Source organism: Nansenia antarctica, assembly GCF_963989245.1.
Source record: "Nansenia antarctica genome assembly, chromosome: 2".
In the NCBI taxonomy this organism is placed as follows: Eukaryota; Metazoa; Chordata; class Actinopteri; order Argentiniformes; family Microstomatidae; genus Nansenia; species Nansenia antarctica.
Window position 1 is genome coordinate 50,345,756 of NC_137675.1, and position 144,179 is coordinate 50,489,934.

At 44.7% G+C, this 144,179-nt stretch overlaps 2 protein-coding genes across 2 annotated transcripts; one reads left to right on the top strand and one right to left on the bottom strand.

Moving 5' to 3' along the window:
- Positions 1 to 48,486: 48,486 nt before the first annotated feature.
- On the bottom strand, positions 48,487 to 95,321 carry LOC308150235 (non-structural maintenance of chromosomes element 4 homolog A-like; the record flags this gene model as incomplete). The annotated part of the gene is made up of 15 exons (XM_080523087.1): positions 48,487 to 48,558; positions 49,286 to 49,371; positions 50,602 to 50,650; positions 50,844 to 50,938; positions 51,057 to 51,147; positions 53,222 to 53,321; positions 53,710 to 53,861; positions 54,107 to 54,237; positions 55,083 to 55,163; positions 55,699 to 55,901; positions 63,647 to 63,804; positions 66,281 to 66,288; positions 66,586 to 66,710; positions 66,858 to 67,015; positions 95,259 to 95,321. The coding sequence occupies 15 exons, from the start codon at positions 95,319 to 95,321 to the stop codon at positions 48,487 to 48,489; spliced, it is 1,572 nt and encodes a 523-aa protein (XP_080379213.1).
- Positions 95,322 to 138,919: 43,598 nt separating this feature from the next.
- On the top strand, positions 138,920 to 139,481 carry LOC308150236 (uncharacterized protein; the record flags this gene model as incomplete). The annotated part of the gene is made up of 2 exons (XM_080523088.1): positions 138,920 to 139,082; positions 139,345 to 139,481. The coding sequence occupies 2 exons, from the start codon at positions 138,920 to 138,922 to the stop codon at positions 139,479 to 139,481; spliced, it is 300 nt and encodes a 99-aa protein (XP_080379214.1).
- Positions 139,482 to 144,179: the final 4,698 nt, after the last annotated feature.

Sequence of the window (144,179 nt, forward strand, 5' to 3'; positions counted from 1 at the left end):
AGCTGCCTAAACGACTACCGCCCGGTGGCACTCAAGATTCAAGATTCAAGATTCAAGAATGCTTTATTGTCTGTCACAGAGTGACAGAAATTCTCCTTTGACAGGCAGAAGTGCAGCTCAAGAATACAGTTTCCACATTAAAAACACACATAGGTCACATACATACAATAAAAACAGACAGATATAACAGTGTTTATGTTGTGCCTATTTAAAAAGTCTAGTCATTTAAAAATAATAGTAATAAAAACAGTATTATGATTTAAAAAGCTAAAATGCTAAAATGCAGTGTGCTTCCTATTTTAAAATGTTCAGGGCGGTGGTTGCAGTGGGAATGAATGATTTTTTATATGTGTTTTTCCGGGCCAGTGGAGTTCTATAACGGCGGCCTGATGGAAGTGGCTGAAATGATTGGTGGAGGGGGTGAGAGGGGTCCTGTGTGATTTGTGTGGCTTTTCTGATTAGTGACCGGTTGTAGATTTCAGACAGGGGGGTTTGAGGTGAGCCGATGATTTTACTTGCCTGATTGACTATACGGGAGAGTTTGGTTTGGTCACACCAATCATCATGAAGTGCTTCGAGAAACTAGTCCGGGCCCACATAGTCACACGCCTCCCGCCCAACCTGGATCCATACCAGTTCGCCTACAGAGCCCACAGGTCCACAGAGGACGCCATCGCGACGACTCTCCACTCCACTCTATCCCACCTGGAGAGGGGAAACAGCTACGCGAGACTGCTCTTTGTGGACTTCAGCTCTGCCTTCAACACCATCCTTCCAGACAGGCTAGTGACCAAACTACTAGACCTGGGACTATCACACTCTATATGTACATGGATCAAGGACTTCCTGTCCGACCGCCCCCAGAGGGTGCGGGTGGGCTCCCACACCTCCACAGCCCTCAGACTCAGCACTGGGTCCCCCCAGGGCTGCGTGCTAAGCCCCATCCTCTACAACCTCTACACCTACGACTTCACCCCCGTCCACCCCAGCAACTCCATCGTAAAGTTTGCAGACGACACCACCGTGGTGGGCTGCATCTCGGGGGGGGACGAGGCGGCGTACAGGGATGAGGTAGAGCAGCTGAGCAAGCTGTGCAAGGTTAACAACCTGCTGCTGAACCAGTCAAAGACCCAGGAAATCATCGTGGACTTCAGGAGGAAAAAATCTGAGGTCCAGCCCCTGCTCATCAACGGAGGGAACGTGGAGAGAGTCTCAACCCTCCGATTCCTGGGGGTGCACATACAGGATGACCTGTCCTGGAAGAACAACACAGCAGCCATCATCAAGAAGGCACAACAGCGGCTCTTCTTCCTGAAAGTCCTCAGGAAGGACCACACAAGACAGGAGATACTGGTGGCCTTCTACCGCTGCGCAGTGGAGAGCATCCTCACCTACTGCATCTGCAACTGGTTCTCCAGCTGCACAGCCGCAGAGAGGAATGCGCTACAGAGAGTCGTGAGAACGGCCCAGAAGATCACCGGCGCCCCCCTCCCCTCTCTGGAAGAGCTGTACAACACACGCTGCCTCAGGAAGGCCTCCAAGATCTCCAGAGACCCATCCCACCCTGGGTACGAACACTTTGCTCGGCTGCCCTCGAACAGAATTTTTAGAATGCCAATAAAACACACTGTAATCACTTTAACTTAGATTTTGTTGTATTTTTATTGAATCATGTTAATAACATTAACATCATTTTAAAAACATCTTGACAAAAATAAAAATCTTTAATAAAATCTTAAATAAGGTAATGATAAATTATAAGGTATCACTGCATAAATAAAGGGAAAAAATACTGTCAAACAAAACTTGAACACTGACACTTTTCTGTCATCAAACTGATGGCTTAGAGACTTGAAAGCTTCAAGATAGGTTAAAGTGCAAAAATGTCAACATGTTCACTTTTTCTGCCTTTAGCTGTGCTCGGAGAGGTGTGAGTATGTGCCCACTGGCACTAAACACTCTCTGAAGGAACACTAGTTGCAGGTATGCATAGAAGCCTGCGTGCAACCCTGGAAAGGTGAGGCAATGGACACGGGGCCGATGCAGCCATGGTGAGAAGGCTAGCATACGTTAGTGACTGACTGACAAGACTGACTTGACAGTCACGTTACCCATGCAGGCTGAACAATCGCGCGAGACAAATTTCTGTGAGGATATTCGCGTGCGGCTCATGTGAGAAATCTCAATTATATTACTATTTATTTATAACATACGATTATGACATCCTCCCTCTCGCCAGTTTGGGGCAACATAGACTTCTCCCCTGGTGCCACGGATAGGGGTTTCAAGCGGTGGGACAGCAAAGGGATGGTTACTATCGGACATTTATATGATACGGAAATACTACTTTCATTTGACCAATTATGTAAGAAATATGACCTACCACGAAATGAGTTTTTCAGATACCTTCAGAGACGAAGTTTTTTAAATAGCCAAAAAGACACTGGCCTCTGTCACCAACCCTCTCCGCTGGAGGAGATAGTCTCTGCTGGAAAGACGAGAGGCATTCTGGGGCTTGGGTATAGAGCACTTTCGAAATGATAAAGGCAAACCTGCATTTACGCCCAAAGACTGGAATAATGACCTGAACATTAATACTGATGAAGCAACTTGGTCACTAATATGGCAATCGGCAAACGACATCTCAATCTGTAATAGGACGAAGGAAACGCAATTTAGACTACTACAACGTTTGCAGATTACTCCCCAACTTAGACATAAAATGGATCATAACAAATCGGAAATGTGTACAAAGTGTATTACCGAGGTTGGGAGCTTTGTTCATTGTGTTTGGACTTGTAGATATATAGATGATTACTGGAAAGGTATAGTGGATAAAATTCATCTAATTCTAGATGTTACATTGGATAAGGACCCCATGTGTCTATTGTTTGGGTTGCCAGACAAACAACTTAAAAGTATGCATTCCAAAAGACTTCTGTGTATCCTCACTTTTTGTGCAAGGAAAAATATATTGCTGAAATGGATAGACTGCAAACCGCCTACAATAGCTGGATGGCACAAGGTAATTGTTGATATGATTCATATGGAATATCTGACATATAGGTCTAAGTGTAAGATAAAGACATTCTATAAGATTTGGTCTCCGTTCTTAGATTATATTGGTACCAGACTGGCTGCCATTGTAATGAAAGGTTTGGTGGATTACACTCAAGAAAGTACACAAGACTAATGTGTAACAGATCTACAATGTATGGGTCACAATATTATTTACTGTGCTGGTGTTGTGCTGCCGCTGTGTTTATGACTGTAAGACATGGATGCTGTCTCCGATGGGGGTGATCCCCCCATATATTATGGCATTTGTTGTGTCATTTTCTTTTCTGTTTATTTCTGATATGTGACATGGCCTCCTCCCCCCCTGTTTTTTTGTTTTTGTTTTGTTTTGTTTGTCTTTGTTTTTTGTTTAGTTTGTTTAAAAAAAAAGGAGAGAAAGAACATTTTCTGTTATTGTTTATGGACAATGTACTGCATAACAAAGTGCAAAACTAGTTTTCTACTAATAATGGGACAATAACCTCCCCCACGGATACTAGTTGTTGTTGTTATGTCCTGTTGTGTACATGTCTCTGTGAAACTCAATAAAAATATTAACCCCCCAAAAAAATACACACATAGGTCACATACATTAATACATACAATAAAAACAGACAGACAAAGCAGTGTTTATAAAATGTAGTGCCTATTTAAAAAGTCCAGTCATTTAAAAAGAATAATAATAATAAAAAATAAAAATAAAAAAAACGATTATGACGATTATTCAACTAATTAAAATTCTCTACGATAAAGTTATCGCGGGTGTTTTTATCGCGATTAACGATAAACACGATAATCGTCCCATCCCTACACACAGGACAAAGTGGCCTGGAACCCACAGTGGAAGGATAAGGGCATCCTTCTGATCAGCATGTTCCTGTTCAAAACCATGTACTGCATTTATCATTTTTATCCAACACTTAACTGGGGTGTGCATGATTATGAATTACATGATCATTTGATGAAGTCCTTTCTCATACATGTAGTGTTTTTTTTTTGCTTAGTGTTAGGAAACCATTTAATTTACCTTGATGAAATCAAGTAAAAAAAAAAAAGAAGGTATTTAGGACCAACACAGCTAATGTGCTGATGTCCCATGATGAAGGGCATGCCTTATGCTGGATACAATGTTGTCTACATAGCTGTTTATCTTATTCAAATACCGGCTCAATCATTTGACTTACTGGGAAATGGCTCATGGGATCACAGTTGTGGGGCTGGACCCACGTTGCGGTTACATGAAGGTCAGCAATGAAAACCTCCTTTCCCTGTAGAATTCAAGTGCATCTAAAATTAGTCAATGCTAGAAAATGGTACGTAAAACATATGGCTGAGTTCCAGCTATCTATTAAAATCACAACAAGGCATATAAGCCACAACATTACCTTTTCATCCAGTCACTTCAACAATCAACTATCCTTAGTATAAACATTTCTTGCATAAAATTAATGATTTGAAAAAAACATACCGTCGTAAGGCGATGACGTAGTCTATGCAAATATGCAGGCGCAATATGCAAATATGCAGGCGCGGTATGATGACGCGCTCCAACCACTGATTGATTGATTGAAAACTTTATTAGAAGATTTGCAGAAGTAGGTACATGAAAGTACATATTACATACAAGGTCAACTAAAAGGATAAAAACCCAAGAAAGCCACTGGCTTATTTCAATTGGGGTCCTTGATTCTCAATTCATCGTATAACTCCAACCAAATATGGTCCATCAAGCTTCCGGGTGATAGGCGTGATGTCCGCAGCTGGATATACTTGTTGATGCCTGCAGCTGGATATACTTGTGTGTTGTTAGGCTGGCGGCCATCTTAGGTGAGTCTGGTTGTGTTGTAAGGCTGGCGGCCATCTTAGGTGAGTCTGGGTGTGGTGTAAGGCTGGCGGCCATCTTAGGTGAGTCTGGGTGTGGTGTAAGGCTGGCGGCCATCTTAGGTGAGTCTGGTTGTGTTGTAAGGCTGGCGGCCATCTTGGGTGAGTCTGGTTGTGTTGTAAGGCTGGCGGCCATCTTGGGTGAGTCTGGCTGTGTTGTAAGGCTGGCGGCCATCTTAGGTGAGTCTGGTTGTGTTGTAAGGCTGGCGGCCATCTTAGGTGGGTCTGGTTGTGTTGTACGGCTGGCGGCCGTCTTAGGTGAGTCTGATTGTGTTGTTAGGCTGGCGGCCATCTTGGGTGAATCTGCAGGGCTGCCAAGTTTCACCAAAAGTTTGGAGTGAGATTTTTTGGCGGTGGAGCGACCCAAAACTGTTTCAGTATGACTTTTATTAAACTGCGGTTCCTCCCGCGCACGCCCACATACAACATCCGGGTCTTACATGCAACATTATCAGGTCACCCCTAGGTGTCCCTGTAACACAGGCTACTAACATATGTGGTGGCCTGGGAAAACCCTTCACATGGTGGCATTTTGACATTTTCATTTTTTAATATTTCCATAAATTAGAAGTTCTCAGCTATTCATAACTGGTTGAATGACTGAGATAGCCCTTTATTTTAAAAAGTTATGAGCATTTTAATGTATCATGTCAAAAAAAGTGAAAGGTGAGAAATGCTGCCCCCATGCTGCCCCCGACTCCTTTCTCCTCCGGGTCGGGGGAGGAGCCTATGCAGATCGGCCGGTCTCGTTTGTCTGCTTGTGATGCTGTGTTAGTCTGCTCGCCTCGTCGGTATGCGAGGGACAGATCCATTTGTGTGTCTTCTAGTTAAGATTGTATTACTTTATGCTTATTGTGAGCATCAGTAAACTGGCAATAACACAGGTGGAAGTATCGTCTCTCCTTTCGCTCATGTGTGCGTGCGTTGCTTAACTGAGAATGAGACACGTTCAACGTGACGTTGTTTCGCTAGCAAACTACCCACCACAAAAACATAAAAATAAGTACTTTCTCTTTTGTTTTCTTAAAATGTTTATTCACCATAATGTAGTATGGAGTTCAAAGTACTAGAATATGTGTGGTGGCCTGGGAAAACCCTTCACATGGTGGCATTTTGACATTTTCATTTTTTTAATATTTCCATAAATTAGAAGTTCTCAGCTATTCATAACTGGTTGAATGGCTGAGATAGCCCTTTATTTTAAAAAGTTATGAGCATTTTAATGTATCATGTCAAAAAAAGTGAAAGGTGAGAAATGCTGCCCCCATGCTGCCCCCATGCTGCCCCCGACTCCTTTCTCCTCCGGGTCGGGGGAGGAGCCTATGCAGATCGGCCGGTCTCGTTTGTCTGCTTGTGATGCGGTGTTAGTCTGCTCGCCTCGTCGGTATGCGAGGGACAGATCCATTTGTGTGTCTTCTAGTTAAGATTGTTACTTTCTCTTTTGTTTTCTTAAAATGTTTATTCACCATAATGTAGTATGGAGTTCAAAGTACTAGAATACCACATAATATCAAAATCGCCGAAATAGGACATTTCCATCTATTTTTGCTCTTTGCCACAAACGAACCTCGCCGCCTGTCTCCCCCCGACTTGAGACAATCCGTGTCTCGGCTGAGGCAGTCTCCCCAGCGACCTGGGTCTGGTCAGGACTGCTCCGCTCAGGCCGTAGAATGTCTGTCTGTTGCGCTTGAGCTGAGCGCTCTGCAACACGCAGATCCACTCGGTTGCGTCTGTACAGTGTGCCGTCCACATCCACCACGAACGAGCGGGGAGCGACTCTCTGGAGGCACTGGCCTCGTCGCCACCGCCCTGTGCGATCACCTGGCAGAGGCCTCATCCTAATGTGATCTCCAACATCCAGCTCTGGAAGGTCTCTGGCAGACGTGTCATAGAATGACTTGGCGACCCGCCGTTTCCACCGCAGCTTCTCTGCCACTCCGTCCACCACACGTGGTAGAAGCAGGCTGTCCGCGACGGGCAGTGAAGTTTTGAGCCTGCGTGCCATTAAGCGCTGGGCCGGGCTGCTGTCCAACCCCTCTCTGGGTGTGTTGCGCCAGTGAAGGATGGCCATCCACGCATCCGTGCCATCCCATTTCGCCCGCTTGCAGAGTGACTTAACAATCTTAACGGCCGACTCAGCCTTGCCGTTGGATCGAGGATGTCGGGGTGAGGAGGTGACATGGGCAAACCCCCAGCTCGCTGCAAACTTCCTGAACCGTTCGCATGCAAACTGTGGGCCGTTTTCCGAGACCACCCTCTCTGGCTGCCCATAACGTGCAAACTGAGCTTTGCAGCGCGTGATGAGCGTGTCAGCAGACAGATCTGGCAGCTGGTCGATTTCCCAGAAATCCGAATACTGGTCCACAATGACGAGAAAGTCCTTGCCCGCATATGAGTAGACGTCCATACTCACTGCCTGCCACGGGCGCACCGGTATGTCATGCGACATCATCGGTTCCTTCTGCTGGACCCGTGCATACTCATTGCATGCGGAGCAGTTTGCCACAACGTCCTTTATCTCCGCTCTCATGTTCGGCCAGAAGAGCGTATCCCTGGCCCGTCTGTATCACGCCTCCCCACCAATGTGGCTAGCGTGTATGCGTTTGAGCAGCTCAGATCTCATGGCTTTTGGTATGACGACGCACTGTCCCCTGTACAACGCTCCGTCTTGAACATTCAGCTCGTCTCTGAAGGGCCAGTATTCCCGCACTGCCAGCGGAGTGTCCTCTTTAAAGTCTGGCCAGCCACTGAGGATCACAGATGCCAGCTCCTGAAGCACATCATCCGTCTCTGTGTGCTGCACAATCTGGTGGAATCTGAAAGCCGTAACGTCCAGGTGCTGCGCCTGGTCCAGCTGTGAATACCCAGCCTGGGTGCTGTTCACGGCGCACACAGCATGCTGCACGTACGGGGTGTCAGACCCACGGCACGGGGGCGTGGCCCTGCTCAGAGTGTCGCTGACATACATCTCGGGGCCCGGCTTGTACACAACATCCAGTTTGTAGCTTTGCAGCTGCAGCAACATGCCTTGGAGACGTTTCGGTGCGCTCAGGAGGGGCTTCTTGAATATTGTGATAAGCGGCTTGTGGTCTGTTTCTGCAGTGATAGCCTCCCTGCCATACAGGTACTGGTGGAATCTCTGGCAGGCAAAGACTATGCTCAAACACTCCTTCTCAATCTGAGCGTAGTTTTGCTCTGTCGGCGTTAGTGCCCTCGATGCAAAAGCCACCGGCTGTCCCCCTTGTAGAAAAACAGCCCCCCAGCCCGGTCATGCTGGCGTCGCTCTGGACCGTGACAGGCTTTGTGATATCATAGTACTTGAGGACGGGCGTGCAGGTGACCATACGCTTCACTCCGCGCACTGCATCTTCGTGTTTGGGCAACCAGTGCCACATCACGTCCTTATCCAAGAGCCTGCGGAGCGGCTCACAGACCTCCGAGAGCTTTGGCAGAAACTTTGCAAGGTACGTCACGAACCCAATAAAGCGCTGCACTGCTTTCACGTCGGTGGGTGTCGGCATTTCCAGCACGGCCCGTGTCTTCTCTGGGTCGATTTTCAGTCCCTCCGAGGACAGAATGTGGCCGTGGAAGTGTACGGCTTTGAGCTTGAACTGTAGCTTGCGTTCACTCAGCCTGAGTCCCACTGCTCTGCATCGTTCCATGAGAGCACTCAAGTTTCTGTCATGGTCCAGTTCGGCCTCGGCATCCGTATCGCCACACCCGACCACCAGGATGTCATCCGCGATCGGTTCGATGCCGGCCAGGCCCGATAGCAGCTCGTGTTGCTTGCGCTGGTAGATCTCAGGCGCTACTGAGACTCCGAAAGGGAGCTTGAGCCATCTCATCCGACCCCACGGTGTCCAGACGGCTGCTTGCGTCGTTAAGCTTGCACTGTAAAAAGGCAACACGAGCGTCTGCCAACGTGAAGAGGCGAGCCGTGGGCAACTTGTACAACACATCTTCCAGCGTAGGCATATGGTAGTGAGACCTCAGCAGCGCTCGGTTGAGAGGCTTTGGATCGATACAGATTCTTATTTTCTCTGGCTTTGCGACAGTCACCATGTTACTTATCCATGCTGTCGGCTCAGTCACCGGCGCAATGTTGCCGACCTTGACATGTCTGTCAAGTTCCTCCTTGACATGTCTGTCAAGTTCCTCCTTGACTCTCGCCTTCAGAGCCACTGGAACATTCCTCGGCGCGCACTGCACCGGTGTCACATCAGGATCCAGCTCGAAGTGTATCTCGCCCGGGACTGACTCGATTGGGTCATTGAAGACGTCATGATAGTCTCTCAGCAGATGATCTTTGGTGAGGGGCACAGATTGGCTTGCATCAACTGTGTGGAGTTCATCTGGAACGGTGAAGGATACGAGGCCCAGACGTTCGCATGTGCCGCCCCCCGAGAAGAGGCTTTTGCTCTGTGTCGACTATTTCAAATGTGAGGTTGTGCTTTTCTCCCCGGATGACACATTCAGTGTGGAATTTCCCCAGTGATGGCATGATTTCCACAGAGTATAACTTTAACTTGGCTGCGCTCGGGCCTAGCGCCGCTCTGGGTGACAGCTTCTCTTTAATCTTGCGGCCCATGACATTGCAGGTGGAGCCTGTATCCAGCTGACACTGTTGCCTTTTCTCATTCAGGCATAGATTCACAAACCACTTGCGCCCCTGCTGGGCCTTTGCAGTATTGACACATTCAGTTACTAGAAACAGTCTATCATCAGTATCTGAGTCATCTTCTCTTTGCTCATCATTTTCAAGCACATTCACTTTTTTTATTTTGTCAGCCTTGCTGCCAGCCTGGCATACCTTGGCAAAGTGATTTGCTATGCCACATATCCGGCATGTCTTACCGTAGGCTGGGCACTGCTCCCTGCCCCGTTTGTGGCTGCCTCCACAGTATTTGCAGCTCCACTGTGGCTCTCTCTCCGCTGGCGCTGTTTTCCTTTGATGTGCGCGCCTCTCACTCTGCCTGTCCGCGGCATTCACATTGTCCGTCTGTGCTAGCGGGGCCATCACTCTCATGTGTCTCTCGGTTAGCTCAGCGAGCCTACAGATTTCAGTCGCTGTGTGTAACGTCAACTCACGTTCGCGTAGCAGACGCCTCCTGGTGCCCTCACTCGCAACACCCAGCACGAGCCTGTCACGAACCAGCTCGTCCTTCAGCGCACGGTATTCGCATGACGATGCTCTCTCCTTAAGCTTTGTCAGGAAACTGTCTATTGGCTCATCAGCCTCTTGTTTGCAGCTTCCAAACATGTACCTCTCATAAATGACTATGCATAGACTATGGCTATGTGTGTACACATGACGGCACTCACTTCCCATCAGCCGTCTCAGCGTGGCTGCCTTGATCAGCTTCGACTTCTCGCTCAGTCCGGTAGCGAGCAAAAAGTCCTCAAACTCTGCACGGAAAACTTCCCAGTTTTTCGCCAGATCACCAGTCATGCGCATACCATCGGGCGCGGGGATGCTGTTGCTTGCCATGGCGTTTCATTTCTTTAAGCGTCTTTATTTTATTTTTATTTTTACTTAGATCCCGCTTCTGACTCCATGTTTCAGTATGACTTTTATTAAACTGCGGTTCCTCCCGCACACGCCCACATACAACATCCGGGTCTTACATGCAACATTATCAGGTCACCCCTAGGTGTCCCTGTAACACAGGCTACTAACATATGCCTATATGTAACAAAAACTGTGCACGTTTTGGCAGCGGCGGCCCCTCTCTCCCACCCAATTATTTGTGCTAGTTTCCTGCAATTTTACATGTTGTTCATAATAAACCAGCACAAGAAATGAAAATAATAAATAATAAATAATAACATTTTATAAAACAAGAAAAAAATTCAGACAATATATCATATTTATGAAATCTTAATAAACAAATACAGTAGCCTACAGACTCTAAAAGAAAAATGGGCCCCATCAACAGGACTCAGCCCCTTGGTCAGCAGCAGGAAGACCCGTGGTCATCATCTTATATACAGTGCATTGCTCATAGATGGCTATCATGTTATACAGTACATACCAGGGTTTTTCCTGGGTCCGAATGAGGGCTTGGTGGGTGATTTTGTGCGCGCACGGCGCGCCCATATTTTATTTGAGGGACCCCCAATTGTTGTATTTGTATTGTAAATTGTAATTATTAATTATTATTATTATTATTAATGTACCTGGTTATGTTACAGTAGAGAAACAAAAAACAGTTACCAAAACTGAGTAGCTAAGATTGGCAAAAGATTGGCGTGGTGCAACCGAAATTAGTAAACAACTAGTTTGAAACTAACTAGTAACAACTAGGGGTTTAGTAACTACTAAATGCCTGCATTTAGTAATGACTTAGGCCATATTGGTGCAACCCAGTCCAGTAGGCTACCAGATACGATGTTGTAATGTATGCACATATTTTGCTACCACGGTTGCCAGACGGAATTGACAATGTCCAGCCCAACCGGTCTAAAAGCTGCCGAATCCACCCGTCCAGTGTGACCAAAAGTAGCCCAATCTGGTGTGGCGGGTGGCGCCAATAGGAAAAGGGGAGGTGCCCAAAGGAAAGCACTTAGGGCTCACCTTAGGGGGAACGCCAGAGCGCAGCCGTGTGATCAGGTCGGAGGTAAGGTAGTTGCACACCTTACTCCATGCTGACAGGCAGAGATCAAGAGGTAGGCCGCAGCCTATGGCTATTTTCTGTGCGTAGCGTTTTATATTATTTCTTTGATTGTATGTAATATTGATGGTGTGATGTATTACAGGTCACCTACTTCCCTGCTGGGTTGAAGGCGGCTGGTAGTCGCTGGCAGGACGCTGCCATCGACGTACCAGGTATTTTAATGTATTCGTCATGTAAATTGAATCATTATGTATTTTAATATGTCGGTAATAGTGTTTTAAGATTGTTCATTTGTGTTTCCTCCAGAGCATCAGTGTGGCCAGCTGCTCTTGCCGTGAGACGTTTTGTTTGGTTAAAGTTTATGTTCTTATCTAGTCCGCCTGGGCAAGTGTGCCGGTAGCGGGGCGGACTAGTTTTTCTGTTTGTTTGTTTGTTTGTTTGTTTATTTGTTATTTAAATCCGCTTTTCCCCCACCATTGCCACTTCACCGGGTTAATCCCAGTTCGACCATCAGGGCAGGTTTGAGTGTGCTATATTTATAGATGATTGCAGTGAACAACCCTTTTCTACAGTGTGTAGCCTATGGTGTGCAGTGAACAACCCTTTTCTACAGTGTGTAGCCTATGGTGTGCAGTGAATATAACACCTGCCCTGGTAACAATAACTGAGGTTCTTTGGAGAGAGGTCAATGTGGGCCTGGATTGTGAACTAATGTAATAAAACTATTTTCTATTTAAAGTACATTCTCAACTGTCATTCTTATGCTAGGGACCTATATGGTGGGTGTAACACTGGCAACACTGCTTGCTACGTTCTTGCAGCTCGCGTGAACACAAGTTCTTCCATCAACGCTCGCCTGCCGCTTCGATTGCAGACTCAAGTTAACGCGCGTGCAGAAAGATGCCACGAAACTCATGTCCGGTAGCTTTCTTTCAAGGAATTTCAAAAATAAAAGTCCCATAAAACAATTGTTATTTCTCGCTGTGAGAAATAGAGATGTGGTGTGAGAGCGTGAGAACTGGTTGAAATGCGTGAGTCTCACGGCGATTGCGTGAGACTTGGCAGCTCTGTGTTTGTTATCGCATAACCAGTCGTTCAGAATGCTCTCAGTATTTCCCCTACAGTTGCCTTGGGGTGGGCGGGCCAGACCTCCACACACAGCTTCGTGCCGCGCTGGAGAATGGTTTTGTTTTTGTTTTGTTTTGTTTTGACCGAGAGAGTTTTTGCAGGGTGAAAGCTCTGCAGAAGAAAGTAAGCAAGTTGAAACGTTAGCAAATATAATTACTGTGTTCTGACAGAGAAAGTTGGTTCAAATTAGTCGTTATTATTGTGACTAGAAAGTGTCTGATTATAGTTTTATGATGTGAATAATAGTGTCAAAGAACTAGCAAGCTAGCTAGCATGCTCAGAGGTGATTAGATGAGCTAGTCTGCTGCACACATGCCAGCTAAAGAGCTAACTGGATGCACTTGATTATTTTACTTAAAGTAGATATACAATCTTTCTTATTCTGCTAGAATTGGGCTTTATGGTAATACCATAATGGTATATTTACAGTACATGGACAGTGGATTGAAGCATTGGAACAAACCCTCACTCATTGGAAATGTCTGTTTTTTGTAGTTGGACATACGATTTTCTTACAGGTGAGAGAGTAAGTAAAGACAGTATCTGACTGCATTGCCCACAGCAACCCAATATTCAATTAGAATGATGTTATGATTTGATATGAATTCAATGTATACCTCTTATTAAATTATAAATACTCTGGTTGTTATATTTGCCTTTTGGTTGACAGCAAAAGAGGTAGAGAGGAGGATAGAGAGGGAGAGAATGAGAGAGAGCAGGATGGTGTCGGCACACCAGAGAGACAGCAAGAACCAGGTGAGAAAGTGGACATGTAGTCAAGACCACATAAGTAGCCTTGAGAACCGATGGTTCTCGAGCCTAACGGCCCTTAAGGGGCAGGAGCCTATCTCCTGTTTCTGTAGCGTGAGGCAGCTTGATGTACAAGTACAGTCCATGCCACCCCCCCCCCCCCCCAAGGCAGCAAACACCGGTGTAGATGCATACTGTATGCATAAGTGAGTGTGGTGGTGCTTATGGGGTGTCGCTACGGGACAGGTGTCGCTCTGACTGGGAGGGCAAAATCACAGTATACCCACTAGAAAAAACTAGACTACACCACTGTGTATCATTCATAACTGTACATAGGTTACACATATCATAATATCTTATCACTGTTGCATGGAACTTGGGTAAACCCGCTGTGAAGAAAAAAAACTCAGCTCCAACAAATCTGAAGGGATTGGGAGACATACTGTACAGTTTATCATTTTCATAACTGTCTGTACATATACATATCTTATGTATCACTATTGCTATATATAGCCTATATATAAACACATTATGTTACAAATATCAGTCTTATCCACTGTATCTAATTCAGCACTGAAGCCTGAAGGTTGAGCACAGTGTGTGCCCCCTTGCTACCTCTGCTGATATAAAAGAGAATTGCAGCCTTGGAGAAAAAGATGGCAGCCGAATCCCAAGGCAAATACACAGGCACACACAGAAATACTGCAAAATCGCTTTATACTAACTCGATTTTGAAAATGTAAAGATTCTGGGTGGTAGAACGCACATATCTAGGAAAAGTCATGAAAGGAGGGTCCTGACATTTGATCGAGTGCAAAGGTAGACTTTTTTTTGTACTCACTGGTGCCCGATGACACCTCACGGCTTTCCTAGTGTTAAAGTGTTGCACACTGCTGGCAGTGTTCAGCTTTCCTGCCCGCAGGACAAAGCAGCTCCCCGTTTTATTGGCCTTCTAACAGGATCAGGCTGTAAATTACAATATAAAAGTGGGTAACATTACTATCACAAGAAAAGAGGATATTACATACCTGGGCTCCATCTTAGAGGCAAATCTTTCCGGAGATAAAATGGCAGCAAAAGTAATCAAAAAAGTTAACCATAGAACTAGATTCTTGTACAGGATATCCTCACTTGTCAGTAAAAACACACTGAGGACCCTATCAGGAGCTCTCATTCAATGTCACTTCGACTATGCCGTAACATCATGGTACTATAGAACCACAAAGGCCCTAAAAACAAGACTCCAGACAGCCCAAAATAAACTGGTTAGGCTTCTGCTAGGCCTCAACCCTAGGACACATCTAACCGCTGCTCATTTTTTGAGCCTTGATTGGCTACGAGTAGTTGACAGAGTGCAGCAGCTTGCACTGGGCTTGGTCTTCAAGATACGCTACACCACAAAGACACCCAAGTACCTGTCAACATACTTCCAAAAAGTGAACAACGTCCACACATACAATACCAGAGGAAGCTCCACGAACCACGTTCAACCGCGTTGCACCACAAACAAGGGGTTAAACTCGTTTGCAAACTATGCAGTAAAAATGTGGAACGCCCTTCCTATAATCTTAAAGGAGTGCAAAACACTGCCCACCTTCAAAACCACTCTCAAAAAACATTTACAGGAGGCTGCAATCCGTAACTGGACCCTCTAAATCAAAAATCAAATTAAAAGACTACACCCCCACCTGGACTACCCTCTATATATTCTTGTTGTTTTGTTGTTATGTCTCCCCCCCCCCACCTGAAATACCCTCTGCACATACTAGTTGTTTTGTCCCACCCCCCTACCTGGTCTACACTCTGAGCAAACGCAATGTTATTATGTCCCCCCCCCCCCCCTCCCCCCCGCCTAAATCTACTGGTGTTTTTGTACCCCCCCCCACCACCATGACCACACACTGTACATACTTGTTGTTTTGTCCCCCCGCCCGAACTACCCATTGTACATATTATATGTCTGTCCCCCTGCCCGAACTACCCACTGTACATACTTTGTGTTTTGTCCCCCGCCCCCACCTGTGGTGTATGTCCCCACCTGTCCTACCCGCTGTACATACCTTATGTTTTGTTGTATTGTTCTTCCCATGTTGGATGTATGTTTATCTTGTAGATAGTACTAGTTATTTGTCTGTATTATCTTGTAGATAGTACTAGTTTTTTGTCTGTCTTACATGTAACGATGAATTGAGTATCAAGGACCCCAATTGAAATAAGCCAGTGGCTTTCTTGGGTTTTTATCCTGTTAGTTGACCTTGTATGTAATATGTACTTTCATGTACCTACTTCTGCAAATCTTCTAATAAAGTTTTCAATCAATCAATCAAATCAATCAGCTGAATCCAGGCCCTTTATTGTGTAGTCTGGCGTTAGCGAGAGAGGGGAAGAAAAGCCCTGGTGCGACTGCACAACTTGACTTCCTAAATTCCACACTAGGGTCCTTTAGAGGGGAAGGGAAGCATGAAGAAGGCCCTCTTTTGGATGCATGCACGGAGCACTCCTCTCTTTCGGATCCCGTCCCAACAGTTCAACTGCGGCCTCTCCTCAGGAGGCTGTAGAGGTGTATCAATATAACATGACTGCCTGGGGCTTATTTATTTTAGATACAAGAGGAGTCAGAGGGCAGTGTTGTGTGATTGTGTGTATCTGACATGAAATATATGGTGAACCAAGAAAATATTTGCTAAACTGTTCTCACGTAAATTACTTTTTCCTTGTAAAGGAAATATATGTATTGTGTTGTTCAATGAAAAGTCTAAGCAATAAACTTTATTTCACACAATTTAAAGACCGCTCTTATCAGTTTGAATAGTTGTATATTTAAGTTGTGAAATGTCATGGGCTGCAAACTACCTGCCGTTCAGGACATTTACTCGAGGTGCAAGAGGAAGGTGGTAAGATCATCAGAGACCCCAGCCACTCCCTGTTCTCTGTTGCCTTCTGGCGAAAGGTACCGGAGCATCCAGACCCGGTCCAACAGGCTCCGGAACAGTTTCTATGCGCAGGCCATTAGAAATCGCAACTGATTCACCTCAACCGCCACTACCTCAACAATTATCTTTCCTGGCAGCGTCTTGCAAAACAAGATATGCTCATTTATGTCCGACTCTTCTTTATAACGCACAAAAGCCAGCAGCTGAGCCTCCCCACTAACGTCGGTCATTTCATCTAATTGCAAAGCGAACTGACCTGCTTGCTTCATTTTATCCACCACTTGTCCGACAATATTTATGGATGATCAATCCGACGGGAGACGGTATTGTTTGATAATGGTACCAACTTGAGCGCGTCAGCTGCTTTCTTGTCCAGCATAGTTTTAGCCAAAATCATAGCGGCAGGCAAAATCAGATCTTCGGCGATTGAATGTGTTTTTTTTTACTTAGCCACCAGTAATGAAACAGCATAGGACGCCTCCAGTGCTTTGCTTGACACACTTGCCGCTTCCTTCAGTGTAGCCTGACTTGACTTGAACTCTGACAGTTTTCGCTTGAAAAAGTCGTCAGTTTTACCAACAGTTGCTAGGTGTTTGGTGCTCTGGTGTCGCTGTAAATGGGCTGGCTTCATTGAATTATTAGCCAGGACTTCGCCACAGAAAAAGCACTGTGGCTGTGGTGGATCAGCCGATGTACATGTAAATCCCCACAAAACATATGTTTCCAAATAATAGCGGGGTCCTTTTTTTTTCTCTCTCTCTGATCTGACCGTCTGATCTGCCTCTGATCTGACCGTTACTGTAGCTGGTCGTTTTAGCCATCTGTCCATCTTTGCGGTATACTGACAGGCCTAGCTGACTTGCGCGCGAAAATGATCGTGAACGTGATTTAAATGTGACGTGACTACCACTTGTGTTACAGTCATCACCTGTCGGGGAGGAACTTAAGTTGCAGCGTACCATTTTAACAACAGGTTTATGAAACGACTATATTTAATTATTTTTTGGGAAAGGGAAATAAATTATAATTCCAAATCTTTCCACGTACCCCCTGCAATCCCCTCACGTACCCCCAGGGGTCCGCGTACCCCCGGTTGGGAACCACTGGTCTAGGTGATACGCAGGACTATGCCGTATAGCAGGGGCGGACTGGGATCAAAAAACTCACAACAAGTAGGCTAATTCTTTAGATCTTATATTGAACTCCATTTCCCAAGCATAGCCCCTACCTAGTGGGGGCCCCTGGGCTTGAGTCATTGTTCGGGCCCCTACCTACACCAAGAAAGGTTAGAAGTCATAAGGAAACATGTTTATTGACTGGGCAACACAGTGTATACAGTACTAGCCTGACCTTGGTCATGTGAACCAGCTTCATAAAATAAACCAGAAACACTCATTCTGCAGTCTGCACGTTTTATTCTGATATTAACCAGCTTGTTAACATTCAATTTGTCACATTGTATACCCACAAACCATATTACTGTGTTGACGCAACTTCAGGGGAGTGTGTTCATTTTCTGCTGTGCACCGCTCCCCTCTTTCACTTTCCCATAGTCATGCTCCCTCCGGACTCTTCAGAAGCAACACTGAGTCATCTAATAAAGTAACACTATTTAGGAGCAGTAACTAGTCTGCAGCCTTCAACCATACTCAACTATCATCACTTCTATTCAACACATGGACAACGCATTATTGGATAACGTTTACAATATAGCAAGGAGTCTGGCTAATTAGATGGTAGACTCGCCAGCCAATGAGGGGGCTCTTCACGAGTGCTTCGCCAACCAATCAGGTAGCGGTATTGCTCTACCATCCCCTACCATCCTAGGTTCCGCAAAGTCGCTGACCGGGCCGATATAATATGTTTTGGGCCGCGGTCTGCTGAAATAAGTTATTTTCAATGAAAATCACCAGAGACAAAATTACAAATAATATATATATATACAGTATTTTAAAAAAAAAAGATAATACATTCTGAGCGGCCCAGAGTCTCGCGGCCCTCCTGGCATTTGCCAGGCATGCCCGGTGGCCAGTCCGCCACTGCCGTATAGTATACCCACTAGGAAAGGCCAAGGATTTCCGTATACCCACTTAAAAATGTGTGAGGATACGTAACAGCGTTTTGTGACAGAACTTTCACTTTCATTCATAACATTCACCCCGTCTGTGTTACGAAGCGCTTGACTTTTGGACCATTGGGACTGACTAAAGCGTCATATACCATCAACGGGCGGAAACATGAAATATGTCAAAATGCAGCACTATCATGCGCAGATCAGCCTTATAACATGTAATGTATATATATATATATATATATATATATATAACAGCACAGATATATTTTTATGGCGTTACGAAATCCGATGTGACAGGAACACTGGAGAAACAGCCGCTGTCCACTGCATTAGTTAATAAAGGTTAAAAAAAATTGTTTATTTTTCCCCCCCCAATGAAAGCATTTATAGACATGCTTTTATGTCATGTATGCGTTATTATGCTTTGGACCTCCGCGTTAGCGAGGAGAGGCGCGTGCAGCGGCCGGGGAGAGTGCACTCTTTCCGGATAGACATTTATGCATGCTCTCGGGGTTCGAAACATAACTTCCCGGGTTTGCCAGCGGGGTGGTTGACGGCTTAAAATGACCGTATAGCGATGGTGAAGTTAGCAAAGCAGTATTTTGTTTTTACCACCTTCCTAGCCGGTGTTATTAATGGACAAAGACGGTGCCCGGGGCACACTCTTTGCGGGTTAATAACGTCGCTTTACCGGGGCTTACGGTGAAAATTCTAATGTGTCCGGACAGGGGAGAGGACAGGGAATCTGAAACCATTTGAATGGTGTCGATACGACATTCCTATCACGATCGACACAGCTAGGAGCGACTGCCCTCCATCAAAAATGGCACATATACTAGTACATAATAACAACTGCTCGGATAGGATTGCGGGTTGTTTTGGTTTAATACGTGCCATAGCTGTAAATAAAACATGGACATAGGTCATGCGCGTCTATCATGCACACATCAGCCTAACGTTAGATAGATAACTTAACATTAAATATGTCTATCATCATCCGCTGTCAAACGCCACAGGTAATCTTTTATTTCTAAACAGGAATGTACATCTCGATGTGAATCGCGCTCCTTATGGGATGGCTGTGCTTGACACTTCCATGGGGCGCTGCATAGGCACAATATCGGCATAATAGCGATCTTTCTTTGTTATGCTTGTTGTAAAGAAAAGGTCTATAATGCATTGAAATGACATTAGTACATCAGACATTAGACATCAGACATGGAAATATGTCAATGCGCGGCTGTCATGCACAAATCAGCTTGTAACGTTAGTGTGGTAACCTTTAAACGTAATAAAGCCACATGACGCTTGATGTCCTTTCGGTTTGTACTTTATATAGAACGGGAGCATGGAGTCATACATACATGTCTGTGCGTCTTACACTACGCACCTGTAATCCTGTCTCTGAATACCGGATACGGAAACAAATCCTGCCTACATATCTGTAGTCCTAGAAATACTATCCCTTTAACCCATAACTCCCCCTGGTGGGAAAACATAGATATTGCATCTCAATATAAATCCTAGGTATAATGCTCACATTATAACACCTCTCCCCCTTTAAATTTCAACATTCCCAAATGTCAATGCAATACAAAAATAACAGTAGGGTCTTACCCTTGTACTTTTCTCTAAAAAAAAAATATATATACCAGAAAATGTCTTAGCAACAGCTTACCAAATAAGGCACTTGAAAAACATAACATTTTTAAACAGTTATACTTTCATCACTGTCCCATTAAACATTCATTCTGTCGGGAGGTTTGCGATCACGCTGTGACCTGCGCAATACTCCTGGTGACCTCGGACACACCCCAGGTGACTGAGGTTTGGGTGGCTCTGGGGTTGAGAGCCTGAGAGGGGTCTGAGTGTCAGTGTGGGGAAGTCCCACTTCTCTTGGGGACACAGACACCTCTCCTAGTGAGTCTCTCTCTGGTACAGTCACTGGTGAACATACGTCTCCAATAGTCTGTCTCACATGGGTATCCACCGTGGTGCGATCTGTCTCTGAAACTGTGGTGTGACGCAGACGTACATGGTCCTGGTGTCTACGGAAAACACGTCCATCAGTCAGTTTAACAACATAGGAGACTGGGCCACTCTGTTTCAGAATAACGCCAGGCAGCCACGGTTGCTTGTTGATATTACTGAAGTTTCTCACATAGACATTGTCCTCAGGTTCTAACTGTCTCTCTTTTGCATGCTGATCATGTTGCTCCTTCTGCTTCTCCTGCTTCCTCTGCACTTTCGCCTTCATGTCTGGGCGCAGCAAGTCCAATCTTGCCTTAGGCCTACGCCCCATCAGCATCTCTGCTGGCGTGCGCGCCGTTGTCGTTTGAGGCGTGAGGCGATAGGTAAACAGGAAACGTGAAAGTTTAGTGCTTAGAGAGTCTCCTGTCATCCTCTTTAACCCCTCTTTCACTGTCTGAACAGCCCGCTCAGCCAAACCATTTGAGGCTGGGTGGAACGGCGCCGTCCTAATGTGATTAATGCCATTCTGTTGCATGAATTCACTGAATAGCTCACTAGTGAACGTCGGGCCATTATCAGAGACCAGGGTGTCGGGCAACCCATGGACTGCAAACACTTGTCTGAGTTGGTCTATGGTTGTGGGGGCTGTGATATTGCTCATGATATGGGCTTCTATCCATTTTGAGTGTGCGTCTACCATTATCAGAAACATCTGTCCCATAAAGGGTCCTGCGAAGTCCACATGCAGCCTAGACCAGGGGCGGTCTGGCCACTCCCATGGGTGCAACGGGGCTGGCGGTGGATTGTTCTGATTTGTCTGACACTGTGTGCATGATTTCACCTTGCTCTCCAGATCATCGTCCATTCTTGGCCACCAGACGTAAGATCTCGCAAGGCTTTTCATCCGGGACACTCCTGGATGAGTCTCATGTATCTCCTCCACAACTTGTGACCGGCCTGGGGAAGGTACGATGACCCTCGACCCCCAGAAGATGCAGCCGTCCTGCAGGCTCAGTTCTGTTTTGCGTTTAGCAGAAGGCCTCAGTTCCTCTCCCTCCACGACACTGGGCCAACCTTGCAAAAGGAAGGTTTTGACTCGAGACAAGACCGGGTCCCTCTCTGTCCACTGTTTGATTTGTGTCGCTTTTATAGGTGTCTCTGCTAGCCTCTCCAATGAAAACACAGTCTCTGGAGGCACATATGTAGCAGAGGGTGTCTCTGGTAACGGCAGTCGACTCAGTGCGTCGGCATTTGCGTTATCCTTACCCGCTTTGAACACTATAGTGTACTGGTAGGCTGACAGTGTGAGAGCCCAACGCTGTATCCTGGCTGAGGCCAGCGGTGGGATGCATTTTGTCTCACTGAACAGACTCATCAGAGGTTTATGGTCCGTCGTAATAGTGAATGCCCGTCCATACAGGTATTGATGGAAACGTTTCACAGCAAAAACAACAGCTAGACCTTCTTTATCTAACTGTGAATACCCTTTTTCCGCGACTGTCAGGGTACGTGAAGCAAAAACAACAGGCTTCTCAGCCCCATCCTCCATTATGTGTGAGAGCACTGCTCCGACTCCATAAGGCGAGGCATCACACGAGACGACAATCTCTTTGTCTGGGTCATAGTGAACGAGCAGCTTTGCGGACTGGAGAAGCTCTTTCACTTCCTTAAAAGCTCTCTGCTGCTCTCCACTCCACTCCCACTTAGTGTCAATATGCAGTAGCTTGTACAGCGGGGCCAACACCTTTGAAAGATCCGGCAGAAACTTGCCATAATAATTCACCATGCCCAAAAACGATCTCAGTTCATGGACACTCTTTGGGCTTGGGGCCTCTTTTATGGCTCTCACCTTGTCTTCCAAAGGGCTGAGCCCCTGTGCTGTGATCCTGTGTCCCAGGTAGGTCACGCTCGGTGCCAGGAACACACACTTGGCACGTTTCAAACGCAGTCCTGCGTTTGAGAGTCGTTTCAGCACCTGCTCTAGGTTAGCCAGATGCTCCGCCTCCGTGGCCCCCGTGATGAGGATATCATCGAGATATACCGCTACGTGCGGAATACTCTGTAACAATGTGTCCATTGTTCTTTGGAAAATGGCGGGGCTGGATGCCACCCCAAACACAAGGCGATTATATTTGAATAAGCCCTTGTGAGTGTTAATTGTGACATATTCTTTTGACTCTTCGTCCAGCTGCAGTTGCTGGTAAGCATGGCTCATGTCTAGCTTTGTGAAAAGCTTACCCCCTGACAAGGTTGCAAACAGGTCATCCACCCTTGGTAGTGGATACTCCTCCAGCCTAGCGACCTGATTTACCGTCACCTTGTAGTCTCCACATATCCTTGCTGTTTTGTCTTCTTTCAGGACTGGGACAATGGGAGCCGCCCACCTTGAAAACTGGACGGGTTCAATGATGCCTTGCTTCTGTAAACGTTCCAGCTCCTCCTCCACTTTGACCTTCATGGCATAGGGCACCGACCTTGGCTTAAAAAACCGTGGGGCGGCCTCAGGGTCAACATGGAGTTTCACGGTTACCCCCTTCAGTGTGCCCAGCTCGTCCCTGAAAACATCACTGTATCGATGCAGTATATCCGCTGTCGTGTCTGTCGTGTGCACATACTTAACGTCATGCCAGTTGAGTTTAATTTTCCTTAGCCAATCACGGCCCAAAATACTTGGTCCCCTGCCCTTAGCTATCACCAGCCTGGCTTTTGCCTTCTGGTTCTCTGCTGAAATGTCCACATATAGCACTCCTATAAGCGGTATGGGCTGACCTGTATATGTCCTGAGTCTCAGCTTTGATGGGCTGATGGGCGGTAGGTTAGACCCCCATGTCTTCCTGTAGGTCTCCTCACTGATGACCGATGCAGTAGCCCCTGAGTCAATCTCAAACTTTACGTCCTGTCCCCTGACAGTGACAGTGGCATAATAGGGTTCAGGTGGCTCCTCATCTGTCTCCACTCCGAACATGTTGTATGCACACGCTGCCTCTTCGTCTGCTTCTTCCGGGTGGTGTGTGTCTGCCTGAGCCTGTCTAGGTTTCCCCTGCCAAGGCTTGCCCTTGCTCATTTTATTGTCTTTTGAACTCCTGCACTTCTTTGCTAGGTGTCCCTTTTTATTACAATTATGGCAAACAGTCTCTTTAAATCTGCAGTCATTTGCGTAATGTGATCCTCCACACCGAAAACATTCCACCCTTTTTTCGAAAACTCTAATTTTTACCAGTCTCTTTATGGGTATGATCCCTCCTGACTTGGTGCACTGTCGCTGTCTGCGACAACCCACTCCCTCTCTGTATGTCTTTAGCATTGTTAGCAGCCATCTCCATACCTTGGGAAATCTCCAGGGCCTTTTTGAAAGTCAGTGGTGGGGCTTCCCCCAGCAGGCGGCGCTGTATGGGGTCATTACTAATGCCGCAAACTAACCTGTCATGGAGCATGTCATCCAACACTGCCCCGAATTCACAATGCTCCGACAGCTGCCGTAGCTCGGCTACAAAATTGGCTACAGACTGACCTGTCTTCCTGAACAGACTGTGAAATTTAAAACGTTGAACTATCACAGAAGGTCGTGGATTGTGGTGGTTCCCCACGAGCTTGACTAGGTCCACGTATGGAATTTCCCCCGGTTTCTGTGGTGTGGCTAAATTCCTTATTAGCTTATAAGTCTTTGCCCCACACACACTCAGGAGAATGGAGCGCTTCCTAGCCTCCTCATTAATTCCATTTGCAGAGAAAAAGTGTCCCAGCCTTTCCTCATACTCTGTCCAGTCTTCGTTTGCCTCCACAAACTCACTGATGGTCCCGAACCTGGCCATCTGAGCGCGAGGCTCCTCTTCCTCACTCAGCTCTTCCTCCGATGCTTCCCCGTCCACGAGCGAATCCTCTGCAGTACCACTGCCGGCGTTGCTCATCCGTTAGCTGTCCAGCTAGCTACCGTTAGCCTAGCTCACACTAACAAAAACAAAACCGGGACGACTCGTCGAAAATCCAGTTTATCCTCGTCGCCAAAAATATGTGGTAACCTTTAAACGTAATAAAGCCACATGACGCTTGATGTCCTTTCGGTTTGTACTTTATATAGAACGGGAGCATGGAGTCATACATACATGTCTGTGCGTCTTACACTGCGCACCTGTAATCCTGTCTCTGAATACCGGATACGGAAACACATCTTGCCTACATATCTGTAGTCCTAGAAATACTATCCCTTTAACCCATAACTCCCCCTGGTGGGAAAACATAGATATTGCATCTCAATATAAATCCTAGGTATAATGCTCACATTATAACAGTTAGACACACAGCACATCGGCATAATAACGTTTTGTTTTTGTTGTGCTTGTTATAAAGAAAAGGTCTATAATGCATTTAAATGAATGATACAACCCATTAATAATATTACCTAATAACAACTACTCGGATTAGATTGCGGGTAGAAATAGGTCAAAATGCGCATCATGTACAAGTCAGACGAACGTTTGATAGATAACTTTACATAGTGTATGTGTACCATCATCCGCTGTCAAACGCCACAGGTAATAATTGATTTATGATTGTACATCTCTGAAATGCTCGACTGTCATGCAACGTTGCGTTACTGTAATGTTAGACACAGCACCGACATAAAAGCGATATTTTGGTTATGCTTGTTATAAATAAAAGGTCTATAATGCATTGTAATGACATTGAACTAAGATAATACGATGGTTATCATCATTTTTCAAGTCTTTAATTACAAGTAATTCCAGAAAAAGTAAATGACATTTCAGGCTCGCTTCCGTATTACAAGAGCGAAAAGAACATTTCTGTAGATGTTTCGCAATGCATGCCGGAAGGGAGTCTCATGGCTCCGAATCGAACGAGGGTCAAGATTTTCTCCGAACGGAGCCAACCCTAACCCTAACCCTAACCCTAACCCTAAATGAGTAATGAATTGGGACGCCACTACGGCTACACGTGAACGCGCAAAACGGAGATTAGGGGTGAAAACGGAGCCAGAGTGGTGAATTGGGATTCACCCATAGTCTCTGATAACATTGTCTCTGCTGCCCGCCTGTGGACGTTAGATGATGTACTTTAGGGCTCAAAAACAAAAGTGTCGGTTGTTGATACTGAAATCATGTTTGTAGTCTTTAGTCAGATACAACACTATCATGTCGACGACCTCGACGACCTATCATGTCGACGACCCCCCCCTTCTCCACCCGGAGACTCTCTAACGAAACCGTTGAACAATGGGCGACCCCCCCCATCCCCCAATCCTCAACTTGTCGATGACCTGAATTGTGACTATTTCCAAGTCAAGGACATGAACTCTCTATTTGGACACAGCAGTAAGGGCCTGCATATTGTTCACCTTAATGTGAACAGTCTTGTGCCTAAACTGGACCAAATCAGAGAAATGTTCCATGACAGCAAGGTTCACATTTTGAGCTTCTCTGAGACCAAGTTTGATGAATCCATCAAAGACCCAGAGATTGAAATAGTTAACTACACAGTCATCAGAAACGACAGGAACAGGTATGGGGGTGGTGTCTGCATGTACATTCACAACGATATTATCTTTAACACCCGGGATGACCTGAATCGTGACAAATTAGAATCTGTTTGGGTTGAAATTATCTTTAACAAAGCAAAACCGGTGCTGGTTGGTACTATCTACAGACCTCCCGATCAGAATGATTTCTATGATATTCTTGAGGGGTGCTTGGATGACGTTGACTGTGTGGAAAAGATTCTTATTGGGGATTTGAACACGGACATGCTCAGAAATGAAGCATCCGTTTTCAAATCCTTCACTAGGTTTTCTGAATTACACGGTCTCCGTCAACAAATTACCAAACCCACTAGGGTGTGTATTTCTACTCAAACCACCATAGATCTCATTCTAACATCGGATGAGTCCAAAATCTCCAAGAGTGGGGTTATTGTATGTGGGCTAAGTGATCATTACATGATCTTTTGCACTCGTAAAAAACATAAACCCAAGGCTGGCGGTCATAAAACTGTAACCACTAGATCCCTTAAATCCTATTCTAGTGAGGCCTTAAACCATAAACTGGAGAATCAAGACTGGTTAGATGAACTAAAATGCACACAGGTTGAAGAGGCATGGCTAGGTTTCAAAACCAAATTCCTAAATATTATTGACAGTATAGCCCCCATGAGAACCACCAGGGTTAAAGCCCGATCGGAACCATGGATGAATTCGGACATTCTAAATGCTATGAAAGTCAGAGACCTAAAATGCTCTGAAGTTCAAAAATGCAAATCAAAATTAGTGAAACACTTAAACGAAGATCACAAAACCCACTTTGAGAAAATTAAAAAACAATGCAACAAACTATGCAATCAGGTAATTACCATGACCAAATCTGCTAAGAAAGAATACCTCGATAACAAAATCGAAGAAAACTTAAACAAACCACGTGACCTTTGGAAGCTACTTAATAGCCAACTAGGTTGCAGTCAAAAACTCAAAACCAGGTCTACAAACATCAGCATAAAATCTGGAGATTCTCTCCTTACAGACAAGCTGGATGTGGCTAAGTGCTTAAACACTTTCTTTACAACCATAGCCACTAAATTAGTTAACAATCTACCACCCCACTCAGGGCGTTATGGTGTAGAGCCAGGGCTGGACTGGGACAAAAATGAGGCCCTGCCATGTGGCTCAGACCGGCCCAACACAATCGGTCCGACACCGCCGATCAACATGCTGGCAGTCTGTTGAATATACCATTTGTAAAAACCCCTATGTAGCTCAAGCCCCTCTTGCCTATCACCTTCACCACATCCACAACACACTCCAAAACCTGGCGTTTCTTTCTTACTTGCTGCCTATGAGCAGACATCTGACTGCCAGCAAACTTGCTCTGGATATCTCCTTTTCTACTTCTTAGAAAATAGGCTTCAGCACACTTTCGGTGTGTAGCACTCTTTTCATGCTCCTCCACATTCTGTTGCGCAAGTCTCCATCCTGTCATTCCAGTAATACATTTTCTGGGGTCAGTGCTAGTGCCAAATGCCATACAGACAAAACAAAACTATGTATGCTGTTCTTCGCAATATGTGAGCCACTTCCTACTGGTGCCATCTGCACATGTGAAATACTTTTGTGCCGCTGTATTTTTGGTTCTCTGCTGAGGGTGGTAATCAAAAAAGTGATCTAGCATGGAAGGCTCAGGACAGGCAAAGTAATTGAAGTCCTGAACGTGGCACTCTGTTTCCTCTGTTTCATCTTTTTCTCTCTCCTTTTCCTCTCTTTCCCTGACACTCTGCTTTTCTGGGGAGGGCAGCAGCAGCTCAACCTGGTTCAACAAGACATGGACAGAGAAGTAAACTAACTGGTTGTCAAAATCAGCAAAGTTCTCATTTACATGTACACACAGGCTGCATGATTGCATTATGTTACACCAGAAGCCCAGTCATTTCAAATGGAAGGTTGCAAGACAACATTATTGGGTTGCAGACTGCATGAGTTTTATTTCTCCATGCAATAAAAAGCATTCATTAGTTCTGAACTAGGCTAGTGTAGATTTTTATTTAAATATTTTTATTTTCAAATAAAAAGTATTATTAACACCCATTGTTGGTATTGCATTTATGTCAGTGACAGTGATACCTCAACTTGCTAGCTAGCAACAAAATAGAAAGTCACAAAATGCAGAACACCCCCATCTAACGTTAGCTATAGAGTCCACAGCCAAGCAGCACTAACGTTACACCACGAGAGAGATCACTGTGTGTGCATGAATTCCAGCCAAGTCCTGGTGAAGCGCAATGCAATCATGCTGCCTGTACGGGTTAGCATAAGTCATAAGACATTCTCTGCTGCTGCTCCCTTAATCTGGCCAATGCAAGCGACTAACATAACTTTGTTTTTGTAAAACCAAGTACCGTAACAACATTGCTTACCTCTCTAGCTGTGTCCTCTGTCTCCTCCTCAATTGCTAACGGCACATCAGTGCTACTGCTAACGTTAGTTAGCGGTAAAGATTTTGCTGTGGCAGCCGCAGCTGTAGTAGGCCTAGCCCCCACAGTCGATGCAGAGAACATATCTGTTAGTTTCTGACATTTTGAGGCATCCTCTGCTAGCTTCTTACTTTTTTTCTCCCTAGTTTTCTGGGCACCCCCTTTCACTATCTTATCTACGGACATGACACTGTACTTGGGTTGTCGGCCGAGGGATCAGAGTGGGGGAGGGGGCCGATGGACAGCAGGTGTGTGATTGGGCCAGCCCATGTGTTAGTATAAACGGGGTCCGCCGCTTGATTCAGCGCTAGTTGATGCCGCGCTAGTTTGGGCCACGGTAGTTGTTTTTTGTATTTTTTTTATTTTATTTTATTTTTGGGGGGGGGGGGGGCCAAGGCGGCCCTACCGGCCCAAAACTAGCGCGGCCCATCTGCCAGCGGGCAGAAAGATTGTATGGCCAGTCCAGCGGTGTGTAGAGCACATCCGTGCGTTCTACAATAAACTGGGTGTACGCAAAGATGATTTTAAACTCTCCATGGTGTTAAACGATGAGGTGTTTAAAAAGCTGGGCGCTCTACACTCAGAAAAGGCCACGGGCCATGACAATATTCCAGCCAGATTTCTAAAAGACTCAGCTGCCTCCATTACCCCAATCATCACCCACATAATAAACCTCTCCATCAAACAGGGACACGTCCCCCTTGACTTTAAAATAGCAAGGGTAACCCCACTGTATAAAAAAGGAAGCAAATTAGACCCAGGCAACTACCGACCTGTTTCTATTCTTTCTATAACCCTGTAACATAGTCTCTGATAACATTGTCTCTGCTGCCCCCCTGTGGACGTTAGATGATGTACTTTAAGTGCTCAAAAACAAAAGTGTAGGTTGTAGATACTGAAATCATGTTTGTCGTCTTTAGTCAGATACAACACTATCATGCTTATAATGATGAAAAATGCGTATGGATCTTCCACCTGCTACTGTATGGAGGACCAAGTCTGACAAAAACCAAGGACCCCAATTGAAATAAGCCAGTGGCTTTCTTGGGTTTTTTATCCTTTTAGTTGACCTTGTATTAATATGTACTTTCATGTACCTACTTCTGCAAATCTTCTAATAAAGTTTTCAATCAATAAAAAAAAACAAAATTAACAATAAATATATAGACACATAAATGAATGTATGAACAAATACACATACAAATACACACAGTATACCGCAATACATTTCTATATGTATTTATTCTTTTCCACATTTATTCTTTCTTTTCCACATTCATTCTTTCTTTTCCACATTGTTTTCCACATTCATTCTTTCTTTTCCACATTGTTTTCCACATTCATTCTTTCTTTTCCACATTGTTTTCCACATTGTTTTCCACATTCATTCTTTCTTTTCCACATTCAAGCTTTCATTCTTTCCCCGATTATCAGTAATGTATGCAAATATAGGGGCGTGTCTTGCATGTTGTCCTCGCCCCACGCATTTTCATTGGTTGATGCCCCACGCATTTTCATTGGTTGATACCGCGCGTGACGTGGTAAAAGCGACAAAGTTGACATGTTTTCATTGTTAACATACTGTGTTCAAAACGGTGAAGAACACGTTCAAAACAAAATGATTTGGTGCATTTTTGCAGTAATCATATTCCTATCATATATGACAGAAAGCTCACAATAAACTGTTTTTTTGCACAGTGTTTGAGTGACTGTTATTTTGCACTCTATTGACACTCTTCAGTTCCAGCACCTCAGCAAAGTCTGATAATGGATGAGCGGTGGTATTTTCACTATTTGCAGTAATCATATTGACATGTCTAGAAAATATTAGCAGAATATATACAATGAAATGAAATAGACTAGATGCATTGCCTGGGAAGACATTAGATGTGACCATTTCTTAATGTTCTTGCTCTGTACAGAAAGTATGCAGCAACTTCAAAAAGTACATTTGAGGTACACACACTGTCACATTCTGTGCTTCATGTGTTGTGTAGACAGGCATACCCATGCACATACAATTGTAGCCAGTGTTATTTCAGAATTATTTGAGATTTTTCAGACATAATACTGTATTTCGACAGTGACAGTGAAAACAGTGTACATTCCGTCCGTGTTTTGTGATTCAGCATTTGCAGACATTTTAAAGAGATGTATTTCATAGCTATTGGCGAAAACAATCTTAGTTTGGTTCTTTCATTTCTATTCTTGTTCATCATCTGTATTTTCTTTACAGCTTTGATTATACAGTTTTTCTCAATTGCTAAAACACATTTCACAAAACTTCCCTCCATTTTCCCAAAACTCTAAACACAACACACTTTTCTAAAGCTACATAAGCAAAACCACACCTTCTCTCTTCAAAACTCAAACTTTCACACCAAAACAGCTGCTCAAAGCCTGCAAAAATGTAAACACTATATGCATCATCGAAACTTATGGAAAAAATAGTTTATGAACAGGTTGATAGGTACCTTACCGAAAAAAATCTGATGTATGAATTTCAATCAGGATTCAGAACATCCCATTCCACTGACACATGCCTTCTCTATTTGAACGACCACATCAACCATGAGGTGGACTCGGGCAAGTACTGCGGCATGGTCATGCTGGACCTCCAGAAGGCCTTCGACACAGTAGATCACCACATATTGTTAGATAAACTGAAAGCAATTGGGTTCGATAGAACATCGGTGAGCTGGATGCAATCCTACTTAGAGGGGAGGGAACAGGTGGTTAGTGTGAACGGAACACTGTCCCCCCCCCCTCCCAGTGACCTGCGGCGTTCCACAAGGAAGCATATTGGGACCTTTACTGTTCCTAATATATGTGAATGACATGTCATCAGCATGTGATTGCAATTTGTTCCTGTTCGCGGATGACTCGGCTCTGCTGGTCTCTGACAGGGACATATTGCAGGTGGAAAAAGCGCTAAGCACTGAACTGAGTAGAATCTGCATCTGGCTAGCTGACAATAAACTATCAATACACCTAGGTAAAACTGAAACCATCCTATACGGATCCCCATCTAAACTCAGAAAGGCTGAAAATTTTAAAATAAAAGTGGGTAACATTAATATCACAAGAAAAGAGGATATTACATACCTGGGCTCCATCTTAGAGACAAATCTTTCCGGAGATAAAATGGCAGCAAAAGTAATCAAAAAAGTGAACCATAGAACTAGATTCTTGTACAGGATATCCTCACTTGTCAGTAAAAACACACTGAGGACCCTATCAGGAGCTCTCATTCAATGTCACTTCGACTATGCCGTAACATCATGGTACTATAGAACCACAAAGGCCCATAAAACAAGACTCCAGACAGCCCAAAATAAACTGGTTAGGCTTCTGCTAGGCCTCAACCCTAGGACACATCTAACCGCTGCTCATTTTTTGAGCCTTGATTGGCTACGAGTAGTTGACAGAGTGCAGCAGCTTGCACTGGGCCTGGTCTTCAAGATACGCTACACCACAAAGACACCCAAGTACCTGTCAACATACTTCCAAAAAGTGAACAACGTCCACACATACAACACCAGAGGAAGCTCCACGAACCACGTTCAACCGCGTTGCACCACAAACAAGGGGTTAAACTCGTTTGCAAACTATGCAGTAAAAATGTGGAACGCCCTTCCTATAATCTTAAAGGAGTGCAAAACACTGCCCACCTTCAAAACCACTCTCAAAAAACATTTACAGGAGGCTGCAATCCGTAACTGGACCCTCTAAATCAAAAATCAGATTAAAAGACCCGAACTACCCACTGTACATACTTTGTGTTTTGTCCCCCGCCCCCACCTGTGGTGTATGTCCCCACCTGTCCTACCCGCTGTACATACCTGATGTTTTGTTGTATTGTTCTTCCCATGATGGATGTATTTTTATCTTGTAGATAGTAATAATTATTTGTCTGTATTATCTTGTAGATAGTACTAGTTTTTTTTTTTGTCTGTCTTACATGTAACGATGAATTGAGAATCAAGGACCCCAATTGAAATAAGCCAGTGGCTTTCTTGGGTTTTTATCCTTTTAGTTGACCTTGTATGTAATATGTACTTTCATGTACCTACTTCTGCAAATCTTCTAATAAAGTTTTCAATCAATCAATCAATCAATCATTACAGACTACAACAAAACAACTGAAAACACAATGTTCAGTGTGTGAGAATGTTCTTTTTTTCACAACTGCCAAAGCACATTTTTAGAAACCTTACAGTATCTGTTCTCAGAATATATCACTGTAGAGCAGGGGTGCTCACACTTTTTAGGCTTGTGAGCTACTTTTCAAATTACCAGCTCAACAAGATCTACCAACCAAATAAAACATATTGCCACTGCTGCGAACACAAAAATGTACTGTAATAATAACAAATTAAGGCCATGCTACACTGTTTCAAAATCAAAGAAGAGATTTATTAAACTATATAACAAATATTCACACTGGTAGTCCATTAACATTAACATTAACTCAGGAGCTCTGAGTGGTTTACACCAGACTGGCCAGTGCCAAGCCAGGTGCCATCGACGTCTCCGGGCGGCGGAGTGTGTGTGTGTGTGTGTGTGAGTGTGTCTGTCTGTCTGTCTGTCTGTCTGTCTGTCTGTGTGTGTGTGTGTGTGTGTGTGTGTGTGTGTGTGTGTGTGTCTGTCTGTCTGTCTGTGTGTGCATGTGTGTGTGCTTGTGTCTGTCTGTCTGTCTGTGTGTGTGTGTGTGTGTGTGTGTGTGTGTGTGTGTGTGTGTGTGTGCTTGTCTGTGTGTGTGTGTGTGTGTGTGTGTGTGTGTGTGTGTGTTGTGAGGCGGCGCGGGGCTGAGTGATGCCCTCTCCTGTGTGGTCCAGACGGGAGGCGTCCCCGGCTACTTTTTTTTTCAATGCCGTGTGATCTACCCACACTACCTTCGATCGACGTAATGAGCACCCCTGCTGTAGAGTATTGGGCATTCATAGATGTGTGTGTGTTTCATATGAACAATATGTAAATCTACAGAAAATACAGTATGTATGTTACGGTACATGTGGGAATATGGTACATGTGGGAAAACTAGGGTTAGGGTTAGGTGCTAGGGTGACTTGGTACATGCTGGCATGTCTAACCCTAACCTTAACCCTAACCCTACCCCTAATCCTAACCCTAACCTTAACCCTAGCACCCTAGCACCTAACCCTAACCCTAGTTTTCCCACATGTACTGTATTCCCACATGTACCGTAACATGTACACTACTGTACTGTATCACAACTCAATGCAAACACTACAGAGGATCCATTACACACAACAATACTCACTGAAAACAATGTTCAGGGTGTGATGTTTTTTGTATTTATTTATGGAACTATACCACACACACACACACACACACACACACACACACACACACACACACACACACACACACACACACACACCACAATCATTTGCAACAAGTGTCTTAAATTTTGAGTCGTTATGTTTAATGAATGAAGCCAGGTGTGTTCATTGTGTTCAAATGTTGCTGACTGTGGCAAGCATTTTGCATCACATGAGCTTTAATTTGAGAATTTGAGCAGAGTTTTTTGCAACTTGTGTTTTAGCAAGACAAAATGTGTTTAGTGTTGTCTTGTGTTTTGTGAATTGTGTCTTCATGTGAAATGTGTTTATGGTTTTGGCAAATGGGAGCTAGTTTTATAAAATGTGTCTAGAGAACTGGTCATTTGGTTTAGAGAATTGGCTTTTGTGTATTAGCAATTGGGAAAAACTGTAATTAGATCAATGTGAAAGTCAATTGAGAATATAAGTTCAAAATAAATGTAATAAGGACGCTTAGTAACTAGCTAGATAAACATTACCACTAACTCTAAACTAGCCTGCTAGCTAAAGTTACCTGAGGTAACTTACCTCTAAATATGGATCTGACTGGGGCTAAGTTAATTTATTTGAGGGGGTAAACACACACTTTATTTGTTTTTTTGCTTTGAACAAATTACTTACCAACAAGGCATCTGCCTATGGTCCTAGCGGTCACCAGCAACTAGACTCACTGAACATGTAACTACAGAGATGTGTGAAACCTGGACATAAACAAAACCTTCCAAAAGGGTTTAGGCATGGCAAGTTTATTTGTATAGCACATTTCATACGACAAGCAGGGCAATTCAAAGTGCATTATATGCACACATTATATAAAGACAATAGCCTACAGTAAGAGGAGTAAGTAAGATTTGTATGTGTTATTATCCATATTCTAAAGGCTTGCTTAGATTAGTTTTAGATTGGTTTTTACTGATTAGATTTCTATTCTGGAAAAGTCTGTATATTTTACAGATTACAATACAAATTATATATAATGTATAACCCTAACCCTAACCCTAAACCCATGGATGGGTACATTTATTGTTTTCAGAATTTTTAAGTTTAAATATACAAATTATACATTATCTACTTAAAATAGGCATTTTCCCAGACTTTTCTAGGGATGTATAGGAATAAAAAAATCACATCTAGAATTTGCCCACCCAGATGGTAATGAAATGTTCAGGTAATCTTGGCTGAGTGCTTTACCACGTCACGCGCAGTATCAACCAATGAAAATGCGTAGAGTGCGTCTAAGATACGCCCCTATATTTGCATACACATCTGACAATGACAAAGACAAACTATTCTATGTGAATAGCTAGGTGAAAACAACATTGTCTTTCGCTTTATCAGTAATGTATGCATTATCAGTAATGAATGCATTATCAGTAATGTATGCATTATCAGTAATGTATGCAGCATGTTGTCCACGCCCCTGCGCATTTTCATTGGTTGATATTGCGCGAGACGTGATGAAGCCCTCAGCCGAGAGCAGACACTCCATTCCACATAGCATGTTTTTAAAATAAAAAAAAGGGTTAGGGCATATGAATCATAGTGGAGGTATGATATATCGCATATATATGGCATATATATATATATTCTTTGGTGGAAAGGCATTTTTTGAAGCCATTTTTAGTCACCACAAGTCTGTTCAAACCCAGGCAGCGAGACCAGCAGGAAAACACAACTAGATCTTCTATAATTCTAACTGGATAGTACTTCGTTTCCAGTCATAGTCAGCTAGATTGCTTACTTAGCTACTTAGTAATTGTTTTCAGAATTTTAAAGTTTAAATATACAAATTATACATTATCTACTTAAAATAGGCATTTCCCCAGACTTTTCTAGGGATGTATAGGAATAAAAAAAATCACATCTAGAATTTGCCCACCCAGATGGTAATGAAATGTTCAGGTACTCTTTTGAAACACACTTCTCCCTTCATCCAGGACACCTTGTGCATATTCTACCCACAAATAGAGTGCTTTATCCCGCATATTTAATAAAGTTACATCATTGACAAAGTTCCAGGCTGGGTCTTATCGATGGTTTGCTGTGCTGAGCTGTCACTACCATTTTCACCCACAAGAGTGCAGCGTCTAGCCATTTATGGAGGCCTACATCGACTGAGAGCAGCAGTTCCAATTCACTTTTTACCCCAATATAGAGTGCCATATGCCCCCAATAAAGTTAGAATTCATTGAAAAAACACTTCTCCCTTCAAGCAGGACACCTTGTGCATTTTCTACCCACAAATAGAGTGCTTTATCCCGCATATTTAATAAAGTTACATCATTGACAAAGTTCCAGGCTGGGTCTTATCGATGGTTTGCTGTGCTGGGCTGTCACTACCATTTTCACCCACAAGAGTGCAGCGTCTAGCCATTTATGGAGGCCTACATCGACTGAGAGCAGCAGTTCCAATTCACTTTTTACCCCAATATAGAGTGCCATATGCCCCCAATAAAGTTAGAATTCATTGAAAAAACACTTCTCCCTTCAAGCAGGACACCTTGTGCATTTTCTACCCACAAATAGAGTGCTTTATCCCGCATATTTAATAAAGTTACATCATTGACAAAGTTCCAGGCTGGGTCTTATCGATGGTTTGCTGTGCTGGGCTGTCACTACCATTTTCACCCACAAGAGTGCAGCGTCTAGCCATTTATGGAGGCCTACATCGACTGAGAGCAGCAGTTCCAATTCACTTTTTACCCCAATATAGAGTGCCATATGCCCCCAATAAAGTTAGAATTCATTGAAAAAACACTTCTCCCTTCAAGCAGGACACCTTGTGCATTTTCTACCCACAAATAGAGTGCTTTATCCCGCATATTTAATAAAGTTACATCATTGACAAAGTTCCAGGCTGGGTCTTATCGATGGTTTGCTGTGCTGGGCTGTCACTACCATTTTCACCCACAAGAGTGCAGCGTCTAGCCATTTATGGAGGCCTACATCGACTGAGAGCAGCAGTTCCAATTCACTTTTTACCCCAATATAGAGTGCCATATGCCCCCAATAAAGTTAGAATTCATTGAAAAAACACTTCTCCCTTCAAGCAGGACACCTTGTGCATTTTCTACCCACAAATAGAGTGCTTTATCCCGCATATTTAATAAAGTTACATCATTGACAAAGTTCCAGGCTGGGTCTTATCGATGGTTTGCTGTGCTGGGCTGTCACTACCATTTTCACCCACAAGAGTGCAGCGTCTAGCCATTTATGGAGGCCTACATCGACTGAGAGCAGCAGTTCCAATTCACTTTTTAGCCCCATATAGAGTGCCATATGCCCCCAATAAAGTTAGAATTCATTGAAACACACTTCTCCCTTCATCCAGGACACCTTGTGCATATTCTACCTATTATGTTTGTGTTGTGCTAATAATTGTAGATCCACACAGGTATACAAACTGAGCTCCGTTTACTTGCCATGTGCCATTCGTTCTGACAACACACACACACCGTCGTAAAGCACTCACAGACGTACAGAACGTGACGTCGTAAAGTGCAACGAAGTGCTGCAAAGACAATGACACTGTCGTACATAACATTTCCCCCCCCTTTCCAAAACTCAAACAACTAAAGTACCAGTCAAACAGGAGTAGGGCCTGAAGGCCTATGTGTGAAATTTAGTGACATAGTCCTGGAGGTGTGCAGGGCGAGCCCGTTCCCGCTGTGGCCTATCGACCTCCCCCCTGGGCGGTGACCCTGCGAGGAAGCCAGGGTTAGGTGGAGGAGGGTGAGGAAGAGGAACAGCAGGTAGAGGCTGAGCGGGTGGAGGCCACATAGGCAGTGGCTGCGGCGGAGCCTGGGGCGGCCTAGCTGCCCTTAGCAGTACAGGACTCGAGGCCTTTGAGACAGTTCTATCTGTCTCTGCTGCACCGGCTGCTGGCAGCAGTGTGGCCGTGGCAGGCCCAGGAGGACCAGGCACCCTCCGCAGTCGGCTGGCGTGCCAGCGGGATCCGTCACTCAGCAGGAACGTGGCTGGCCCCAGCTGACGTGTCACCTGAAGGGGCTGAGACCAGAAAGATGCCATCTTGTTATGTCGCTGGGGCCTACGGGCCCGCACCCAGTCGGACACCTTGATGGTGGTGGTCTTTACTCCACGTTTCTTGTCGAAGCGTCGCTTCATCTCCCCCTGATGTGTGGCCACTGCTGCTTGAGCAGCATCTCGGGTGCTGCCTGCTGCAGGTGTCACTGCATCCCGGGACCTGAGTCTGTTCAGTGGCAAGTCCATCTCACGGCCAAGCATGAGGGATGCTGGAGAGGTCTGCGTTGTTGCATGCTGACTAGCTCTGTAGTGCAACAGTGTTTGATTGAGTGCGGCCTGGAATGTGCACCCCTGGAACAGATGTGCTCGGATCCCATTTTTAAGGCTTTGGTTGAAACGTTCCACCCCCCCGTTGGCCTGAGGGTGGAAGTATGCCGTGCGGATGTGCTTGATCCCCTTGGTGCGGAGGAAGTCCGAGAACTCTGCTGAGATGAACTGGGGCCCATTATCTGTGGTGATGGTGAGTGGCAGACCCCATCTAGCAAACAGGCCATCCAGGATGTCAATAATGGTCCGTGTTGTGACCGTTCCTGCTGGGACCACTTCAGGCCATTTGGAGTGGAGGTCGTATGCCACCACCAGAAAGCGTTGGTGGTGCGGGACCCCTCGGCCATGGATCTCTCCACAGATATCAAGCTGGAGATGCTCCCATGGGCGGGGCGGCCACGGGGTAGGCTGCAGGGGTGTTGAGGCTGGCAACCCACTTTTCCCGCTGAGCAGACATGGTGCACAGTCCTTGACCATTGTTTCGATGTCACGGTCAATGCCTGGCCACCACACCAGGTCGCGGCATCGTTGCTTGACCCTCACTATGCCCAAATGACCTTCGTGCGCCATGGACATGACACGCGCACGCAGGCCACTTGGGATCACAGTGCAGAGGCCCCTGGAGACACAGACGTCCCCCCAGCATGAGAGTTCGTGCCGTACTCTAGCGAACGGGGCCAGATCCTCCGGCACCCGTGATGGCCATCCGGTGCGTATGTAGGTGCGCAGGGTGGATAGCAAAGGGTCCTGTTCCGATTCCCGCTGCAGCTCCTCTAGTGACACTGCTGTCTGCAGGGGCCCATGCAACATCTGGATGAGCTCTGGCTCTGTGTCGTCATCCGGAGAGACAGTTGGGGTGGGGGCCTCGATAGACCGAGAGAGGAGGTCGGCCACTACGTTGTCCCTCCCCGGGGTGAACCTGAGCTGGTAGTCATACTGCCTGAGCCGCTCCCCCCACCTGTGCAAACGGAGAGGCCTGTGCCCACTGCCTGAGGCTGACAGCAGTGTGGTCAGGGCCTGGTGGTCTGTACGGAGGGTGAACCGCCGGCCGTATAGATAGAGGTGCCACCTCTCACATGCCCAGACACAGGCTAGAGCTTCGCGTTCGCCGACTGAATACCTCTGTTCGGTGGGGCTAAGAGCCCTGGAGGCAAAGGCAACTGGCCGCTCGACGCCGTCCTGAACCTGTGAGAGCACGGCACCCACCGCCCCGGCTGAGGCGTCACAGGTGACGAGGGTAGGGCTGGACGGGTCAAAGTGGGCCAGGATGGGGGTTGTGGTGAGCTGGATCTTCAGCGAGTGGAACGCCCTTGAGCATGCTGCAGTCCACTTCCATGGCTCCTCTTTCTTGAGCAGTTGGCGAAGGGGAGCTGTGGTCTGAGAGTAGTGGGGCAGGAACCGTAGGTAATAAGCTGTCATGCCCAGGAATGAGGCTACTTGGGAAGCAGAGGTGGGCTCCGGAATCCGGTGTATGGCGTCGACATTGGACAGGAGAGGTGTGATGCCCTTTGCTGTGAGGCGAAACCCCACAAAGTCGATGGCGGTAGCGGTGAAGGAGCATTTCTCTGTGTTCAGGGTCAGATTATTGTCCAGGAGGGCTGCAAACACCCTGTGAAGCCGCTCGTTGTGTGTTGGCACATCTGGGGCATGGACCACGATGTCATCCAAGAACACCGCGACCCCAGGGATACCAGCAAGGATGGTGGTCATGACCTTCTGGAAGCAGCTGGGGGCGGAGCTAAGCCCGAAGGGCATTCGGGTGTACCGGAAGACCCCAGCGTGCGATACAAAGGTTGTCAAGTCTCTGCTGGCTGGGTGGAGGGGAACCTGGAGATAGCCCTGGCGCAGGTCGAGCTTTGTGAAAACCGTGGAGCCGTAGAAGTGCGTGGTCAGCTCCTCTGAGGTAGGCAAGGGATATTTATCTGGAATCACCGCCTTGTTGACAGACCGCAGGTCCACACAGACTCTCAACCCTCCTGACTTTTTCTTAGCGATGACCAGGTTTGAAATCCAGGGGGCGGCGTTGACCGGCTCGATGATGCCTGCCTGCAGCAGCATGTTGAGTTCCTTTGTGACATCATCCCTCAGAGCGAGAGGGATCCGGCGCAGGGGCTGCATGACTGGTGACACCTCTGTGTTCACCAGGGGTCTGTGTGTGAAGGCTGTGAGGCAACCCAGTCCATCGAACAGCGCTGGCCATTTCTGCTCCCAGGTGGAGGTGACATGTTGAATGGCTGACCCACTGTCGTCATGCAGTGTGAATCCCAGGCCCGTGAACAGGTCGAGGCCCAGCAGATTGGCACCCCGCTTAGCGATGTGGAATGGGAATGCAGACATGTGCTTAGATCCATAGTGCACTGGTACCCACAATCTCTATCTTAGAGCTATCATATCCGCACAGAGGAGTGGAGGGCTGCTGCAATGGCAGGTGGGCAAAGAATTTGTTGTAGGTGCTGAGATTGAGAAGAGACGCAGCCGCGCCTGTATCCAGTAACAAGGGAAGGCTGACCTCACCCAGCTGCACTGTGCATGTTTTAAAGCTCACATGGTTTGTAGACACAGTTCTAATTTCAGTATGGTCGCTGCGAGTTGAGCGGGGTCTGGACTGTGGGGGATGAGCCGCAGGAGCAGACCTGCACACTTTAGCAAAATGGTTGGGCTTCAAACAGTTCCTGCATGTCTGCCCTCGAGCTGGGCAGTTAGGAGCCCGTGCATTGTGTGAGCTAGCCCCACAGTTATTACAGCTATCAGAGCTACGTGTGTTCCCCTGTCTGCGAGCTTGCTGCACTGGGAACCACGCATCTGTGTCCTCTTGACTGTCCTGGTAGGCAGGCTGAAGCTGTTGCATGAGTGAGGCCGTGGGGGCGGAGTCGGAGCGTGAGCTGGCAGTCAGCATGCTAGTACACTGTAGCGCTGATTCTACCTGCATGGCTTTAGCTAGAGCATCATCTAGTGTTAGCTCATCTGGCTCCAAAAGTAATTTCTCCCTGATTTTCTCACACAATGTCCCTTCAATAAGTTGATCCCGTACGATTTGATCGTGAATCACCCCGTAGTTGCATTTTCTCGCCAGATCCCTGAGATCGGTCACGTAGCTCAGAACGGACTCACCGGGGCGTTGAAGCCGTTTTCGTAGCTTGTACCGCCGGAGAAGCACCCGTTGTTTGCCGGCAAAGTGATTAGTGAGGAGAGCGACAGCTTCCTCGTAGGTCTCAGCGCAGCCGAGGGCTCGGAATATCCTCTGACCCTCCGTACTGAGACAGTGACGGAGCAGCGCCATTTTCCGCTTGTCAGAAAGTTCTGTGAAGTCCATGGCGTCTAGGTAGACAGTAAAGTCATCCAGCCATCCTTCCCACGGAATAGGAGGCTCGCCGGGCAGAGACAAGAAAGGTGCCGGTGGTGGCAAAGTAAATTCAGCCATCTTCGTCGCCAATATTATGTTTGTGTTGTGCTAATAATTGTAGATCCACACAGGTATACAAACTGAGCTCCGTTTACTTGCCATGTGCCATTCGTTCTGACAACACACACACACCGTCGTAAAGCACTCACAGACGTACAGAACGTGACGTCGTAAAGTGCAACGAAGTGCTGCAAAGACAATGACACTGTCGTACATAACACTACCCACAAATAGAGTGCTTTATCCCGCATATTTAATAAAGTTACATCAACAACAATGTTCCAGGCTGGGTATTATGGATGCTTTGGGTCATGGTACTGTTGTCACGGCCATACTAGCCTGAATACGCCCGATCTCGTCCGACCTCAGAAGCTAAGCAGGGTTGGGCCGTGTTAGTACCTGGATCTTGGCTGAGTGCTTTACCACGTCACGCGCAGTATCAACCAATGAAAATGCGTAGAGTGCGTCCAAGATACGCCCCTATATTTGCATACACATCTGACAATGACAAAGACAAACTATTCTATGTGAATAGCTAGGTGAAAACAACATTGTCTTTCGCTTTATCAGTAATGTATGCTTTATCAGTAATGTATGCAGCATGTTGTCCACGCCCCTGCGCATTTTCATTGGTTGATACTGCGCGAGACGTGATGAAGCCCTCAGCTCTCGCCTCAGATTTTAAATCCTCAATTTTGGCCGCCATTGGCTAAAATCTGTAATTTGGCTCTACAAGTGTTAATATGTCATTTTATGAAGTTTTTATATGTTTTCAGGCGAGAAAGTAACCATATATATTCACAAAATGTGTCCAGTTTATCAAAATAACCCGTTTATATATCTGATCTGACGTTTTTTCCCCCACTTCTGTGGGAAACTTCGCTAGCAACACGAGTAGAGCTTTGCATCTAAGTACGTCAAGTCCATCCCACCAGGTTGCGCCAGAACGGTGGGTCACGGTCCGCGGTGTGCACGGAGCGTTATTGAGTCAACTGGTATTGTGGTTATCACCAAGTTCTCCCATACAGTGCTGATGGACTAGTATAGACCATTGCCGACATGTGTGAAAGGGGACAACACGGGAATAGCTTGGGATGTCATAGACATAGTTTGGGATTCCATGGAAATTATAGGGAGAAAGACGCTGTGAGAGAACGGGGCTATAGACTCTCTTACCCGTCTGTGGTAATAACAGTGTCGCTGCTTTCACACGTCACGCGTGGTATCAACCAATGAAAATGCGTAGGGGCGTGGACAACATGCAAGATACGCCCCCATATATTTGCATACATTACTGATAAAGTGGAAAAGAAAGAATGAATGTGGAAAAGAAAGAATGAATGTGGAAAAGAAAGAATGAATGTGGAAAAGAAAGAATGAAAGAATGAATGTGGAAAAGAAAGAATGAATGTGGAAAAGAAAGAATAAAGTGGAAAAGAAAGAATGAATGTGGAAAACAATGTGGAAAAGAAAGAATGAATGTGGAAAAGAAAGAATGAATGTGGAAAACAATGTGGAAAAGAAAGAATGAATGTGGAAAAGAAAGAATAAATGTGGAAAATAATAAATACATATAGAAATGTATTGCGGTATACTGTGTGTATTTGTATGTGTATTTGTTCATACATTCATTTATGTGTCTATATATTTATTGTTAATTTTGGCGGACTTGGTCCTCCATAGATGACCACCCAACTGGAGAAACGCTATGACCCTGGAGACAAGTCATCCAGAATCGTCAATACACCGGACGATATAGATCGTAAGACGTATTACGCTTAATATAATATAATATGTTAAATAAATAAATAAATAAAATAAATATAATTATTGCTTTTTTAAATCTCTCTCTCTTCTCTCAAATTATTGGGGAGGCCAGGCCTCCTCCACCTCTATGGAGGAGCCTCCACTGCTGTGCATTCATCCTCCACAACATCTGCATCATGTACCGCTTGCCACTTCCTCACATCCCAGATGACCCTGACCCTGAGGGAGATATCCCAGGCCCAGTCCCCGCCCCATGTAATTCTGGCATACAAGTGAGACAAGACCTCATAAGGAGGAGATTCATGTAACATAATAAACAACACATGAAAAACCTATGTGAGCAATTCATATTTTATTATAATTAAAAATTATTTTTGAATTCAAATTTTGCTCTGGCAAGTTCCAGCTGCTCTGCCATGATGAGCAGCTTCTCCTTCTCCACCAGAAGAAGCTGCTCTTGCACGCCCCTCAGCTGTTTTACTTCTTGGAGTAGCTCCTTTTGGACGGATATCATGTCCTGTGTGTGTGTGTGTGTGTGGCTGATGATGGTGGGAAGTTTACGGAGAGGAGCTGGGAGATGGTCAAGTCTTCAGGACTCTGTAAGAAGTGAGAGTGGAGGGATTGTAAATTAAACAGTATCAAAATGTATGGTTAGGTAGAGTAGTTAGGTGTCTGATAAACTTATTAAACTTACATTTGGTGGAATTCCAAGGGTGGGTGTTTGGGGTTCTGCAGATAGTCCTATAGCCAGGACATCCAAAGTATCTAAAGAAAAGCAACAGAAACAGATATGCGCTGTTAGTTATGTAGTCGGCTAAAAGAACTTACACTTGCAAGATGAAGGCATGCTCTGTAGGCTACAGACAGTATTAGATCAAAGTTCTGAGATTTAAAAAATGGTTTGGCTTGTCTGGGTTTATTGAATGGCATGGCGGTTTATTGGGATTATCAAAGTAAGACAAAGTATGATTGGACTGTAACATTAATTATGCTCCAATTTAAGCAAATAAAGCAAAGGCTAAACAGACGTTTTAGTAGCCTACCCAACCGTACGTCAATCATTTTGTCGTCAACTTTACGTTAAGTATGTCTTGATTAGGGATGTGCAGAGTGCAGACAGACCATTTTCGATATATGAATAACAAAAACAATAATGACAATGTTATCCGACGGTTATTCGCGTGACAATCCTTCATGCCATAATAAACATTTTATTGAATAAACCTTTGATGCGATAAAGTATCGAATGCATTGTTACGTTAGTATACTCAGCCTATATTATGTATCAGCGATGTTTTAGCACATGATAATATTTGAATATTTCACATTCGCATGATAGGCGTGCGATTTTGGGCACACAGCATAGCCGTGCATACGTCCAATACGCAGTTAGCCCCGGAGCAGATTAGAGCTTCAGGTTTTGTTGCTCTAGTAATTTACCTGGCTAAAGGCTGCTGAGCCACTATTGTTACATGGGTTCTTAACGGAGTTGGAGCTAGATTCGATCAAAATCTTACTTCGTAGTATACCCCTCTGATCTCTAGGCTGGTCACGTGGCGCAGTGTTATTATAGTCACTTGAACTGTAGTGCCGCTACGCTGTCCCAGAACTCTGGTCACATGGTAATGGGATCTGGGGTGCATTAAGTAAAGGTAGTAGTGTTGCATTAAGGTAATAGTAGTTTTCTGTGAGACAGACAGATGTCATAGTCAAGACACAGTGTACATAGTAAAGCATTCACTCTTTTTTATTTATTATTATTATCTCACGCTAGAAGATATGTATGAGGATCTGAAAGAAGAGAGGCTGCTTTTCAGCTATTTTGTTGGGGATGCTTTTAATAGGTTGCTGCCTGCACCTAGTGTTTAAACAAAGCCCAGGAATGATGTAGATGTTGAATGTAGAAGATTGGCTTCTGATGATGATGATGATGATGATGATAGAAGAAGATGAGGTCAAATCTAACTTAACAGTACTGAAGCCAGTAACTGAACTGCTGCCATTGAAACCCATGAGAGTTCCCATGAGATGTTGTTACCTTTTAGACATTTAGCCAGGAAACCCATTCATGTGTTTATGGAACAATAACTATGTAGAGTGCTCTTCGTTCTCCAACCAACCAACCAAACCATTTCATTGTATGAGAATGAATTCCTGTGTGATAAAGATGCACTGCTACGTATACACTGCCCTGATTCATGTAGACTCGATGGATCCACTGCTGGGAATATGCACTGCCCTATATCCTATTGTCTTATTAACTCTTACTTATCACAGTTCATGTCATGAGCGAGCGATCACTCTTTCACAACACGTCTGAGGAGGATATTTTCAGAGAGGTTTAGAATTAGAACAGAGAGTCTAGGGGCCCTATTATGCACTTCATAAGTCTTAAGCAATAAGACGAGGCGGTAGATCTAAACTTAAGACGTGGAGGCGTGGTCAAGGCCACTTTGCTATTATGCGTGCGGTAGTGGGCGCCTAAGACCCGGCGCTAAGCCCAGAAATTAGTCATGGGTGTGTTTTGGGCGTCTTCTCAATCAACCCAATCCGTGTGCCAGGTGCCATTCCCTTTAAGAACCGGCTGCGTTGAGTCTTTAGCGCTATGCTATTATGGAAGTCCTAAGAAGGAGGTCAGCGCGCTTCTCTGCAGAAGAAAGTAACAAGCTCGTGCATGAGGTCAAGGCTCGTCAGTTCGCAATCTTTGGAACGGCGCGAAATCCTCCCCGAGCCGAGGTGGTGAAACAGGCGTGGGAAGAAGTAGCAGCGGCCGTGTTTGAAAACGTGCATGAAAAGTCTAGCGCCTAAGAACTTTTCAAACCACTTCTTAGTGCTAGGCGCAAAGTCAGATCGCATAATAGCAGGGGCGCCTAACGCACTTCATTAACATATGAACACTCCCACAATGAGTAATATATGCACGGGAGTCTTACGTCTTATGTGTGGGCGCCTAGGGACACCTGCATAATAGCAGTAGCGCGTATGAAGCGCATAATAAGGGTGGCGGTAGGTCTTAACCTGGCGGTGTGTCTTAATTAAGACTTAAGACGGCAAGTTAAGAAGTGCATAATAGGGCCCTAGAGGTCATACTTGTAACCCTCTAAATCGGTTTGTTGTTTTCCCCTTTCTGTTATGGGTGATTTCGCATTTCATTGATAAACTCTTAAGGACTCACTAAGGACTCAAACTTATCCAATCACAAGACACCATACTGCCTCTGAGAAGTCTTCCATTGGGGAAAATGACACCGCGTGACGTTAGAATTATAAGGTTCTATCTCAATTTTTGTCAAATTATTTTTTACATAATCTGATCTGTTAGGTGTTTATTAATGCCTGTGTGGTGTTATTTTTAAAATGTTGACATTTTTGAGTTAGTAATTCATAAAATACAAAGGTTCCATCTCACAAAACATAATGGAATGTAAAAACGTTGACGCTCAATATCTCTGAACTGCCCTAGACGGAGATAGAACCTTATCATTCTAAACGGAGATAGAACCTTATCATTCTAAGCTCACGTAGTGTCAAGGGAAAAGCAGCGATGACTGTATGTGAAAGTGTGTTTGATGACTCATGAAGTATAGAGACTCCCTCTCTTGAATCTCACCCTGGCAACGAAGGGTAAACTGGGTATGATCATCGCCATATTCAAATGGTCTTTGGCAATACCTGAACTCTTTATTTGTGTTCGTCAATGTTTGCACTTTTATTGGGACACCTTAATTTGCATCATATAATAGGAAAAACATCGCAAATAAGCAGCAGGATGAAAAAGATTGTTGAAATAATAAAAAGAATGATACCAAAACACTATGCCTCTATAGCATTTTATTGCTCCTGTAGAAATAAACAGGAGTGTCTTCCATCCCATCGTTCAACATTCCCTGAATGATTTAGCTTTGATGGAGATTGTACATTAATAAAGCTAGTGTATTATCTTGAATTAGTAAATAAATGATGATGAATGAATGATGACCAAGGAGAATGTCAAATCATATATGTGTACAATAACCCATTGTTTATGTTCTCTCTTACTGTAATATTCATGACATGAATATGTTTAATTACCAATATAATTTAAGTTACATTTTATGACAGGCACAGGTTGGGACATCTTAATAACAATGCCTAGCAGGAGGTCCCTGATGGACACCTGTAGTTGCCATGGTAACAGTGTGACAGTTGGTTTTAGGGATCCGTTAGAGGACGGTCAAAAAGATATACAATAAAGAGTTGAAGACGTTGCTCCGTGGTCCTGCAATTTATATAAAGCACAGATATTTCACTTACGTCTAAGCTACAAGTGTTCAGAATATACTGTAGGTACTGAAGCACTGTAAATATCACATCCACGTGGCCAGAAGTGGATACACCAACCCCCCCCCCCCCCCCCCAACACACAAACACATTCTGCCCCCTTAAAAGCACACAAAGTAGCCACTCCAAGGTACAGTCTGGAGGTGTATAAATACATCTTCAAATATCCACTTTAGGGCCGTGTGTCTTTCTGTCTTAAGAGCAGGAGAGATGTTAATTAAAGATTTATAAAGGCCAATACAAACACTGTTCTTTTCTTGCTGTGTGACGGATAAAACAAGATTCCACTCCAGAACTAGTCTTACAAGGTTAACAAGTTCCCTCTTCACAAAAGGGTTTTCAGCTAAAGGAGGACCACAATTATTTATACCATGCTTTGAAATAGTGCCTAAAAATAGTCGGCACATAAAGCTGTGTACATGTTTATCAGATGTTGTTCACACTCTTTATATCTTGTCTCTGTCATGTTCCCCTTTACTTATATTGTTTGTTGTTCACTCCCTCATCTCCCCTTGTTTATGTTTTTTTGTCAAAACTCTGATCTTGTGATCTGATCTAAATTGAAACCCTCTGTTATAAGATGGCTTAAAAGAACTTACTCTGCATAAATTTTCATTAAAAATGAAAGTGTTGAAAAAAAAGTTCTGTGGAAAACAGCTGGCCACAGCACATAGTGAGAGGGCTGCCACACGGTACACGTTTATCATGAATGAAAAATAACAAACCGGCTAACCCTTTAAACTGAAACAAAAACCCGGAATTGCTAAACGTCAAACAACAGTCCAAACTTTACAAGTGGTATTAACTTCAAACAACAATAACGTCAAACAACAGTCCAAACTACAATAACTTCAAACAACAATAACGTCAAACAACAGTCCAAACTTTACAAGTGGTATTAAACAAATTAACATTTCCCCAAAAAGATTATTAACAGCTTCTGTTATAAAACAATTGATGCCTCAATCTGCCTGAGCCTGTGTGTTTGGAGCATGGATTAAGGGCTCAGTTATTTCAAAGGCGTCAATAAGTTCCTAGGAGACAGAAAACAACAAAGCATGAGATGACATCAAATAAAACAACCTTTTTACAATCAGCTGGTTGTCAAATGTGTGAACATAAATTATATTAACTTTTAACTAAGCATTAAAAAAGTCCTTTAAGTTATGAACAAAAATATGATGTTTGGTGTGTGAGATAGATGAGCTTAGTGAGTAAGATACAAAGGGTCTGATGGGTACAGAGCTAGAGTGATGGGTATAGAGCTAGAGTGATGAGTATAGAGCTAGAGTGATGGGTATAGAGCTAGAGTGATGGGTATAGAGCTAGAGTGATGAGTATAGAGCTAGAGTGATGGGTATAGAGCTAGAGTGATGGGTATAGAGCTAGAGTGGTGGGTATAGAACTAGAGTGATGAGTATAGAGCTAGAGTGATGAGTATAGAGCTAGAGTGATGAGCATAGAGCTAGAGTGATGGGTATAGAGCTAGAGGGATGAGTATAGAGCTAGAGTGATGAGTATAGAACTAGAGTGATGGGTATAGAGCTAGAGTGATGGGTATAGAGCTAGAGTGATGGGTATAGAGCTAGAGTGGTGGGTATAGAGCTAGAGTGGTGGGTATAGAGCTAGAGTGATGGGTATAGAGCTAGAGTGATGGGTATAGAGCTAGAGTGATGGGTATAGAGCTAGAGTGATGGGTATAGAGCTAGAGTGATGAGTATAGAGCTAGAGTGATGGGTATAGAGCTAGAGCATCCCTCACCCTCCAGCTCTTAGGGCTGATGTCGATGACACACTGCAGTCGGCTGGACGACCCTCCAGCCTCCACCTCCCCTTCCTCCACAGGAGCTGAATCACATGAAGCACTCACATTAATAATGACTAGGGGTGTAACGGATCACGGATAATCCGTGATCCGTTCGGATCGCCCTCCACGGTTCGGAACGCATGTGTACCGCGGATCAATAGCAAAATCGTTTTTTTTTTCTTTTCCTAACACCAGGGGAGCCACCCCTCCTAAATGTCGTTGTTTGGTACCTGTACTGTAGCAATGACAATAAAGACCATTCATTCATTCAAATGTAACCGGTAGAAAAACAATCATGTGCGCTTTATTCTCACTCTCTGCATGTGTACTGAGTTGACAACAACATTCATTCACTCATCTCTGTCCCAATTATATCACGTCATATCACCCGCTAAGCAGCCTGGGTGATTGTGTAAACACACAAAAAAAGTACTCTGTTACTTTGCAGCAGTGATGTTATATATATGTTGTTATATATATATGTTGTTATATATAGATGTTATATATATATATGTGATATATATATCAGTTTTGACATCTTGAATGTTGTTTTTTTGTTTCACACATTAAAAGTGGTGTTTTTACAGAATTCAAGGACATTTTTGTTTTTATTAAAAAATATATATGTTTTGTGTTGATCCGAAAAATGATCCGATCCGTGACTCAAAATCCGTGACACGATCCGATCCGTGAGTTAGGTGATCCGTTACACCCCTAATAATGACCCAGTATTATTGAATCACATGCACTCACATTAATAACGACCTGTTATTCCTGCAGAACAACCTGAGATAATTCTTGCAGATTAATGGGAAGGAAGAGGATTATTCTTGCGAAAACAAGGATAAAAACAACATCAAGAACAGGACTCGTAAACATGAAACCTCACAGATATTACTCCTACCAGGGCGGCTAATACAACCACAACACCTTGTGACGTTAGAATTATAAGGTTCTATCTCCATTTTTGTCAAAATTGAGTTTTTTACATAATCTGATCCATTAGGTGTTTACTAATGCCTGTGTGGTGTTATTTTTTAAATGTTGATTTTTTTTTGTTAGTAATTCATAAAATACAAAGGTTCCATCTCACAAAACATAATGGAATGTAAAAACTTTGACGCTCAATATCTCTGAACTACCCTAAACGGAGATAGACCTAGAACCTTATCATTCTAAGCTCACGACCTGCACACTCATTAAATTTACTCATTAAAGACTCATACACATGCGTACGGAAGGTGTGATGGGAAATGTAGTTTTTTTCTTACCGATACAAGGCAACTTGCCGTCATCCAGGTACATCCTTGCCAAACCATCCTAAGGAACACAAAATATAGGAATACAATAATTCTTCCATTGGCTATGTAATAGTAAATGTAAGAATCTTAAAGTTGTATCTCCCTATGTATATACAGTACTATCTGCATCTCATAAATGAGTAGCAGTGCTGCAGTGGTGGTTGCCCCCCCCATCGATTGATAACTATACCTATCAAACATAAGCCACTCACGTTGATCAGAAAAGATGTATGGAAAATGTTCTCCACTGTCCGCGAGAACGAGTTGGGATCGATCACAAACGCATAATATGAGATAGGTGATGTCGCTGTGAAGAGAGACACAACGGCTATCGATCTGATATACAATTATTAACTTAAATGTAAACATCAAGTCGATATATATAATACAATATAATATATATCAAAACAACAGTCAAAACTCACGGTCATCAGCAAAGCAGCTTCGCAAATATCCCAGGATCCTCTCTACCTCCTTCTCAGTTGCCTGCTGGTGGGATTCTTCAAAGTTCATCAACTGCAAGATAAAGTCAAGCAAACTACAGTTAAAAAACATGACCTATTTCCCCCATCTTGGACTCTGGGTGACCTCACTTAAAATGACAAACAAGTGTAAACATGTCGTCCTAATGATGTAGCGCCACACCGTGTGTGAATTGGTAACAATTAGGTATTCAAACGTATGACTAAAAAGCTACCAGAAAGTGTTGTGCTCCTTTGCTTTTTACAGAGTTGTTGTGTTTATTTGAAAGCGGTCCATAGATTTGAGGTAGGCGGAAAAGTTACCGTTGCTGGCCAAAAGATGGAGTCTGATATGTGATATATAACTAGTAGCACTAGTTATAGTGGTGCCAGGGTTTCCGTTAGAAAAAATTGCCGTCGGACATGTGTCCGGGAAGATTTCGATTTACCGGACAAACGTGAATTATTCCGGTCATCATATTAAAATATAATATAGCTGTTTGTCGCGGTGATTACTGTTGTGTAGCGGCCTATATATGCCATTTAATGTCTATTTCTCATCCGATACGATTAGATGCGAGCTATATAATATATAATAATATAACATGATTCGCATGCGCGCTATGCCATTATGTCCAGCGCTGAACGGGCGCCTCACTGGGAACTGAACAGACAGCATCGATCAATGAACGGACTCCACATTACGTTAACTGAAGTTTGTTAAATTGTTTGGGATTAATGTGAGTTTTCTATTTTCTCTTTCCAGTTTTACCCTTTTTTTTTAATCAATAAAACAATGTCATTTCTATAACCAGGTCTCGCTGGTTGGGAAGGCATTTCGTTTAGCTGCCTGTCAAATCATACTTAATCGGACTCGGGAGTATGACAATGAGGAGAACATAACTGTTTATTGAGAAACAATTGATAGGCAGGCTGGGGATACGTATATAAAGAAATACCACAATGTCTAGATGTATAACATTTTATTGAACAGTGCAAGCATGTAGGCTTCTGGCGTGACACGGCTAGCCTAATTTCCGTTCATATGCCTTTTATCAGATAAAATAAAATAGAATAAAACTCTTTGAAAATAAATAGGCTTTAAATTAACTTGCAATGCGTATAGGCTAATTTCCGTTCGATGTTACAGCCTAGACCTATGCCTTTTCTCAGATAGATAGGGGATAGCCCTGTAAGCTCATACGGGTCTGTATGTCGTCCTGAAGACCGGCTGTTAGATCATATCGCTGAAGTTTGTCTCCATCTTAGTGTAAATGTTGTCCGTTTCGTTTGTTATCCTTGTTATTGTGCGATAAAGTTAAGGCGCTCCGCTTCGGGACACCATTTTCAGCTGAGCACCAGCTCATAGCCTATAGGCTAACTAAAGGGGGCGGGTCCTTCTCTCTCGGGCAGTGTTGTGTGTGTGTATGAGTGTGTGTGTGTGTTTGGTGCTCAGCTGAAAATGGTGGTCCGAAGCCAATTTGAATACAAAATGTGAACTTTAGCGAATTGTATTCAAATTGTGCTTAGAGGGAATTATTTTCACCGGACATTATGTCCGACGAGTTTTCAATTTGTCGGACTTCAACACATTTTACCGGACAAAGACCGGTAATTACCGGTTAACGGAAACCCTGAGTGGTGCTATAAATAGATAGCACTAATGGTGGTCTAACAATGATACTCCACACTGTCTGGACTTGTACCTAGCTGCCTGAAGCTAAACGTTATTCCAACAGCAGTGGAGTTTAGCAGACAGGAAGATGTTAGCTCACGCATCATGTGACTTGGATGAGACGTAGACCCCCCCCCCTCTAAAAAATACATAAATTAGGTAACATCACTATCCTCCAAACACAAATCGTGAGCTTAGAATTATACGGTTCTATCTCCGTTTAGGGCAGTTCAGAGATATTGAGCGTCAAAGTTTTTACATTCCATTATGTTTTGTCAGATGGAACCTTTGTATTTTAACTCAAAAATGTCAACATTTTAAAAATAACACCACACAGGCATTAATAAACACCTAATGGATCAGATTATGTAAAAAAACTAAATTTGGACAAAAATGGAGATAGAACCTTATAATTCTAACGCCACGATATGTTGAGTGTGTGAAGTACAGAGACCTGCGTGGGCATGGTCCTCTCGGCTTCCTGGCCGGGCACCTTCCTCTGCCTCTCTACCCGTTGCCTTGGTGGAGGTGGCTCTGCCAGGAACGAGCCCAGCCTGGTAGATAACAGACACTGGGATTAATCAGAGATATACTCTCCATGCAAAAATACAGGGGAAAATCATCCAAGACGATAACAATGAGTTATTATTAGTCAACTTGATCAATTTCTTCCATGCACATAACGAGATGGAGTGGTGTGTGTGTACCCAAGTGCTGCAATAACGCAGGCGTCAAGGTTCACAATAATCCAAAACGTAGGTACTTTACTAGGAAACTCAGGTAAATACAGATACATACGACAGTGAAGGCTCAGGACTGAACATAGGGTGACAATTGAGTCAGGTTTATATGCTGGTCGGATAACAAGACACATGTTGGTCAGTACGGTAGACACCTTTGTCTCGATCCTCACAAAGAGGTGAAGGAGAAGGAGACACTCACATGTAGTGGAAGGTCGGGGCTGTCCTGAAGCAGCACTCTGCTCTCTTAGCCAACTTCTGCCAGGCATCAGCGGGTAGGTAGCCGCCGGTTGCGCCATCCGTCTCTGCTTCCTCCTCCTCATCCTCCAAACGATTCAGCCCCATGAAGGAGAGCTGGGTAATCCATCCAAAACACAAACAGTGTTTCAGCAATCAGACTTATACAAAGTCCTGAACAAGCAAATTTGACAAGACTTGTGACAACCATATCAATAGACATCCTGACATCTGGCTAGCTAAATGCAGATACAATGATATGGTCCCTGACAAAGATACTTTGCTTCTGGGAGATTACTAGAGATGATTTCTATCAGAGTAACTACTATCCTCATCCTCCACCACCTCCTACTCTGACTCACAAGGTTCTCAATGAAGGCATCCGGGTCAAAGGTAGATCCCCCAGCAAGCAGTTGGCTGGCCTTCTCTTTGCCAAGGTCTGTTGCTAGAACGAGGAGCTGGGAATCCAGCACTGCCTCCCGGGCCTGATTAACTGTGAGGGAAAACAAAGAGCGACGTCATTATTAAAGCAGGAGGGGAAATGGACTGTGAAAGGTGGTGGGAAGAGGCACTTTGCTTATACAGTTCATAGGTCCATATATATTTGGACACTGACAGAACGTCATAATTTTGGCTCTTTACACCACCACAATAGACTTGAAATGAAACAATCAAGATGTGCAGACGTTCAGCATTGATTGAGGCTAATCAGATGAACAGTGTAGGAATTTCAACAGTTTCTACATGTGACCCCCCTTTTTTTTATATAGTAGGTTAAACCCTGAACACCATGGATTGAATAGGTTGGAAAACCCTAAAACAAATAACACACAAAGCAAGGTGGGTAAACTATATTCACTAAGATAAAAAGGTTCAAACAGTTTACTTGCATTCACTGGACTAACATCACTGATGCCATCGTTGGTATTGTGTGGTTTAAATAAAGTTTAGTAAACCAAGATAGACGAGAGACGCACACAAATAAACAGGTGAAGTTGTTTCTTTGAACAGAAAAGATAATGCACATTATTTAGAAACTATAACCACAGCCCTGAGGTTACAATGTTTGACAATAGAAAACAGGCTTGAACAAAGCCACTTACTTCGCGACGATGGCATTTCATAATTCCAAGTGCAACTCCCAAAATAGATCTATCATGTACCGAACAGATGGGCTCACTAACATTGTTTACTTCTTCTTCATTCTGGTTTCTGCCTTTTCCATGGCGTAAAAGAGACCGTCGACAAAATACTTAGGGCGAAAATGAACTTCACAATTTTGGACTCCGGCCCATGCCTTATGCAGAAAGGTGAGAGAGAATATTTATCATAGCATACCTTCTTTAAAAAGTGTGTTGGCCTCCTCCAGAACCTCAGTGAGTTGGTTGTTGTTGGGTTTCAACATGTCCTCTCGGTTTTCTGTGAACAGATATAATCAATGGTCAAGCCAACTCAGTATCCCTGAAAGGTGTCAAAAATAGTTACACAAAGTGGGGGAAATATGGCAGTCCTAAACAAGACTATCATGCTTTATACAACAGTTAGTTCCGACCAAGTAATTTGATTGGACAAGAGGCATTCCATGAGTTGCGATATACAGTATAACAGCACTGGGACCTTTAACTATGTATCACTCCGCCGCACAGATGTTCTACTAAATGACCGTTAATTAGACTACATGTTTGTGTTCAGGTTACTAGGCAACCGTCCATTTGAAGTTCAGTTGCGGAACTATTTTTTGTTTATTTTTATGATTAAATAAACAAACAAATCATAATCTGTTGTCGCTTATTACTGTTAACTAATAAATCGCGCTGTAGAACTGTTGTATAAAAGCAATATCACACTCGAGGTCGTGCAGCGGCCTCGTACCTACGACCGAATCACAGCCGTGCTGATATTCAGTATAACACACTCCCTCTCGTGCGATATTGCTTAAGTGTCCTCCACTCACGTTGAACCGTGCTGATGAGGTCTCGGTACTTGCTCCGGATCTCACTCCTTCGAGCCGGGTCATCAACATCATCCGTACTGCATCCTGCCTCATCATCAACACCACCTGTGGCCGTGGACTCTTCACCTCTGTTTACTGCTCTCCGGCTCATCTTGGACGAATTAGGTGTTCTGTGGTCTTCTAACCTCTTTTCCTCTTCCAAACTGAGACGTGATGGGGGGGGGGGAACGTTTGGATTAGTAAAGAAGTGTAGCTAACCCTTCTGTGGTGGATGTTGGATTAAGAATGCCACGGTGATTCACTTAGACAGATATATATATATATATATATATATATATATATTGTAAATCGATTTGCATGAAGGCTTCGGTTAAATGTAAAAAAAACAACATTAAATTAAATCAAGTATCGAACAGGCAACCTTCAGACCTCTAGCTGGCTGCCTTAACCCCTGCGCCAAACACACCACTGTGATGATGGCAATGCAAGTTGATAGACATACCTTTATTTATTTATCTATTTATTTATCTATCGATCTATCGATCTATCACACTTTCAAAATATCAAGTTATCTACCACACAATCAAACTAGAGAGAAAAAAATATTGGAGAAATTGTGGAAGCAAGGCAAGCATTACTGATTGCATTTGCTGTAATTTAAGGGTCTGGAAAGTAAACATTAAATGGTTCCAAATGTATTTTGTGTCCAGGAAAAATGTTAACACATAATAAACTATGAAAATAATCTTCTAGTTAGGCTCTACTTCCTGGTCAGACAGTTCTGAGGCTGTGTGGGCGTGGCCTTTGCACGCTTGACTGGCAGCTCCCTTCCAAGCCAGCTTGCTGCCTTATCATACATGACATTCATCTGTTAAGGCCGGTTTAGGCTTCTGCGTCGAATTTACGTGCGGCTACGCCGTAGACTACGCGAGGGCTATCCAAGTTTATAGTTCGACGTTGGTCCGCGCTGCAATTACACCGTCACATCGCTAGGTGGCAGTGTGTTTTCAGCCCCTGTGCTGTGCCTCTTCCGGTTAGGAACTCAACGGAGCTCAAAGCTCAAAGCGGCATAATAGCGATCTTTTTGTTGGTATGCTTGTTGTAAATAAAAGTTCTATGATGCATTGAAATGACATTAAACTAAGATAATACGATGGTTATAATAATTTTTCAAATCTTTATTAATAAGTAATTACAGAAAAGGTGAATGACATTTCTGTCATGACTTCCGCATTTTGGGCGACGAGAGAGTCGAGACTTGTCTGAATCATGTGCTACCAAGCGGACCAATCACAGAGCTTACGGTTACGTGCGCTCTGACGCGTGGTTAGATTTTTTGAGAGGAGCACTCAACATTTAGGTAGTTACATCTCAACATGTAGGTAGTTACATCTCAACATTTAGGTAGTTACATCTCAACATGTAGGTAGTTACATCTCAACATTTAGGTAGTTACATCTGAACATTTAGGTAGTTACATCTGAACATTTAGGTAGTTACATCTCAACATTTAGGTAGTTACATCTGAACATTTAGGTAGTTACATCTGAACATTTAGGTAGTTACATCTCAACATTTAGGTAGTTACATCTCAACATGTAGGTAGTTACATCCACTCTGGCCATACTATCCCCATGGGGACGAGTTGAGAGTTCTAAATCCGTTGTTAAGCAAAATAGGGGGACATTTTAAACTGTTCGAAATATCCCAAATAATGCGAAATAGTGTACATTTACCTGTTAATTAATGTTATCCTTACACTTCCTGCAGAAAACTGTTTTCTTCATACAAACAAACAATACCGTATAAGCAGTAAGCATTTAATTTGCATATTTAAACATAATATTTCAGAAAACTTGTAATACAAAAAATGTTAGTCTTAATGCAAGTGATTAACTGGTTAAGTTTCATGGTGATATCTATTAGTTAAATGTTTTATCCTATTAACTGGCTGTGTTGCGCCTGGCACAAAAACCCACATTTTCGACCCCTGAATTTATATTAATTCAATTCCAATAAATATTAAGACTTTTAATATGTTATTTGGTTGTCCCTAGGGATCACAAAAAAACTTGCATGATTACGATTGCAATTTCCCCTGGGTTAAACCACAGATTGACTGGACTAGGAGGGGGGTTGGTAGCGGGGAAAGGCCGGATGAGCTGTTATGTGGCGAGCGTGACGCGGCGGGGGGTAGCAAAAAAACACCCCCCCCTTATAGCGAGAGGCCCTTTCCCGTTTTCGTGATTTCGGCCTCCCGTAGAGAACGAACGGGCTCGGGAGAGAGAGTCACGTGAGTGTGGACGTCCCGGTGCGCGGTCGCGAAGCTACGGAGGCCGAAATCACGAAAACGGGAGAGAGAGTCACGGGCCCGCGAGCGTCGACGTTTCGTGCGGTTTCACCGACGAAACTGCGGGGTTTTCCTAAATCCCGGCTTCACAGAGTGCAAATACGAGTGATTCTTCCGGTAAACACGATAAAAGAGACCAAGTCTCAGGCCAAGGTCTTTTGGCAAAATGGCGCCGTCTCATGGGAGCCGCGTGGCGAGATACAAGATGGCGCCGTAGCATCACAAGCTATGCTAACAAACTATGATCATCCGTATCTAGTCATCTCAGTCGAGATGTTCAACAATATATTTTAAAAGGGATGTAAGTTAGTGTACTTTCTCTCTCTCATCAAAAACTATAAAACAGTCATGTTGAGCTACCTCTCTCCAATTCTCTCCAATTCGACTAGTCCACCTGGGACTCAATCTGTGTAATGGAAGTCTCTCTGGCCTCTTTCACACCGGCAGTTCCGAACGCCGGTTCGCGTTCGCGTACCGAAACCTCTGAACGTTGGCGATGTCTGGCGAATGATACACTGGTATGAACGCGGGCTCGTTCGCCAGACAGCGCCAACGTTCAGTGTACCCAATCTCTTCTCTTCTTCTTCTCTCTTCACAATAAGTAAGACCTTAGAGTCACTTTCTTCTAACAGAGATACAGTACCGAGTAAGAGAACACATCCTACAGCCCACTGAAGCTAGCAGAGGAACAGCAGTAAGCATAGAGGTTAGAGAGGCTCACCGGCAAGCGCAAGGTAGCTGGTTTGGAAGAATATCTTCTCTTCTCTTCTCTTCTCTTCTCTTCTCTTCTCTTCTCTTCTCTTCTCTTCTCTTCTCTTCTCTTCTCTTCTCTTCTCTTCTCTTCTCTTCTCTTCTCTTCTCTTCTCTTCTCTTCTCTTCTCTTCTCTTCTCTTCTCTTCTCTTCTCTTCTCTTCTCTTCTCTTCTCTTCTCTTCTCTTCTCTTCTCTTCTCTTCTCTTCTCTTCTCTTCTCTTCTCTTCTCTTCTCTTCTCTTCTCTTCTCTTCTCTTCTCCTCTTCTTCTCTTCTTCTCTCTTCCAGCAGTTGGATTGGTTTGGTTTTCAGTGGAAATCTTGGGGAAGGTCATATTTGTTGCTGTTAATCAAGGTCATGGTATGACCGAATTTTTTATTTTTATTTTATTATTTTTGTGTAGTAGGAGTATAAATAATGATGTTAGATACGTTTTGGAGTTGTCAGAAAAAGCGGATTTTTAAAATCCTGGTGCATCATGGGAAATGCAAAAGTAATTTGAGTATATCCAGAGTTCTGTAATAGTTATATGCATTAGGATAATTTCCAAAAATTGTAAAAATTATGCCGATTCTAACCCTGTGTTTTGTTGTTGTAAAATTCGTTGCGTTTTTTGTGTTAAAGCTAACCCACGACATTAAAATTAGTAATATCCATGATTTGATACATTTTTTAAATTGTTAGTAGTAATTGTATTAAGGAGAAATGATGCCGATTCTAATGTAGTTATTCTTTTTCGTCAAACTTGTTGCGTTTTCGTTCAGGAGCTGAATTACTGTACGCTTCTGTACGCTTCTATACGTTTCTATGCGCTTCTCTACGCTTCTGTACGCTTCTGTTGCTAACAAACTATGATCATCCGTATCTAGTCATCTCAGTCGAGATGTTCAACAATATATTTTAAAAGGGATGTAAGTTAGTGTACTTTCTCTCTCTCATCAAAAACTATAAAACAGTCATGTTGAGCTACCTCTCTCCAATTCTCTCCAATTCGACTAGTCCACCTGGGACTCAATCTGTGTAATGGAAGTCTCTCTGGCCTCTTTCACACCGGCAGTTCCGAACGCCGGTTCGCGTTCGCGTACCGAAACCTCTGAACGTTGGCGATGTCTGGCGAATGATACACTGGTATGAACGCGGGCTCGTTCGCCAGACAGCGCCAACGTTCAGTGTACCCAATCTCTTCTCTTCTTCTTCTCTCTTCACAATAAGTAAGACCTTAGAGTCACTTTCTTCTAACAGAGATACAGTACCGAGTAAGAGAACACATCCTACAGCCCACTGAAGCTAGCAGAGGAACAGCAGTAAGCATAGAGGTTAGAGAGGCTCACCGGCAAGCGCAAGGTAGCTGGTTTGGAAGAATATCTTCTCTTCTCTTCTCTTCTCTTCTCTTCTCTTCTCTTCTCTTCTCTTCTCTTCTCTTCTCTTCTCTTCTCTTCTCTTCTCTTCTCTTCTCTTCTCTTCTCTTCTCTTCTCTTCTCTTCTCTTCTCTTCTCTTCTCTTCTCTTCTCTTCTCTTCTCTTCTCTTCTCTTCTCTTCTCTTCTCCTCTTCTTCTCTTCTTCTCTCTTCCAGCAGTTGGATTGGTTTGGTTTTCAGTGGAAATCTTGGGGAAGGTCATATTTGTTGCTGTTAATCAAGGTCATGGTATGACCGAATTTTTTATTTTTATTTTATTATTTTTGTGTAGTAGGAGTATAAATAATGATGTTAGATACGTTTTGGAGTTGTCAGAAAAAGCGGATTTTTAAAATCCTGGTGCATCATGGGAAATGCAAAAGTAATTTGAGTATATCCAGAGTTCTGTAATAGTTATATGCATTAGGATAATTTCCAAAAATTGTAAAAATTATGCCGATTCTAACCCTGTGTTTTGTTGTTGTAAAATTCGTTGCGTTTTTTGTGTTAAAGCTAACCCACGACATTAAAATTAGTAATATCCATGATTTGATACATTTTTTAAATTGTTAGTAGTAATTGTATTAAGGAGAAATGATGCCGATTCTAATGTAGTTATTCTTTTTCGTCAAACTTGTTGCGTTTTCGTTCAGGAGCTGAATTACTGTACGCTTCTGTACGCTTCTATACGTTTCTATGCGCTTCTCTACGCTTCTGTACGCTTCTGTACGCTTCTCTACGCCTCTATACGTTTCTATCTTTTTAATATATATGCCTTTGAATTACTAAATAATTAAATGATGATTATATAATACCCTAAATAACTAATATCCTAAATTAGGATTAAGGTTAGGGTTAGGGTTAGGTTGAGGGACTATTATCTATCACCTATGTTGGTCTAAGAGATTACCGGTAACCAGGAATCACCTGACCAAATGGCTGGCTGCCCGAAGTGTTAGTGGGGGTTAGGGTTAGGGTTAGGGTTAGGGTAAGGGTTAGGGTTAGGGTTAGGTTAGGGTTAGGGTTAGGGTTAGGTTTCTGGCAAAGAGCTCCAACTGTAAGATACCATGTGCAGGTTGACCAGTTTCTTTAGGCCAACCACGTATGATGCAGAGGGAGAAGCACTCCACTACACACAAATAGTACCGTGCTGATGTTCAACTGGTAGTGCTACATTGTTTTTGTCCATCTTGGTGGGTCTGACGTCTCGGAGCACCGGTAGCTCGGAAGTAGGGGAAGGTACACGCGTACCTATTCTCCACGTCCTGATTGGTCAGCTGTCAGAAAGGCGCTTGACATCACACAGCGCCTTTCTGAAAAGTTAAAAGGCAGCTGCGCTTTTCTCACGCTTTTTAAAAGGCGGCCGCTTTTTCCCTTTTCCCATAGGGTTGTATGTAAAAAGGCGCTGAAGGCCACGCTTTTTTCTTTAAAAATAAGTCAAGTGTGAACACCCCCTAATAAACTCTTTCACGTTGCGTTCAGCCAATCACTCAACCCGTTAGTTTGTTGTTTGTAAATATTACATAAAGGCCAATGATTGGTGCTTACGTCACTGTCACTACTGTAAATACATTTGATTTGACTTGTCACTCATTTCTGGCGCTAAAATTATTTTCAACTAGCTCAACTAGCTTCCTAATTAGCTGCCTAGTGTCTGATTTGATGTGAAAATGTCCAAAAGACAGTTGAGCCTTTTTCAGGCATTTGGGAGAGGGAAGAAAAAAAAATGCGAAGAGAGCAACACCAGCGAAGGCGCCAGCAGCAGTCAGCTACACGGTGACGAGCCCCCTACGGTAGCTAGCTGTGTAGCTAGACCGAGCCCCGAGGACACACAGCAGCAGAGGTATGAGGTTGTATGTGCTGGCTCTGAAGATGACATTGGCTGTGTCATTGGTGAACTGAAAACGACATCAGACTCTGTAAAACTGAAAATGTTACAGACGAGATTCAAGCCTCCCAGAGGTTGGATACCCCCAAGTAGGGTAATATGTGGGAAGCAACGGAAAATACCGGAGGAGTTTTTTGATGAGAGCATTTACCCCACTCTGCGTTACAGTAAAAGCGTTGATGGCGTTTTTTGTGTAGCTTGCATGCTTTTCTCATCAGGAGACATGATTCTGAGAACGAAGCCACTTACTGACTGGAGTAATGCAAAGAAAATAGTTTCAAGACACTTGTCAACTCCAGCTCACATTAGTGCCCAACTGCGAGCAGGTGAATTTGTTGATGTTGCTTCGGGAAAGAGCCGGTCTATCTATTCCAAATTAGATCGCTCACACCAACAAGCAGTAGAGCACAATAAACATGGACTGAAAGCAGTCATCGATCTAATTGCTGTTTGCGGACAGCAAAATATACCCATTCGAGGCCACACTGATGAGCGAAGTAATTTCCAGGCGCTTCTGAAATACCGTGCTGAAGGAGATGAGAATCTGAAAGAATATTTCGAAAATGGTAACGCAAAGTACTTTAGTCATCAAATCCAGAACGAGTTGATTGAACTATGTGGGAAACAGATTCAAGACAAAATTCTCAACAAATGCAGGGATGCCAAGTGGTTCACCTTATTGGCTGATGAGACTGCTGATATAAGCAACGTTGAACAAGTAGCTCTTGTAGTAAGATACGTGGACTGTTTTGATTGCAGCTACTCTGTGCGAGAGGATTTTTGGGGATTTTTTTCTACTGCTGACACAACAGGCGAGACCTTGACCCAACTTCTGTTAAACCGATTAAGAGAACTGGATCTGGATCCTGCTCGTATGGTTGGACAGGGGTATGACGGCGCTGGGATTGTCAGTGGGAAGGTGCGAGGCGTTCAGGCGCGCATCAGAGTACAGTACCCTGCTGCCGTCTATGTGCACTGTAGAAATCAAGCGCTAAACCTAGCGATTGTGCACTCAACGAAAATCCCTGTGGTCCGCAATACTCTGCAAACAAGTCAAGAGATAGTAACCTTCATCACAGCCTCCCCAAAGCGCTTACAGTGCTTACTGAGCAACAGTAACAGCAAAAAACGCCTCCAAAAGTTCTCTGATACCCGCTGGTCTCAGCATGATATGTGCCTGTCTACTATAATCGAAAACTACGAGGACGTGTTAACCACACTGGCTGAGCTGAAAACAGACACTGACGCCAAATGCAGCTCCACAGCATCCTCCCTCACTCGGGCCATGGAGACCTTTGAATTCATCGTCTGTCTAATCATTACTCAGGAGCTTCTTCACTGCCTGACACCGCTGAGTAATGGCTTACAGAATCCAAAATGCGAGCTACCTATGGCCGCTCAAATGGCCACAGATCCCACAGCTGCCACCAGAGAGCAGAGAGAAAGGGAGAGAGAGGGTGGACAAGGTATGAGTGAGTGCCTGAAAGGTGATGTCTGTTGTGGTGGAGGTGGTGGTAGGGTGAAGATGATGGCGGTGGTGAAGAAGGAGGTGTGTGTGTTTTACCTGTCGAAGGTGACACCCTTGCCCACCAGCAGCAGTGGAGTGTGTGCTGTTGGGGCAGCTGTTGTAATGCACCTCCAGGAAGACAGGGGGCTCCTCTGAGCCTTTAGGACACACTTAGGAACGCCCCCGTTTTCTGCTCCTCGATCCACTCCAGAGGCCTGGGAGAGGGGCGTTACAAGTTTGCTCACACACACAAAGGTTGGTCAACACACACACACACACACACACACACAAACAGAGACGCGTACACACACACACTCACACCTTTTATGGACGGTGACCCAGCCATGACACCACCCTCCAACCCCAACACCCTCCAGCCAGCCATGACACCACCACCCTCCAACCAGCCACAACACCACCACCACCCTCCACCCAGCCACAACACCACCAACCTCCACCCTAAAACACTAAACCCTCCACCCAGCCATGACACCACCACCCTCCACCCAGCCATGACACCACCCTCCACCCTAACACACTCAACCCTTCACCCAACGACCTAGCCATAACACAACCACCCTCCAACCCAAACACCCTCCACCCAGCCATGACACCACCACCCTCCACCCAGCCATGACACCACCACCCTCCACCCAGCCACAACAACACCACCACCCTCCACCCTAACACACTCCACCCAGCCATAACACCACCCTCCAACCCCACCACCCTTGACCCAGCCATGACACCATCACCCTCCAACCCCAACACCCTCCACCCAGCAATGACACTACCACCCTCCACCCAGCCACGACTCCACCAATCCTAAATAAAATGATTTATTGCCTTCGCTAAAAGTATATTTATTTACAAGTGTTTACAAATATTAGACACCACCACCCTCCCCCCAGCCACGAAACCACAACCCTCCACCTAACCACAACGCCACCACCCTCAATCCATCCATCCACCCAGCCATAACACCACCACCCTCCACCCAGCCACAACACCTCCACCCAGCCACAACAACACCACCACCCTCCCCCCAGCCACAAAACCACAACCCTCCACCTAACCACAACGCCACCACCCTCAATCCATCCATCCATCCAGCCACAACACCACCAACCTCCACCCAGCCACAACACTACCACCCTCCACCCAGCCACAACATCACCATCCTCCACCCATTCACAACCACAACACCACCACCCTCAACACCACCACCCTCCAACCCCACCACCCTCGACCTAGCCATGACACCACCACCCTCCAACCCCAACACCCAGCACCCTCCACCAAGCCATGACACCACCACCCTCCACCCAACCATGACAACACCACACTCCACCCAGCAATGACACTACCACCCTCCACCCAGCCACAACACCACCAATCCTAAATAAAAGGCTTTATTGCCTTCGCGAAAAGTATATTTACAAGTGTTTACAAATATTAGACACCACCACCCTCCCCCCAGCCACGAAACCACAACCCTCCACCCAACCACAATGCCACCACCTTCCATCCACCCAGCCACAACACCACCACCCTCCACCCAGCCAGCCACAAAACCACCACCCTCCACCCAGCCACAACACCACCACCCTCCAGCCACAACACCACCACCCTCCACCCAGCCACAACACCACCCTCCCCTCAGCCACAACACCACCACCCTCCCCTCAGCCACGAAACCACCATCCTCCCCTCAGCCACGAAACCACCATCCTCCCCTCAGCCACGAAACCACCATCCTCCCCTCAGCCACGAAACCACCATCCTCCCCTCAGCCACGAAACCACCACCACCCTCCATCCATCCACCCAACCAACCTCCACCCTGCCACAACATCACCACCCTCCACCCAGCCACAACATCACCAACCTCCACCCAGCCATGACACCACCCTCTTACAAGTGTTTACAAATATTACTGACAACAGTCATATAACATTAACAATGACACAAAAACAACTGGGGATTAACAAAGGGTAGGAGAAGGGTAGGAGAAGGACCATGCGAACGGTGTCACAACAAAACACAGCCCTATTCTTCCCTACACCTCTGACCTACCTATATCACATACTAACTAACCTACCCGGAACCTAAACTACCTGCTACAGAACTACGGGGCGTGACACCCGCTCGCGTCTTACCTAATGTTTTTAGACAGCGGTTATCTACGTGATGTAATGTACACCCCAAGGTATCTTACCTAGCCCTTCTCCCGTGGGGAAGAAAAGAGAAAACAGGGGTCCATCAACACACTAATGAATGAATGAATGAATGAATGAATGAATGGACTTTATTGTCATTGCTACAGTACAGGTACCAAACAACGAAATTTAGGAGGGGTGGCTCCCCTGGTGTTAGGAAAGAAAAAAAAAAAAAACTTTTAGAAAAAAAAAATCACAAGAAGGGAGGAGCTGGTTTACATAAATAAAGGCTATAAACCCACAGCTATGAACAAAAGAAACAATTTCTGGTAACAGATTATAAACAAACTAGTCAAACAAAACACCACCCCTTCCCTCTCTCGCTACACATGACAAAACACACATTAAGTAGGAGATGATCTTCTGGGTTTGGATGACCGGGGATGACAGCTGATTGAACACAGGTGAGGGCTGACGAGATAACGATGATGGACAGGACCCAATAACCAACAGGGGAGGAACCACATGCACACCACTTCACCTAGGGGGAGACAGACAGAATTAAAACAAAAACAGACACAGGACATAATACAATACATACAACACTTGCATACATACAGACACCACCTCCACTTACATACATACACCTCCTCCACTTACATACATACAGACACCACCTCCACTTACATACATACACCTCCTCCGCAGACATGCAGACATGCACACAGACATACAGACAGACATACAGTCATACAGACACCTCCTCCACTTGCATACATACACACACTCACACACTACAAAATCGAATACTCTGTCCAACTGGAGTCCACAAGCTCACCGCTGACGTTGATAGGGAGGTTCAGGGCTGCTGCCGTGACGATGGACGCACAAACAGTGGCGGCAGCTCCCATGTCAGCCCTCATGGCGTCCATCCCCGAGGGCGGTTTCAGAGAGATCCCACAGCTGCCACCAGAGAGCAGAGAGAAAGGGAGAGAGAGGGTGGACAAGGTATGAGTGAGTGCCTGAAAGGTGATGTCTGTCTGTTTTGGTGGAGGTGGTGGTAGGGTGTAGATGATGGCGGTTGTGAAGAAGGAGGTGTGTGTGTTTTACCTGTCGAAGGTGACACCCTTGCCCACCAGCAGCAGTGGAGTGTGTGCTGTTGGGGCAGCTGTTGTAATGCACCTCCAGGAAGACAGGGGGCTCCTCTGAGCCTTTAGGACACACTTAGGAACGCCCCAGTTTTCTGCTCCTCGATCCACTCCAGAGGCCTGGGAGAGGGGCGTTACAAGTCTGCACACACACACAAAGGTTGGTCAACACACACACACACACACACACACACACACATACTTGTTTATGCTACATTGTGGGACAATATGACTAGGACCTCCCGTGTGGGGACACCCCTTTCTAGACACCGTACAGCACTGAGAAAAATCAGGCATGATCAGAAAAAATTCAGGAACCAGAATCTCACTTCAAATTAGCAATATTCAATACTTTTTTCAAGACATGACTTCTACCACCCATGTGGGGAGTCTCAGGTTGCTATCTTTCTGGGGACACCATAACACACTTTCAGATATTACAATCTTTCTGGGGACACCATAACACACTTTCAGATATTACTATCTTTCCGGGGACACCATAACACACTTTCAGATGTTACCATCTTTCTGGGGACACCATAACACACTTTCAGATGTTACCATCTTTCTGGGGAACACCTTAACACACTTTCAGATGTTACCATCTTTCTGGGGAACACCTTAACACACTTTGGTTGAATCCCAAATGGAGCCCTTATCCAAGCCCTGAACCCTTGAAGACTTTGGGTGCGTTTGTTTAATCTCCCGGGAGCGCACTCGGGTTGACATAGTGAGTTATTGTCACTATGTTATTGTTGTTATTGTTGTTATTGTCACTATAATTGTATAGTTATTGTTAACTCGGGTTACAGCTTAGCATGTAACTCAGTACTCTAGTTAGCACTGATACAGCTTAGCATATAACTCAGTACAGTAGTTAGCACTGATACAGCTTAGCATGTAACTCAGTACTCTAGTTAGCACTGATACAGCTTAGCATGTAACTCAATACTCTAGTTAGCACTGATACAGCTTAGCATGTAACTCAGTACTCTAGTTAGCACTGATACAGCTTAGCATGTAACTCAGTACTCTAGTTAGCACTGATACAGCTTAGCATGTAACTCAGTACTCTAGTTAGCACTGATACAGCTTAGCATGTAACTCAGTACTCTAGTTAGCACTGATACAGCTTAGCATGCAACTCAGTACTCTAGTTAGCACTGATACAGCTTAGCATGTAACTCAGTACTCTAGTTAGCACTGATACAGCTTAGCATGTAACTCAATACTCTCTAGCCCAATGTATCACCAAACAGCGCTCAATTTAGTCACTCACTATTCGCCTCCCCCTCCCCCACACAGCACCTTCCACAGCTAGCAGCACACTCAGGCCTCAGCCGTTCATTTAACATTGCCGACCTCCTGAACTTTAGGCTCACTTTTGGGACACTTCCTATGTAGCCAGGTGAACAGAAAAAGACACACACCATCAGGCTTTCAGCCAAAAGTGATTTCAAGTCTCTAGCCCAATGTATCACCAAACAGCGCTCAATTTAGTCACTCACTATTCGCCTCCCCCTCCCCCACACAGCACCTTCCACAGCTAGCAGCACACTCAGGCCTCAGCCGTTCATTTAACATTGCCGACCTCCTGAACTTTAGTCTCTAGCCCAATGTATCACCAAACAGCGCTCAATTTAGTCACTCACTATTCGCCTCCCCCTCCCCCACACAGCACCTTCCACAGCTAGCAGCACACTCAGGCCTCAGCCGTTCATTTAACATTGCCGACCTCCTGAACTTTAGTCTCTAGCCCAATGTATCACCAAACAGCGCTCAATTATATGCTCAATATATTTTAACAGTGAAAAAACAGGAAATACAGATAAAAAAAATAAAAAAAACACAATAGTATGTTATTAGAATGATATAAACTTAAAATAAAATCAGTCTACTGTTAATAAAACTACTGCTGCAGATTTCTGTTGGTCTGTTTCTCAGACTGAATTGGTGCCATACTGCTTGGCCCTCTGAAAGGTCACAGCCAGGTCAGCTGCAGGTTGGGGCGGGGGAGGGGAGACATCACCAGAATACCTCTGTGTCATTGGCTGCTATAGGCATAAAAGGAGAGAAACTCATCTTCCCCTGACCTCAACCCTATTGAGAACCTTTGGAGCATCCTCAAGCAAAAATATATATGAGGGTGGGAGGCAGTTCACATCAAAACAGCAGCTCTGGGAGGCTATTCTGGCATCCTGCAAAGAAATTCAAGCAGAAACTGTCCAAAAACTCACAAGTTCAATGGATGCAAGAATTGTGAAGGTGATATCAAAGAAGGGGTCCTATGTTAACATGTAACTTGACCTGTTACAGTTTTTCTCAGTCGCTTTGGTGCATTTCTCACATCACTATTAACATTTGCACAACAGTTAGTGCATTTCTCAGAACAATTAGTACAAACTGCAAAACCTAGGTGTTAACCTGCAAAAGCGTGTCACTTGCTCAAAATGGATAGTTCATTCCTCAAAAGCAAGTATTCATGTCAATGAAAGTGTCAGTGTCATCAAAATGAAAAGTCCTGACACCATTGTTTATGAACAAGATAGTCAAATGGCTTTGTCATGTTTTCATTATGACAGTTCACTCTGTAAGTGTTTTCCAATGCAAAAAAGTCAGATCTTGGTGACACTACCTGAAAATGCTCAAGACAGTACTATACACTATTTGCACAGCCATTTGAAATCTACAGTGGGTTACACATTACTGTATTTAGTGAGGTAAATGAGTACAAGACGCTGAATAGTTATGTTTCACATTTTTACTGCATATGCTCTTTGCAATTCTAATTTGTTCACAGCATTGTGCAAAAGAAAAATACAAACTTGTTTACCACAAACATAAGAAACACCCTTTGGGTAGAGCTGTGCACAACTGTAAACAATATTGCAGTACATATTGGAACTGAATTGGAACATCCAACATACTGTAAATCATTCATTGACATCCAGACGTCTGTCTGGCCACATATTTTCATCGACATCACAGCGAATATCATCCCTGGTAATGCAGCGAGGAAAGTATCTCCCTGAGTGGCGAATCCACCCTCTGCTAGCAAGGCCATTTGGGTATGTGGATGCCGGTCATATACCTTCCACCTCCAGGCAGAGAAAAACTCCTCTATTGGATTCAGGAATGGGGAGTAGGGAGGGAGATATTCCACCAGCATCCTTTCATGTGCTGCAAACCACTGTCTGACCAGATCTGAGTGGTGAAAACGCACATTATCCCATACAACAACATACTTGTTCAGATGGTCTCCATTTAGACCCCTCTCATTCTCAGGGATTATGTCCCTGTAAAGAGTGTCTAAAAAAGTCAGCAGATGTTGTGTTGTGTGGACCAAGGCAGGGTATATGGGTGAGGACGCCGTTTTCTGAGACGGCTGCACACATTGTAATATTCCCTCCTCGTTGGCCTGGGACATCAATGGTTGCTCTCTGTCCAATGTGATTTCTGCCACGCCTTCTACCTTTTGCCAGATTAACGCCTCATCAACGTATATGAATGTGTGCAGCGGTTCCCTGGCCTCCAGCTCCAGTACACACTTTATCCCAGAATAGAGAGAGAGAAAAAAACTCATTTTGGACAACATATTGTACAGTATGAATTGTCATGTAAGTGTACTGCATGGCACTACACAAAGTAACCAGTTTACAGCACTGGACATTAGAGTATGCATAGAACACATAAATGTTTTACCTGTACATACTGGTGACGGATCTCCTTCACTCTGTCGCTGTTCCGTTCAAATGGCACATTGTACAATTGTTTCATGCGCATTTCATTTCTCCTGAGCAGTCAATTGTAGCGATTGAAACGGATTCAATATTCCCAAAGATATTGTCATCCTCTATAACAGCGCTTTGTATCTCTCTCAACCTTATGGCATTGTTTGCAATCACCATTGCACAAATGGCTTCCTCTTGTTGTGGAGTAAAAAGGGGCCCTTTTCCACCTCTGCAAGGTTGTCTTGCCTTGTCTTGTCTATGTGGTGCAGAGTAAAATTACAGTAATGTACAGTAAACATGAGATATACGGCGTTAACCCATATTACTGTAGTGAACAATAACAGAGAGAAATTGTTCAATTTGGGAGACATTTTCAGGAAAAATGATAAAGAAATGTATACAATTTGCTTGACAGATTTTGACAACTTGTTCAACATTTTTGGATGTAATGACTCAAGCAAAGAAATGAGGACTATTAGTTTTATAGGGAATGACTATTAAGCATCCAAAAGTATAGTTCATTTTGACTGACATGACATAAGCAAATGATAATGTTATAAAACAGCAGAGAATTGTATGACAGCAATTGATGCATGTCCAAAAGCATTTGCAATTTGTTTGAAGGAATGAGAAACTGCTACTATGATGTGCACAAATGACTAAATGTTGTGGAGGTTGAACTAACAGTTATGAGAATTTCAATTCTGATCAGAGAAATGCACCAAAGCAATTGAGAAAAACTGTAAGATGTTTTTGTTTGAAATAGCTTTTGATTTCAGTAAATATGACCTCCTAATATGACCTCCTAACCCTAAATTCATCACAATTGTTTGTTCTTTACAACCTATAAAATGTTTTGAAACTCTGTTGTGCATAATAATTTGGAACAGTGCATTTTGAGTTTTTTATAAAAAAAAAAAATACTGTTATCATTGGGAGGTTTGTTCAATAACATTTGAAGTATACTCTAACGGTTGATGACTTGAAAATTATACTGATTGTCATTTGCATCAACTATTTAGGAAAATCAGATAAAAATATAATTTGCATAATAATTTGGAACGAGGTGTATAACCTTTTCGAGAGGGAACTGTGCTCAGTATAGTTTTAACAATAAAGGTCCCATATTATCTTATATCTTAATTCACTTCCTGGTAATTGCTATGTTGCAAATACCCTGCGTTATTAAAATATGGAGAAATATGAATTAGGAAATTATGGAAATACTGTAATAGGTACAGATTTTAAAAGCATGCCCCCATCAGAATCAGAATCAGAAAAGTGTATTGCCAAGTACGTTCACACATACAAGGAATTTGCTTTGTAAAACATGGAAAGGTAATAAAAACAAGTGCCATAACCTGTGCCCCACCCAAAAACCAGCCGCCACTACTGCTATTTACACCATGGAATTATAGTCACACACTTTCTAGTCACAATAATAAGACCAATGTTAACCAGCGTTCTCTGTCAGAACACTTAGCCAGTATATTTGCTAGCGTTTCACCCTGCAAAAACTCTCGCGTCGCGCGCACACACTCGTCTCGCGCGCACACTCGCGCACAATCTTGTATTATTCTCCAACTGCACAACGCGAAACGAAGTGTGCTCCGCAGCTGAGGCTTGTGCTTGATGCAAAGTGCACGTGACAGACAGGCAGCTCATATGATTGGCTGCAGGAGTGTTAAATGTGTGTTAAAATTTCTGCCATTTCCGTGAAAAAAATAGTAAAAAATGGCGATTTCGCCACCAGGGGCGCACTCTAAACACTGATTAAGCACTCTTTTCAGACTTATGTAGCAGTGTGGGTCAAAATTTAAAACATAGAAATATTTGCACTAGACATATCAGCAACACTTTTTCTACCAAATTCAATGAAAATCGGTGTGGGGACCCGTTTTGGGTCCCCACACCGATTTCGAGTCCCCACACCGTGGTTGTGCTGTCAGACCTCAGTCCCCACATAGTAGTATATACAGGCACACACACACACACACACACACACAAACAGAGACGCATACACACACACACTCACACCTTTTATGGACGGTGACCCAGCCATGACACCACCCTCCAACCCCAACACCCTCCAGCCAGCCATGACACCACCACCCTCCAACCAGCCATGACGACACCACCATCACCCTCCACACAGCCACAACACCACCACCACCCTCCACCAAGCCACAACACCACCTGCCTCCACCCATCCAACCAACCACCCTCCACCCTAACACACTCAACCCTTCACCCAACGACCTAGCCATAACACCACCACCCTCCACCCAGCCACAACACCACCACCCTCCAACCCAAACACCCTCCATCCAGCCATAACACAACCACCCTCCAACCCAAACACCCTCCACCCAGCCATGACACCACCACCCTCCACCCAGCCATGACACCACCACCCTCCACCGTAACACACTCCACCCAGCCACAACACCACCACCACCCTCCACCCAGCCACAACAGCACCACCCTCCACCCTAACACACTCCACCCAGCCACAACAACACCACCACCCTCCACCCTAACACACTCCACCCAGCCATAACACCACCCTCCAACCCCACCACCCTCGACCCAGCCATAACACCACCCTCCAACCCCACCACCCTCCACCCAGCCACAACACCACCACCCTCCACCCAACCACAACATCACCATCCTCCACCCATTCACAACCACAACACCACCACCCTCCACCCTAACACACTCCACCCAGCCATAACACCACCATCCTCCAACCCCACCACCCTCGACCCAGCTATGACACCACCATCCTCCAACCCCAACACCCTCCACCAAGCCATGACACCACCACCCTCCACCCAACCATGACACCTCCACACTCCACCCAGCAATGACACTACCACCCTCCACCCAGCCACGAGACCACCAATCCTAAATAAAAGGCTTTATTGCCTTCGCGAAAAGTATATTTACAAGTGTTTACACATATTAGACACCACCACCCTCCCCCCAGCCACGAAACCACAACCCTCCACCCAACCACAATGCCACCACCTTCCATCCACCCAGCCACAACACCACCACCCTCCACCCAGCCACGAAACCACCACCCTCCACCCAGCCACGAAACCACAACCCTCCACCCAACCACAATGACACCACCCTCCACCCAGCCACAACATCACCAACCTCCACCCAGCCACAACATCACCACCCTCCACCCAGCCACAACATCACCAACCTCCACCCAGCCATGACACCACCCTCTTACAAGTGTTTACAAATATTATGGAAGTGGTGCTGGGAGTCGAATGCATCCGCAGATTTTTTATTACTATTGATGAACAGAGAGGAGAGGTGAGAAGGTGTAGTCTGGGATTTCAACCAGATTTTTTTTTTTCAAACAGGGAATTTTATGAATACTGCTGACCTGTGAAACTAATGCCATGCATGGAAAACATATCATCTAATTCAATGTTTTAATTTCTTGGAATGCGTGCAAGTAATGTTGACAAGAAATCATAGACAAGAAAAAGTGACGACCGAAAAACTTTGGGCGGGTGCCGGGTGCGTGGTGACCCTCTTCTAAAGCTAATTAGACTGCATTATATTTTAACAAAGTTTCGATCGTCAGTGATAATCAGATAAGGACATAAGGAGTGTTGCTTTTCTCCAAATATCTGGTGAGAATAATCATATCTCATCCTCGGGCCAATCATCATGATCTGCAACTTCATTACTGAAGTAACAGGTAAGGATGTACCTCACTGACGTCACTCAATAAACGAGTCGGAGACGATGACGTAAGCGTGGCAAGTCATGTAGGTCATGGGTACAACATATATTTTTTTTTATCATTATTGATGATAATTTATTTTAGACATACTCCATTCTAGATATTTAGTAAGATCGTAATGAAATGTGAAAATGTAAGTTAATAGGCCGTGGAAAGTCTACTCTCTTCAACCAGAGAACCTTTGTAACCTTAGTTAACAAACCGCCGACTCGAGACGAGACCTGAGCTTCCTGATATTCTGCTATCCGGTTGTTAAATCGTGACGTGTTTCCGGGTCCAAAGTTGGCTGAGGCGCTGTCTTCTAAATGCCGCAATAATAGTGTAACGAACCTGTATAACGTCCGTTAAGGCCGATTTAAAGTTCTGCGTAAAATCGACGCCGTAGCCTTGCGTTGTCCCGCGTGGGCCCGCCTTGCCTACGGAGAGGGTTAACGTGCACATCTCCAAAATGTTAAGAACGCGTCAGTTTCTACGCAACAGTAAGCTCTGTGATTGGTCCGCTTGGTAGCACATGATTCCGACAAGATTCCGACTCTCTCGTCGGCCAAAATGCGGAAGCCATGACAGATGTCATTCACTTTTTCTGTAATTTCTTATTAATAAAGATTTGAAAAATTATGATAACCATCGTATTATCTTAGTTTAATGTAATTTCAATGCATCATAGAACTTTTATTTACAACAAGCATAACAACAAAAAGATCGCTATTATGCCGCTTTGAGCTTTGAGCTCCGTTGCGTTCCTAACCGGAAGAGGCACAGCACCATACCTGTCAACATTGGGATTTGAAAATAAGGGATATTTTCCCGAAAATAAGGGATATCCCCCGCACGCCCCCGGGCCGTCCTCCCCCCCCCCCCCCCACCGTCCACAAACCATACCCCTTACATTTAGACAAGGGTACACACAGTCAGTCCTAACATCACCACTAGACAACCATAGGATACCCCTTACATTTAGACAAGGGTACACACAGTCAGTCCTAACATCACCACTAGACAACCATAGGATACCCCTTACATTTAGACAAGGGTACACACAGTCAGTCCTAACATCACCAATAGACAACCATAGGAGACCCCTTACATTTAGACAAGGGTACACACAGTCAGTCCTAACATCACCAATAGACAACCATAGGATACCTCTTACATTTAGACAAGGGGACACAGTCAATCAACCACCTGCTTCAGTGCAACAAGAATTGGGTTAACTAGTTCCTATGATTAAGTAAGTGACTGCCGGTGATCAGAATCAGATACCTGGTTGAAAGTAAAATACTTTGAACATCCCTGCATATACCGGTATATCAGTGGAGGCTCCTCCATAGAGGTGGAGGAGGCCTGGCCTCCCCAATAATTTGAGAGAAGAGAGAGAGATTTAAAAAAGCAATAATTATATTTATTTTATTTATTTATTTAACATATTATATTATATTAATATTATTTCCGTTTTGTTCATAAATCTGAATTTTTCCATGGCTAAAACCCTATATTGCAACTGTAAAGCACCTACAGGCCAGAATCCCTATCCGTTTCTATTGAAGGAGGCCAGGCCTCCTGTCGGAAAGTCCAGGCCTCCTGTCGGAAAGTGGTTTCTCATAGAAGTCAATGTAATGCAATTTTTCTCATGGCAATTTTTGATTGGCCAAATCCCTGAAAATGGGTGGGCACAGGAGGCCTTGCCTCATCATGCATTGAGTCCAGGGCTGAAAGATTGACATTTTGTTCGTCCAATCACATGAACGCCAGTCACTTCAGTGCAGGACACGCTAGAACACCCATGGCTATTTTCCCTGAAAATAATAGCTCATTTGGCCAAATACTTTTGCTTAAAATGACCTCGGAAGTCGGCGAGATTCTGGCGCGATTTATACATCGAATAGGTAGACAACATTTAGGATTTATTGAACAGTTTTATTTTTAATATTAATAATTAATAATTGTATGTAGTATGTTGTGGTGAATGTTGTGAGCCTGAGCAGAAGGGACAATAGCTGCTGCAGGCGGACCATGACCCATTGTGCAGGTAACTTATTACATATGTTGTTTGAGTTCTAAGTTTTGGTGCATTTTGTAAGAGTCCACTCGTGGTGTTGCTAGCATTCGCGAGCTAGGGCATGGCTAGTCAGTAACGTCATGTTGCATTCCACGTGTAGTACCTTTTTCCGCCACACGCGTGTATGAGTGCTGTTCTGCAGGATAAATATTAGAAATGGATGAAGTATTGTTCTGAATTGTATATTGTGTGTCTGATTGACATAGTGTTTGAGTGCTTTTGACATGTCATTGATTGTATGTAGTATGTTGTGGTGAATGTTGTGAGCCTGAGCAGAAGGGACAATAGCTGCTGCAGGCGGACCAGAGATTCATGCCAATTGTTTTGTTTATTTGATGACCCATTGTGCAGGCAATAAAAGCTGCTTCATCCACCATCCCAATGCTTCATCCACCATCCACCATCCCAATCCCTTCAGTACCGCCAAACACAAATTAATAATTTTTAACAAAGACAGATAAGAAGAACAGGGAACATTCCATCGCGAGTGAAGCGAGCAAGCGGAAAAAAAAGTCACCAGCCTCCACTGCGGTATATACATGAAAACACAAAAGGGCATATCAATTCAGCACATTTATTTATACATTACTTGACACCATGATGTCAATGGGAAAAGAGCGGCGCAATGCTACTGTCGTGTATTTTCATGCTCTGTAACCATAGCAATGGCCCTCTAATACACACAATGGCCTTTTGACCAGCATGTGCAGAGGCTGTAATATCATCATGATATCATCATGGGTAGATATAATTGCATTAGGGCCCGAGCCAGCAAGACGCCCATAGCATAAATTGCATTAGAATTGTATTAGACCATAGGGTGAATTGCATTAAACCAATGCAGAGTACATTATCTGCCTTCAGGTATGGCAGATAATACACAGCAAAGGAAGATAATAAGATAATAACATCCTATTTACAGGACAGAAAATGACCTCACCTACTATGATCTCACTGGCAAACTTTGTGTCTGACCAAATTAAAATGACGTGGACTCTGTTTTGATTGGCTCAGCGACAGTGACAGGGGGGGGTATAAAATCCTGTACACAGATGGGCTCTTTCTCTTTTTCTTCATATCCATATCTTTGACTTCATATCCTGTGACCGATTCGGATGATCAGCTCCATTGAGGGGCCATGCTGTGTAACCTGCTTTTTTGAATAAACAGCCTTAAATTTGCTCAAGAACTCTTCTTCATTTTTAGCAGTAACAGATACCAAAATATACGAAATATATGGCGAGCCAGCCAGGAGTAAATATATATAGCTTATAAGTGATTATAGTGACCGTCAATTTTTGCATCTCTTCACTTCTCTCAGCGCCTGGAGGTAAGTACCATTTCCCCCCCTTTCTCTGCTCCCCCTCCCTCTCTCTCTGTCTCTCTCTCTCTGCCAGACTTCAGACTTCAGACTTCCAGCTTTGATGTACTTTTGTAATAAATGGTCTTAAGCTATAAACAAAAGAATTTAGATTTGTGTTGAGTATCTGTTAGAAATATAAGATAATTACAATTGGATTGAATTTAAAGAGCCGGATTTAGAAATCTGTATTTGTACATAAATGTGTAATTGTACGATATTGTAGAAGTATCGTGTGTGTGTTGTGGAGCAAAGAATGAATTGCTTCAGTGCGCGTTTTGCGAATGCGCTGTCGACAGGAAATTAACGGAAGACGTTTTGTTAATGGGTCGGCAATATTGGTTATTGTGAAGATTAGCGAGAAGCTGATAATTGTGTTATTGTATGTAAAAGGAATGAGAATTCCTGTTTGATAAGACAAAAGGACCATTGTGAGCAGAGCAGAGCAGAGCAGTGAGCGGAGCTAATTGCTTTAGTGCCGTCCGAGCCTTACGCCCGCAGGCTCAGGCTCTTGAGAGAGAGGCTGTGGAAAAAAGGCATTAAAGAATATTAGAATGAAACATTTGGTAAACAATACGTTTAACTGCATTGAAAGATAATCTTGATATTGCGGTGTCGTGAAAAGTAATTGTTTATGAAAGCAATGTTATGTTGTAAAGATTAATCTAAGAGTCCACAGCGGGTTTCCCCCCGGAGGAAAAGGGCAAAGACCAGCCCCTCCCCCTCCTCCTTCCTCTATCTGTTGATCCGAGCTCACACATGTTGTCTCATACAAGGCTGTCTTTGTCTCCAGTTTCAAAGAGAAAAAGGGAAGCTGAATTTGATCGATTGCATTGCTCATATAAGGATAGTGGGTTGATCGTTGGGGTATTTTAAAGTAGTTTGGGGATATTTGCTGAGTTTCATTCGCAAGTCTGGTGAAAAGCGGGCGCATGCGCGGAGAGGGGCGTAGACCAGCTGAGACTGGGTCTCTGAGCACGGATTCTTTTTTCCTCCATTTTGCTTTCTTGCCTTTCACCTTTCCCCGCAATAAAGAATGTTGGTGAAGGAATCTAGGAGGTTGATGCATAGATTGATGTTGTGAATGACTGTTCAGTATTACATTACTTTAGTTGATTTAATTAATTGCTTATTGGTTGAATTAATTATTCAGATCATTCATTTTCTGTTTTCACAAAACAATTGATTGATTCCACAAGTTTTAAATCAAGGTATATGATGATATAATGAATAATTCTAACTAGTCATTCATTCCTTTCACATAACAGTTGAGTTCGGATTGTAGAAAATAATAGGTTGTGACTTGAAGATCACGGCAGGGTGGTCTGAAGCAATCGAAGACATTTTCGGTTGCTTGCAGAATCAGATTCCATCTGAACCTATCAGATCTATGGAAGGAACTTGCCGCCATCTAGTGGACGGAACACGATAAGACAAGTCGGTTGCTTGTTGTTGGAACGTAATGACTATGATCTAGTGGACAGATTGTAATAGTCCAATGATAACGTTTTCTTTCACAGGTTTACATCAATGAAGTGTCAATGACTAAGTCTAATTAATTATGCATTCCTTTCAAATAACAAGTCGATTTCTTTACAGATTGTAATTAATAATTAATCATTTTATTCCTTCCAAATAATAAATCGATTTCTTTACAGGTTGTAATTAATATTCGTGTTTTACATCTTTTTATTTCAAGTTAAGTTCTTTTTCACAGTTTTTGATTAAAGAATAGCAGAACAGTTTCTATCTGAGGATTGATCAATCAAGGGTTTGTGGATCAGAAAGACTTAGAGCGTGACCTGCCTTTGTAATTTGATAAATTGTGTTGAACAGCCTTTGTAGTTTAATAATTAAAGTTGACCTGAACTATAATTAGTATTGATTGAGCAATTAAGTGATACACATTCATACACAATAAGGGAAAAACATTTAGATTAAAACACACACACACATAGATTACATTTAAGTCAATAATACACAATACCACTGAAACAATCCGTTGTTCTGAATTGTAATGTTCTGTGTAGACAGTTGACACAGTTAAAAGTTGGATTAGCATCTGTTTAGCAGATACGGCAACAGAAGGTGGGTTGTAAGAAAAGTACACCTTATAGCATACTTTCAGCATATTGAGCAGTATAAATATTTCAGACATGGGAGCCAAACCCAGTAAAATTGTGAGGGCTGTTAATACAGATAAGGGAATATTAGCAAATTCATCCCCTGTGGCTATAGTGGAAAAAATGAATCCTCTTGTTAAGGAGATTAGCAAAATGTCAACGAAATGGAATATTCGTTGGGCAGACATTGAACAACCATGGCCAGAAGAGGGCACCTTTGACTTACAATTAATTGCAACATTGGAGATACTTATCAATACACATAAGGCGCATCAAAAAGGAAAGATTAGATCAGAGAAACGCAGGTTAGAGTTAGCTATTTTAGACCTCTTCAAGGTAGAGGGGCAGAAAGTAGCATTAGCTTGGAATGAGAAAACAGCTCACATGGATCCAGAAAAAAGAGATGAATTGGCCAAAGCAATGGAAGAGAAAGTGAACATTCCATTCTCACACACAGCTCCAATCTCCAGTCCTCCTCCCTATGCCAAGATACTGGAGGACAATTCTCAGCGGATCTACCCTCAGGTCCCCGTCCTAAGTACGAACGGAGCCTTCACTATCAAAGATGAGGGTGATAATGTACTAGAGAGGGGAAGAGCGAAAGTGACCGTGGATTTCGAACCAGAGAACAAGACAGATGACAGTGAAGATGGCAGTGGAGGTGATGGCGAATGTTCAGGTGCTGACAGCAATGCACAGGGAGGTTACAGTGCTCAGATCAGAAAACTAATAGCCAGGGCCGAAAAACAGGGAAGGACAAGACGCTATAAAAAGGGAAAAGAAGAAAGTAGTTCTGAAGATGAGCAGGAGTCTCTGAAGATAGAGAAGAAGAAAGAGAGCTTAAAGCAAAAGAAGAAGATGTTGGAGGAAGAGGAGGAAGAAAGGGTGAAAAAGGAGAAGGAGGAGTTAAGAAAGAGGGCAAGAAAACTCCAAGAGAGAAGCCTAAGAGAGGAGGAAAGTCACAGACGACAGATAGAGGAACTGTTAGAACAGGTAGCTCAAGTGACATCACATCATACATCCCAGCCGAACCTCCCAAGGTCTACAGCGACACCAAGGCGGGACGAAAAAACGAAGCCACTAGTAAGCAATTATGGCCTAAGACCAAGAGGGAAGGCATCGGAGGAAGAGGAAATTCAGGGGACCTTCCCGGTGCTGATTCGAGATAACAAGATAGAATATCGTCCTTGGGGTCATACAGATCTGTCTGAAGTGATCGAAAAACTCCCAGTCCTGGAAGATGGGGGTCACCCATGGACTACCGAGATGGACGTGAGACTGACAGGGACGCAGGCCGCAATGGGAGACCTGAAAAGACTCTTAGCCTTTATTACAGGATTGGACACCATGCAGGAAATATTGACGAAGGCAGGACTTCATAAATATATCGGTACATCAGTTTATGACCCAGAGCTCTTCGCAGCAAACAGAGGCAGGCTGTGGAAGGCAATCAGAGAGACATACCCTACTCACATTCACCCAGACAATATCATTGTGATGCCACTGGGAGAAGATGAGAATCCCAGGGGTTTTGTAGCCCGTGTGCACTCTCAATGGAGAAGTGTGACAGGGAAGGATGCCGAAGATAACCCGTTAGAAAAAGCCATAATCAGGGAAAAGATTCAACAAGGTCTCCCTACCCCAGTTAAGAACAAGTTAGCAGAAGTGGTGGGGCTACGACACATGAACAAGCCTGTTTATATAGACAACGTAGCACACCAAGTAGAATTATTTAGAAAGAAGATTCAGATACAGAAAGCACAAGACGAAGACTCACTCAGAAAACTAACTCAAGTACAATTGACTGAAGGCAAGAAAACCAGAGAGAGAGTGCAGACCATAGCCCTACAGGTCCCATCTCAGCCACAGCAACTGCAAACTGTCCCTCCCCAGTCATACCCACAGGGGCCACAAGGGGGGTATCCATACCCACAGGGGCCACCAGGGGTGCAAGTGGTTCCGTACCAGCCATATAACCAGCCTGGCCAAGGACCACCACAAGAGGGATGGACCGCAGCCGGGAAGAAGATGTTAGGACCATGTTTCCAATGCGGCCAGGATGGACACTTAGCCCGTACCTGCTGGAAGAAGAACCAGGGGGGCGCAGGGGGGAAACAAAAAGGAAGATATAGGCCCCCTGCTACACCGGCTCCAGGAGTGGTGAACCCCTACGGAGGCCCAGCAGCTGGGCTATAGGGGTGCCCAGAAGATCCGAGAGGGGGGTGCCAGCTGGTGGTGACAAACAGGCCTGAAGATGAACCTACCATATGGGTGTCGGTCAACCAACGTCCATTAGAATTGATGGTGGACAGTGGAGCAGCCTACACCTGTCTGAAGCCTGAAGATGCCACGCACCTTCCTATGTCTGGGAAATATGTGAAGACAATCGGATTCGAGGGAATTAAACAGCTGATCCCTACTACTGAGCTTGTAAGCTTAGAGTACAAAGGACAGAGAGCAGATCTGTCAATACTTGTATCAGAACACACGCCAATAGGGCTACTAGGGAGAGATGCACTATGCCAATTGAACTGTACAGTGAAATGCACACCTGACGGCTGTCGGGTGACAGTGCCACAAGAGAACAGACAGCTGTCTGTCATGATGGACAACAACGCATCTATGGTGTATTGGGTGGGAGGGCTTAGCCCAGACCTAATGGAACCAGCAAGGATGTGGGACAATTATATCCTGGCACACATGTCAGAGGCCAGAAGGCCTACTGATCCATTGCATTGTACACTCCAGTATTTTAGAGAAGTTGCAGATGCAAACCCAGATGAGTGGCTGAAGCATCAGCCAAAACAGGTACAGCTTAGTACAAGTTGTATAATCCTAGGCCCTCAGGGAGTGGCTATGAAGATAAACAGTGACACTTATCTAGATCAGGAGCATAAGATTGAGGGTAGCATCCCTCATGTGACACTTATGATATCTGAACACTATAAACAGAAGCATTTAGGGGCAATGATGGCAGACTCAGAAAAAGCCAGATTTGTAACGACAAAAGAAAACCCTGCTATCTGGAGGAGCATTGATGGACAGTTCACAAAACTGATGATCTCTGCTCAAGGAATAGGACATCCGCAGACTGTGAAGCTAATGAACCAGCTAATCCTTCCTGTACAAGCTGAAAGAGACCTCAGAGAAGAAATGATACAGAATGTGCCAGCAGACCTGTGGGCAAAGAACAGTACAGACATTGGATTTGTGAAATCAGCTCGTCCATTGAGAGTTGAACTCATACCGGGTGCAAAACCCCCTTGGAAAAACCAATACCCATTGAAACAGGAAGCAATTGATGGAATTGAGCCACAGATCAAAGGATTGTTAGAGGCAGGAGTCTTGAAGATAACTCAATATCCGTTAAGTAACACACCTCTTCTGCCAGTAACGAAACCTGATGGTTCATATCGTCTGGTACATGACCTACGGGCTGTGAATGAGGTAGTTGTCAGCTATCCAGCTGAAGTTCCTGATCCTCATGTGCTGTTGACTCAGATTCCATCTACAGCCAAAGTATTTACAGTGATTGATTTATGCGGGGCTTTCTTTTCTATACCTCTTAGTGTAGAAAGTCAAGGGTTATTTGGGTTTACCTACAAAGGTCAACATTATCAATATACCAGAATGCCACAAGGGTACAAACACAGTCCTCATGTTTTTAATCAGGTCTTGAAGGAGGACTTAGACGGGTTAGGGCAGACGATAAGTAGTACTGCCATTCAGTACATGGATGACATACTCCTTTGTGCCCCAGATGAAGAAACATGTCACAGGGATTCCGTTAAACTGTTAAAGGTTTTGGCGGAGAAGGGACACAAGGTGTCTAAAAAGAAGCTACAGTATTGCCAGGAAAAGGTAACTTACTTAGGACAATCTATTACACAGGGACATCGCAGTGTCACTAATGAACACTTGGAAGCTATTCAGAAGGCTCCAAAACCACGAACGGTTAGGGAAATGATGATGTTTTTGGGCATTACTGGGTATAGTTCAGCATGGGTGGAGGATTACACTAGACTGGTCGCTCCATTGAGGGGGATGATTAAGGAAACAGGTAGTGATAAACTCCAATGTTGCATTACTTGGACAAGGGAAGCTGATTTGGCGTTTGAGACAATTAAACACAAATTGCAAGAAGCGCCAGCTTTAGCGCTTCCAGATTATTCCAAAGAATTTGGATTGTATGTTTCTTCTTCAGCCAAAGGGAAGTATGCCTGCGCTGTTCTTACGCAACCAACAGGCATTGGACCTAGTCCACAGCCCATAGCCTATTACTCTGTCGCATATTCAGAGGTAGAAATGGGTTTCGCACCATGCTACAGAGCAATGGCCGGGGCATATCTTATGTACGAGAAGGCAACAACCTTAACAATGGGGTACCCAATTACCATTCTCTGCCACCACAGTCTAAGGAATCTTTTGAATCAAGGCAAGTATACTTTGACGATGCCTAGGATTAGGAATTATTACAGGATGTTGGAAAGGGAAGATGTAACATTACTAAGATGTAACACACTTAACCCAGCAGAGACCTTGCCAACCCCAGAAGATTGGGAACCACACGATTGTGTGAAGGAAGCTATGAGGTACTCTAAGCTTAGAGCAGATCTACTAGCTTTGCCTTTAAAGGAAGCTGACGTTGAGTATTGGACTGATGGATCTTGTTACCGGGTAGGAGAAAGTTTACGTGCTGGGTATGCCATAGTCCGATCCCAAAATTCAGGGTTCATTGTGGAACAAGCCGAGGCTGTTCCTCAGCCTTGTTCAGCTCAGTTGGCTGAGTTGATTGCCCTCACAGAAGCATGCAACTTGGGAACCGGACGAAGAGTGACAGTGTACACCGACTCTGCCTACGCCCATAATGTGTGTCATCTACATGGAGCTGTATGGAAGGGACGGGGTTTTAAGAAAACTGATGGTTCGCCTATTCAACACCACGCTCAAATCATGAAGCTGTTACAAGCCATGATGAAACCAAGGGAATTAGCCATAGTGAAGTGTGCCGCACACAGATCTGACTCATCACATGTCACACAAGGTAACAGGGCTGCAGATGATGCAGCCAAAGCCATTACAGGAGCAGACAAAGCAGGTAAAGTTCTGCTGGTCACACATGAAGCACAGTTACAGGGCATGGTCACGCTTGAGGATTTGTTGATGTTACAGAGTGGGGCAAATGCGCTAGACAAAAACCTATGGTTAACAAGGGGGGCTAGTCAGGATGACACAGGTCTATGGAGAAATCATGAGGGACTGGTTGTGGCACCCCCAGATTTATTAGGCATGCTGATACAGGAAGCCCATGGATTAGCACATGTGGCCAGGGGGGAGGTAAGACGCAAGATCACCAAGGAATATGGTTTTTGGGCTCCATATTTATTGGAACAAATAGACCATATCCTTGGTCAATGTGTGGTCTGTTTGAAAAACAATATCAGACCTGGAATACCAGTGGGAACTGGGCATATCCCTACCCCAAACGGGCCAATGAAACATTTGGTGATTGACTATGTGGACATGATTCGTCCTGTTGCAGGATACAGGTACATGTTAGTTGTAGTGGACAGGTTCAGCAGATGGGTAGAAGCATGCCCCACTCGAAAAAAGGATGCTCAGTCTGTAGCAAAGTTCCTATGCAGGGAATTCATACCTAGGTTTGGAATTCCAGATAGGATAGCGTCAGACAATGGTAAGGAATTTGTGGATAAGACGGTAAAGCTTATACTACAAAAGTTGGGAATCAAGCAGAGATTTGGGTGTATTTACTCACCTCAAAGCCAGGGGATGGTAGAGAGGATGAACGGGGTCCTTAAGAACCGTCTTTCTAAGGTCTGTCAGCATACAGGTCTTAATTGGGTGGAAGGACTCCCTCTTGCATTGATGGCCTGTCGTTCCAGTGAGATTCGAGGGCTGCACTTGACTCCCCATGAACTGGCTATGGGGAGAATAATGACAGCTCCCTGTGCACGAACCAGTGGGAAAGGGCCAAGTTTGGCTCTCTTGGAGAGTGACATGAAAGCCTATGTACAGTACATGACTAACCGGCAAAAGAGTATCTCTTCTTATGTGCTCCACAAACAGGAACGTGAAGAGGAGGTGAACGCACAGGAGAGGAAGGACGCGTTGCAACCGGGTGACAAAGTATACGTGAAGGTCTACAGACGGAAGTGGCATGAGGCTCGACGGGAAGGACCATACGAGGTCGTTCGGTGCACTGGGACTGCCATCCAAATCAAGGGGTCCCCCACCTGGTATCACGTTCATCACTGCATCAAGGCACCCAATGAGGACGATGAGGGAGAGCCTCAGCAGGATGGTGAGGAGACCCCTGGGGACGAGGAAGTCCACAGCTTGGACATCCAGGCTGACGAAGATGTTGGTGAGTATCTGCGCCGTGATGCAGATGATGCCGGGGGCCTCGTCCCAGACCCTGTCCAGCCCAGAGATGAGTGGGCCAATGGAGATCGTGAAGGATCCAGTGACTGCGACACCCCTCTTGGGGGTTCTACCAAGCCTGGTGTTGCCCCTGTTGTCACCCCTTCCGACCCTGACAATGCTCCAGACGGAGATGTCAGCAACCCGGGCGGCTGCCCGGACCAAGGTACCATTGAGAGACACAGACCTGTCAGTGATACACCCCAACCAGACAGATCCCGTGATACACCGAGGCCAATTAGGAGGAAACTCAAGCCATGCCGTTTCAGAGACTAATATACCCCTTAGTGTTCCTACCCCATTGACTTCCTTGGACAATGTTACACTTCACTCACACACTGTTATGCCTGGACGTCAGAGAAGAATGATCACAGCAGGTAGAGCTTTTGTTTGCCCACATTCACGTTGTACTGTTGATGATTGTTTGATCTATACCGCCGAAGCGGACGAGTGGTATTTACTGGATGCTAAATATGTTACACTTAATCAACACTCAAGCAACACGCAAGAAACTCGTGTGACATTAACTAATGTTGACAAGGTGTTGAACTCGTATTGGTGTGCTAGACGTAATATCGGTGAACAGGTGTCTAGTAAATCCAACAATTTCAAGGACAAAGTTTGTAGGAACACTCCTGACTTTCCACACTACTATTCGTTGGACTGTGAGAAATTTGTGCATGAATATGTTCACGTTGAGTTACCAGGAAAGGTTGAAAATGTTGCTGTGAAGGCTTCTACGAAGGCGATTGTAGTCGCTACTGACGATTATTTGTTGTATGATTCTAATCACCTGGGGACACGGTCCCACCCTAATTCTGCCACTAGTATCATGAAAGATTTTGCTTCAAAAATGAATTATTCTGATTGCTGGATTTGTCAACAGGTCCCTGTAAGTACATCTGCTCCTATGTTTTTCCCCATACCGTTAACTAAAGCAGAATGGTTTCATTATAATTGGCAGGGTTTAGCCCAATTTGTTTTACAGGGCAAGAACCAGAGCTCTTCTTGTCAGCCCAGCACGATTCTGGTTCCTTTAAATTCTTCCTATGCAGGTGTGGATATTGGTGTGTTGGAACGTCTGACAGCAGCAGTTAACAAACACCATAGGCCTAGCGGTGTGGGGAAGGTTATTATTGATAGGCTTACACATTTGTCACAACCAACAGGTCCGAAGAAGATATATATTATCCAAGCTATGTTCGTTCAATTGAATGGTACTGCATTGAGTCCTCATCTGTCATGTTCTGGGAGTGTGACTTCTACACGGTGGAGAGGTTCAGTTGTTATTTCTGGATTGAAATGTAAAGTTGTTGATTGTGCTATGGTGCCTCAAATGAAATTACATGATACCAATACTACCAGACGGCAGAAAGGCACCACGCAGCTTAAGGTCATGCCTCTCGTAAATATTACAACCTGTATTGACATACAATCTCGGCTCAAGGGCAGCGCGATTCGTCAGCTAGGGGCCGCGTCTTGTATAGGTGGTGTCATTTTCTTGTATCCTGGTACGGAGCTTCAACTCCCGGAGGGTGTGTTTCTTGTGTGTGATAATAATGCATTCTCTAAGCTTCCTGCTTTGAGTGAGGGTCTTTGTTATTTAGCTCATCTGATACCTTTGATTAGGAAAGTTACTCGGGAGGAGATGTCTGTACTTCACAAACAAGCAACCCATCGTAGTCGTAGGGCGTTATCTACCGCTCAGAAGTTTTTTGGCCTAATATTCCCAAGTTATGGTGTCTACAACTCTCAGACTGAATTAAGTGCCCTATCATCCGTTCTTGAAAAACACATTAATGCTTCGGATGCTGTAGTATCTGCCCTGGCTACTGAATTGACTGAAACTAAGAATGTAGCTCTCCAAAATAGAATGGCTTTGGACATTATTTTGGCCAGTCAGGGTGGTACTTGTGCTTTGATAGGCGGTGAATGCTGCAGTTATATTTCGGATTCTGGTAACGCTCTGTATGATTTCCATGAATCTAACAAGAAGGGTATAGAGGATTTACGTAAAGAACACGGTTGGAATACATTGGATTTCTTTGATTCTGCTTTTTCAGGTATTGGTAATATGATCAGGTCCGTCGCTATTATTCTTGTTGTCATTATCATCTGTATTATGTTACTTGGTATTTTAATCAAATGTTTTGGAAAGTGTATTTCTGATGTTCCGGTTAATGCTTTAATGATGGCCGACATAGCTGATGAGCAAAAGCTGGATTCTGTTTTGCTTTCTGATTTTGTTTCCTCTTTTGATGATTTGTTTATTAAGTGATGTTTTGTGATTGTTTGCTTCGGTTCCTGTTTGTTTCTTTCTATATCATGTGATTGATGTCGGTTGTGAAGTGATGTAATGGTTACGCGACAATGGAAGCTCCTGACTATGAAAGTGTTATCAATCTGAGACAGCGGTAAAGGCTGTTCTCCAACTGGGGCCATGTGCTAGCAACCTCTGACCCTGCCGCTTCGAGGACGAGGGAAACATCGGTCGTTGGAAATTTCTGTATCTCAGTTTTTGTATTATGCATGATGAACTGAGTGTGGTTTAATTGTGATTGTTATTTACAAGATTCTTTTTATTATTGGTTGTTTTCTATTTTTTGTATGTGTTATCTTTGGTTCATAGTACTGGTCCTGGGTTGGTCTGTGTGGAGGTTCTACCAAGATTTGTTGATGTGTTGATGTGTTGATGTGTTGATGTTGTTGATGTGTTGATGGGTTGATGTAGTTTTTCTGTCTGTCGTTTAGTTTCGGAACACACTCTGGGTGTTCCGAGGGGGGCTGTGTCGTGTATTTTCATGCTCTGTAACCATAGCAATGGCCCTCTAATACACACAATGGCCTTTTGACCAGCATGTGCAGAGGCTGTAATATCATCATGATATCATCATGGGTAGATATAATTGCATTAGGGCCCGAGCCAGCAAGACGCCCATAGCATAAATTGCATTAGAATTGTATTAGACCATAGGGTGAATTGCATTAAACCAATGCAGAGTACATTATCTGCCTTCAGGTATGGCAGATAATACACAGCAAAGGAAGATAATAAGATAATAACATCCTATTTACAGGACAGAAAATGACCTCACCTACTATGATCTCACTGGCAAACTTTGTGTCTGACCAAATTAAAATGACGTGGACTCTGTTTTGATTGGCTCAGCGACAGTGACAGGGGGGGGTATAAAATCCTGTACACAGATGGGCTCTTTCTCTTTTTCTTCATATCCATATCTTTGACTTCATATCCTGTGACCGATTCGGATGATCAGCTCCATTGAGGGGCCATGCTGTGTAACCTGCTTTTTTGAATAAACAGCCTTAAATTTGCTCAAGAACTCTTCTTAATTTTTAGCAGTAACAGATACCAAAATATACGAAACTACCAGCAATCATTTCAAAACGGAGATAACCGAGGCTGTTCGTAAACACGCTCTGAAAATCTGATCACCACTCATGGAATGCCTCTTGTCCAATCAAATTACTTGGTCCCTTTATGACGTTGCACCTAATGTGCGTTCCGGCGCTCTCAGAGCAAAATTACGAACGCAGCCCAAGAAACGAGAGGAAACAAGTCAACTCCGACATGGACATAACGATTGTGCGCATGCTAACAATTAAGTGTTAAATTATATTATATTATAGGTTAAAAATACGGGAGATTTACGGGAAAATATTTAAACGGGAACACAGGGGAAAGAAAGGTAAAATACGGGAGAATCCCGGGAAAAACGGGAGGGTTGACAGGTATGCACAGCACAGGGGCATAGAAAACACACTGCCACCTAGCGATGTGACGGTGTAATTGCAGCGCGGCCAACGCAGAAGTGTAAAATGCGAGAGCCCTTACATAGGGAACGTAAGCACGTATTTTTATTTTTATTTTTTAAATAAAACTTTAAATAGGCCTTTCGCAGCTCCACCAAGCGAGTTAACTGTCTTGGTGTTATGGTTAGCGCGGCCGGTGGTTATGCGGGAGATCGGGGTTCGACTCCCGCATGGAAGGAAGGAATTCCCCCGCATGGAAGGAAGGAAGGAAGGAATTCCCCTGCATGGAAGGAAGTGAACTGAAGTGAATTCTACGCTAGGAATGAAGTGAATTGAAGTGAATGAAGTGAATTCTACGCTACACTCCCCAGAGGGAGACACCTAACCTAGAACCTGTATAAGGTTCCCGCGTTCCCCCGTTAGCAGCTCCGCCAAGGGAGTTAACTCTTTTGGTGTTTAGGTGGTGGGCCGAACGCGTTTATCGATTTCCATCTACAGAGTACACAATGTTTAACATATGATATTAAGTAATTCTACTAAGTCTAATAAAATTTGTTGTCATCTCTAGTTATGTCGGAGATTTTCACAAACTTATTTTTTAATCGTCTGTCTGCTCAGGGACATCGCTGGTCGCTCTAGTTGATAAACCAATCAGAATTCGAGTACGGCTTCATTAGGACCCCGAAATGTAAACACTGGCTGTTAACCCTAGCAACTGACTGGATGTTAACCCTAGCAACCGCGGGGAAATAACAAGATGTGATGAATTATGGAGTGTTGTATGCATTTAACAAACCGAACGGACAATATTATAGCATTTTCAGATGCAAGTTGGACCAAATTTGTACATTGTTCTCTACAGTGGGTGAATCTTCACACTGCAGAAAGCCAAATTGCAGAAAGGGCTGTAAAAAAAATATAACCTAGTAGTAGACAGTTACATTCCAGATGTGGCAGCTAATATGAATGAATGAATGGTCTTTATTGTCATTAATATAGTACAGGTACCATACAACGAAATTTAGGAGGGGGGGCTCCCCTGGTGCTAGGAAAAAAAATACTAAAAACAAGAAGGGAAAAGAGCTGGTTTACATAAATAAAGGCTATATACACTATCCACTATACTATACTATACAAATAAAACACTGTGCTGTACTCTATGCTATGCTATAAATATCCTAACATTTCCTATCTCTGAACCTTATGTACCCGAGGGTTGTCATATTGCACATAGTATTATTGCACATTCATTTAAAGTGTCGCAGTTTGCAGGTTTGAAATGTTCACAGTTGTGTTTCAGTATTGCACTTGATTACAATCTAGTAGCTGCCATCAAATTGTCTAGATTGTCCAGGGCCTAGAACCTAGGTCTTTGCTGTGTTCAGGGCCTGAATGTCCCTAGAGTAGAAGCTGAGCTTCAGTCTATTTGTCCTTGCGGACATGGTCCTGAACCGCCTGCCCGAGGGCAGCCGAACAAAGTGTTCGTTCCCAGGGTGGGATGGGTCTCTGGAGATCTTGGAGGCCTTCCTGAGGCAGCGTGTGTTGTACAGCTCTTCCAGAGAGGGGAGGGGGGCGCCGATGATCTTCTGGCCCGATCTCACGACTCTCTGTAGCGCTTTCCTCTCTGCGGCTTTGCAGCTGGAGAACCACTATAACCACAATATTGGCTACCATAGACAATGCTATATGCAGTATGCCAACATACGAAACATTGAAAGAGCCCGCAAGAGAAGGGAAAAATCAGTACAGGAGGCTGCAGGTGTGTTTTATAGCAATATAAGTTATTTATAAGAACAATATGATATAAACAAGCTAAGATATGACATGAACATTATTAACAATATGATATAAACAAGCTAAGATATGACATGAACAAGATATGAACAAGGCATCAATGGGTCAGGGTCAGCCCTGTCAGGTCAGGTCCAGAAGATGTGCAGTGCAGTCCAGGGCTGAGCATCTGGGGTTACCTGGGGAAACAGATTAGGAGAGTTGTAAATAAACTAGGCTATAACTTTGGAAGCATTACTATTACAATGCATAGAGTATCATATGTCTCTCTCTCTCTCTCCCTCCCCCCCCCCCCCCCTCCCTTACAATGTAGTAGAAGCAGAAGGTCAAACTGAAAATTATACACCACCAAAGCCTAGACTTCTCCGCTCAAAGACTACCACTACGTTCAGCCTAAATAAAAAACCAAATCTTCTTCCCGCCCAGTGCATAATATGCAGACGGGACAAATATTTCAGTTTTAGAGCTTGTATACTGCTCCTGCAAAAAAACAAAATGTGTGAAAGGGAGATGCACATGCAAATCTAACAACCTACCATGTACAGACATGTGTCTGTGTTTGCACTGCGAAAACACACTAGTGTTATAAATGTTCTCTAAACACTTGAATCTTTGTCTAGTCTCGTCAATTATAGGCAAGGCAAGTGAAGATACATTTAGTCTTGGGTTTTGTCTTACCAGCTCACCTCGTAAAAGTGAGACGATTGACAATATCAAAAACATGCTTGCACACACATATACTGTAACATACTCACACACAAGTTAATGTTACTGGTCCCAATTTGGCACAATTATTACTGAAATGATTGAGAATAGACATAGTTGACATTGGTAACTTAGCTATTGTACCCTTTAAAGTTAGATAACTAGCTTGTTAATTCATTAGCTTCACAATCGCGGGTGACGTTTGGTTGGATTTTTCACTAAAATAGCATATTAGAACATGTTTGTATTGACACAACATGACATGGACTTGTTCATTAATATGTGATATGAATTAGAATGACGTGCAAATCTTACCTGAAACATGACTTGACAGTAAAGTTATCCGAAACAACTCAGTCTTCTCGTCTTTCCAGATAATACGTTGTTTACTTCCTAGTTCCGTATTTTGAAGGAATATCATTGGCAGACGTCAAGTCAGGTGACGCTTTAACGGGTTTTGATTGGTTAGCGGCATAGTAGCCCCAATCATTCTCCTTATTAACTTATAGATCGTAAGTTTACTTTTCATAAAACGTTGATCGACCAACGTCTACCAACTGACGGAAACTAAACGGAAAAAAAAACTATTTAGCTTATATGAAAAAATCAACTAGTCTGTAGTTGTAGATCGATCATTTCACAAACGAAAGCAGATAGACAGCTTCGGCCCACCGCCTAGTTGTGGTTAGGCCGGCTATTGCAAAACGTCACGTTTGACGTCAGGCTTAACAACCGGATAGCAATGCATTACATTTGCTCACCTCTAATGGACTTTTTAAATTTTATTTTTGTAATCCTTTTGTTATCAAAAAATACATTTTACATTTTATAGTTGACAATGATTTACAAAAAGACAGTCAATGACGCAAAGCATAAAGACTTTTGACCCCTGTGAGTAAAAAGAAATCTTTGCACTCGATCAAATTTCAGGACCCTCCTTTCATGACCTTTCCTAGATATGTGCGTTCTACCCCCCAGTATCCTTACATTTTCAAAATCTAGCTAGTATAAAGTTATTTTGCAGTATTTGTGTGTGTTTGTGTGTGATTGCGTTAGTATCAGCCGCCATCTTTTTTTTCCATGGCTGCAATGCTCTTCAATACCAGCAGGGGTCGCAGGGGGACACTAAGAAGTGTGTTTATACGTGTCATACAATGTCAGTTGCTTCTTTCATCATTGTGGATATTTTTGATTTGACATTTACATTACCGGCATCATAGGCTATTCACTATCATTGTCATGTTCTTACATCACGTTTTTTAATATCATGTTCTTCTTCGTCATAATCATCATCATCATCATCATCATAAAACATATTTATAAAAAAAAAAGTTTTATATAGTTTTTTCAGTTTTTATATCATCTGTGTGAATATGCAGCTTGGAGTATTCAAAGCTGATACAACATGAAATGAATTAAATGACAGTACTATCTATGGGTCATCGTGCATTAAATCAAGAATTTAATCATGCTTGTTACATGTGTACTTTTAAAAACATTAAAAACAATTATTCACATGTATTCAAGTACGGTCAAAACCGGTCAGAAATGCCCCCTAGTGGGCGTGGTGTGGAAAGGGTTAACCCGTTATACCCGCTATATTCAGTGGAAATAACGGCCAGACGGACGGACCTTATTTCGCTGTAAAAAAGACGTCCACAGACGTCTGGTGCGCACTGGGAAGAGTACAGTAAACAAATAATAGGCTACAGAAAGTAGCCTACAGAACAAAGCAGCCTACATCAAATGCAAAATGTATCAGAACCACTGTTTATTGTTGTCTAATCGCTGTCATTCCGGCGGCCTAGTTCGTTATGTTTTCTGCCCGAGCTGAGTCGCATTTACGTGCACAAGCAGCTGGGATAACGTCGATTGCCTTACAGTGGGGCTTTCTCAAAGACCGATACTTGCGGATTTAACATTCAATGTTAAATCATATGAAACTTGCGAATTCAGTTTTATATGATTTAACATTGAACTAGTTGAATGTCTGTAAACAAGTTGTGTTTCAAACAGTCATTTTTCCAAACCAACTTATTTTCACACTTTTATTGTGTAGCTGTTGATATTTCTTATGCAAGTAAACACAATGTTAAATATGTCTTCTAGTTTACACTGCAGCATTACACTGTAGCTAATTGCCACAGTCAATGTAACAGAGCCTAGTATACTGTGTGTCATCGGAAACGTATCTAACGTAATGATCACTAGCGCCATCCAACAGCTGGTGATAGTCGCTTGTGTAGCTGCTAGCTTACCTCCAGTTAGCAGCTCTCCGGTGTCGACTCCTCCGTCCACTCCTTCGACGAGAGTCTCCCCAATCGCCCCCAAGATTTTCTCCTCCAATTGGTCTAAATGGACCGATGACTTTCCTCCTCCCGTCTTCTTGACCTCCCTTGCCCTCTCAGCTGCCTTTTTTTTTTTACGATGGACTTGATGTCCGCCCACTTTTTTTTAATGGAGATGCTATCCCTGGCTAGCACTCCCACTGCGGAGACCGTCCTGGCAACCCTTTCCCACCCCCTCTTTTTATTGTCCGCCGTCACCGATACGTTGTCTAATTTTCCCAAGAATAATCTTTTTTTTTTAAATGACCTCCTCTACCAAAACCTCCAACTCCTGCCTTGTGAAATTCTTGGACCTCTTAGCTGCACTGCTGTCTTCCATTTTTAGTTAACCGTTATGACCGTTATAACCGCGACACATAGTCACGCGAGTGATCATAAGTTCAAAGAGAGAGAGAGAGAGAGAGAGAGAGAGAGAGAGAGAGAGAGAGAGAGAGAGAGAGAGAGAGAGAGAGAGAGAGAGAGAGAGACACACAGGTGTAAAAATCACAGTTCAAAATCTAAGAACTTCTTAAGTGAGAAAACTAAGAACTTCTTAAGAACTTCTTAAGTGAGAAAACTAAGAAGTTCTTAAGACATAGGACAATTCTTAAGAAAAAAATGGTGAATAGTGTTTAAGAACATTCTTAGGAACATCTTATCTTTTTTCTTAAGAATTGTCTTAAGAAATATCTTAAGAACACTTTTGTGAATCCGGCCCCTGTGTTACAGGGACACCTAGGGGTGACCTGATAATGTTGCATGTAAGACCCGGATGTTGTATGTGGGCGTGCGCGGGAGGAACCGCAGTTTAATAAAAGTCATACTGAAACATGGAGTCAGAAGCGGGATCTAAGTAAAAATACAAATAAAATAAAGACGCTAAAAGAAATGAAACGCCATGGCAAGCAACAGCATCCCCGCGCCCGATGGTATGCGCATGACTGGTGATCTGGCGAAAAACTGGGAAGTTTTCCGTGCAGAGTTTGAGGACTTTTTGCTCGCTACCGGACTGAGCGAGAAGTCGAAGCTGATCAAGGCAGCCACGCTGAGACGGCTGATGGGAAGTGAGTGCCGTCATGTGTACACACATAGCCTCACGTTGACGGAGGATGAACAGAAGGACCCAAAAGCGATTATGGACGCTTTGGGGGTTTACTTCAAACCGGCGAGAAACGTAATTTATGAGAGGTACATGTTTGGAAGCTGCAAACAAGAGGCTGATGAGCCAATAGACAGTTTCCTGACAAAGCTTAAGGAGAGAGCATCGTCATGCGAATACCGTGCGCTGAAGGACGAGCTGGTTCGTGACAGGCTCGTGCTGGGTGTTGCGAGTGAGGGCACCAGGAGGCGTCTGCTACGCGAACGTGAGTTGACGTTACATACAGCGACTGAAATCTGTAGGCTCGCTGAGCTAACCGAGAGACACATGAGAGTGATGGCCCCGCTAGCACAGACGGACAATGTAAATGCCGCGGACAGGCAGAGTGAGAGGCGCGCACATCAAAGGAAAACAGCGCCAGCGGAGAGAGAGCCACAGTGGAGCTGCAAATACTGGGGAGGCAGCCACAAACGGGGCAGGGAGCAGTGCCCAGCCTACGGTAAGACATGCCGGATATGTGGCATAGCAAATCACTTTGCCAAGGTATGCCAGGCTGGCAGCAAGGCTGACAAAATAAAAAAGGGAATGTGCTTGAAAATGATGAGCAAAGAGAAGATGACTCAGATACTGATGATAGACTGTTTCTAGTAACTGAATGTGTCAATACTGCAAAGGCCCAGCAGGGGCGCAAGTGGTTTGTGAATCTATGCCTGAATGAGAAAAGGCAACAGTGTCAGCTGGATACAGGCTCCACCTGCAATGTCATGGGCCGCAAGATTAAAGAGAAGCTGTCACCCAGAGCGGCGCTAGGCCCGAGCGCAGCCAAGTTAAAGTTATACTCTGGGGAAATCATGCCATCACTGGGGAAATTCCACACTGAATGTGTCATCCGGGGAGAAAAGCACAACCTCACATTTGAAATAGTCCAGCCTGCGAACGTCTGGGCCTCGTATCCTTCACCGTTCCAGATGAACTCCACACAGTTGATGCAAGCCAATCTGTGCCCCTCACCAAAGATCAGCTGCTGAGAGACTATCATGACGTCTTCAATGACCCAATCGAGTCAGTCCCGGGCGAGATACACTTCGAGCTGGATCCTGATGTGACGCCGGTGCAGTGCGCGCCGAGGAATGTTCCAGTGGCTCTGAAGGCGAGAGTCAAGGAGGAACTTGACAGACATGTCAAGGTCGGCAACATTGCGCCGGTGACTGAGCCGACAGCATGGATAAGTAACATGGTGACTGAGAAAATACCAGAGAAAATAAGAATCTGTATCGATCCAAAGCCTCTCAACCGAGCGCTGCTGAGGTCTCACTACCATATGCCTACGCTGGAAGATGTGTTGTACAAGTTGCCCAAGGTTCGCCTCTTCACATTGGCAGACGCTCGTGTTGCCTTTTTACAGTGCAACCTTGACGACGCGAGCAGCCGTCTGACGACCTTCTGGACACCGTGGGGTCGGATGAGATGGCTCAAGCTCCCTTTCGGAGTCTCAGTAGCGCCTGAGATCTACCAGCGCAAGCAACACGAGCTGCTATCGGGCCTGGCCGGCATCGAACCGATCGCGGATGACATCCTGGTGGTCGGGTGTGGCGATACGGATGCCGAGGCCGAACTGGACCATGACAGAAACTTGAGTGCTCTCATGGAACGATGCAGAGCAGTGGGACTCAGGCTGAGTGAACGCAAGCTACAGTTCAAGCTCAAAGCCGTACACTTCCACGGCCACATTCTGTCCTCGGAGGGACTGAAAATCGACCCAGAGAAGACACGGGCCGTGCTGGAAATGCCGACACCCACCGACGTGAAAGCAGTGCAGCGCTTTATTGGGTTCGTGACGTACCTTGCAAAGTTTCTGCCAAAGCTCTCGGAGGTCTGTGAGCCGCTCCGCAGGCTCTTGGATAAGGACGTCATGTGGCACTGGTTGCCCAAACACGAAGATGCAGTGTGCGGAGTGAAGCGTATGGTCACCTGCACGCCCGTCCTCAAGTACTATGATATCACAAAGCCTGTCACGGTCCAGAGCGACGCCAGCATGACCGGGCTGGGGGGCTGTTTGTTACAAGGGGGACAGCCGGTGGCTTTTGCATCGAGGGCACTAACGCCGACAGAGCAAAACTACGCTCAGATTGAGAAGGAGTGTTTGAGCATAGTCTTTGCCTGCCAGAGATTCCACCAGTACCTGTATGGCAGGGAGGCTATCACTGCAGAAACAGACCACAAGCCGCTTATCACAATATTCAAGAAGCCCCTCCTGAGCGCACCGAAACGTCTCCAAGGCATGTTGCTGCAGCTGCAAAGCTACAATCTGGATGTTGTGTACAAGCCGGGCCCCGAGATGTATGTCAGCGACACTCTGAGCAGGGCCACGCCCCCGTGCCGTGGGTCTGACACCCCGTACGTGCAGCATGCTGTGTGCGCCGTGAACAGCACCCAGGCCGGGTATTCACAGCTGGACCAGGCGCAGCACCTGGACGTTACGGCTTTCAGATTCCACCAGATTGTGCAGCACACAGAGATGGATGATGTGCTTCAGGAGCTGGCATCTGTGATCCTCAGTGGCTGGCGAGACTTTAAAGAGGACACTCCGCTGGCAGTGCGGGAATACTGGCCCTTCAGAGACGAGCTGAATGTTCAAGACGGAGCGTTGTACAGGGGACAGTGCGTCGTCATACCAAAAGCCATGAGATCTGAGCTGCTCAAACGCATACACGCTAGCCACATTGGTGGGGAGGCGTGTTACAGACGGCCAGGGATACGCTCTTCTGGCCGAACATGAGAGCGGAGATAAAGGACTTTGTGGCGAACTGCTCCGCATGCAATGAGTACGCACGGGTCCAGCAGAAGGAACCGATGATGTCGCATGACATACCGGTGCGCCCGTGGCAGGCAGTGAGTATGGACGTCTACTCATATGCGGGCAAGGACTTTCTCGTCATTGTGGACCAGTATTCGGATTTCTGGGAAATCGACCAGCTGCCAGATCTGTCTGCTGACACGCTCATCACGCGCTGCAAAGCTCAGTTTGCACGTTATGGGCAGTCAGAGAGGGTGGTCTCGGACAACGGCCCACAGTTTGCATGCGAACGGTTCAGGAAGTTTGCAGCGAGCTGGGGGTTTGCCCATGTCACATCCTCACCCCGACATCCTCGATCCAACGGCAAGGCTGAGTCGGCCGTTAAGATTGTCTAGTCACTCTGCAAGCGGGCGAAATTGGATGGCACGGATGCGTGGATGGCCATCCTTCACTGGCGCAACACACCCACAGAGGGGTTGAACAGCAGCCCGGCCCAGTGCTTAATGGCACGCAGGCTCAAAACTTCACTGCCCGTTGCGGACAGCCTGCTTCTACCACGTGTGGTGGACGGAGTGGCAGAGAAGCTGCGGTGGCAACGGCGGGTCGCCAAGTCATTCTATGACACGTCTGCCAGAGACCTTCCAGAGCTGGATGTTGGAGATCACATTAGGATGAGGCCTCTGCCAGGTGATCGCACAGGGCAGTGGCGACGAGGCCAGTGCCTCCAGAGAGTCGCTCCCCGCTCGTTCGTGGTGGATGTGGACGGCACACTGTACAGACGCAACCGAGTGGATCTGCGGGTTGCAGAGCGCTCAGCTCAAGCGCAACAGACAGACATTCTACGGCCTGAGCGGAGCAGTCCTGACCAGACCCAGGTCGCTGGGAGACAGGCGGCGAGGTACATCCTCGTACACCAAGGGCACCGGCGACGCCGGGGGGTCCTGCCACGGCAGGCCAGGGTGTCTACTCACGGAGTGGTCGCCTGTCACGGCCGCCACAACGACTGGACTTATGACTTTGGAAAAAAAGGGGAAAAAAGGAAGGGGTGAGTAAAGGGACAGCTCTTCTCGGACTGTTTTGACTTTGCCTCAGACGGCTGTACTGGACTGTTGTTCTTTGTTCAGAAGAAGAAAAAAAAGGGAAATAATGCAATGTTGTAATGCTATTGTTAATGTTTGGGATTGTTATTGTCAATGGAATTGCAGACGGAGATGCAAGCATGTCATTTGCAAACAGCTAAAGGAAAGGAGATGTTACAGGCATATGTGTGGTGGCCTGGGAAAACCCGTCGGATGTCGCTGGCGTTCGTTTGTGGCAAAGAGCAAAAATAGATGGAAATGTCCTATTTCGGCGATTTTGATATTATGTGGTATTCTAGTACTTTGAACTCCATATACTACATTATGGTGAATAAACATTTTAAGAAAACAAAGGAGAAAGTACTTATTTTTATGTTTTTGTGGTGGGTAGTTTGCTAGCGAAACAACGTCACGTTGAACGTGTCTCATTCTCAGTTAAGCAACGCACGCACACATGAGCGAAAGGAGAGACGATACTTCCACCTGTGTTATTGCCAGTTTACTGATGCTCACAATAAGCATAAAGTAATACAATCTTAACTAGAAGACACACAAATGGATCTGTCCCTCGCATACCGACGAGGCGAGCAGACTAACACTGCATCACAAGCAGACAAACGAGACCGGCCGATCTGCATAGGCTCCTCCCCCGACCCGGAGGAGAAAGGAGTCGGGGGCAGCATGGGGGCAGCATTTCTTACCTTTCACTTTTTTTGACATGATACATTAAAATGCTCATAACTTTTTAAAATAAAGGGCTATCTCAGTCATTCAACCAGTTATGAATAGCTGAGAACTTCTAATTTATGGAAATATAAAAAAATGAAAATGTCAAAATGCCACCATGTGAAGGGTTTTCCCAGGCCACCACACATATGTTAGTAGCCTGTGTTACAGGGACACCTAGGGGTGACCTGATAATGTTGCATGTAAGACCCGGATGTTGTATGTGGGCGTGCGCGGGAGGAACCGCAGTTTAATAAAAGTCATACTGAAACAGTTTTGGGTCGCTCCACCGCCAAAAAATCTCACTCCAAACTTTTGGTGAAACTTGGCAGCCCTGCAGATTCACCCAAGATGGCCGCCAGCCTAACAACACAACCAGACTCACCTAAGATGGCCGCCAGCCTTACAACACAACCAGACTCACCTAAGATGGCCGCCAACCTTACACCACAACCAGACTCAACTAAGATGGCCGCCAGCCTTACAACACAGCCAGACTCACCTAAGATGGCCGCCAGCCTTGCAACACAGCCAGACTCACCTAAGATGGCCGCCAGCCTTACAACACAACCAGACTCACCTAAGATGGCCGCCAGCCTTACAAACACTCTCCAAGTATATCCAGCTGCGGACATCACGCCTATCACCCGGAAGCTTGATGGACCATATTTGGTTGGAGTGGTTGGAGCGGGTCATCATACCGCGCCTGCATATTTGCATATTGCGCCTGCATATTTGCATAGACTACGTCATCGCCTTACAACGGTATGTTTTTTTCAAATCATTAATGCAAGAAATGTTTATACTAAAGCCCAATGCACACAGCGTGCGATTTCTGTTGCACGATAACTTCCATTGTTGTCATGAATGGAATCGAATTTTCGCCGTGCGATTAAAATCGGGGCCATGTGCATTGGGATGCGATTTTCTCATAGACTTCCATTCAAACTTCAAAATGGAATGTTGACGTGCAACAGAAATCGCATGCTGTGTGCATTGGGCTTAAGGATAGTTGATTGTTGAAGTGACTGGATGAAAAGGTAATGTTGTGGCTTATATGCCTTGTTGTGATTTTAATAGATAGCTGGAACTCAGCCATATGTTTTACGTACCATGTTCTAGCATTGACTAATTTTAGATGCACTTGAATTCTACAGGGAAAGGAGGTTTTCATTGCTGACCTTCATGTAACCGCAACGTGGGTCCAGCCCCACAACTGTGATCCCATGAGCCATTTCCCAGTAAGTCAAATGATTGAGCCGGTATTTGAATAAGATAAACAGCTATGTAGACAACATTGTATCCAGCATTATACATGGCATGCCCTTCATGGGACATCAGCACATTAGCTATGTTGGTCCTAAATACCTTCTTTTTTTTAAACTTGATTTCATCAAGGTAAATTAAATGGTTTCCTAACACTAAGCCAAAAAAAACACTACATGTATGTATGAGAAAGGACTTCATCAAATTAATGTAATAATGTAATTCATAATCATGCACACCCCAGTTGGATAAAAATGATAAATGCAGTACATGGTTTTGAACAGGAACATGCTGATCAGAAGGATGCCCTTATCCTTCCACTGTGGGTTCCAGGCCACTTTGTCCTGTGTGTAAGTGTACTATACCCATATATATATACAGAGCATAACTTTATGGTGAATGAATGAATGAATGAATGAATGGTCTTTATTGTCATTGCTATAGTACAGGTACCAAACAACGAAATTTGGGAGGGGTGGCTCCCCTGGTGCTAGGAAAGAAAAAAAACAACAACAACAACTAAAAAGACAAGAAGGGAAAGGAGCTGGTTTATGTCACAGTTTAGAGTGAACACCCCTAAACCTTCCCGGCACAGAATATGTAATTCTCCAACACACACCCTCACACAGAAGACCAAGACGAGCGTATGAAAACAATCATCTTTATTACAAATTTCCTATTACACATTGCTAAAATCCATATAAATTAACTACTTTAAAATGAGGGTTTGGGGGAAGGCGCACATGACAGACAACAGAGTTCAGGTGCGTGGGGTAGGCTCTCCTCCTCAACGCTACCCCACAAAAATCAAACCAAAGAAATAAACAAAGAGTCTCTATTTGCCTGAGGTTGAAACGAGGCCTGTCGTCGTGACGTCGGCGGGGCTCCGCCTCGGAGAATCCCCAAGCTCACTGGTATCCAGAGCGACTCGGCAGTAGAGTGATTTTCCCCAGCGATTTCCCAGTAGAGTCCCCCCCGCCAGCAACCACCGTCGGCTCGGCTAGTCCTGGTCCTCGGCTCGGCTAGTCCCCCGTCAGCAACCACCGTCGGCTCGGCTCCACCGAGTAGTCCGCCGTCGGCAGCCACCACTCGACCAGGCAGTCAATCCGCCACACAGGCACTCCACTAACTGCAATATCGGTTTGTCATATACGAAACAGTATGTGTCCACTCACGACAATACGACCCCCATGTCTTCCTTCCTTCTCTTCTAAAGTCCAGGGTTTTTAAAGGGCGCAGCAGCCAATCCGCTCGTTAGTGCAGTCAATCGCAAAACCCAGGGCAGCTGTGCCCATAAACATTTCCCGCGAACCTCCCCTGATTAGTCCCATTTTCATCTCGTGACACTCACCCCCCCGTTATCCATAGTCGTCCCGACTATTAGGAGCTAAGCGCCTCCCGATATCTAAGTGGAGGCTGTCGATTCAGCCTTCTGGGCCTACCCAGTCCTTCCCCCTCCCCGGCCAGAGGTGCAACCTCACGTCCACCCCCCTCCTCAGCTAGGGGTACAATCTCCTCACCTCTACCATCCTGACCTCCTATGGGAGCAGCAGGCAGGGCAGCTGAAAGAGCCATGGGAACACGGACAGGGTACCAGGTGTAGTTACGCCAGTCCGGTTTGGGGACCTGGTTGGGGAGCACACTGTCGGTTGGGTCTTGGCTGGGCAGCACGGCAGCCGGGGTCCGCTGGGCGGCTGGGTAGGGGCAGGGCCTCAGGTGGTTCCGGTGGATGGTCCGAACAGGTCCTCCTCCCTCTGGTCGGATACGGAGGACAGGCAGTCCAGACTGGAGTGGTCCTAAAACAACAAAAGGGTTGGGTTGCCATCGAGGGGCCAGCTTACCCTGATCACGCCGGCGAAAGTTCCTCAGGAGCACTCGCTCCCCAGCCACCAATGGAACGTCCTTGGCTCGTCTGTCATACCGTCGTTTGTCCCGCTCCTGTTGGTGCTGGGTCCTTGCCTCGACCTGGCTGTAGGCCCGGCGAAGTTGGTCATGGTGGTGCCGGACCCATCCATCCAGGTCCATCCGTGGCCTCGGGGCCTCTGCACCTACAATGACATCAACAGGGAGACGGGCATGCCTGCCACACATGACAAAGAACGGGGTGAGCCCAGTGCTACTGTGCTCTGTGTTATTATACGCTTGGAGCAACATGGGTAGGTGATCAGGCCATCGCCTTTGTTGGTCCTCCCCCAGGGACCCCAGGAGAGACAGTAATGTCTGGTTGAAACGTTCGCAGGCCCCATTGCCCTGGGGTCTGTAAGGGGTAGTGCGGATCTTCTTACACCCATATAACTCACAGAACTGGGCCACGATCGCCGACTCAAATGCAGCCCCCCGATCACTCAGAATTTTCTCGGGGCATCCCCAATGCTGCACCACCGCTGTCCAGAGGGCCTTCACTGTGGTCTCAGCTGTCTGATCTTTTGTCGGGACTGCCCACCCATATCTGGAAAAAAGATCAGTCATGACAAGCAAATACGGGTAGGTGTCACCGGGTCGACCCAAAGAGAGATAATCGATGGCCACGATTTCTAGGGGATAACTGGTGGTGATCGGCACCAAAGGTGCCCTTACCTCTGGCCCAGGTTTCCTCTGTACACACTGAGGACACTCCATAATCCAATGTCGCACATCCTCCCCCAATCGGGGCCAATAGAAACCCCGCCTTAGGGCTGCTTCAATCCGACCAGCACTCAAGTGACCTAAAGAGGTGTGGTACTTCTCCCATAGGTCGTGCGTCGCCGAGCTGGGCACCAGGATCTGCCACCTCCAGGTGTCCTCGACCGTGTCCCGCACCCTCCGGCCAATGACTCCATCCCGCAGGGCTAATCTGTCCCATTCCTTCCACCACCGCCTCTCCTGTTGGGGAACACCGTCCCGGGCCCTGCCGACAGGCAGCTTGCCCTGACTGAGCCTCTCGGACAAGACTTGGAGGTGTGGGTCCCCCTGTTGGATCTGTCTCCAGTCAGGCCCTCCCTCAACAACCCATTCCGGCCGTGGTCCTATCTCACACCCAGCTTCCTGGCTCAGACACACCTGCCCCTCAGTCCTAGGGAGTCGGGAGAGAAGGTCAGCATTTTGATTAGAGCGGCCGGGGCGGTACTTTACTTCAAACTGGTAGCAGGCCAATTGGGCCACCCATCGCTGTTCGACTGCCCCTAGCCTTGCAGTGTCTAGGTGTACCAGTGGGTTATTATCTGTATAGACTGTAACATCAGCTCCCCATAGATAGTCCCGAAACTTGTCAGTCATTGCCCACTTCAGTGCTAATAGTTCTAGCTTGAAAGAGCTATAGTTCTGGTCATTTCTCTCTGGGGGAGACAAGCTGCGGCTAGCATAGGCGATGACCCTCTCTTGGCCACCCTGGACTTGGGATAGTACCGCCCCCAAGCCATCAAAGCTAGCGTCGGTATACAGGATGAATGGCTTGGTGAAGTCCGCATATGCTAGGATCGGGGCACTCAGGAGGGCGGCCTTCAGCTGCTCGAACGCTCTCTGGCACTCTGGTGTCCATACCACGGGACGCCCCTTCTTTCCCAGAGTCGCAGTGCCAGTCAGTAAGCCATGGAGTGGGCAGGCGATCTTAGAGAAGGAAGAGATAAAACGTCTGTAATAACCCGCAAAACCAAGGAAGGAGCGTACCTGGGTGGTTGTCTCTGGCCGAGGCCAGTCGCGAACGGCAGCTATCTTTTCAGGGTCAGTGGCAACTCCAGCTTCACTCACCACGTGTCCCAGGTAGGCCACCTCCTTCTGGAGGAATTTGCATTTCGAGGGCTGTAATTTTAATCCATACTTGGCGAGCCGCTGGAACACCTGCTCCAGATGCTGTAAGTGACAGTCAAAGTCAGGGGAATAGATAATAACATCATCTAGATAGATTAAGAGGAAGTCATGTACCTTGTCTCCTAGGCACTTCTGCATAAGTCTCTGAAAGGTGGCCGGGGCATTACAAAGCCCGAACGGCATTCGGGAGAACTCGAAGAGGCCAAGGGGTGTCGTGAACGCCGTCTTTTCCCTGTCCTGGGGGTCAACCTTCACTTGCCAATACCCGGAGGCGAGGTCGAGAGTAGAATACCATGCTCCCTGCTTTAGGCTCGTCAGGGACTCCTCGATACGGGGGAGCGGGAAGGCATCCTTGTGGGTAACTGTATTTAGCCGGCGGTAGTCGACACAGAACCTCCAGGTCCCATCCTTTTTCTTCACCAGGACAATAGGGGCAGCCCAGGGGCTCGAACTCTCTGAGACGACTCCTGAGCTCAACATCCCAGCCAGCAGTTGTCGGAGCTCCGGGTACAGGGTTGGAGGGACAGGCCGGTATCGTTCACGACTTGGTGGGGCAGTCCCGGTAGGGATATGGTGCAGGACAGCATCCGTGCTGCCGTAGTCCTCATCATTGGTTGCGAACACACTGGTCCACTGGGATAAAAGCCCCTCTAGTTTCTGTTGTTGTCCTGGAGTCAGGCCCTCTACGGACGGAAGTTTTACTGGGGGGTGCCCTCCTGGTTTCAGCTGGACAGTCTGGACATCGACCTCGACCTCCCCGGGCCTCTGTTTACGCAACACCAGGTCTCTCTCCCCACAGACCTGGGAGGGGTCGAGGGGGGTCACTGTGGCCAGTGGGCAGCGTCCAGGCAGTTCCAGGGCGTAGGGTTGCAGGTTCAACAGCCGCAATGGGAGCCGCCCTCCCTGTACTCTCACTACAGACCGAGCAATCTGCCACTCTGCCCCCTTGCCACAGTCCTCTACTAAGGCAAGATAATCTTTTGAAGGGCAGCACCCCACCACCCTGGCCCATAAGAGCTTCTCACAGCTGGCGGGAACCCGGTTCTCGTCCCTCTTCATCAGGCGGGCGGTGCCGGTCGTCACTTCGGGCTCGTGGGTCTGGACGACCCGCCTGCAGACCGCAAAGGCCTTCTGCCACTCCCTCCTAGCCTCTCCACTTAAGGTGGAGTTGAACCCTGTGACCCCTTGAGACGCCCCCTGAAACAACTCCTTCCAACAGTGGGCTATCACATTCATACCCAGGATACCTTGGTCTGCACCCAGACATTCGTCTTTAACAATGACTATACCCTTCTCCGGAACCCGTAACCCTCCCACGGTGAAATCTACTACGGCATAGCCTATGTAGGGGATGTTCAAACCATTCGCCGCCTTCAGGGTGAGCCAGTTTAGGTTGGAGGACTCCTGCATTGGTACAGGGCCAAGCCATTTCTGAAAAAAACTGTGACTAAACATGGTTACTTGTGATCCAGTGTCCAACATGCATGGTATTTTTACTCCGCTCACCTCCACTTCCACCCGGGGACATGTCCCCACCACTGCAGACTTCTTAGGGCTCTCTCCTTGGCTGCCCGCATCCCCGACTGCTCGCCCTACAGTAGCCGGGGTTCCTGGTTTAAAGGTACATCTCTCTGGGTGGAACAATAACGTTGGATGTGGCCTGGCTGTCCACACTGTAGGCAGATTGGCCTGCCCTGTCGGTCCCATTGGAACGGCCTCCTATTATTGGGAGCAGGGTGATACTGTCCTCTAATTACCTCTCCTCTTGGCCCAGGTCTCGGTGGGGGAAGGGCCTCGGAGCTGATGGTGGTTTGTCTGACTTCTCTCACTAAGGTCTCCGTCAGTGCGGTCAACTGTTCCTTCATCTCTTGCCTTAGCTCAGCCCGCATGGTCTCCTTCCATCTCTCCAAATCGACAACCGTTGGAGCAGCAGCTGTAGGGGGAACAACAACACGACAGGTCTGACAGTCCCGGGACCTCCCCCCTTTGTCCAATGCCTCAGCCTCCGCACTCACTTCCCGAAAAGTTGCCCCCGGCTGACGCCGTACCAACGTCATGAGCTCTCTCTTTACCTCACCCTCTTTTAGGTTCCTAATGAACTGGTCCTGTAGGGTGGATTCATTCTTAGCCGATCCATCTGGCTCTGCCCTTCGCCACCGGGAGAACAGCTCCCGAGATCGGAGGAGGTACTCCGGCACGGACTCGTCTCCCCTCTGGACACAGTTGAAAAAGCGGGACCGGGCCTCAGCTGCCGGGGTAAGGGCCCCAAACCGTTCCTGTAATACAGTCCACAAAGCAGCAGGGGACGCCCTCTGGCCATCACTACCCAACAGGGCTTCCCTCTTAGCGCGGCCATCCAGTGCACTCATGATAAAGTCCACCTGCTGTCTTTCTGTTAATCCTTGGGCCCTCAGTATTGCCTCCATCTGTGCCTGCCATTCCCCAAACCTAACTTCTCCCTCACCAGTAAACTTGGGGACCCAGGGTGAACACATAAACCATGGCATAGTTACTGGGGTGGACTGGGGTAAGCTCATCCCTACTGAACTAGAGCTCCCTGCTGGCTGTTCTGTTCTATTCTCTTCATCCATGATCACTTGTGTAGGAATGTGTGTTAGGAGAATCCTGCCGACAAACGCCAAAAGAGATGTCACAGTTTAGAGTGAACACCCCTAAACCTTCCCGGCACAGAATATGTAATTCTCCAACACACACCCTCACACAGAAGACCAAGACGAGCGTATGAAAACAATCATCTTTATTACAAATTTCCTATTACACATTGCTAAAATCCATATAAATTAACTACTTTAAAATGAGGGTTTGGGGGAAGGCGCACATGACAGACAACAGAGTTCAGGTGCGTGGGGTAGGCTCTCCTCCTCAACGCTACCCCACAAAAATCAAACCAAAGAAATAAACAAAGAGTCTCTATTTGCCTGAGGTTGAAACGAGGCCTGTCGTCGTGACGTCGGCGGGGCTCCGCCTCCGAGAATCCCCAAGCTCACTGGTATCCAGAGCGACTCGGCAGTAGAGTGATTTTCCCCAGCGATTTCCCAGTAGAGTCCCCCCCGCCAGCAACCACCGTCGGCTCGGCTAGTCCTGGTCCTCGGCTCGGCTAGTCCCCCGTCAGCAACCACCGTCGGCTCGGCTCCACCGAGTAGTCCGCCGTCGGCAGCCACCACTCGACCAGGCAGTCAATCCGCCACACAGGCACTCCACTAACTGCAATATCGGTTTGTCATATACGAAACAGTATGTGTCCACTCACGACAATACGACCCCCATGTCTTCCTTCCTTCTCTTCTAAAGTCCAGGGTTTTTAAAGGGCGCAGCAGCCAATCCGCTCGTTAGTGCAGTCAATCGCAAAACCCAGGGCAGCTGTGCCCATAAACATTTCCCGCGAACCTCCCCTGATTAGTCCCATTTTCATCTCGTGACAGTTTACATAAATAAAGGCTATGTACACTATCCACTATACTATACTGTACAGATAAAACACTGCTGTACTCTATGCTATGCTATACCTATTCTAACATTTCCTATTTCTCTGCAACCTTATGTACCCTAGGGTTGTCATATTGCACATAGTGTTATTGCACATTCATTTAAAGTGTCGCAGTTTGCAGGCTTGAAATGTACACATTTGTGCCTCAACACTACACCTGATTTTTCAATCCAGCAGCTGCCATCAATCCGTCCAGACTGTCCAGGGCCCAGAACCTAGGTCTTTGCTGTGTTCAGGGCCTGGATGGCCCTGGGGTAGAAGCTGAGCTTCAGTCTGTTTGTCCTTGCGAACATGGTCCTGTACCGCCTGTTCGAGGGCAGCCGAGCAAAGTGTTCGTACCCAGGGTGGGATGGGTCTCTGGAGATCTTGGAGGCCTTCCTGAGGCAGCGTGTGTTGTACAGCTCTTCCAGAGAGGGGAGGGGGGCGCCGGTGATCTTCTGGGCCGTTCTCACGACTCTCTGTAGCGCATTCCTCTCTGCGGCTGTGCAGCTGGAGAACCAGTTGCAGATGCAGTAGGTGAGGATGCTCTCCACTGCGCAGCGGTAGAAGGCCACCAGTATCTCCTGTCTGGTGTGGTCCTTCCTGAGGACTCTCAGGAAGAAGAGCCGCTGTTGTGCCTTCTTGATGATGGCTGCTGTGTTGTTCTTCCAGGACAGGTCATCCTGTATGTGCACCCCCAGGAATCGGAGGGTTGAGACTCTCTCCACGCTCCCTCCGTCGATGAGCAGGGGCTGGACCTCAGATTTTTTCCTCCTGAAGTCCACGATGATTTCCTGGGTCTTTGACTGGTTCAGCAGCAGGTTGTTAACCTTGCACAGCTTGCTCAGCTGCTCTACCTCATCCCTGTACGCCGCCTCGTCCCCCCCCGAGATGCAGCCCACCACGGTGGTGTCGTCTGCAAACTTTACGATGGAGTTGCTGGGGTGGACGGGGGTGAAGTCGTAGGTGTAGAGGTTGTAGAGGATGGGGCTTAGCACGCAGCCCTGGGGGGACCCAGTGCTGAGTCTGAGGGCTGTGGAGGTGTGGGAGCCCACCCGCACCCTCTGGGGGCGGTCGGACAGGAAGTCCTTGATCCATGCACATATAGAGTGTGATAGTCCCAGGTCTAGTAGTTTGGTCACTAGCCTGTCTGGAAGGATGGTGTTGAAGGCAGAGCTGAAGTCCACAAAGAGCAGTCTCGCGTAGCTGTTTTCCCTCTCCAGGTGGGATAGAGTGGAGTGGAGAGTCGTCGCGATGGCGTCCTCTGTGGACCTGTGGGCTCTGTAGGCGAACTGGTATGGATCCAGGTTGGGCGGGAGGCGTGTGACTATGTGGGCCCGGACTAGTTTCTCGAAGCACTTCATGATGATTGGTGTGAGTGCCACCGGGCGGTAGTCGTTTAGGCAGCTCACCGTGCTTTTCTTCTTATATGCAACATATGACATCCACAGTAGTAGATTATAAAGACATACAATGTAGTTGAGCATTTCTCAGCTTTAACCTTCATATGCCATTTGTTTGGGAGTTTGTGTCTATTGTATTACCCCCAGTGTCCTTTTTGCTTATTGCACTAGGAAAGCCGTGAGGTGTCATAGGGCACCAGTGAGTACAAAAACAAATCTACCTTTGCACTCGATCAAATGTCAGGACCCTCCTTTCATGACTTTTCCTAGATATGTGCGTTCTACCACCCAGCATCTTTACATTTTCAAAATCTAGTTAGTATAAAGCGTTTTTGCAGTATTTCTGTGTGTGTCTGTGTATTTGCCTTGGAATTCGGCTGCCATCTTTTTCTCCAAGGCTGCAATTCTCTTTTATATCAGCAGAGGTAGCAAGGGGACACACACTGTGCTCAAACTTCAGGCTTCAGTGCTGAATTAGATACAGTGGATATGACTGATACGTATGTAACATAATGTGTTTATATATAGGCTATATATAGCAATAGGGATACATAAGATATGTATATGTACAGACAGTTATGAAAATGATCAACTGTACAGTTGTCTCCCAATCCCTTCAGATTTGTTGGAGCTGAGGTTTTTTTTTCACAGCGGGTTTACCCAAGTTCCATGCAATAGTGATAAGATATTATGATATGTGTAGCCTATGTACAGTTATGAATGATACACTGCACAGTATGTACCTATCAAGTTGTGTGGTGCATGCATAGCTCCCGCAGCAAAGTAATTGCAGTAGCCTACGTTTGATTATGCATGTACTCATCAATGAATATTATATAACAAACGGATATTTATAATATTGTATATAATGTATTTTTTGTATATCACTGTAGACCACGGTGCTAGACCACTGGACCACCTCTGGCCACCAGTAATAACCATAATTGTGGATTACTATTTACAATTAGTAGTCTCCTAATCTCGCTACAGTTTGAGCGAGTCTGTTTTGTTTCAGCCCATTCTTGCCTATAGACAACAATGTACAATCATTCATATTGAGTTTATTCACCCAATAAAGTAAAGATGAATAATACTGCTCTTCATCTTGTAGCCTAGCTTAATCGTGTAGACTGCTATGGAGGTATATTGAAAAATATGATGATAAATAGGCTACATGGGATGGAGGTAAGGTGTGGGATGGCAGATATATGTATGATATATTATGGCAGTTTCTCGCGCCTGTCCCGCTCTGTTGTTCAAAGACTATAATATAAAACTTTAACTTTACTCTCATTACTCTCATGTGCCGTGGGCTCTCGGAAAGCTGCGCATTGAATGTATTATGTATGAAAATAATGCAATAGGCTACATAGGAATAAGTGTGTTCATATGCAAACATACTCGAGAGATATGAGTTCAATCAGTAAACTGTTATCATCTCAATAGGATGGCCAATGTAATGCGTAGTTTTTTTGATTTTGCATTCCTTGTTTCGTGGTAAACAAATCTCTTTCTGATCGTCCCGTTCACAAAAACCTAAGGTGCATAAGTCACGTAATATGGCGAAATAAATGTTCGTTCAGACAATACAAGATATATTGAAAAATATGATGATGAATACATGTGGGATGGAGGTACGGGGATGATATGTGGCATGTCCGCTCGCCAACTAAAGCCCATTCTTGCCTATAGACAACTGTACAATCATTCATATTGAGTTTATTCACCCAATAAAGTAAAGATGAATAATACTGCCCTTCACCGTATTATCAGATGTTCATAGACCTGTGTCGGCAATGATAATAATACACAACAGGCAAGACGGTTGTACCATAGATATACAGTACGCAGATGAATATTTGTAGATTCGTTTTCGAACATTAGATAGGCCTAGTTGATTTTGGCAACATTGTACATTGTAGTAGCCAGGGACGGATTTAGGATCGCAGGAGATCCGGGGCTTAGCCCAGAGGGAGAATATAATGTGCGCGCGGAGCGCGCCGGAAAATTTTGCCTTCAACCTTCAACTTACCACCACCTTAAAGCGGACAAAAGGCACTGGAGAACACATATACATTCACACCCTTTAATGAAGCAAACTAATTGTGGTGGTTCTGGGCACAGAGGGAAATCAGCACACGTAGCTCCCCCTGTCAGTCACCATCATTTATATTTGTATAGAATTACATAATTGATGGGCTGAGGCTAGTTATGTTACAGTATATCAGGGCAGACTCTGTGCTCACCACTTATATTGTATTGATTGTCTTGTCCTGTGTTATATGACGATATATTACATGTATTGTTGGCCTGTGTATAGTACTGTGAAATCAAATCCCCCCTGGGACATTAAACAAACTTAGTTAGTTAGCGTTACATCTTAGGATAGATTTGAGTCATGTTCTGTATACATACATACTACCATAAGGGCATACTTGGTGGTTACTCCATGTTTACTAGCTGTAACATTAACGTTACATCATTCTTTTTCACTTGTTACTCAGTCAACCAGAGTGCAGATATCAAAGACTATCAGCCTGTTATTCACTTTATTTGTATAAGTATTATCCTTTGTTTGATTTCTTACCATGTACTGTAACAGTACCTTGCTATGTTTCATTTTCATTATAACATAACGTTATGTTATGATAGCCAGCTAGCATTAGCAAACCGGAAAAGTAGTGTCAGTGAGTCAGTCACCTTTCTAATAAGATTCACAAACCTGAAACATCATCTATGTCATCACTGCTGGTGATGTCATTGTTGTCAGCTGCTGATACTGCTGCTGCAACAGTTCTTGGCGCTTGTTTTGTTGAAAACAACTTTGGGATATCCATCCTTACAATTTTGCAAGTCAGGCACTGAATGAGATCACTTCTTCTTCAGGGCAGGGCAGGCTACGCAGTACGCAGGCTAATGTCGCGCAGCTGCTGCCTCTCTGTTGGACTCCGGTACTGCACGTTACTCACGAGAGTTTTTTTTTTTTTTTGAAAGTAAAACATTCGGGGCTTTTCAGAAAACATCCGGGGCTTGAGCCCAAGTAGCCACCCCCTAGCGCCGCCCCTGGTAGTAGCCAATTGTCCGCTCGCCAACTAAACACACCACATATCATACCTCCGCCCTATATGTATTTATCATCATATTTCTCAATATAAAACGGAGGTACGATATATTACCAGATATACAGTATGTATGGTATATTATGGCAGTTTCTGGCGCCTGTCCCGTTCTGTTGTTCAAAGAATATTATATAAAACGCATCACATGTTTGTCACTGTGTGAAAATGTTTCTGTAGCGAAGAACCTTGGTTCAATCTGGAGCTGATCAACTCCGGACGGCAATAGCACGTTGTGGGTGCAATTGTGCAAGAATAACACTATTTACAGCGCTGTCATTTATTGCTATATTTATTACTGTTATATATAAATGTGAACATTACAGATACCTGGTCAACACTTGGGATTCCAAGGAAATTACATGGAACTATGTGTGAAAGGGACAACAGTTATTATATATTACAGTTATTTATTTTTTTCAACTTTCATTCGTTAGTAATGAAAACTCCCGCAGTCTTGATCAATCTCCTAGATCAATCTCCTCTCCACTTACGTTACATCTACAATGGCATGCATACGTTATTATATATATATATATATGTTCCTTTTCAGCTGACTCTCTGCTCTGTCCCCACTTCTCTGGAACTTTATGCATTTTTAGAGGTAGTGTCTTGTCATTTTCTCTTCTTGTGTGACATCGCCATCCAGCGATTTTTGTGCGTCAGTACACACTCCCCCATTGTGAAGAGTGGTCGTGTGATTCGACACCTCTTTGCGCTAAAAGTAGGTAAAAAAACGTCGCTGTTCTAGTGCTAAACAACTACAACATTGTACGTGTGCCATTGTTTGTTATTTCTAGGACTGGAGTTTCGAAAGCATGGCGTTTAATGTTGTTTTTTTAACAATTTGCATCTTTTACCCTAGATTGCCATGGTAAGAAGAAAACTATTGGGTTTTCATCCTTGTAACCTATTTAATTTTATTCCCTGACCTCACAAATGTAGTTTGACACCAAATGTCAAATGTCATTATAGCCATAACAGTAGCAAATATATGGGGTGTGGTAATTGCCAATGGGCTCTGATGTATTGTTCGGGCCATTTTGAAAAAAAAAAAGCAGATCTCACTTTCTTTGGAAAAAAGTTTTTCTATGACCCTAAGGTACTTCCATGCCAAAGGGGACATTTGTTGCATTTACTGAAGTCAACGTGCTATATTTTGGACTAACAGCCTTTACTATAAGACGGTCTGTTGTTGAAGCCAGTGCAAATGCCGTCTCCTGGAATACCTCTCGGTTGAAGGGATATATCCCACTTGCCCGGAATCCTGCCTGAATGTTGGCCGGGGAAACTGCTAGAGGGAAGGCTGTAGCCACGATTTTGGGGATCTCGTAGATCGTCATAGTTTTCCCGGGGTTGTTTAGCATCCAGGCAGTGGAGGCGGTATTCGGTTAAGTCTGACGTCACGCGTGACGTTTAGCAATTTCCGGGTTCAAATGTTAAAAATCCCTGTACCAGTGTATTAAAGCGGTAGAATGACAGTTCAATCGTTTTTTAGACTCGGATCTATTCATACAACAATAGGCGGTGGGCCGAAGCTGTCTATCTGCTTTAGTTTTTGAAATGATCGATCTGCAACTGCAGACTAGTTGATTTTTTCATATAAGCTAAATTGTTTTTTTTGGAACATGTTTCCGTTTGTTGGCAGCCTATTTTCGAACAACGTTTTATGAAAACTAAACTTACGATTCATAAGTTAATAAGGAGAATGCTTGGGGCTACTATGCCGCTAACCAATCAAAACCCGTTAAAGCATCACCTGACTTGACGTCTGCCAATGATATTCCTACAAAATACGGAACTATGAAGACTGAGTTGTTTCTGATAACTTTACTGTCAAGTAATGTTTCAGGTAAGATTTTAATGTCATACTAATTCATATCACATATTAATGAACAAGTCCATGTCATGTTGTGTCAATACAAACATGTTCTATATGCTATTTTACTGAAAAACCCGACCTAACGTCACCCGCGATTGTGAAGCTAATTAATTAACAAGCTAGTTATCTAACTTTAAAGGGTACAATAGTTACCAATGTCAACTATGTCTATTCTCAATTATTTCAGTAATCATTGTGCCAAATTGGGACCAGTAACATTAACTTGTGTGTGAGTACGTTATACAGTATGTGTGTGCAAGCATGTTTTTGATATTGTCAATCGTCTCACTTTTACGAGGTGAGCTGGTAAGACAAAACCCAAGACTAAGTGTATCTTCACTTGCCGTGCCTATAATTGACGAGACTAGACAAAGATTCAAGTGTTTAGAGAACATTTATAACACTAGTGTGTTTTCGCAGTGCAAACACAGACACATGTCTGTACATGGTAGGTTGTTAGATTTGCATGTGCATCTCCCTTTCACACATTTAGTTTTTTTGCAGGAGCAGTATACAAGCTCTTAAACTGCGACTGGGGCTGGGGGAAGTGACATCCAGTCAATCCCAAAGAAATCTCCCTCTATCTTCCAGCCATGGCTCATTGGCGGAGGGATGTCTGGCTGGCTCTTAAGGGACCTCCTGTATGGCTGCCTGGTAGTTTGCCCGCTGACTATGTTTGTGCAAGGCATCCTTATTTAGTGGTAGACTTCGGTCATTGCACTTCCCACTCTTAAACATTTGACACCTAGCTAAATGTACATCCCTACAGCCTTTGTGGTCGTAGAGGTTGCATGTAAATGCCTCAATTTCCTCATACAGCTCTGTTGGCAGTTGAAAAGCTGTTCCCAACTTTTGGAAAGTAGCACAATGCTCTTTGTTGGACAGGAGTGTTTTTACGGCCTTCACTTTTTCATTGCCGTGCAGTGCACTCACTGTATCACAGCCGGTGAAACAGTGAAATCCAATGAGCGCATCAGAGACTTCATCACCAAGATGGCTGTGTATTCTCTGTACGTGTATGGTGTTTGTTTGTCCCTTTCCCTGTGTGGAAGTACAGGTTTGCTCCTATTTCCTTACAGAAAGCGATAGCCAGTACAAACACACGTGTCAGGACTGCTGATCACAACATGTGAGCTATACTGTGAGGCATGTTCACAGTGAAGCAACAGCAGGGTGTCTGCCTCCTCCTGTATTGAGAACAGTGTGAGCAGTGGTAAAACCTCAAGTTCTGTGCCACTGCTGTTGACTCTGATCACATGACACTCAGACCCATGTCCAACAATCAAAGTGATGTCTTGAATTTGGTCTTTCCTGGACTTGGACCATGTCTCAAAAAGAAACTGTTGTAGGTTTTCTTTGTTTTGGCCACAAGCCAGAAGTCTTCTGGTCAGCTGAATATATTGTTGTCAACTGTTGGGAATTTGTATTAAAATAACTAGAAGTGATGAATCATGTACTATGTGCTCATTTAAATAATATGTGACTGAGGTCAGTTGAGAACAATTAGAAGGTCACGCGAAGCCAAAAGAGAGGTTCTGTTTTTGAGCGACAAGAAGAAGACAAGCTCCTGACTAACAGAAAGTTTTATGATTCAAACCGCCTGTAAATTACTTATTTTTACCTATGTGCTAACAACCATTTTAAACCTGCTGTTATGATATTCTATTTTCCTGTACTGATTGTATACTTTCAACTAATGATTAATGATAAGTCTATTCTTCTATACTATATTTTAACTTGTTAATCAAATCCCAAGTCATGGGACTGTGTAACTTCAACAGTTATGTTTTCACAAGCTATTCTGATAAAGGACACACTGACCTAGTCATGAGGGAATGGGTTTGAAGATCAAATAACTGGCCAATTAGTGCTTTAGAACGCACATAGAATTAACAGTATAAAAATGTCTGTTCATCCTAAAAATATAACTGTGTGCATATGTTTACTGATTTCTTAAAGCTTACTGTTTTCTTAAAAACAACAGAATGTGTATGTGTCTAACGTTGCACAAGATTAAGGCTGCTCTCACAGGTGGATACAGCCGACAAAGTGTGCAACTACTCTCACCATGACTAACGGCCGGGGGGGGGCCAGAAGAAGAAGATAACACACAGTACACTCGCACCCACACAAGGAGTTGAAGGCCACATAACTAACTAAAACACTTGCTACAAATCAAATGGTCACAGCTGCAACATATTTTATGCTGACAATTAAAAAACTACCAAATAGGGGGAGGAGGGACAGCCCAGCCCCAAATGTTAAATCAAAATGTAGAAAGTCTATGTATCAAGGCGAAACTGGGTTCTTGTCTGGTGAAGCTTCTGCAGTTAACCTATTGACGGTTAGCTGATACTTGCCTGCGGAGGTGAAACTAGATGGGACCACTTTTCCATGGAAATGAACTATTATTGCTTGCTAATGTGCTTGAATAAATATTCTCTTAATGAACAGTTCAGTAGTGGTGCCTAACAGTGGCGGCTGGCCGATAGAGGGCGCTGGGGCGCCGCCCCCACCTTCACTTCCTAGTTGCGATTTGTAAACGTTTTTTTTTTAAATAAACATTGTTTATTCACAAAATGCGGCTGATATTCTGTCGGCGCCTATCAGCATTCATTAAAAATCCTCCAATACAATAAACATTTTATCTGTGTGTGTGTAAAATTCACTGTTAAAATACATAGGGGGAGGAGTCGGGGCGCCGGCCGAATGCAAGTCTGTGGCAGGCCAAATACTTTTCGCTTACACGTGAGCTGTAGCAGCGCTCCAATTGGCTGTCTCCTATTTCTCGTCCGGGGCGCAAAAATTGCGCCCTGAATATCCGGTTGTATAGCAGAAAATGCATATGCTGAGGACTTCCGACTTCCGGGGCAGCATGGATTGAACGCACGCACGACTGCTCTCCTAACAAATTAAATTTTTTACAATGTAAGGAGGATTTATTTCTGTAAACAAATTGAACAAATGGATTAGAAGGAGGCATCTTTTGTTCCTAACTTGAGGATATTGCAACTGGACCTATTACCGAAGTCAAACTTATCTCGTTTGTGGTCGCAATCTCCGCACCGGCTGTTTGTTGATTGTTTGATATAGGTTACTCAAGTTGTATGGCCAACGCTGCTGGCAGCAGAGAGTTAAGAAATCTAAGAAGCGATCTAAAACAAAAAGTTACGGTGATGGACCGCAGAGAACTTGCATCAATTATGAGAGAAGTCATACGTGAAGAGCTTGACTCCGCATTTGATCTGAAACTTAAACCAATTAAAGAATGTCTGGATTCACTCCGCAAGGATATGATTTCCAATACGACCAAGGTAAAGGACCTGGAAACAGCCGCTAACGAGACGGAACGCCGTCTAACTGATATCGAACAAAAACGTTCTCAATCACAGTCGGATAATATGTCACTGAAACAGAAAATTGAACAGATTGAAGCACGCAGTTTTAATATTCGAGTGTTGGGACTGCCTGAAGACAGTGAGAAAGGCAATCCCACTGCTTTTATGAATTCCCTGTTATGCGACGTGTTTGGTGCCGACAAGCTGGGACCTCAACCCCGCGGGAGGCTAACGTGAGGTATGGGCTGTTATTTCCACGCAAGCTGATTGTCACATTTGCTAACAACACTGCCTCCTTCACGGACCACAGAGAGGCCATGGCACACTACATCCAGGTAATTAAACCAACTCTATAATCCTGACTACATCAATGGCTAACATCAATACCTGAACAACAGCCCACTATATGGGCAATGTGACAGTAGACAATGTAATGAATCCTGGATTGATGGAGATGCCTATAGGCTACGTGACATTTAATTGGAGTCCCTGACTATGACGAATATATGATATGTATGTATATATGAATAACAATTGATATGGATCAATTTATACCTCTTATTAGATTATAAATACTCTGGTTGTTATGTTTGCCTTTTGGTTGACAGCAAAAGGGAGAGAGGAGGATAGGGAGGGAGAGAAGGAGAGAGAGCAGGATGGTGTCGGCACACCAGAGAGAGAGAGAGCAAGAACCAGGTGAGAAAGTGGACAGGTAGTCAAGACCACATAAGTAAGTAGCCTTGAGAACCGATGGTTCTCGAGCCTAATGGCCCATAGGGCAGGAGCCTTATGGGTTCTCCTGTTTCCGTAGCGTGAGGCGGCTTAATGTACAAGTTAGTACACCCCCTGGACATGACGCTGGTATGTCGCAGGGTCTTACCCCCTGGGGGGGGGGGGTCCATGCCACGGTCCATGCCACCCCCCCAAGGCAGCAAACCTAGGGGAAACACTGTTATTCTCATGCTAAAATCGACTGTAAATCCAGATTTTAAAGTTGATATTCTTCCCCGTGGAGCATGCCCCCATAACCTGTGCCCCACCCAAAATTTTTAGCACCAGCCGCCACTGTTACATAGGCCTACACAATTCACATATGACTATGTTTCTTGTTCAAAGGCCAGGTATAATCGTGTATGGGGGGCAGGGTTGCACCTAAGCTTTCAGCAAAGAGGGAAAGTGAAAGCCATTATCCACGCCGACCTCGACCACGTAGGCTAGGCTACACACACTTCACAAATACACACAACCACCAAGATGACAACCACCAAGATGCAGAAGAAGATCTACCAGATCCAAGTCACTGCAGAGACTGGGAACAAACTAGTGATCGATGTGGGCTATTCAGAGGAAGAATTGAAGAACATGACAGTGCCGGAGCTGGAAAAAAGAATAGCTGACAAACTACCAGGGATCTCAGGTAGGCAGACATCATTTATTAAGTACATAGTGGGTATTGGGTAATGTAAACACACTTTACTGGCTGTCTAAACTGTGTAAGATAATGTAATTCAATGGTGAGGTAATAAGCAAGGACATAGCTATGTGAAAATGCCATTGCATTATATCAGAGAAATAACATACAGACCATTTATAATGATGGTGGTACAGTAACAATGTTACTTTGTTGCCTGTTCAATAAGATCCATTGATTACCATTTACCAGTGGCGGCTGGCCGATAGAGGGCGCTGGGGCGCCGCCCCCACCTTCACTTCCTAGTTGCGATTTGTAAAAGTTTTTTTTTTAAATAAACATTGTTTATTCACAAAATGCGGCTGATATTCTGTCGGCGCCTATCAGCATTCATTAAAAATCCTCCAATACAATAAACATTTTTATCTGTGTGTGTGTGTGTAAAACTCACTGTTAAAATACATAGGGGGAGAACGCGGTGCGCCGGTCAATGCAAGTCTATGCCAGGACGAATACTTTTCGCTTACACGTGAGCTGTAGCAGCGCTCCAATTGGCTGTCTCTATTTCTTGGCCAGGGCGCAAAAATGTGCGTCCTGAATCTCCGGTTGTATTGCAGACAATGCATTATGCTGAGGACTTCCGACTTCCGGTTTTCCGGACTTCGGGCTTCCGGAGTATTTTAAATGAACATTCGTAATGTCTGTCTCTGATGTTCATGGTCAATTAAATCAGCCTATTTTGTGCAACTAATAATGTTCCCGCTAATGGGTTAACCGAGCAGCCTCGCACCTAACGTGCAAGCACCTATCTTCGAACTATTCATAGCAATATGCGCGGGGCAAAAATAATCTATTGCCTCTAAAATCACCACGAACAGAACGACGGAGGTATGGGTAAACACGGCTCATGTTCTGTCATCAAAGGTAAGAGTTGGTTTTCTTTAACTCAGCTGATGCATTACCTTGCTGTTGTTGTTTACCGAATGCTCCATCTGACTGTCACACTGTGATTGTACTTGTGTAAACAGTAACACAGACGGGGTGAATTTCATGAATGAAAGTGAAAGTTCTGTCACAAAACGCCGTTACGTATCCTCACACATGTTTAAGTGGGTATTGCGTGGGTAAAGTGAAATTACGTCTTTGTTTCGAGCGCCAGTGCGTGTTTTATGCGTGTGCACGCGGAAAAAAATCGTGCACGCGAAAAAAGTGCCCCGCCACACTGCTGTGCCCCACCCAAAAATTTTAGCACCAGCCGCCACTGCCATTTACCTCCATTGAAGTCTGATCTCTCTGCTGGTGTGTAGCGGAGACAGTGCCGATCCTGCGGTTGGTCTTCGGTGACAAACAGTTGGAGGACTCTGGTCGGCTGTCCAGTTATGGGATCCAGGACAAGTCTGTCATTATGATGATAATGCAAATGGTTGGGGGATGGAGACATTAACCACTGTGCAGAAAACATCACTATTTAATTACTGTTTTAACTCATTCAGCGAATTACATTTTACTATGTGTCAAAAATGTTTCCAAGTCAATCCGAAACACTGTAACTGTGAGTGTATGTTTTCATGTCATGTGCATACATGTTTTCCCTAACTCTGAACGATCTCTTCGAGTCTTTTATTTGACAACATGTTGTGCTTAAATCAGGGTGATGGAAAGTAATCAAAGATAACCATGGTTATCCACCACTGCAGTGAAGGGACTATGACTAAGCGTCGCTGATCTTGCCCTCCCGCTTCACATTACACATTGATAATAAACACGATTAAATCTCGTAGATATAGCCTACCAAGAAGGAAGTCTTGGCAAGCGTAACAAAAACGTTATTCATAAACATGAACGTCGGTGAATATCTTAATTAATTGTGGGGCATATTGAGAAAAAAAGATGCAACTTCTTTTTACAGTATGCAGTCTAAGTTTTGGATAAAGCACTTTGTATTTCCCTACTTTTTTAATCGTGAACTGTAGCAAAGCCATTTCTTTAGTACATGATTATGATAGCGCACTCTGGGAAAGCATTGCTTTCAATTTTCAAAACTAACGCAATCGCTTTGCCCTGTTGCGCACGTGGCTATCAAAGTGCGCGTCTCAAGGTAGACAGAGGCCAGTGTATAAGAACCGGTCCAGTGTCACTATTCTGTATTAATCCCTTATACTGAACTCGGAATTTGAGTGGTGAAAGCTGATCTGACAGCAGTCCGTCTGGTCTATCGATTATGCATTGACTCAGTAACGTGCAGTGAGGTCATTGGCTGGGTAGGCAGTGAGCTATTTAAAAAAAAAACATGCGAGTAACGCAGCAGCCAGACTTCAAATGGCATAGCGCATACTATAAAGGCAATCAATAGCCCTTATATCTTTTGCCGCAAAACTCACTTCTTCAAGAAGTAGGCCTACTACCAGGATCCTCCCTCTTAAGCACCTATTGTATTGTTAGTTTGCTATTCTTCTCTATACTATTGCTATATTGCTATTGTAGTGACTACATTATGGGTTCATGTTCTCCTCTTACTGTTGGTTGTGTAGTGGGAGGGAACCAGTTCTGGCACTAGGGGCAGAGGGGAGGATTATTAACGTTGCAACTTCCTGTTTAGACACAAGAGTTTTGGTGATCGATTTCCTGGTCCTGTACGGAGAGTACAAGTTGTTATTTTGATTAAACCGTTATCATTACGTTGCCTACGTCTTTCCTTTTTCCTCCGGCACTACACTGGTGACCCCCGACGTGGATTTTTGTTAACGTAATTGTGTACAAAAACCAGCGAGCGAACATTACAATCCTGCAAAATGTCCGGGCGAGGAAGACGTTCAAACCAGCGGCAGCCATCACCATCCCCTGTCAGGGTAACGCGTGGTGCGCACACTCCCACTCTCAAGCTACCACAGTTCTGGGACTCAACGCCTGCTGCATGGTTTGCTATTGTAGAGGCACATTTTAACAAAAGTGACATCGATGACGACGACGACCGGTACAACCATGCTGTGGCAATGTTGGGCAGCTCCACCGCAGCTCGAGTGGTAGGTTTTTTGTCTGCTCCCCCGACGACGAACAAATATGAGCGCCTCAAGGCCCTGCTTCTAGAGACATTTGAACTGTCCACTGCGGAGAGGGTGCGTCGCCTATTTGCCATGTCGGACTTGGGTGACGAGAGGCCTTCTGCGCGCATGGAGAGGATGCTAAACCTGCTCGGTACAGAAGACCCCATGATCCTCTTCACAGAGCTGTTCATGCGCACATTGCCAGCTCAAGTTAGGATGGCGCTGGCCAACACCGCCATCATGGAGCCCCGCGCCCTGGCCAGGGAGGCGGACCGGTTCGTCTTGGCCATGCCTCAACGGTCCCCCGACCTGCTCGCTCCCGCGGCCGCCCCGCCACCCGACCGTCGCAGGAGAGCGAAGGATGACGCCAGACCTTCTGGCCAGCAGGGTAACGCTGCGGGCCATTGTTTCTACCACGCCACTTTTGGCGCCAAGGCCAAACGGTGCCGCTCACCCTGCACCTTCGGACCGACGGGAAACGGCGGGGCCGGCACTCAGTAGTGGCCCTGAGCGCTGGCGTCACCAACAGGCTGCTCTTCATACAAGACACCGCCTCTGGTCGCAGTTTCCTTTGTGACACAGGTGCCCAGTGGAGCATCATTCCGGCAGAGAGATCGGATGTGGCGAAGGAGGAGCGTGGTCCGCAGTTGGCAGGCGCGGACGGCACACCTATCTGCTCTTATGGCACTAGGGCGGTGGACGTGTGCTTCGGAGGGCAATGCTTTTCGTGGGATTTTGTCATAGCGGCTGTCACATTTCCCCTCCTTGGTGCGGATTTTCTGTGCGCCCACAACCTGTTGGTGGACGTGGGGAACAGGCGCCTGGTCAACTCACAGACTTTCGCTTCCTTCGCCTGTACGCAGGGGGAGGCGGTCTACAGCGGGTGGTCCAATACGCTCGCCGAAAGTGACCAGTACCTTCGGCTGCTCGCCGAATTCCCCGACCTTACCAAGCCCACCTTCTCCGCGCCCACGGTGAAACACGGAGTGGAGCACCACATCGAGACCGAGGGGCCTCCCCTCCACGCCAGGGCCAGGCGCCTCAACCCGGAGAAGCTGGCCATCGCCAGGGCGGAGTTTGCGCATATGGAGCAGGTGGGCATCGTTCGGCGCTCGAGCAGCCCCTGGGCGTCTCCCCTGCACATCGTCCCTAAGTCAGACGGCGGGTGGCGCCCATGTGGGGACTACCGCCGCCTCAACGACGCGTCCAAGCCTGACCGCTACCCGGTCCCACATGTCCAGGACTTTTCAGCGAACCTGGCAGGCAAACGCTTCTTCTCCAAAGTGGACCTGGTACGGGGGTACCATCAGGTGCCGGTGCACCCCGAGGACGTCCCTAAGACGGCCGTAATCACGCCATTTGGACTCTTCGAGTTTCTGCGGATGCCGTTCGGCCTGAAGAACGCGGCGCAGACCTTCCAACGCCTCATGCACTCGGTGCTCCGGGACCTACCATTCCTCTTCGTCTACTTGGATGACATCCTCGTCGCAAGCACCACGGAGGAGGAGCACCTGTCCCACCTCCGGGCCCTTTTCACACGGCTCAGCCAACATGGGCTGATTGTCAATCCGGCGAAGTGTGAGTTCGGACGGAACACCATCGACTTTCTCGGGCACCGGGTCTCCGCAGAGGGGGTGACCCCCCTCCCCTCGAAGGTGGAAGCTGTCGCTGCTTTCCCGCGCCCCAGCACAATCAGCGAGCTCAAGGGGTTCATCGGGATGGTAACCTTCTACTATCGCTTCCTCCACCACATCGCTCACATCCTGCGGCCTCTGTACGATGCCCAGAAGGGCAAGACTCTGAAGCAGCCGGTGGACTGGACGGCGGAGCGTGTCAAAGCCTTTCAGGACACCAAGGCGGCCCTGGCCCGCGCTGCCATGTTGGCCCACCCCTCGCCCTCGGCACCCACTGCTCTCACCACGGACGCCTCTGACTTTGCTGTGGGAGCGGTGTACGAACAGTGGGTTGGGGACGCCTGGCAGCCTCTTGCATTCTTCAGCCGCCAGCTGTCTCCCAGAGAGCAAAGGTACAGCACATTCGACAGGGAGCTCCTCGGGCTGTGGCTTGCTGTCAGACACTTCCGTTTTTTACTGGAGGGCCGCGAGTTTACGGCCTACGTGGACCACAAGCCACTCACGCACGCCATGTCCAAGGTGGCGGAGCCGTGGTCCGACCGCCAACAGCGCCAGCTCGCCTACATATCCGAGTTCACCACAGACATCCAGCACGTTGCTGGGAAGTCCAACCAGGTCGCGGATTGTCTCTCCAGGGCGGTGGTTGGTGCGGTCCAACTGGGTTTGGACTACGCGCGCATGGCTGCAGACCAGGCCGCCGACCCCGCCGTCCAGGCTCTCAAGTTGTCGGACACAGGACTGCGCCTAGAAGAGGTGGTTTTCGGTGACGCAGGGGCCACGCTCCTGTGCGACGTCTCCATGGGTCGGCCACGACCGGTGGTCCCCGCCAACTGGAGGCGCCCCGCCTTCGAGGCGATACACGGCTTGTCTCACCCTGGTAGGAAACCGTCCTCACGGCTGGTGTCAGAGAAATTCGTCTGGCATGGGCTCAAGAGGGATGTGAGGGCCTGGGTAGACACGTGCATCGCCTGCCAGCGCGCCAAGGTGCATCGACACGTCAAGGCCCCCCTGGAGCAGTTCTCTGTGCCTGAGCGGAGGTTCGATCATGTAAACGTGGACCTGGTAGGGCCGCTGCCCCCCTCGCACGGATACACCTATCTCTTTACCATGGTGGACAGGACGACTCGCTGGCCGGAGGCAGTTCCGCTCTCCTCAACGACAGCCCCCGACCTGGCCCGGGCGTTCATCGCGGTGTGGGTCTCCCGCTACGGCACCCCTGCTGATCTCTCCTCTGACCGTGGCTCACAGTTTACTTCAGAGCTGTGGGCAGCGGTGGCGGAGAATCTGGGGGTCAAGCTCCACCGCACAACCGCCTATCACCCGCAGGCGAACGGGCTCTGTGAGCGTTTCCATCGATCCATGAAGGCCGCCCTTCGAGCCAGCCTCACGGACAGCAACTGGCTTGACAAGCTGCCGTGGGTCATGCTGGGGCTCAGGACAGCGCCTAAGGAGGACCTCCAGTCGTCGTCCGCTGAGCTGGTGTTTGGACAGCCGCTGCGGGTCCCCGGTGACTTCATTCCCAAGTCAACGGAGCCCTGGTCCGCCGCCGCTCAGCGCGCCTCCCTGCTGGACAGCGCCAGGACCTTCGTCCCGGTCCCGACTACGCAGCATGGTGTCCCTACTTCGAGGGTGCCCCCGGAGCTGCACTCAGCGAGGTTCGTTTTCATTCGTCATGATGGCCACAGGACTCCACTACGTCCTCCTTATGACGGGCCTTTCCGTGTCATCGAGGCCGGAGCCAAGAACTTCATGGTTGACATGGGGGGTAGGCCTGAGTGTGTGTCCGTTGATCGCCTCAAACCGGCCCACTTGGACCTTGAACTGCCCCTGGACTTGGCCCTGCCACCGCGCAGAGGCCGGCCTCCAGTCCTACCTCCCCTGCAGCGCCCTGGCCATTCCCCCCTCCGACCCCGACAACCCCCCGCGGCTCGCGAGCCCCCGGTCGTCACTGCCCCCCGTCCTTCCCTGCAGGAGGACGGGATGGGCGATGTCACACCTCCTCCCGCACCTCCTGACTTTACCTACGATCGTAGGGGCCGGGCCATACGCCCTCCTCGCCGTGAGGATTTCCAATATTGAGGTGAACACTGGGGGGGCTGGTGTAGTGACTACATTATGGGTTCATGTTCTCCTCTTACTGTTGGTTGTGTAGTGGGAGGGAACCAGTTCTGGCACTAGGGGCAGAGGGGAGGATTATTAACGTTGCAACTTCCTGTTTAGACACAAGAGTTTTGGTGATCGATTTCCTGGTCCTGTACGGAGAGTACAAGTTGTTATTTTGATTAAACCGTTATCATTACGTTGCCTACGTCTTTCCTTTTTCCTCCGGCACTACACTATACTGTATTTTTTGTTTGCTATTCTTCATTTTGCCTTAAAAAAGCAGTACACTCCTACGTTAAATGCAATTATTGTAAGTCGCTTTGAATAAACGCGTCGGCTAAATGACTGTAATGTAATGTAGGCTAATATACTATACTATAAAGTCAATCACATAGCCCATACTATACTATCAAATAGCTGGTCAAAAATGTCAAATGTATTGTTATCTCATAACTACACATAGCGTAGCGCAACAGCCTGTATGGCATTGCATTGCCTACATTCACCTGCATCTCAACAGGATTTACAGCAGCACGCAAAACAGCTCAATGACAATATAAACTCACCTGCATCAACAACACAGGATTTACAGCATTTGAACCGGCACGCAATAGCATACATTATCTTAAGCATATGTAACATGCGTAGGCAAATGTGCGGCTATTGTATTGTTAGTTTGCTATTCTTCTCTATACTATTGCTATATTGCTATACTGTATTTTTTGTTTGCTATTCTTCATTTTGCCTTAAAAAAGCAGTACACTCCTACGTTAAATGCAATTATTGTAAGTCGCTTTGAATAAACGCGTCGGCTAAATCACTGTAATGTAATGTAGGCTAATATACTATACTATAAAGTCAATCACATAGCCCATACTATACTATCAAATAGCTGGTCAAAAATGTCAAATGTATTGTTATCTCATAACTACACATAGCGTAGCGCAACAGCCTGTATGGCATTGCATTGCCTACATTCACCTGCATCTCAACAGGATTTACAGCAGCACGCAAAACAGCTCAATGACAATATAAACTCACCTGCATCAACAACACAGGATTTACAGCATTTGAACCGGCACGCAATAGCATACATTATCTTAAGCATATGTAACATGCGTAGGCAAATGTGCGGCTAATTTCTCATCCTTTTCTGCCATCAAATGTAAACGTTCGACATAATTCCCACGATTGATGGAGCTACTGCTGGGGAAATTTAGAACCGCGACGCGAACAGCAGAGGATGCTGCTACGGCAAGCCAAACGCAAACTGTCAATCATGCTGTCAGAGGCAGCGTGGCACGGTGCTTCAACGTCCATCAATGAAGACAATGTGAGAACAGACTACGCATGCGCAAACCTACGAAACTGTTGGTCTATCACTTCGCATAGCACATAGAGGCACAAGTACAGTCTGCTTCAGCCTCTCGCCAGCAATCAGCTAGCTTTGGGAGCAAACTCTCCTGGTGCCAGGGCATGCATTATATTTTTAAAACAACACATTTTACATCATTTATTTTTTATTTTAACAACATTTTAACACATTAAAGTTAAGAATAATGAGTAAAATAAATAAATAAAAATATATTTTTGAGATAAAAAAATAATAAAAAAATATTTTAAAAAGACTGATATTCTTTTTCTTTCTTAAATGCCTGGGTGAGGCACTGCCTACCCTGCCTCACCTGACTGCACGCCACTGCATTGACTGATACGTTAGATAAGTCCTTCGTGAAGTGGTTCGTGAAACTCCCAAAACATGTTTTGGTAATGTGTCACGTGATGAGGCACCTTTCAATAACAGGGAAAGTGAAAGCATTTGGCAGTCAAGAAAAAGCCCATACACCGATACTGTCCTACACTGATACTGCACTATCAAACAGACAGGCCCGGATTAACCCCCTAGGGTGCCCTAGGGTGACCAGACTTTATGTGTGCCCCCCCCCCCAACACACACATTTTTATTTTATTTTATTTTTTACTTTGCAAGTGACAATTTTATATTTACTATGGTTACAAAAACCATAGATTTACAAGAGCATATTACTACAGTACAGGCTCATCCCAGTTGGGCCTAATGCCGTAGTATAGCCTTGACACGGATGCTCAAATCTGAATGCAACTCACATCCCAATGCAACACGACTTTCTAAATATAGGCTAATTATTTCCATCATAAATGGCCTGAGACTACATGCAAAACCATAACAAAGGGGGAAAATGCACATACTGTATACTACAATAAAACAAGCTCAATACCAACCAAGTCCAAAAATGGAAATAAACAGCGCCTCTCTCTTTGCCGCTCTGCATCACACAGGCCCAAATCAGCCACAGCGTCATATTAGCCCCAAATAATCATAAGTAAGCCTTACCTTTAGCAGAACTTCTTTTTTCTTGATTTTCCGCAGGCAAAGTCGTTGACTAAATCCTCAAAGTCCATCTCTTTGACCAACTCGGATTCAATTGCCAGCAGGGAAAGTGCAGACAGACGCTTCTGTCCCATAGTGGTTCTGAGTTCATTCTTCACTCGTTTGAGTTGGGAGAAGGATCTCTCACCCTCGCAGTTGGTAACTGGCAGGGTAAGGAAGAGCCTCAGTGCGACAAACACACATTGGAACGTCGTCTGTAGTCCATTTATTCTCAGGATTTGAAGCATCTCCTCTGGTGAACGGGTTGTCTCCTGCCGCACAAAATCCTTGAACTGAATAAGTTCATCTCCAAAGTTTTTGTCCAGGTCATCTGGATATGTGGAGGAGAGCGCAGCAGCGCGTTTACGCACAGAATCGCGGTCCATGTCGGAATCAAACAAAACGCCAAATAGTCCATTCAGGGCCCTGTATGCATCAATGCGCTGAACAAGGCAGGACAGCAACCTGTCCATTTTGATTTCTTAGTTGATAGTTTGGCGTCACTGCGTCATCGCGCACCTGTCTGTGATTGGGGGGGGGGGGGGGGGCACTTGTCTGTGACTGGGGGGGGGCACTCGCAATTATTTATCTTTTTATACATGAAAGCCTAAATATAACCGTTAGTTTTGTACCTGTGTGGATGTCTTCCAGTAAATATAGCCTATATTTTAAAAATGTGCCCAAAATATTTTAAAGGTCTATTCATTGTCCGAATAATTTGGTGCCCCCCCATTGGCTGGTGCCCCAGGGCGTTCACCCGATGCAATATATGGATAATCCGGGCTTGCAAACAGACACTTGCAACGACACAATCAGCAAGATGGTTTGTGGACGGTGGGGTGGGGGCGTGCGGGGGATATCCCTTATTTTCCCTTATTTTTGGGGAAATATCCCTTATTTAGGGGGTAGTCGTTGCTGGGTGAATAGACACACAGTGGTTGATGAATGACCTCATAGATCCTGACTGTTATTAATGCGTTCCTTTGATCAGAAGTGTACGGAATCCCCACTAACCAATCAGGGTTGTTCATCATACGGTCACTCTTTGACTGGCAGGCGCGACTCTTCATCATGTAAATGAGAATAATAAAACACTTCCTCAACCAATCAGGGCTTCGCTTCTTTTGTTGTGTTACGTTTTAAATGGGTAATGAAGAAGATAAAGATGATAAGATTAAAAGCAATCATTGCATTGGCAGTCCAGTTATTGTTGTCATTGTTTCTATGGTATTTTTTAAAAAAAGTATATATATTAGTGTTGAAGCTCGTCCACTGTGCAAAGGTAATTATTGACAAGCAAAACAAGAAGAAGAGCTCATATAACTCCTATTTTAGATACTCTACACTGGCTTCCTGTTAAGTTCAGAATAGATTTCAAGATCCTTCTGCTTGTTTATAAAGCTCTCACTGGCACAGCACACGAATATCTGAGAGACCTTGTGCTGGCATATCAGCCCAATAGAGCTCTCAGGTCTTCTGACGCTGGTTTTCTCTGTGTACCACATGTACAAAAGAAGAGATTTGGTGAGGCTGCATTCTCATTTTATGCACCCAAATTGTGGAATGCACTGCCAGTTTACTTTAGGGATACAACCTCAGCAAATATGTTCAAGTCAAGACTAAAAACCCATCTTTTTAATATTGCCTTTAAATGACTAACTAATTAAATTATTATTATACAATGATTGGAGCACTTTGAGCTGCAACATTTGCAGGAAAAGCAATATACAAATATAAAGTAATTATTATTATTATTATTATTATTATTATTATTATTATTATTATATGACTCAAGGAAGTTGAGAGAGGGAGGGCACGATAGCGCTACTGGTAAACACCTCACACACACAAACACACACACACACCACACACACACACACACACACACACACACACACACAGAGAGGGGGTCAACATCATGGTTAAGAGAGAGAAAGTGAGGGAAACATTATCGAAAAAAACTACTCAAGGAAGTTGAGAGTTTCGTCTGACTCAAGGAAGAGATTCAGAAATGTGTAAAATGTCTAGTATGCACAGCACAGGACTTCCTCATTCTGGGAGGGCACGGGAGCACTACTGGAAAACACCTCACACACCTCACACACACACACACACACACACACACACACACACACACACAAACACACGGTCAACATCAGGGTCAATGAGTTGTCCCACACACAACTTGACCTCTGGCCTGTGTCTGACCCCCGTGTACACTCAGACACACGCTCAGACACATTAAATATTAGACAAGATGTGCACTGTTATGGCTATGTTTGGAGCATTTTACAAACAAACAAATTTCGTCTAGAAGCCTAGTCTGAAATATATAAATTTAATATTAAAATCCCAAAGTAAGCTCCAACTAGACGCTCGATTCTCTTTCCCAGGCAGAATCCAGTAAGGTGGACGGGAGGGGTTGGGAGGCTTTTATTGACAGTGAGTGGGCGTACTGAGTCTCGAACATGAATCATCGATAGGCTGCACTCAGATCAGCTTTCTCTCTTATTTTGACAGGAGGAATTATGCGCAATACTACAGCAGCCCTTAGATGTATGATGTTCCATTGCAATAGACCATCTATGGGCTACAGGGGTCCCCAAACTACGGCCCGCGCGCCCCCACACTTGGACCGGCCCTTTGAACAACGTCGCCCCCACACACTCTCAACAATGCCAGAAACATATTTTGAAAATTAAACTTTAAATATATGTTTTAATCATATCATATCTGTATTTGATATTAAAGGTTGGCTTTCAAATAAAAATGTCCCTTAGTTATCAACTATTTTCATTAATAACATTATTAGTTAGTTTCACCCGCCCACAGAATATATAGCTCTATAGCGAGCTAGAACGAAAATTCAGAGAGATGAAAAATGGCCAAACGGTTGGTAAAGAGAAAAGTTGATTCAGAATGCAGGGTTTTTAACCAACAGTGCACAAGTGATTATTATTGTTAAAGGCAAAGAAGTTTGTCAATAAATGTATGAATGTGATCGCGGAGCAAGATTTGTAATGTTTTGATTTGTTAGTGATTTGAAATCAAGCAATTTCTATCGGGTTAGAGTAGATTCTCAGCATGTGTTTCTTTCAGATTAGGTTCACCATTTAGAAAGATTTTTTGTCGTTGTTGATTTTTTGTCAGTTGTTGTTATTTTTGCCTAAAATCGTATCATCAAGAAATGAAATGCATGTTCAATTGGATTTAACTATGAATATTGACTTGGCCAGTCAATAACGTTGTGCTTTTTTGTCCTGAAAAACTCCCTAGATGCTGCAGCAATAATTATGTTTGGGGTTATTCTTACTGTATGATGGAGCACCATCCAATGAATTTGAAGCAGTGCAGTGAAGCCTCTGTAGTTGGGCTGGTGATGTCATTTTGTGTGGGGGGCGCTGTTACAGGCAGAGATGCACTGGGCTGAACAAATACCAGATCCAAGTGTCTGGTTCTGACTGGATGGACTGTCCAGCAGGAGGCGCCATTGATGTAATTATGAACACAGTACATCACTTCATTATCCTACTGTGGAAATCTCTTGAACTTGTTTTTAGATGTGAATAGAACTTTCACTTTTTCTTTCCACCAATTTACAAAAAGTCACGTGATATTTCATAGAGAGCAATAAATATGTTGTTGCATTATGTTGATGCCAAGTTCATGAACTCATGAAAGGTGCAGTCTCCCTATTACTAGTTTTATTTCATTCAGTGGCCACAACTATTAGCAATGGGTTTGTAATGTTGTTGTTAAATAATTTACTTTGATTCCTCTTTTTGTGGTAGTGAGAGGCTGTAGTTTAACATATTATTTATGTGTTTATGTATGCCATATAATCCTCTCTCTCAGCTGGGTAAAGCCCTGTGTTTATGATCACAGTGCAGGGATGGAATGTTCATGAGCATATACTATAATCAGTGTGCAAGGTTAGTTGATAGTATCAGCAAACCATGGTACACTAACTCTGGTTCCAGTGAACATCCCTTCAGCAAAGGGACAACGGACAATACATCGAAACTAAATGTGAAAAAACAACTCTAAAAGAGGGGTAAGAGGGATAAGATTTGGAAATGTCACTTAAAGGGATAAAAATAAAACCTTTTTTTCTTTTATTGTAAAACAGAGGTGTTTTAAAACAACTTGAACATTGAAATGTTTCCTTGTATGACATAGTATCTTTAGCCAATTATAGGCCATATTAGTTGTTACTGTGTTTCGTTGTCTCGTACTTTTACTCTGCAATGACAATAAAGTTGAATCTAATTTAAAAAAAATCTTAGCTGATCTGCTCTTCTATGCTGCAAACAAATACATACATGAAACAAAATCAGTCAAAAACACAGTTTGTGTTTGTAAAGTATTTGATAGCAATGTTGGTAAATAAAATGTCAGACTACAGAACATTGAGTATAGTATAGAGTAAGACAAGTGTACTGTATGTCTTATAATAATATTAAAATCTCTGTAAAATATTGAAATTGAAAGTATTGATTCATTTCATTTTTTTAATTGATTCATCCATGAATTTTACAACAAGAGGTGTAGCGTAAGTGCATTTGATCACATGTGAGGAGGGAAAATACAGTATATGCATACAGTACAGTGCAGTCTTTAAATGTTCTGAGAGGGTATTGAGGTCTGCCTAGGAGCGATACCATCAGAGCATAATTTGAACCATGAATGGGGCAAGAGCTTCAGGCAATCTACTGTGAGCTTGAGGCAAACAAAGCAGAACTCTTTTTTGCAACGCAGACATTTGACATTCTTACAGCCCTTTCTGTTATGTTCCACCAGCTGCCCACAGGTAGGACAGGCACGTACAGAGGGGCAGGCTGTGACACCCGCTACGCCTGGTAGATCTGTGGCGGGGCAATCCTGCAGCAGCTTTAGCTGTCGGCCATCGCATCCATCATTGTCGCAGTGGTCAGAACGTGGTCTTGGACCTTTCCACTGCTTTAAGCACTGCCAGCAGAACTCATAGTTCTGTTTAGTTTTTGCAGTGCAAACTTGACAACAGACACTCAGGTTGGAAAGGTCCTTTCTCTGTATGAACATCTTGCAGCTTGGGCACTTTTTTGGGTGGATAAGAAAAGGAGGGTGTCAGCCTGGTAGGTTCATTGTAAGCAAGTGTGCAGCATTGCAAATGCAAAACTAAGCACTGTTTACGAAAACATTGTGATGTTTAGATTGTATGGACAGTTGAATACATTAATAGAACACTCACCGATTTATAGTCGCAGCATTTGGAAGCAGCATTGCGGGCCATAGTGATTTCAAATTGCTCCATCTCTTCAGCTGTTAGAAGAGCCATCTTACGCACCTCCTGGTAAGACCACTCTGCCCCACAATGTTCAGATGTCCCCTTTTTGAGTGCAGGACAAGAGAACTTGCAATGACCCTGGTATTTTAAAGAAGAGAGAATGTTTAGTGGCATAACATTTGAGCATATGTTTACCATGTAAAATTCTTTAGGAACTAACCCTAGTTTTAAGGCAACCGTTTGCCTAATATTTCTTGTTTAGATTAAAAGGATAGAACAATTTTTTACAACATGGTTCAGTAGTCTATGGGCCAGGAGAAACTGTAACCCATGGTTGAGTTATTATAGCCACTACTGTCTTCAGATAACTTTAGCCACCGTCAACAAAGCAACAAGCCAACAAAAACAATGGGAGTTTGACGTTCAACATTTGTGGTCAAATCACCTCAGAGCCACTTCCAACCAAGTAAGAGAGTTCATTTGAAGTGATTTGGCCACAAAAGTGGAACTTTTCGTTGTTGTTGTTCCCCAATCACTCCCATTTAGACTACGTTCAAGATAAGGAATCATCTGACTACTACTCATGAAATGAGGTATGTGTGAGGTTAATTGTGAGCAGGGTTGGAGTCAAATAATTTTCAATTCATTCAGTTGTTATATACTTTGAAAGAAACACGTCTTTAAATATATATATTTCTTTAAAAAAAAAAATTATTATAAAAAAATATATAAACAATTTAAAGTCAATAACTCACAGGTGTGCGTTCTATTATCACAAAATTGTAAATTTAAAATACAAAGTTTGTAATTGTAATTTCAGTTGGAGTTTCAAAACACTTCCTGATTGAGTAGCTTACCAGGTCCAGTTGGGACCGACAATGGCTGGTCAGTGACTCGGGGGTTACCACGTGATCACAGGACATCTTTGCTCTAAAAATGTTAGCATCATCATCGTAGGCTAAGACACAGCAAGAAGAAATGCAATAGTTATTACATATTAGACAAGATGTGCACTGTTATGGCTATGTTTGGAGCATTTTACAAACAAACAAATTTCGTCTAGTAGCCTCTGAAATATATAAGTTGAATATTAAAATCCCAAAGTAAGCTCCAACTAGACGCTCGATTCTCTTTCCCAGGCAGAATCCAGTAAGGTGGACGGGAGGGGTTGGGAGGCTTTTATTGACAGTGAGTGGGCGTACTGAGTCTCGAACATGAATCATCAATAGGCTGCACTCAGATCAGCTTTCTCTCTTATTTTGACAGGAGGAATTATGCGCAATACTACAGCAGCCCTTAGATGTATGATGTTCCATTGCAATAGACCATCTATGGGCTACACCAAAGTCTCGACTCTCTGTAGCCTTCTTCTAGTTGATCTAAAACGTGAGAGCCGTAGTAAAAAAACACTCAATAATTGAATATAGGCCATATGTTCAAAATACACATTTTAAAAAAAATCTTGAGGCTATGTCGGCATGACATAGGCCTACTAAGCCCATCTCATACAGCGCCGTACATGTTGATGTCAATTTCTGAAAACGAACAGGCTTCTATTTCAAACACATGTTGGTTGATTCTAAATGTGTTGATATTAAGCTTAATACGTCTTACGATCTATATCGTCCGGTGTATTGACGATTCTGAATGACTTGTCTCCAGGGTCATAGCGTTTCTCCAGTTGGGTGGTCATCGTGTTGTGCTTGGTCTTCGCTGACCTGCCAGTCAGATGAGGGAGGCATCAAATGATCGAAATCACTTTCTGTTTCTACCAGGCTGGGATTACAAGAAGTCACGTGATTTACTGAAGCTTGTGGCTGCTTTGACTCAGAAAGTATGTGTGTGAAGATCAGTATCAATTGGGTCTGACATTTTTAACGGACCGTGGACATCGAAATATCGTCCTATACAGTGCCTTGAGGAACAGAGGAAGTCTTCAGACCCCTTCACCTTTTCCACATGTTATTGTGTTATAGACTCAATTGAAAATGGATTCAATTCGAAATAATTTGCCGTCACAAAATTGGAAATTTCAGTAAATGTATTACAATTTAAAAGAAGGGTTGTGAAAATGTATTTGCTGATGCCCTTTCTCGTTGTTATTGTTGATGTGCATAATATGTGAAAATGTTATGTCGTAATTAGTAGAAAGAGGGGAAAGGGGGCTTATTGATATCGCCAGCCCAGGCTTGCTCTTGTTCTGTTGTGTTCCCTTCTGTGTCTCCGCCTTTCACTAACCCGATGCAGGTATCCGCCCACGATTGGCCTGACGACACGTCCATCATTACTGCGCATGTACCGGACCAATCAACATCTCATCCGCCTGTTTAAAAAGCCCTCCTGTTCTCTCTTCGGAACCATTATTTTCGTTGTGTTTGATGTTTATCTGAAAGTCCCGTGGCTGTGTTTTGTTTGGCTCACAGTTTGTCCTATACACGGTATAGTGTTTTTGGTTGTAAGTTTCTACGCACAGGCCCAGAGGGGATAGGTAAGATACCCATGGGTCTACACTTTACAGTTTTTCCTCTATCGCTTTAACACTAACATTGGAACCTCAAACACAATGACCAAAGCCTGAAACTGGTGTATTGATCTCACACCAATTCTTCACAATGACAAACACATTTCTTACTTATCATTCATTTTGCAGCAATATATGGAACAAAAAATAGACAAAATAAAATATATGCATACTCTACACAAAGGCCGCAAGAACTCGTCGACATCACAGGCAATGTTCTCCCTGGCCAAGCAGGGGGGAAAGTATCGCCTGCCATGACGAATCCAGCCCTGATATACCCTGATATATTTCAACACAGGAGAGCTCACCTTTGGCGCTTTTAATGCTAAAGCTATGATTGCTAATTCAAACGCAATAGGTATTTTCCCATATGAGGAGTGTGATTGTGTGATTGGTGGTTTGAGTTTAGCATTCTGAATGGTAGTGTTTTCCATGTGAACACAATAGATTTTAGCAAGGTAGATTGTGCCAAATGTAGAGAATTGTATTTAGTGTTTTTTTAACTGTGTGGTTTAGGGCTGCAAAATGAGTGATGATAAGCAAGAAATGTGTTTGTCATTGTGAAGAATTGGTGTGAGATAAAATACACCTGTTTCAGGTTTTGGTCATTGTGTTTGAGGTTCCGATGTAGTGTTAAAGCGATGTGTTAATGTGTTATTGTTTGTTTCCATATCATCAAGTGTTTGTTTCCATATCATCAAGTGATTCTTTCATCCTGATGTTGCTATAGTATAAATGGCTTACTTGTTTTCTGGTAATTAATGGAAAAAGTTTATTTGTCACAAAAAGTGAAGTTTTTTTGTTAGGGCTACCCCATCACCCTAATCCCAAGTTAACACCTTCATGTTACCTATCCATATTTCTAAATAATAATAATAATAATAGTTATATTCTTTGAACTATTGAGTAGTAGGTTAAGACCTCTTGAGCCGTGTCGCCTTTTTCGAAAAATGTCTCCTTTCCAATAGCACTATACTACTCGTGTAAAGGAGATATTTTGTCGAGTCTTATCTATCTTAGGCTATCTTTCCGTCCGTGGTCCCGTCACCGTCCGTTTGTCTACCTATTTCTTCCTTAGTTCTGTCATGAAAGGCAAAGGAAAATGGCAGCAACTAATTATGTCATCTAATTATTGCCATTTTATACCTGCCAAATAGTCGGTGTGTGTCTCTCCCCCACTATTGATCTACTGTGACAAATCAATAATCTGAATCTTCTCTGGAGCACAAATAGCCTAAATAAATCCCAGACCAGGGTTAATCTCGAATCGAATACAAACATCGAGAGAATTAAATGAGGTAAACAGTAATGACGTAAAGGGAATTATATTCGATGGCTATCGGGTAAGAGTGTACATTTAATACATTAATGATTATCTAGCCTAGGCCTACACAATTCACATATGACTGTTTCTTGTTCAAAGGCCAGGTATAATCGTGTATGTGTGGCAGGGGGCAGGGTTGCACCTAAGCTTTCAGCAAAGAGGGAAAGTGAAAGCCATTATCCACGCCGACCTCGACCACGTATAGGCTAGGCTACACACACTTCCCAAATACACACAACCACCAAGATGACAACCACCAAGATGCAGAAGAAGATCTACCAGATCCAAGTCACTGCAGAGACTGGGAACAAACTAGTGATCGATGTGGGCTATTCAGAGGAAGAATTGAAGAACATGACAGTGCCGGAGCTGAAAAAAAGAATAGCTGACAAACTACCAGGGATCTCAGGTAGGCAGACATAATTTATTAAGTACATAGTGGGTAATGTAAACACACTTTACTGGCTGTCTAAACGGTGTAAGATAATGTAATTCAATGGTGAGGTAATAAGCAAGGGCATAGATGTGAAAATGCCATTGCATTATATCAGAGAAATAACATACAGACCATTTATAATGATGGTGGTACAGTAACAATGTTACTTTGTTGCCTGTTCAATAAGATCCATTGATTACCTCCATTGAAGTCTGATCTCTCTGCTGGTGTGTAGCGGAGACAGTGCCGATCCTGCGGTTGGTCTTCGGTGACAAACAGTTGGAGGACTCTGGTCGGCTGTCCAGTTATGGGATCCAGGACAAGTCTGTCATTATGATGATAATGCAAATGGTTGGGGGATGGAGACATTAACCACTGTGCAGAAAACATCATTATTCAATTACTGTTTTAACTCATTCAGCGTAATTACATTTGACTATGTGTCAAAAATGTTTCCAAGTCAATCCGAAACACTGTAACTGTGAGTGTAACTGAAATGTTTTCATGTCATGGGCATACATGTTTTCCCTAACTCTGAACGCTCTCTTCGAGTCTTTTATTTGACAACATGTTGTGCTTAAATCAGGGTGATGGAAAGTAATCAAAGATAACCATGGTTATCCACCACTGCAGTGAAGGGACTATGACTAAGCGTCGCTGATCTTGCCCTCCCGCTTCACATTACACATTGATAATAAACACGATTAAATCTCGTAGATATAGCCTACCAAGAAGGAAGTCTTGGCAAGCGTAACAAAAACTTTATTCATAAACATGAACGTCGGTGAATATCTTAATTAATTGTGGGGCATATTGAGAAAAAAAGATGCAACTTCTTTTTACAGTATGCAGTCTACGTTTTGGATAAAACCCTTTGTATTTCCCTACTTTTTGAATCGTGAACTGTAGCAAAGCCATTTCTTTATCTAGTACATGATTATGATAGCGCACTCTGGGAAAGCATTGCTTTCAATTTTCAAAACTAACGCAATCGCTTTGCCCTGTTGCGCACGTGGCTATCAAAGTGCGCGTCTCAAGGTAGACAGAGGCCAGTGTATAAGAACCGGTCCAGTGTCTCTATTCTGTATTAATCCCTTATACTGAACTCGGAATTTGAGTGGTGAAAGCTGATCTGACAGCAGTCCGTCTGGTCTATCGATTATGCATTGACTGATACGTTAGATAAGTCCTTCGTGAAGTGGTTCGTGAAACTCCCAAAACATGTTTTGGTAATGTGTCACGTGATGAGGCACCTTTCAATAACAGGGAAAGTGAAAGCATTTGGCAGTCAAGAAAAAGCCCATACACCGATACTGTCCTACACTGATACTGCACTATCAAACAGACACTTGCAACGACACAATCAGCAAGATGGGGAAGGTCTACCAGGTCCAAGTCGTTGGTATGAATGGAGAGAGACTGACAATCGATGTGGGCGAAACAGAGGAAGAGATGAAGAAGATGACAGTGCTGCAACTGAAAGGCAAAATTGCTGAGAAACTACCAGGGAACTCAGGTAGGCAGGCAGAATACAGTAGAACTGTTCAAATACTGTAAGAAATGTAATTAGTTAGTGAAGCATTACAAAAGGACACGACAAGAATAAAAGTGATATTTCCACCATAAACTTATAACACAATGACATGATCAAATAATGAATGATAACGGTAACAATGATATTAGACAATTCAACAACGATTTAGCGTGTTTCTGATTAATAATAACTTCACTGAACTGAATCTGTGTAGATGACAAACTGGAGACTATGCGACTGATCTTCACTGTCAAACCGCTGGAGGACTCATCCGTGCTGTCCGATTATGGGATCCAGGACAAGTCTGTCATTATGCTAGTATTGCGCATGCCTGGAGGATGGAGACACTAACAACCTGGCAGAAAACAGCATTAGCCGATCACTATTGCCCCTTCATTTTGGATTCTTAACTGTCGTATGCTTAGTCTGTTACCGTTTGCACATTAACATTGTGCCTGCATTTCTGATATTCAGTGATTAGACAGGCCTACTGTATTTAGATCTCATAACCAACTGTTGTTGATGAATGTGCCTTGCAATAAGAAATACAGCATATAACTCTTACCATAATTACATTTGACCACCCTCTGTCACAATATTTGCTGTTTATTCAACTGTGAATGTAACTGGAAGTATTTCATGTGCAACAACAAATACAATACAATACTCTCCTCACTATGAAAGACTCCCGAGTCGTTTATTTGACAAACTGTTGTGCTTAAATCAGACTGAAAGACAATATTATAGATAACCTAAACAGACTATGACCTATAGCCTATATAGGAAGTATTGCCTCATGTCAAGTTGATGTGTGATTAAGCAAATTACCTGATTGCGTAGTGGTTCTTGTACTGTATGGTGTGGTGATCAGCATTAGCTGTGATGTGATTTGAAAAAGGCCTACTTGGTAGCGCCCAGTTTAACATCTTCATCACGAGAAAACAACTCATCACACTTACTATAAGTGCATAAACAATAGCAAGATTAGTTAAGATGCTTTATTAGTCAATCATCAATCAAACTTAATTTGACAGCACAGTTCTTACAGAATGGCAATGCTCTTAAGAAGATATTTGTATCTTTATCTTGAACATAAGACAAGTCGACAGTAAAGTCCCAGCCATTAATTCACTGAAGAACACTGCATACCCTGACATAACCACAAACTGTAATAGCTAATAAAAATACTGTGCAAACTGGGAGATACACCACATGAGTGCAATACACCTGTCAACCCTCCCGTTTTCCCCGGGATTCTCCCGTATTTTACCTTTATTTCCCGCTGTGCTCCCGTTTAAATTTTTTCCCATAAATCTCCCGTTTTTTTAACCTATAATATAATATAATTTAACACTTAATTGTTGGACGTTGTCGCATGCGCACAAACGTTATATCCATGTCGGATGTTACTTGTTTCCTCTCGTTTCTTGGGCTGCGTTCGTAATTTTGCTCTGAGAGCACCGGAACGCACACTAGGTGCAACGTCATAAAGGGACCACGTAATTTGATTGGACAAGAGGCATTCCATGAGTGGTGATCAGATTTCCAGAGCGTATTTACGAACGCAGCCTCGGTTATCTCCGTTTTGAAATTATCGCTGGTATTGCGCCGCTCTTTTCCCATTGACATCGTGGTGTCAAGTAATGTATAAATACATGTGCTGAATTGATATGCCCTTTTGTGTTTTCATGTATATATATGCAGGGATGTTCAAAGTATTTTACTTTCAACCAGGTATCTGATTCTGATCACCTGTAGTCACTTACTTAATCATAGGAACTAGTTAACCCAATTCTTGTTGCACTGAAGCAGGTGGTTGATTGACTGTGTCCCCTTGTCTAAATGTAAGGGGTATCCTATGGTTGTCTAGTGGTGATGTTAGGATTGACTGTGTGTACCCTTGTCTAAATGTAAGAGGTATCCTATGGTTGTCTAGTGGTGATGTTAGGATTGACTATGTGTACCCTTGTCTAAATGTAAGGGGTATGGTTTGTGGACGGTGGGGTGGGGGCGTGCGGGGGATATCCCTTATTTTCCCTTATTTTTGGGGAAATATTCCTTATTTAGGGGGTAGTCGTTGCTGGGTGAATAGACACACAGTGGTTGATGAATGACCTCATAGATCCTGACTGTTATTAATGCGTTCCTTTGATCAGAAGTGTACGGAATCCCCACTAACCAATCAGGGTTGTTCATCATACGGTCACTCTTTGACTGGCAGGCGCGTCTCTTCATCATGTAAATGAGAATAATAAAACACTTCCTCAACCAATCAGGGCTTCGCTTCTTTTGTTGTGTTACGTTTTAAATGGGTAATGAAGAAGATAAAGATGATAAGATTAAAAGCAATCATTGCATTGGCAGTCCAGTTATTGTTGTCATTGTTTCTATATTTAAAAAAAAAAAAAGTATATATATTAGTGTTGAAGCTCGTCCACTGTGCAAAGGTAATTATTGACAAGCAAAACAAGAAGAAGAGCTCATATAACTCCTATTTTAGATACTCTACACTGGCTTCCTGTTAAGTTCAGAATAGATTTCAAGATCCTTCTGCTTGTTTATAAAGCTCTCACTGGCACAGCACACGAATATCTGAGAGACCTTGTGCTGGCATATCAGCCCAATAGAGCTCTCAGGTCTTCTGACGCTGGTTTTCTCTGTGTACCACATGTACAAAAGAAGAGATTTGGTGAGGCTGCATTCTCATTTTATGCACCCAAATTGTGGAATGCACTGCCAGTTTACTTTAGGGATACAACCTCAGCAAATATGTTCAAGTCAAGACTAAAAACCCATCTTTTTAATATTGCCTTTAAATGACTAACTAATTAAATTATTATTATACAATGATTGGAGCACTTTGAGCTGCAACGTTTGCAGGAAAAGCAATATACAAATATAAAGTAATTATTATTATTATTATTATTATTATTATTATTATTATTATTATTATTATTATTATTATTATTATTATTATTATTATATGACTCAAGGAAGTTGAGAGAGGGAGGGCACGATAGCGCTACTGGTAAACACCTCACACACCTCACACACACACAAACACACACACACACCACACACACACACACACACACACACACACACACACACACACACACACACACACACACACAGAGGGGGTCAACATCATGGTTAAGAGAGAGAAAGCGAGGGAAACATTATCGAAAAAAACTACTCAAGGAAGTTGAGAGTTTCGTCTGACTCAAGGAAGAGATTCAGAAATGTGTAAAATGTCTAGTATGCACAGCACAGGACTTCCTCATTCTGGGAGGGCACGGGAGCACTACTGGAAAACACCTCACACACCTCACACACACACACACACACACACACACACACACACACACACACACACACACACAAACACACGGTCAACATCAGGGTCAATGAGTTGTCCCACACACAACTTGACCTCTGGCCTGTGTCTGACCCCCGTGTACACTCAGACACACGCTCAGACACATTAAATATTAGGCAAGATGTGCACTGTTATGGCTATGTTTGGAGCATTTTAC